The sequence below is a fragment of the Saccopteryx bilineata genome, chromosome 2, assembly GCF_036850765.1.
Source record: "Saccopteryx bilineata isolate mSacBil1 chromosome 2, mSacBil1_pri_phased_curated, whole genome shotgun sequence".
NCBI lineage: Eukaryota > Metazoa > Chordata > Mammalia > Chiroptera > Emballonuridae > Saccopteryx > Saccopteryx bilineata.
Genome location: NC_089491.1, coordinates 374,669,017 through 374,790,912, shown reverse-complemented (window position 1 = coordinate 374,790,912; position 121,896 = coordinate 374,669,017). Strand labels below are relative to the sequence as shown.

The 121,896-nt window shown below is 51.0% G+C and overlaps 5 protein-coding genes and 1 non-coding gene across 18 annotated transcripts; 3 read left to right on the top strand and 3 right to left on the bottom strand.

Annotated features, from left to right (window-relative positions):
• The first annotated feature begins 766 nt into the window (after positions 1 to 766).
• Positions 767 to 4,760, top strand: CSF3 (colony stimulating factor 3). The gene is made up of 6 exons (XM_066254580.1): positions 767 to 773; positions 3,073 to 3,189; positions 3,318 to 3,457; positions 3,843 to 3,944; positions 4,077 to 4,223; positions 4,596 to 4,760. Exons 1-6 carry the CDS (start codon positions 767 to 769, stop codon positions 4,758 to 4,760), a joined length of 678 nt encoding a protein of 225 aa, XP_066110677.1.
• Positions 4,761 to 7,032: 2,272 nt separating this feature from the next.
• MED24 (mediator complex subunit 24) lies at positions 7,033 to 49,517 on the bottom strand. Of its 12 annotated transcripts, none has more exons than XM_066263703.1 (29): positions 49,334 to 49,517; positions 45,786 to 45,944; positions 40,648 to 40,980; positions 39,980 to 40,168; positions 39,809 to 39,891; positions 24,893 to 24,931; positions 24,503 to 24,576; positions 23,928 to 24,160; positions 23,727 to 23,783; positions 20,431 to 20,542; positions 20,159 to 20,309; positions 19,770 to 19,883; positions 19,191 to 19,238; positions 18,712 to 18,794; positions 18,335 to 18,421; positions 17,763 to 17,874; positions 17,124 to 17,266; positions 16,441 to 16,478; positions 15,888 to 15,970; positions 15,342 to 15,520; positions 15,128 to 15,227; positions 14,644 to 14,819; positions 10,893 to 11,157; positions 10,307 to 10,488; positions 10,038 to 10,128; positions 9,631 to 9,730; positions 8,220 to 8,300; positions 7,763 to 7,911; positions 7,033 to 7,575 (listed from the first exon to the last, which is right to left on the bottom strand). In XM_066263703.1, exons 4-29 carry the CDS (start codon positions 40,107 to 40,109, stop codon positions 7,459 to 7,461), a joined length of 3,027 nt encoding a protein of 1,008 aa, XP_066119800.1. In that variant the 5' UTR covers positions 40,110 to 40,168; positions 40,648 to 40,980; positions 45,786 to 45,944; positions 49,334 to 49,517; the 3' UTR covers positions 7,033 to 7,458. The 12 variants fall into 12 exon arrangements, with proteins under 12 accessions (XP_066119800.1, XP_066119803.1, XP_066119802.1 ...); XM_066263706.1 differs by having other exon boundaries at positions 39,980 to 40,146; XM_066263705.1 differs by having other exon boundaries at positions 45,866 to 45,944.
• Positions 16,103 to 16,203, bottom strand: LOC136327620 (small nucleolar RNA SNORD124). Its single transcript, XR_010729802.1, has one exon. It is a non-coding gene; the product is annotated as a small nucleolar RNA SNORD124 (small nucleolar RNA).
• THRA (thyroid hormone receptor alpha) lies at positions 48,964 to 70,172 on the top strand. Its single transcript, XM_066263717.1, has 9 exons — positions 48,964 to 49,151; positions 59,924 to 60,259; positions 62,684 to 62,751; positions 63,337 to 63,437; positions 65,303 to 65,450; positions 66,052 to 66,257; positions 67,232 to 67,378; positions 67,970 to 68,228; positions 69,192 to 70,172. Exons 2-9 carry the CDS (start codon positions 60,207 to 60,209, stop codon positions 69,440 to 69,442), a joined length of 1,233 nt encoding a protein of 410 aa, XP_066119814.1. The 5' UTR covers positions 48,964 to 49,151; positions 59,924 to 60,206; the 3' UTR covers positions 69,443 to 70,172.
• Positions 70,173 to 72,147: 1,975 nt separating this feature from the next.
• NR1D1 (nuclear receptor subfamily 1 group D member 1) lies at positions 72,148 to 80,532 on the bottom strand. The gene is made up of 8 exons (XM_066263716.1): positions 79,873 to 80,532; positions 76,850 to 77,182; positions 76,483 to 76,571; positions 76,235 to 76,379; positions 75,223 to 75,866; positions 74,747 to 74,932; positions 74,024 to 74,234; positions 72,148 to 73,301 (listed from the first exon to the last, which is right to left on the bottom strand). The coding sequence occupies exons 1-8, from the start codon at positions 79,901 to 79,903 to the stop codon at positions 73,102 to 73,104; spliced, it is 1,839 nt and encodes a 612-aa protein (XP_066119813.1). The 5' UTR covers positions 79,904 to 80,532; the 3' UTR covers positions 72,148 to 73,101.
• A 25,262-nt stretch (positions 80,533 to 105,794) lies between these two features.
• Positions 105,795 to 118,339, top strand: MSL1 (MSL complex subunit 1). 2 transcript variants are annotated; one of them, XM_066263700.1, is made up of 9 exons: positions 105,795 to 107,207; positions 109,749 to 109,972; positions 110,974 to 111,356; positions 113,261 to 113,308; positions 113,766 to 113,830; positions 115,239 to 115,306; positions 116,092 to 116,216; positions 116,385 to 116,457; positions 117,233 to 118,339. In XM_066263700.1, the coding sequence occupies exons 1-9, from the start codon at positions 106,440 to 106,442 to the stop codon at positions 117,321 to 117,323; spliced, it is 1,845 nt and encodes a 614-aa protein (XP_066119797.1). In that variant the 5' UTR covers positions 105,795 to 106,439; the 3' UTR covers positions 117,324 to 118,339. The 2 variants fall into 2 exon arrangements, with proteins under 2 accessions (XP_066119797.1, XP_066119799.1); XM_066263702.1 differs by lacking the exon at positions 113,261 to 113,308.
• The last annotated feature ends 3,557 nt before the right edge of the window (positions 118,340 to 121,896 follow it).

Below are 121,896 nucleotides of genomic sequence, written 5' to 3'. Positions count from 1 at the left end.
TCTTTTCCTCTGGTAAACTTTCTTAAAGGGCCAGAGAGCAGAATTTTTAAGTTTGTGAGCCATATGGTCTGTCACAATTACTCATTTCCGCCCTTCTTGAAAGTGGCTATAAACAATATGTAAACTAATTATTTAGGAACACTGGGGTTCGAATTTCACGTGCTTTAACACATTGTGAAATAGTCTGGTGATTTTTCCCCAACCATTTAAAAATGGAAAGCCCATTCTTAACTCAGGATGTACATGTCTTGGTACAGCGGCTGAGCCTGCAACAAATGAGTTACTCCAGAGCCTGTAAAAAGATGCTCCAAGCCCAGTGCCAGAGGAAAAGAGGAAGTGAAAGGCAAAGTTGCTGATCAGTTCTGGACATTGAGAAATACCTGGGAGAGCCTCTGGGAAGCTGGCAGGATGAATAACGAGGGGTCTCTGGAGCCAGACCCTTTGCTAGAAGATCATTTTGGTCCAGCCCAGCCTGCGTGCGTCATGGCCAGTAACACGCTCTTGCTATCTCTCTCCTCTCTGCCTGGTCTTTATTCTCCCCAGTTTGGGCTGAAGTCTGGATTGAGTCATTATTCAAGAAGTACAGCTATCTGAACAGGAAGATAATGTAATAAATAGGAGCCTCAGGGGCCTGGGAAGCAAGTCCTGCCCGGCTCAGCCTGCAATCTTGGGCAAGGGCTTTCACTCCTCTGACGCCATCCCTTGTCTGGAACGAGAATAATCACACTCTACCGCTTGGCTGATAGGATGAAATGACAAAAGCGTAATGGCAGGTGCCTGACATGTAATTGCCAGCTAACATTCAGATTTTCTCCCTATGGGATGGATGCCAGAACCCCTCCCAGAATGGCTGGTGGTTTTCTCTAAAAGCAACAGCCCTCTCTATCCTCCAACACCTCAGACATTAGCAAGCCCTTCCTTCTGTTCAGCTGAAAACGGGCTGGCTGTGGCCTCCGCTCGCCGTCCCCCTTCTAACCCTTGAAACCATACAACAATCCCCTCCTTCTCTTCCCTAGAAAAAACATCCTATTTTCTTCAAATCATAATCTTGAGTCTTTTTACCATTCTGGCCACCCTTGTCAGAATTCACACGTTTTTTTGCCCTGGCCAGTAGCTAAGTTGCTTAGAGCGTTGACCTGACATCCCAAGGTTGCGGGTTTGATCCCTGGTCAGGGCACACACAAGAATCAACTAAAGAATGCGTGAATAAGTGGAGCAACAAGTCAGTGTTTCTCTCTTTCTCCCTCCCTCTCATTCTCTCTCTCCGCCTTCCTTTTTCTCTTATAATAATAATAACACATTTTTTAATTAAAATAAAATTCTCATATTTTTCTGAACCAAACATCTGACACACGTGGACTGTAGGAGAAGATAAGAGTCTGGGTCTAGAGCTGCCTGGTCACGAGTGAGGAAGGCCAAACATTGGTTCAGAGATTTGATGGTTATGAATTTAAGACTGGCACAGGGCAGATCTGGGTTCTGCTACTTGGCAAGTTACTTAAGCTCTCTTAAGGTGAGATTTGTCTTCTGTAAAAGGGAAAATGGTCTAGTCTCGTCCTTATAAGCTTATTGAAAGGAATGTATTTGATAACACATAGAGAGTGCTCTGCTTACCCAGCACAACTTCTAAGGCAGGCTGAGTTCTTTGGAGATTTTAGGGGCCATGTTTGTGAGTGTGAAACTCCTGCCCTCCACAGTTGTTAAACCAGCCCTCTACTCTAGGGAGGTGGTCCAGAGCTGAGTTCAATCACTACATGGTGGAGTGGCAAAATGCCTACCTGAAAGTCGGGTTGGTGGGGGCGCAATGCCTCCTCCCAAACAGCACCAAGGACTGGAGAGGCAGGATGTGAACCTATCCCCCCCCCCCCCCCCCGTGAAGACCCTGCCAGCTGTGACCACCAGGGGGCACTCCTTCCCCAGAGATGGCTTCGCCCAAAGACATGCACCTACTTCTCAGCAGATGATGTCTCTGTGCCTTGGCCCATTTTAGAATAAATTGGGACAAAAAATGATAACCTTGGGTGTGGTTGGTCAGACTGCCCTGGACAGGCCCCGTGGCCTGTGGAAAGCTTTCTGGCCCGAGGCAGAGGTCTGGGCTGTAACCCTGATTCTGCTACTTATGACCGTGGACAAGGCGCTTCCCTCTCTGGGCTGTTTCGCAGGCTTGGAACAGACTCCAGAGCAACCCCCCCCCCAGCCCCCCAGACCCAACATTGCATGGTTCCAGGATTCACAGCCAGGGCACTTTCTTCTTTCTCACCCCCAGCCCTTCTTCACCTCCGGGCAGCACACACTCTGGCTGGGAGTGAACTTGGCCTGGGAAGACACAAGTTCGAGACCCTCAACTCCAAAGCCCTGGGATGGTGTTCGTTCGGGGAAGGGGGGTGCGGGAGAAGGAAGGGCAAGGTCAGGTGAACCAAGAGCCTCCGAAGGTCTTGCTTCATTCGGGACAGACATCCGGTTTCCTCTGGTTTTTGCCAGGATTCCAGGGGCTTAAAAGAATGAGTCACGGGGGGGATTGGGGAGTTCCCAGCTAACCAGTTCAGAACAGGAGCCTGGGATGACAGCCGTCCAAGTATGGGGTGGGGACAGGAGGTAATGCCCTGAGGTCCCTATCAGAGGCTTCTGGCCCCTCAGGAGAGGACTCGGGAAGACAGCCTCCTGCGAGTCTGGGGGTAGAAAAGGGGGCACCTAGCTTCCCAGGATTTGGGACAGGGACTAGCCCCAGGGGAAGTGGCGAGGGCTGCTGCCAGGGGAGAGAGGGCGGGGCTGCCCAGAGGCCTGCCTCTCCGATCAGTCTGACCTGACTCCAGCCTCCAAGGCATTTATCAGTGGCTCAGCCTTTGTTCAGAGGTTCTGTTCAAACACCCTAGGGCAATTCAGGCCAGGGTGGGGCTGAGGGGAGGAAGAGAGTTTGAGGGGGTCACTACGTCAGTGATTCCATAATTTCACAAAACTTTCGCAAACAGCTTTTTGTCTCAACCCCCTGCATTGTCCTGGACAAAAAATTTGCATAAATCCTGGGAAGTTATTACTAAGCCTTAGTCTCAGCACCAGGTAATTTCCTCCCAGGCCTCCATGGGCTTAAGTATAAAGGCCCTCCAGAGCTGGCCCCTGACATAGACCCGAGCCTGCAGACCCACCCGGACTCTGCTGAGCCTGCTGCCCAGATCCCCATGAAGCTGATGGGTGAGTGTCCCAGGACCCAGGAGCTGCCTGCCTGGGGCATGGGAGGGAGGCTGGAGTGATCCAGGGTCCCAGAAAGAGACCCAGGTGGGAGCGGAGAGCATGTCTCCTGAGTCCCCATCTGCTCCCAGCCCTACAGCTGCTACTCTGGCAAAGTGCACTTTGGACAGTGCAAGGCACCGCCAGCAACCTCCCCCAGAGCTTCCTCCCCAAGTCCTTCGAGCAAGTGAGGAAGATCCAGGCTGATGTCACCGTCATGCAGGAGATGCTGGTGAGTGTGAGAAGCTGGCAGAAAGACAAGGAGAGCTCACAGATGTTGCCGGATGAATGAGGAAAGAGGACCCAGACGGGAGAGCTGAGGGCGGCGAAGGGAAGTGTCGGGGAGACATCGGGAAGGGGCGTGGGAGAGGAGAGGCATGAGCAAATGGAAGAAAGAAGGTTGGAAGAGAAGCCCTGGAAGGCTGGGAAGAAACGGGGGGAAGAGAACCTCTTGGGGACGGTACCCAGGGAGGGGCTGGCCGGGACAGAAGTGGGGCAAGGGGAATAGGGCTGAAGACCCTGGCCAGACAGGGAGGGAGGGGAAGACCTCAGAGACATGGGAAGGAACAGCCTGGCTCTACCGAGTCCCCTGCATTCAGCATCCTTCCTGTCCACAGTGTGCCACCCACAAGCTGTGCCACCCCGAGGAGCTGCTGCTGCTCAGCCATTCTCTGGGCATCCCCCGGGCTCCCCTGACCACTTGCTCCAGCTGGGTGAGTGTCTGGAGGGGAGGAGGCGGTGAGGGGGAGGGAAGGGGGAGGGAAGGGGGAGCTGGAAGGCCTCCGACCGAGCTGGGGCCCCGAGGGGAGTGCCACGGCAGCAGCCCCTAACTCTCACTCCATCTGCCCCAGACGGACTGCCTGAGGAAACTCCACAGTGGCCTCTTCCTCTACCAGGGCCTCCTGCAGGCCCTGGCGGGAATCTCCCCCCAGCTAGCCCCCACCTTGGAAATGCTGAAGCTGGACATCACTGATTTTGCCACCAACATCTGGCAGCAGGTGAGCCTAGATTGGGAGCAGCAAGTGTTAGGGGCCTAGACCAGGCTGGTCCCTAACGGTCATGCTGGAAGCCTGGGGTTCCCAGATGTTCTTTCGGGGTTGGTGGTAGCATTCTGGGAGATGGGGGGTTGTATGTAGGGAGCTACCACCCCATCCCAGGACTCCCCTGCTGCTGGCCCTACCACACACCCCTTGGTTGAGGGCAGGAGCCTGGTCACTGGACCTCAAAAGGAAACGGACTGGGTTCAGGTCTTGGCTGGGCCCTCAAGCATGTGATTGTTCACAGCCCGTCAGCCTTTTGCATTTCCTCATCTGTGATAACCACGCCCACTCAGCAAGGCCTGGTTGCTGATCTTGCCTTTTCCTCCACAGATGGAAGTCCTGGGGATGGCCCCTGCTGTGCAGGCCACCCACAGCCCCCTGCCAACCTTCACCTCGGCCTTCCAGCGCCGGGCGGGAGGTGTCCTGGTGGCCTCCAACCTGAAGAGCTTCCTGGAGCAAGCACACCGTGCCCTGCGCTTCCTCTCCAACCTCTGAGCAAAGCCCTCCCCTTCCAGTGTATTTATCTTTATTTAATATTTATGTTTATTTAAACCTAGTATTTAAAGATAGGGAAACGTAGGAGGGAGCCCCAGACTCCTGGGCCCTTCCCTCCACCTCCAGGCTTTCGTCTCCTGTCTGTAGCAGAGAGAAAAGCTCCTGTCTTCCTGTCCCCTGGACTGGGAGGTAGATAGGTAAATACCAAGTATTAATTCCTGTGACGGTGAACCCCCGACCCCAAGGGTACCCAGCTTGGGGCCCTTGGAAGCATCAGGAAATCTCCCACGTGGGAGACAAGACAGCCCTGTTTAATATTTAAACAGCAGTGTTCCCCAGCTGGGTCCTTATAACCCTCCCTCGCTCTGGCCTGGCTTGGCTTGTGAATGAATGCCAGGTTGGCCAAGCTCTACTTCCCCTCACATCCCTTCCCCCTAGACCCGAAGCCCAGCAGAGGCAGCCAGAGCTGGGACGCTTGACCCTGTGGTCCTACAAATATGTTGGGAAATCTAATTTTCCTTTATAAAATTCTTTGAGCCTTTTTTGACACCCACGGGTGTCTCATTTTCCTGTATGCCCTATGGGAACACCCATCACCAGCTCTTGATATCTTCCCCTCCCCCGCCCCACCAGGGGCCGTATCCTGACTCCTTGTAGGGCTGGGCAGGTGGCCTGGTCTTTGCCACTGGATGGGGAGTGGGGAAAGACGAGAACTATGTGACGGGGGTGTAAGAGGGACCCCAAGGGCTCAGTCTCTGCCCCCACTCTCTCACTGTAGCCAAACTCCACGTTAATAAAATGTTTGTCTCTAGTAAATGTCCTGCCTCCTTCTTGAGTCCAGCTGGCGCCTGGCCAGGGCTGGAAGGGCAGGGCGGAGGGGGGAGGACAGGGTGCAGGGAGGAAGGGGCAGCCTTCTGGCTCATCCACATTCTTTCCTTTAGCACGGACTTACCTTGCACCCACTTGGTGCGGGCACGGCTAAGTGCTAGGGCCAGCCCGCATGGAGCCCCGGCCTCGTCGGGAACACGGGCAGGTGGGAGACCGGTAGCAGGACAGGACCGAGTGTGGCACTGGGGGTGAACCCTAACAGTCCACGTGCATTTCATACTTGCACAGGGCTGGTCCGTTTACCATCTTCCATGAACTTGCATTTTAGAGGAATGGGAAGGGAGAGAGGGAGGCATGGAGGGAGGGAGGGAGGCAGACAAAGAGAGAGAAACATCGATTTGTTGTTCCACTTACTCATGCATTCATTGGTTGATTCCTGTATGTGCCCTGACTGGGCATCAAACCCGCAACTTCGGCGCATTGGGATGACGTGCTAATCCGCACTCACAAGTGCCCACAAAGATAGAATTAAGAAGTGCCTTGTACAGATCAGGAAGCTGAGTCAAGGTGACAACTTGAGACGAAACTCAAATTCTGGGCTCTGCCCAATCTGGTGGGGAACAGTCCCACGCTGGCCAGCCGGCCTCCTGCTTCTCAGTGCCTGGGCTGAAAGGCTGAGCTCACAGCTAGGAGAGCGTGAGATGTGGAGGCGGAGGGGCTGCCGTACTCCCAGGCTTGAGGCTCACCTCTCCGTGCCCTCAGCTCAAGGTGCCCGTGGGGTTCCCAGATGCCCCCACCAGACCTGGGGACGTCCAGATGGCCAACCAGTCCCCAGTGCCCCCTCTCAAGGCTCCCCTACCCTCATCGCCAGTCAGTTCCCTTCTGGGCGGAGCTCCTTGGAAAGCAGGGTCTGGCTGGGCCAGGCTGGACATCCCCCGTGGGGCTCAGGCCCCCCCCTCCAGGCAGCCCTGAAGAAATCGGGCCCAGAGATGTGTGGAGCAGGCGAGGCAGGGTTAACCAGAGCTCGTGCCCCCAAGGCCTCCCCCTCAGTGCTCTTCTGGGGGACAGATCAAAGTCCGGGCTAGTCAGACTCGGGTGGGGAGGGGCTGGCCTGGGAAGCATCGGAACAGGACATTCTACCCCAATGTCAGTGGGGCCTTCAACCAAAACCTCACCCTTTTTAGACTAAGTGTGACTTTTGGAGGTGGGTGTAGGCAGCAGGCCAGTGTTGACTCATCACCCCCCAACATGGGTCTGGGGAAGGGACGAAAGCTGCTCCCGTGGGCTGCCTGGACCGCACTGAGCAGACAAGCACAGGCCCCGAGGCCAGCCCTCTGCACACCTCCCTCCCGAGTCCCGGAGGACGCTCTCCTGGGCCACGCAGGCGGGATTCCAGGGAAAAGACGCTGTCCCTGCTCCAGCACACAGGCACTCAGCACTCACAAAGGGGTCCACAGGATCTTTATTTACAAGTGAGCTGAGGCGAACTTCCCTCAGGCAGTATCAAAAAGATTTTAAATATACATATACGTACATATACATACCCTGCACCTATAAAGTTTCTCCGAGGTAAATCTACTCTGGGAAGAAGGGAGCATGGGGGAGGTTGGTGGCGGGGGGACAGCCCCGAGCTCAGGAACCAGGCTGCTCACACGCTTCGGGAACCGGCAGCAGGAGGAAGACATGATGAAGAGACAGGGAGACGTCTCCACGGTCAGAAGTCAGGGACAGCAGAAAGACCGGAAACTACCATAGGGCTCTTACACCATATGGATATGAGCAATGATGTCTCATCTTTCCTCACTGTTTCCTTCTGAGGCGCCTGGGGCTGGGACCCTCCCAGCAGAGCATCTGTGGCCGCTCTACCTGCTCAGAGGGCAGCAATGGCTTTGGCAGCCACCTGACGGCCCAGGGGCAGGCTGAGGTCCGTGATGGCCAGAACCACTTTGGGGCTGGACATGGCTGACACCTTCACCAGTTCCGACACCTGCCAGAGACAGAGTGCCAGCTGCTCACTGGGGCCACCTGGTGGTGGGTACAATGTCTCAGGAGGAAGGAGGCCCCATCCCTACCCTGAGGGAGCTCATACTGAACCCCAAGCTCTGCTAAGACTTGCTGACCCCGTCTGACCCAGAAGGTGGGGCCAGCCCCGGCCCCGGACCAGAAGTACTCACGGTGGTGAAGGGCATGAACTGCAGGATGCTGCCGCGGCTGCCCTGCTCCAGGCAGTCCACACACTCCTCCATGAACCACTGCACAAACTGCGTGTGGGGGCCGGCAGTCCGCGACCCCAGGATGGAGGAGATGAGCAGGAACAGGTTGGCTGTGCAGGCCGGGGGCAGAGAATGCCGTGAGAACGCTCTGGGAAGAGCTTAGACGCGGGAGAAGGTGGGACTGGCAAGGGAGAGCAATGCTAAGACCGTCCCCCAAAATGGGATGCCAAAAAGAGAAGATGTAACAGGAAAATGGGGGACGAGTCGGAAGAGGCACTCAAGGGGAGCCCAGAGACCTGGCAAGCGGGGAGATGGAGGACAGGTGGGGACATGCGGCAGGGGGTGGGAGGCACCAGGAGTCCCCTTTCAGCTGACGAGGCCTGAACCCCGTTCCAGGAGCGGGAGTGGGAGGGCTCACCCAGGACGCGGTTCAGCGGGTCCCTCATGTTAACTGTGTGGAGCTGGGAGGCTGACAAGGAGCTGCTCATGGACCGGTCGGCTGTGGGGCCAAGCGGAGGGAGCACTAAGGGGAAAGGCCTGCTGTGCTCAAACCTTTCCCAGGGAAGCCCTCACCCACCAGGCACAAGGGCCCACCCAGGGAAGGTCCTTGGATCCCGAGTCACAGAGGGGCCCCGAATACAGAGATCCCCGTCAGGAGATGAGACAGAAGAACTAACATTGGTAAGCATCACTGTGCGGCCCCTTTATTCCTCCCGTCTCCACTTTACAGACAAGAAACCATGACTCAGTTGTGCTAAATAACTAACCGAGGGTCACAGGGTTTGTAGGTAGCAGAATGAGCATCTATCCTCTGCTCAAGAGCAGAACTGGGCCCAGGCTGGTTGGCTCAGTGGTAGAGCATCGGCCTGGCGTGCAGGAGTCCCGAGTTCGATTCCCGGCCAAGGCACACAGGAGAAGCGCCCATCTACTTCTCCACCCCTCCCCCTCTCCTTCCTCTCTGTCTCTCTCTTCCCCTCCCGCGGCTGAGGCTCCATTGGAGCAAAGGTGGCCCGGGCACTGGGGATGGCTCTATGGCCTCTGCCTCAGGCGCTAGAATGGCTCTGGTTGCAACAGAGCAACGCCCCAGATGGGCAGAGCATCGCCCCCTGGTGGGCATGCTGGGTGGATCCCGGTTGGGCGCATGTGGGAGTCTGTCTGACTGCCTCCCCGTTTCCAACTTCAGAAAAAAAGAAAAAAGAAAAAAAAAAGAACTAAAAAAAAAAAAAGAGCAGAACTGGTTCACTAGTTCCTAAAAGGCCTCATAGAAACTTCCAGGCTTGGGAGAGAAATCTCTAACAGGAAAACGTAAATGCCCCAGAAGGAGCCCTCAGCAGGGAGAGGTAATGCATCTCGGGAAGTCAAGACCAGTGGGCAGTTCTCTTCAAGCAGGAAGAGTGGGCAACAGCCCCAATGCCAGCCCAGGCCGCTCCAGGCCTTGACCCCGCCTATTTCAGGGGAAGGAAAGTCAGAGCTGGTGACTAAAGGGCACAGACTGTGCCCAAGGCAGTGAACCCCCTGGGGTGGCTTGTCATTCCCTCTACATCTGGTAAGTAAGGGGTGGGGAAGCGGCAACAGTGTGCCCCAGGACTGGATCCCAGCAGACAGATTTCACCCCCCAGGGACAGACCCACAGCAACCTTCGGTCCCTCTGGGGGTGAGAAACAGAGCAGCAGCCCACAGGGGACAAGAGGGGGCAAACTCCCGCCACACGCTCTTTGACCAACCAGCAAGGTGCCTGCAGCTGGGACCAGTGCAGAACAGTTTCGGCAAGAGCGAGGCCCCAGGAAGGACGCAGCCTGCCCGGCACCCCGTCCCGTCCGCGTACTCACTGGGACTGGAAAGGATGTTGGCGTCTTCCTCGTTGGAGCTCAGCAGGCGCATCAGCTTTGACGGCTGCATGTCGTCCAAGGGGAAGAGGCTGATATAATCCTGGAGGCGGGGAAACCCACTATGATGAGGTAAGAGGGCTGGAGCTCAGGTCAGAGGGGGGAAGAGCCATGGCCCCACAGACCTTGGTCAGCATCTCTGAAGGGGCCGCCTTCCCTCTCCTCACAGCCTCAAACCATCCTAGTGAGACCCGCTCACAGTCACCTCTGCAGTCATGTAGCCACCAGGCTCCCAGGGGGCAGGGGCCCTGCCTGGCTGCCTCTGCCCGGGAGGGCGCCTCTTCCCAGAAAAGGCTCAGGGAATGTCTGCTGGACACACACGGGAACAAGGGAACGGAGGGGTCCCCTACCTCGATGTCTTCACGGTGTCTCTTCTTTTGGCGGGAAGAAGCTTGTCCCTTGTGGGAGGAATAGGAACTCAGGGCACACCAGACGGCCAGCCTGGCAAAGGGTTCCAGGAAAAGAAGCAAAATCAGAGGGACCGCACAGGGGGGTTCTGCACCCACGGTGAGCAGCCCCGTCTGCTGGGGCCTCCCCACAGCCCAGCTCCCTGGGCGACCCCAGGTGAGGGTGCCTGGCGCGGGGCTGTGGGGACTTGAGGCTCTTCAGAGACTCCTACTTGGCGAGAGCAGTGCCAGGGGGGTCCATGAGGCTGTGCCACTTGGCGGAGTCGGTGAGCAGGCCGGGCAGGATGTGGCCCAGCAGGACCAGTGTCACCTGCTGCATGTCCAGACAGAAGATGGAGTACAGCAGCTCCACCGCCCGCAGCGTGTGCTCCTTCCGCGTCTCCTTTAACAGCTCCTGTGGGCAGGGGCGGTGGTCAGGAGCCCAGCGCCCGACGGCGGGCTCCGACATCCCTGCCACCCCAGGCCGGCTCCGGGAGGGCGGGTGGGCCGCACGCAGGCAGGGAGCCCAGCTGCTGCTCCATGCCTCCCTCTGCCTCAGAGCCGCCAGCTACCTGAGGAGGAGGCTCCCCTCGGAGTCCAGGAGCTCTCGAGGTGAGGACCAGCCTCCAACCCAAGGGATCTTCTCGCAGCATTTAAGAGGCCTCTTAACAGGCCCGCTGACCAGGCTGGATGTCGGGAAGTCAGAGGGGACCACATGTGGACCTGTCGGCTATTTTCTCAGGTGTGTCCCACAGCTGAGGACACCTGCTCCCCCAGCTGGCCCACGTGTGCAGCCCACAACCACCCCACCCTAAGTACCTTAATCAGGTTGTTGCAGAACCAGTAGATGCCTCCCATGTGCAGCAGGGTGTCAAAGATGTGGATGGAGCGACTGTCCACCCATCCCTTCTCCAGCACCTTGGCGAATATGTCTGTCAGCACCTCCTTGATGGGCCGCTTAGGGGGCAGCAGGTTCCAGTAGGGCATCGTGTCCATGCCCGTGGACGGGAACTTGATCTGCGTGGCCGTCTGCTGCAGCACGTCAGCACACATGTGCTCCAGAATGGAGCTCATGATCACCACCCTGGGGGAGGGGAGAGAGCCTGAGGCCCCGGCAACACCAGGTTCAAGGGCTGGATGAGGAGGCGAGGGAACACCCAGGCCAGACTTTTCCCAGGACTTGGGTTACGGAAATATTCTTGGGGGATTAACCCTCTTCTATGTGAAGGGAGGAGACAAGAGGAAGTTGCAAACTCCTAGCAGACCTGACCCTACCAGTCCGGCTCCTGGCAGGTCTCTCACCTACTGGGCACAAAGCCTCCGAGGGGGTGCTCTCCTTCCCCAGGTTATCTAGCAATATAATCACATTTCCTCTCTCCAACTCCCTCCACCCCCCAGGCCTGGCCATGCCAATCCTCTGGCATAAATAAGAACAACCACTTCCCTCTGGGCCGAGTGCTCGAGGGGGGTCCCCGCCCAGCCTTGGCTTTCTACCAATGTAAACTGTTACTTCCAGGACAGGGGCCCAAGGGCTGCCTCACAGGACTCTTCCCGACCCTTGGAAGCTGGGCAAATAGAAGAGTACATCCAGGAATTTTCTCAGGAAGAGTCTTCCACTGAATGCAGACCAGATCCGAGGGCTAGCTGTCCCTGCAATGCTGGGCGGCTCTGGGACAGTCGCTATGACTTCCAGAGCCAATTTTTCGACCTGCACGATGGAGCCACAGATTTCCCACTGTTCCTCACTCAGACAGGAGTCAGGGTGTTTGGAACGGATTACGGGACCAAATACTCCATTAGTTGCGGGGAGAGGATGAGGAAGGAAGAAAGAAAAGAGATTTCACAGATCCTCTCTAACCTCACTGCAGCTCAATCTTCCACGTCTCCCTTATAGGGCAATCTGAAGGCTACCCTGTGAGTGACCACTCTTATCGACTGGTTCATGCCCTGTTCATAGCAGCACTATTCACAACAGCCAAGAGGTAGAAGACACACAAGTGTCCATTAACTGATAAATGGATATGTAAAATATGGTATATCTGTACAACGGAATATTACTCAGCCTTAAAAAGGAAAGAAGTTCTCACATGTTCTATGATGTAGATGAACCATGGGGGATATTATGCTAAGTGAAATTTGCCAGTCACAAAAAAGGCAAATACTGTATGATTCCACTTACATGGGGTATCTAAAGTAGTCCCACTCACAGGGACGGAAAGGAGAATGGTGGTTACGAGAAGCTGAGGGGAGGCGGGACGGGTGAGTTGTTGCTTATGGAGCAGAGTTCAGATTTGCAAGACAAAAAACTGGACATCTGTATCATAACAATGTGGATATACGTTAATACTGCTGAACTGTACATTTAAAAGTGGTTAGCCCTGGTCGGTGGCCTCAGTGGTACAGCGTCGGCCCAGCATGTGGATGTTCTGGGTTCGATTCCTGGTCAGGGCACACAGGAGAAGCACCCATCTGCTTCTCCACACCCTGCAATACTCTCTGTCTCTGTCTCTCTTCCCCTCCTGCAGCCATGGCTTGACTGGAGCTAGTTGGCTCCGGGCACTGAGGATGGATTCATGGCCTCAGCCTCAGGTGCTAAAGATGATCTCAGCTGCTGAGCAGCTGAACAACAGAACATCACCCCCTAGTGGGCTTGCTGGGTAGATCCCAGTCAAGCAACTCATTGGATTCTGTCTCTGTCTCCCCTTCTCTCACTGAATAAGAAATAAACAAATAAAAATGGTTAGGATGGCCCTGGCAGGTTGGCTCTGGAGTATAGGATTGGCCTGGTGTGTGGATGTCCCAGATTCAATTCCAAGTCAGAGCACGTGGAAGAAACTACCATCTACAACCATCTACTTCTCCATCCCACCCTTTACCCATTCATTCTAATTCTCTCTCTCTCTCTCTCTCTCTCTCTCTCCCTCCCTCCCTCCCTCCCTCCTGTGGTCATGGCTCAACTGGGTCAAGCGCATCAACCCCAGGTGCTGAGGATGGCTCTGTGGAGCCTCTGCCTCAGGCACTAAAATGGCTCAGTTGTGAGTGGCCCTGGATGGGCAGAGCATCAGCCTCAGACGGGGTTGTCAGGTGGATCCCAGTCAGGGCACATGCAGGAGTCTGTCTCTCTATCTACCCTCCTCTCACTTAAAACAAAGAAAAATAAGGTTGAGATGGTAGATTTTATGTTATATATTTTTTACCACAATTAAAAAAAAAGTGTATCCAAAGGGTGAATAAACCAATAATACAGAACTCGACATCACTGAAGTCACCCCCAAAGCTCATGAAAAGGCAGAAAAATGTCACAAAAGATAGCCAGTTGCGCCTGACCAGGCGGTGGCCCAGTGAATAGAGCGTCAGACTGGGATGCGGAGGACCCAGGTTCGAGACCCCAAGGTCGCCAGCTTGAGCACAGGCTCATCTGGTTTGAGCAAGGCTCACCAGCTTGGACCCAAGGTCTCTGGCTTGAGCAAGGGGTTACTCGGTCTGCTGTAGCCCCACAGTCAAGGCACAAATGAGAAAGCAATCAATGAACAACTAAGGAACCACAATGAAGAATTGACGCTTCTCATCTCTCTTCCTTCCTGTCTGTCTGTCCCTATCTGTCCCTCTCTCTGACTCTCTCTGTCACACACACACACAAAAAAGCCAGTTGGGAGATAAGGAGAGTGGAAAGGCCCAAGGCCTATAAAATCTACAGATGGGCCCACAGTTTCTAGACCGTGACACAGCTAAGAGAATCACTTTGTTCTTCTGACTAGTTCTCTAAAACTTGATCTCTTTTTTTTTTAACAGAGACAGAGAGAGAGTCAAAGAGAGGGATAGACAGGGACAGACAGGAACGGAGAGAGATGAGAAGCATCAATCATCAGTTTTTCACTGTGACAACTCAGTTGTTCATTGATTGCTTTCTCTTATGTGCCTTGACTGTGGGGCTACAGCAGACCGAGTGACCCCTTGCCTGAGCCAGTGACCTTGGGTCCAAGCTGGTTAGCTTTGCTCAAACCAGATGAGCCCGTGCTCAAGCTGGTGACCTCGGGGTCTCGAACCTGGGTCCTCGGCATCCCAGTCCGACACTCCATCCACTGCGCCACCGCCTGGTCAGGCGAACTTGACCTCTTTGAGGGCAGGAATTATAGCTGCTTGAGGGTCTGCATTTCTGGTATACAGCAGGTGTCAGATAAGATACACAGACACACGGCAAAAAGTTGCCTTGCCCAGTCAGTGCATGAATCCATGAATACGAATATGGGTAAGTGAGGGGGTGGGGGGGTTGAGGGGGTGAGGGGGTGGGGGGGTGAGAGAGTGAGGGGGTGAGGGGGTGGGTGAGAGAGTGAGGGGTGAGTGATGGGGTGAGGGGGTGGGTGAGAGAGTGAGGGGGTGGGTGAGAGAGTGAGGGGGTGAGTGATGGGGTGAGCGAAGGAGTGAGGGAGTGAGGGGGTGGATGATGGGGTGAGGGAGCAGCAGGAAGGGAAGGGAAGGGAAGGGGAGGGAAGAGGGGGTACTGGCTTCCAGAGGGGCCGACCTCTCAAAGCAGACCTGCAGAGGTCCAGCAGGGAGGGCGGTTACTGACCTCTCGTTGTAGAACTGCAGGGTGTTCTCACTATACAGGGGCCCAGCGAGCTGGCGGATCATCTGCAGCGACTTCTCACGCTCGTCCAGCCCCAGCATTCGCACGTGGGCCACCAGCCAAGCCACAGCACACACGGCCAGGCTGCATACCTTCCCCTTGATGTTATCTGTGATTTTCTGAGAGAGGGGAAGGGCGACTGGGGCCATGGTCCCGTCCCTGGCCAGCACTCCCCGGCCTCTGCAGGCAGCGAAGGGCCGCAGGTGGAGCCCGGGCCACATTCTATACCTCTTTTCACCACAAGTTTGATTTCCCCAAAGTTACCTGGGGTGGAGGGAGTGGCTAAGACTATGATTACAAGGAAGAGCAACACCCAAACACAAGCTCCTGGATTAAGGGTGTTCTTGTTCTTAAGAAATATAACCATCTAGCAAAGGCTGGCCCTGTGTCCCTGGGAAGAGAGAAGGCTACCAGAAGGTGGGACTACCTGGATGGACTCGAAGGCCAGTACCCCATTCTCCCAGGCATTGAGGATTTCCAAGATGGCAGCTGAAATGCTGAGACAGGCTTCATGCCAATTCATCTGCCTGTGAAGGGGTGAGGTGGGAGAGAAATCACTGCAGGGGAACAGGGTGGGCTGAAGGAGAGGGACGTGGCACTGCCCCCACCGCCACCCCTGGCAGGGCGCCCCGGCCACTGACACCAGCTTCATCTCTGAGGAGTTGTTGAGCAGGGCCACTAGGGACTCCACTTTGGTGGAGTCGGGCCTGAAGCAGGGGTGGTCAGGGTTCAGGATTTTGCCCTCCTCGGGCATGCAGGTCTGTATCCAGGTTTCAAAGAAGGGTATCTCTGCTCCTGTGCTCGGCTCAGACAGAATCACCTGGGAAAGGAAGGGGAGTCACCAGCCCAGTGGCCAGGGCACAGTGTCCTGCATCTCAGTTTCCTGCCCCCCATTCTCCCTTCCCAGCCTGAAGAATTGGGGACAAAACTGGCTAAAGGAGAAAGATAAGGGCTACGCTGCCACCTAGTGGTCTGTGTGAATATGGCACTGAAGGACTGGGATGTGACCAGGAGAGTATCTATTAACTTCTCAGGCTTCTCGGGCTTCTCGGGCTGGGTGCCTGATTTCTGCAGCCAGAACTAACGGGGGTTAGGGGGTAACTTGGGGGGAGAGATATTGGTTGTCTCCTTTCCTTTTGTCCCACCCACTTAGTGCCCCTAATCCTGCCTGCTCTCCTGTCACTCACCTCCGAGCCATAGGTCTGGGCCACGTGGCACAGCATGAGGAAGGAGATGTCAAAGAGCAGGGCGCGAACCGAGGCGGATTTAGCTGTGAGGGATGAGAAGGCTGACCCGAGCCTAGGGCAGGGGCCCGAAGCCTTCGTCTGGGTCAGGGGGGTCATCAGGACTCACAGAAAGGTCAGGGACCAAGGGTCTCCAAAGCTCGGTCAGGGGGGTCATCAGGACTCACAGGAAGGTCAGGGACCAAGGGTCTCCAAAGCTCAGAAGCTCAGAATCCTTTTCTTGAGTCTCAACTGGAGCATCATCCCTTCCTTGGAATCAGACTCCTGATCCCCTCCTCCCCCCAATACCCAACCAAACCCTAACGGGGAGGGAGACACAGAGGGGGGTTGGGTGGGGAAGAATCCTTTCCCAGCAGCACCCTCTCTCAAGTCTCCCCGAAGGCCTCATCACCCATCACTCAGGGGGGGGAGCAGCCTCCCAGGATGTGAAACACCACCCTCTCCCCTGCGAGCTCCCCTCCACACCCGCCTCTCAGTGCCGACCAGGCCGACTTACTGCTTTCTTCACTGCCGTGTGTCGTGAACTCATTCAAACTGCGGAGGGAATGGAGACAGGCTGCATCAACCGGGGCAAGCAGAGCAACAGCTGGGGCTGGGGGACTATCCTCATGCAGAGGGGGTCACCAGAGCCCGACTTACAGGTTAAACTTAAAATGAGCACCTTTGCTACAGAGAGAAAAATAACTTTATTTTCTTTTCTCTTTTTTTTTTTTTTTTTGGAATAACAAAAAGGCTTTATTCAGTACAGAGCGCGCATCCCGCCCGGCAAGGTTCCCTGGCCCCAAGGTAAGATGGAGGCCATGGAAGTTGCCGTAACTTTATTTTCAAAATATTTCCAAGGCCTAGAAAATGGCTTGCTGAATAGAACAATGTTCTATATATCATATTCCTTAACAACAACAAAAATGTCAAAAGAATTTGCGCCCGATTGATGACTGGGCTCACACGGAATCCCTCCACACCAACTGTTCAATGCCTTGTCACCTCCTCAAACTGCCCTGCTTCTTCCTCAAGTGGAGGAAAATGAGGCTCCGTGTCCAAACAGATGGCCCTTCCCCCAGGGCCCCCTCTGCCTCTGCCTGAACATCCCTGGGGAGACCCAGACCCCAGGACCTCATCCGTTACCTCCTCCTTCAAACATGCCTCCCCAGCCTTGGGCAGGAGCTCTGCCTTCCTTACTTGATGAATTTCCGGGCAAAGGACTTAAGCTTCCCGGTGGCGGCGGCTGCAGCCAGCAACAAGTCCAGACTCTTCCCAGACAGCATGTGGCCCAGGACCCCCAGCAGCCCCTCTGGGGACTTGGAGTGGTCTGCATCCATCGTCTGGGGACACGACAGGAAATCAAGTCCTGAAGAACACTGAAGACCCCCCCGGATACAGCCTAGCCAGTCTCTCTCTCTCTCTCTCTCTCTCTCTCATTGTCCATTAAATGGTAGGTACTTCATCACCGGCAACTTAATCTATGTCTTTCTGACTCCAATCTGGAAAAGTTTCTAAAATCTTATCCTTGCTCTCCGATCCATCCTCCCCGACTAAACGGGGACAATGGTCGTGGGGCTGGGGCAGGCAAAGCCGCCACTGTGAGACTCTCCATTGTTTCCGCACCAGACGAGCCAAGCGAAGCGCCTGCCACAGGGCCTGGCTTACAAGCGACGCTCAATGTTAGTTTTCCGTGGCGGCTTTCCTGCCATCCCCCTTCCTCTACGTCCAAAGCAACCGTACAGAAGCCGGAAGAGAGAGAGGTCGATAGCCTCTATTTATCTGAAAGTAGACAGAAAACTGGAAAGAGGGAAGGTGGCAAGGGAAGGCTGCACTCACTTTGAGGATGTTGGTGACAGTAGGCTCCGCTCGGAGGATCAGCCCGGGATTGGGCTGGATGTTGGCATTTTCTCCTGATTTCTGCTGGGGTGCATGCTCCCGGTCTGCTGCGCTGTGGCCATAACCAGTTGGCCAGGAGAAGAGGAACAGAAATGAATTCCCTACACGCTCCCCAGTCTGGCCCCAGAAGCAGAGGCTCAGAGAAGGTGGAAAGCACTTGAGAACCTTTGGTGGCTGGTGACATTTATGAAAGCGTATCCAGTATTGCAGTAGCTTCAATTTGTCATTGGTCATTACATTTATTTTGGAAGTTCATTTGAGACTGGAGGAAGGTTTAGGGTTTTGACTTGGATCACGAAGGAGGCTGATAGTCAAAGCATACACCTAAAAGGGCAAAACCCTAGTGTGCAGAAACCCATGTCTCTCGTTCCTGATACACATAGGCCTGGTCCCGATCACCCACACCCCAAACTCTAGACAGGAGGCACTCTAGACAGACCCACCAGCCCAGTCTGGACACAAGAGAGGAAGGGCAAAGGGTCCCTGCGGCGCCCAAGGGAGCTCTCACTTACCGCTTGGCCATAAGGTTGTTCACACTGCCTTCAGCCAGAAGCCCTTGCTTCCTACATTCTTGAAGTAGGAAGTCTGTAAAGTCACAGCTGTGAGAGAAAAGGACGATGAGGGGACTGGGCACAGTGCAGGGATGCCGGAGGGGCAGAAGCAATGGGTCCCAGCCCGGTGACCCTCCTGCAGGCTGCAGGATGTCTGCAGTGCTGGAGGGAAGGTAGAAGGTAGAGGGGCTGGGCGCTTGGCAGCCCTGGGGCTGTTGTCTCCTGCTCCTGCCAAGGGCAGCGGACAATGAGACAGTCCTTTGAGGCTTATCTGGCACAGAGAGGCAGTGGAAGAGCCCGAGACACCTTCCAGCCGAGTGACACAGGGCAGTTCGTACTTGCAGCGCTGGTCAGCCTTGTCCAGCAGGGGTGTGAGCTTCAGGAGGAACTCAAAAGCACAATTGACATCCTCGGTAAAGTCCTACAAAGAGCCAGAAGTTGCCGTCTGGCTTCCAGGTCTTCCTCCCCACCCACAGCCTATGCTGCAGGCTCACAAGGACACCGCTGGATACAAGAGCCTACAAGTTGGCAGTGCCCACCCACTGGCTTCCAGTGACTAGACGGGAGAAGTATGGGCGTCACCCCACAGGGCCACCCCCAGCCCTGGCCATCTCAGGCAGCCTGGCTGCCTCCTGTCTGGGGACTGGGTGCAGGTGTGTGGTCACACAGGTGCTCAGGTGCATACACTCTTCCCTTCCCCCAGACATAAGGACCCACTACTCCAGTTAAGTGACCCTTCCCTTGCCCTTGCTGCTCCAGGGCGGAAACAGGGGTCCACCTGCTCCCATGCCCCCTCCATCTCACTTCTTCTACTCACCTTGTCCCCGTGAGAGTACTTCTTCAACTTCACCAGAACCTGTGGGATCTAGAGGATGAGGCAGGGAGAAAACAGGAAGCGCGAGTTCTTCTCTTCCACCCGGGGCTACAGGCAACCCCTGGGCCCCTGCTCTGGGCAGAGACAAGACCACTCCTGCCTGAGAGCGAAAGCATTCTTGGAGCCCCGCCAGAGAGCTGACAGGTACCCAAGTGCCTGGTGCCCTCAGCCCACAGAACAAAGGACCCCTTGCTTCTGTCGGCTCAACAGGAAATGCCATAAACAACAGGGAAACCCCCGCTTCAAGGGCCAGGCCCACTTCCCTGGGTCCTGTAACTGGCCCGCACCAGTCTGGGTAAGGACTGAGCTAAACAGCACCTGTGTGCTAAGCAGAGGCCTGCCAAGTAGGCTAAATTTGGCCCTGGGACTTTTAGAGAAATAATCGATGGGAACTTGTGCTGGGGGACCGGACAGGCTGGGCGTGACGCCAGCAGGGAGAAACAAGTGCAAAAATCCAGTGTCGCTGCTTTTCCCGAGAACCACTCCCAGAATGGCTCTCCTGCCGCTCCGGGGCCCAGGTACCTTGAGGAAGGTGAAAGCTGTCCACTTGAGCTCCTCTGTGCCCTCAGGAGACTCGATGAGTCCCACAAGGCAAGCTTTCCAGATCTCCAGGACGAAGAGCGGGGTGGGGATATGCTGCAGGGAGACCCAAGGGCGAGGCATGAGGGGGACCCCACTCCCCCTGCACCTTCTGTAGGCCCCGGAGTCAGGCTGGGTCAGAGACTGCAAAACCCAGGAACGTGAGAGCAAGGGCCGTCAGGTGAGATGGCAGGACCGGGCGGGGCTGGGATCCACTTTCCACCACGAACAGGGGAGAAACCCTATTTCTCCCAGAAGGACCAGAGGAACCTCCATCCTGCCCCCCCAAGCCCAGCCAGCTTGGGGAAAGAGAGGCAGCTCTGGCCCCCCACCTGCATGCGTTTCACCATCATCAGCTGCTCCACGAGGGGCTGTGTCTCGCCGGTCAGGTTCATGGTGCCCTCCAGCAGGACCAGTGCGTGGACCGTGGGGAAGCCAGTTTTGTTCAGCTGCTCGGAGTGCACAGACAGCATTGTGGGGATGCTGAGAGGACAGACGCACAGGATGGCGTCTGGTGAGCTGGGAAGAGCTGCAGAGCCACTGAGAGCAGAAGGGCCCGGGCCACCCACCTGGCCCTTCACCAGTCACCCTAGGAGCTGGGTACCTCCTAATGAGCGTGCCACACTGCTCAGCCTGGCTCCGGAGCTGGGGGCTGCTGAGACTGGCCAGGATGTCCCCAAGCTTCACGAGAGAATGCTCGATGGCTGTCCAGGAGGCTGGCGGGAAAAGGAGATGCAGACACGCTGGGAAACAGAGGAGAGGGAGGGACTGGCCTCACTCGACTTCGGCACCCCCTGGGCCCACAGAACCACGCAAGGGGGCTTCCCCTGGGGATGACATGGAGGCTGGGGGCTTGGGGGCAGCATGCGCTGTTTCTAGGAGGGTGCATACCAACAGTGAAGCCCCTGGAAACTAGTCCCAGAGGCCTGACTGCTAGGGGCGGTGTGCAGCTGACGTCAGAGACTACGTATGTCCTAGGAGAGGCAGTGTCAGAGGGGCCAGGGCGGGGGGAGTGTCCAGTGGCTGGAACACGGAGGTGGCCACAAATCGCTCTGGGAGTGTGCCGGCCTTGCCTGTGGCTGACACTCTCCAACCCAGTCACTCTGGACTCCTACACAGCCTGCCGGGCTCTGCCACTCCGTCTGGGCCTCTGCTCTAGCTGTCCTCCCTTCTGAAATGCCCCTCCGGGCTCTGCCACTCGGTCTGGGCCTCTGCTCTAGCTGTCCTCCCTTCTGAAATGTCCCTCTGGGCTCTGCCACTCCGTCTGGGCCTCTGCTCTAGCTGTCCTCCCTTCTGAAATGCCCCTCCGGGCTCTGCCACTCCGTCTGGGCCTCTGCTCTAGCTGTCCTCCCCTCTGAAACGCCCCTCCGGGCTCTGCCACTCCGTCTGGGCCTCTGCTCTAGCTGTCCTCCCTTCTGAAACGCCCCTCCGGGCTCTGCCACTCGGTCTGGGCCTCTGCTCTAGCTGTCCTCCCTTCTGAAACGCCCCTCCGGGCTCTGCCACTCCGTCCGGGCCTCTGCTCTAGCTGTCCTCCCTTCTGAAATGCCCCTCCGGGCTCTGCCACTCCGTCCGGGCCTCTGCTCTAGCTGTCCTCCCTTCTGAAACGCCCCTCCGGGCTCTGCCACTCCGTCTGGGCCTCTGCTCTAGCTGTCCTCCCCTCTGAAACGCCCCTCCGGGCTCTGCCACTCCGTCTGGGCCTCTGCTCTAGCTGTCCTCCCTTCTGAAATGTCCCTCCGGGCTCTGCCACTCCGTCTGGGCCTCTGCTCTAGCTGTCCTCCCTTCTGAAATGCCCCTCCGGGCTCTGCCACTCCGTCTGGGCCTCTGCTCTAGCTGTCCTCCCTTCTGAAACGCCCCTCCGGGCTCTGCCACTCCGTCTGGGCCTCTGCTCTAGCTGTCCTCCCTTCTGAAACGCCCCTCCGGGCTCTGCCACTCCGTCTGGGCCTCTGCTCTAGCTGTCTTCCCCTCTGAAACGCCCCTCCCGGCTCTGCCACTCCGTCTGGGCCTCTGCTCTAGCTGTCCTCCCCTCTGAAACGTCCCTCCGGGCTCTGCCACTCCGTCTGGGCCTCTGCTCTAGCTGTCCTCCCTTCTGAAACGTCCCTCCGGGCTCTGCCACTCCGTCTGGGCCTCTGCTCTAGCTGTCCTCCCCTCTGAAACGCCCCTCCGGGCTCTGCCACTCCGTCTGGGCCTCTGCTCTAGCTGTCCTCCCTTCTGAAATGCCCCTCCGGGCTCTGCCACTCCGTCTGGGCCTCTGCTCTAGCTGTCCTCCCTTCTGAAATGTCCCTCCGGGCTCTGCCACTCCGTCTGGGCCTCTGCTCTAGCTGTCCTCCCCTCTGAAACGTCCCTCCAGGCTCTGCCACTCCGTCTGGGCCTCTGCTCTAGCTGTCCTCCCTTCTAAAACGTCCCTCCGGGCTCTGCCACTCCGTCTGGGCCTCTGCTCTAGCTGTCCTCCCCTCTGAAACGCCCCTCCGGACTCTGCCACTCCGTCTGGGCCTCTGCTCTAGCTGTCCTCCCCTCTGAAACGCCCCTCCGGGCTCTGCCACTCCGTCTGGGCCTCTGCTCTAGCTGTCCTCCCTTCTGAAATGTCCCTCCGGGCTCTGCCACTCCATCTGGGCCTCTGCTCTAGCTGTCCTCCCTTCTGAAATGTCCCTCCGGGCTCTGCCACTCCGTCTGGGCCTCTGCTCTAGCTGTCCTCCCTTCTGAAATGTCCCTCCGGGCTCTGCCACTCCGTCTGGGCCTCTGCTCTAGCTGTCCTCCCTTCTGAAATGCCCCTCCGGGCTCTGCCACTCCGTCTGGGCCTCTGCTCTAGCTGTCTTCCCTTCTGAAATGCCCCTCTGGGCTCTGCCACTCCGTCTGGGCCTCTGCTCTAGCTGTCCTCCCTTCTGAAATGCCCCTCCGGGCTCTGCCACTCCGTCTGGGCCTCTGCTCTAGCTGTCCTCCCTTCTGAAATGCCCCTCCTGCTCATTCACCTCGCCAACTCTCAGTAGCCTTCACGCCTCTGTTCAAGCCCAGCTACTTTGACAACTTACCCAACAGTCCAACCCACTGATCTCTCATCCTAAATGTCTAAACTCATGGTCTATACTGCATGATTTAGCCCTTATTATAAGTCACTTTTCCTAGTTACAATTCCAGAGGGTCAAATGATGAATATGGCACCAACTAGCCCATTAACCTTCATGTAGCATAGGGGAAAAAACACAAAAACAAAAAGATAAGACCTGAGATCCATTAAAATTAACTTAAATATTCATTCATTTTCAGCCAATAAACACTTGTCAAGTGCTCAAGATAGGTAAGAAACTGCCAACGCAGCCCATTTTTACATGGTGGCCAGCTTTCTGTACTTGTACTTTTCACAGTCAATAAAACATATTTTGAGAAGAAATATACTAATCCTGTAAGAAGTTCTTCAACCAGGTCTTGAAGACCCGGAGATAACCCACTCTAGCATTCTCATTATTGGAGAACAAGAGATCCTTAGGTGGTCTCAAGCCACGGCAAGACTGTGGCCTTTGAGCCCCATGTCCAGATATCAGAATCTCCCCTCCCACTAGGTGATCTGTCTGATCTCAGGCTCCAGAGGATTCCAGTATTTAACAAGAGCCTTGTGGCACAGTAGTCCTGACAGCAGACAGGTCTAAAGGTGTTTTAGCCAACGCTCAGACACAAGAGCCACTGTTTTGCAGGTGATCAGTAACATGGAGACAAACTCAGGGACAGATCATGTGCTTGCCTTGTCCTCAAGTTTTTTCCACGTATATTACACACTAGTCTTGCTCCCCGCTAGTGTGTATACTGGTTGAGGGCAGGGACCCTGCCACATGCTCCTTCAGTAGCCCCCCACCCCCCACCCCCAGCACCTGGCACAGTGCTGGGCATACAATAATGCTCAGTAAATACCTGTTGGTTGATTGGCTCGGGTGCCACCCTGCCCAAGTCCCTGGGATGTATGCAATGCTTATGGGGAGAAAAAAAAGGAAGTGGGATGATTTCAGATCCTCCTGGAAAGAAGTGGGATGCCATCCTGCCTCTCCCCTCTCAATTAAAGAACCAGATATGGGAGCAGTGGCAGGTGGGGCTCAGGGGAACGAGGGGACATACAGGCCTCCTCTAGTTTGGCGATGTGGAGCAGGGCCCGGTTCTTGGTGCTGCTGAGGGTCTTCTCCAGGCGCTGCAGGCACATGGCAAGCAGCTTCTCCCCAGCAGCGGGCGTGCCAGCCTCCAAGCCCTCCTGGAGCCGCTCTGCAGAAGCTGTGGTGCAGCGCAGCAGCCAGTGGAGGGCGCTGAGAAGGGCCCGGCACAGCCCAATGCACTCCTCCGCTTTGCCATGACAGCTACGGGAAAGGATGCAAAGTCTGGCTCTGCTCCAAAGGCTGAAATCTGACCCACACCAACGCTCCCCAGGGTGTCTGGCACTCCCCTACCCGGGAAGAGAGCTGGGAATCTAGCAAAGTCCTGGGGAAGACAGCCCTGCACAAGATTTCAAATGAGCTACTCCAAATCAGAAGAGGCATTTTTGTCCTAAGGAATGAGTAGAACAGGATGGAGATGGGTGTTGGTGAGCGGGAGGGGGGAGCGTGGGAAGCCACAGAGGCAGGCTCGGTCTATATACTGGGAGCTTCTCCTTTACACTAAGCTAACGTTGCAGGTTGTAAGCCCCTCACTCCAGCCATTACCTCAGTCGGTCACAAAACATGTCCATGATATCTAGCAAAGCCTGGACACACAGGTCCCGGGAAAAGTCATCAAACTGTAAAAAAAACAGTGGTGATGCTACAGTTAAGCCCCGGTCTCACACATGCAGCAGATGGGAGACTGAGTCCTGCTCACCTTTCCTCCCACCTCAGGTTGCAGACTGGGCAGCCTTTCAACACTGGAAACGCCAGCCCCTGCTTCCCAGAACGCCCCCCCTCCCAGTGGAAGGCAGCAATGCCAGCCAGAGGCATCGCCTGTCCAGCCTCCGTGGTCACATGAGCAGGGCAGTCAGGAAGGTGGGGCCCGCGCTGTCTCTACCATATCTCTGTCCCCCTGTCCCCCAGCCAGCCTGTTAGTGGCTATGGTCATACCTTACTGATAGCTGTGAGGACAGAGGAGTAGGACACCATCTGGAGGGAAAGAAGAAAGATAAAGTTCAGACAACTAGTGTCCCACAGGCGAGAGCAACAAACGCTGACACGTGAAGTTGCTGACCTCAACCCCTGCACAAGCCATCCTCAACCCATTAAAAGAGAGGCAGTATAGACATTGTCCCCGTTCCTCCTTCTATCAGACTCATCACAAAGGACATCAGAAGCATAAACTCGCTTAGATGACTTGGGGGTATTAAAGGTGCCATGTGTCATTGTCCACTATATACGAGGGCTGACTAACTACCAGTGGGCAGAAGAATGAACAGAGCTAGGTTACGGTATGTTCCTTTACTCCTACAACTTCTATCACAGCGATTTCATTTGGACAAGAACTGCAGACAAGTAGACATTTTTTTTTTTTTTTGCAGTGACTAAGTAGTAACCGCACCTTGCGATAGGTAGAGAATTTAGTTATGGCCACGCTTCCTCATTTCTCTAGGCATTATTCTCCAGGACTCTTCCAGACATGTTCTCCGATCGACTCCAACCTCTCCCCAAAGCCGAACTCCTTCCTTTGTGCTCTGAGTAACCCCCTTGTGCCCACCACTGCACCGCTGGTGTCTGCTGCCCCCATCAAACGAGGAGCTCCTTGAGGACAAGGATACCTTTATTCAGTGACCCATGATCTTGCTGATAATGTTTGTAGAATGAATAAGTAAGGACACGCCCTTAGATCAGCATTTCCCAAAGTAGTTTTTTTGTTGTTGTTGTTGTTTTGGGGTTTTTTTTGTATTTTTCTGAAGCTGGAAACAGGGAGAGACAGTCAGACAGATTCCTGCATGCGCCCGACCGGGATCCACCCAGCACGCCCACCAGGGGCGATGCTCTGCCCACCAGGGGGCGATGCTCTGCCCCTCCAAGGCGTCGCTCTGCCGCAACCAGAGCCACTCTAGCGCCTGGGGCAGAGGCCAAGGAGCCATCCCCAGTGCCCAGGCCATCTTTGCTCCAATGGAGCCTTGGCTGCGGGAGGGGAAGAGAGAGACAGAGAGGAAGGGGGGGGGGTGGAGAAGCAAATAGGCGCTTCTCCTATGTGCCCTGGCCAGGAATCGAACCTGGGTCCCCCGCACGCCAGGCTGACGCTCTACCGCTGAGCCAACCGGCCAGGGCCCCAAAGTAGTTTTTAAAGCTGCACTGTCCCAAAAGGGATGCCACCAGCCACACATGGCTTTTTCAAGTTAAACAAAATTTAAAACTCAGTTCCGTGGTCATATTAGCCAAATTTCAAGTGCTCAATGGCCTATGTGGCTAAAGGCTACTGTATTAGACAGCATAGACACAGAACATTTTCTTTCTTTTTTTTTAAATGATTTCTTTTTTTTTTTTTTTATTCATTTTAGAGAGAAGAGAGACAGAGAAGGAGAGTGACAGAGAGAAGGTGGGGAGGAGCTGGAAGCATCAACTCCCATATGTGCCTTGACCAGGCAAGCCCAGGGTTTCGAACCAGCGACCTCAGCATTTCCAGGTCGACGCTTTATCCACTGCGCCACCACAGGTCAGGCCAGAACATTTTCTCATTGCAGAAAGTTCTCCTGGATGATGTTGTTCCAAAGGTTCCTAAAGATGTTAAGATATTTTACAAACACACACACACACACAGCTTCTGTGTAATATGAATTTGAAAAGCCCTAGATTGAACATATATAAAGAGCTTTATTTAGCTTGACCAGGCGGTGGTGCAGTGGATAGAGCATCGGACTGGGATGCAGAGGACCCAGGTTCGAGACCCCGAGGTCGCCAGCTTGAGTGCGGGCTCATCTGGTTTGAGCAAAGCTCACCAGCTTGGACCCAAGGTCGCTGGCTTGAGCAAGGGGTCACTCGGTCTGCTGAAGGCCCACGGTCAAGGCACATATGAGAAAGCAATTAATGAACAACTAAGGTGTCGCAACGAAAAACTGATGATTGATGCTTCTCATCTCTCTCCATTCCTGTCTGTCTGTCCCTGTCTATCCCTCCCTCTGTCTTTCTGTCTCTGTAAAAAAAAAAAAAAAAGTAAAGAGCCTTATTTAAAGGAAGGGTTCTTTCAGTAAAGAGCTTTCTTTACTGGAGGACTTCTCTGAACCACAATACACTGGTACAACCACAATACACTTGTATAAAATGAGAATCTCTCAGATCACTGGACAGGAAGTAAGCATACTTTTCAAATTCATTTGACCAAGGAATCTCATTTAACTAGTATTTCCAAAACACATTTATTTTATTTTATTTTTATTTTCTTTATTCATTTTTAGAGAGGAGAGAGAGAGAGAGACAGAAAGGGAGAGAGAGGAGAGAGAGAAGGGGGAAGAGCTGGAAGCATCAACTCCCATATGTGCCTTGACCAGGCAAGCCCAGAGTTTCGAACCGGCGACCTCAGCATTTCCAGGTCAACGCTTTATCCACTGCGCCACCACAGGTCAGGCCCAAAACACATTTTGAGACATTCCACCTGAAGAGTGATCTTCCTGAACACAAAAATTGTGATAAATTTTTAGCTGTTTCTCTAGAACCAAGGCTGGGGTCTAGCAGATGGTATATCTGCCGTAAGCTTTGATTGCTTTGGATTCTAGTAACTAATATTCTGACCAAAAAAAAATTCAAATTTCTCAAAACAAATTTCTATTAGTAAACCCTATTTATCACCATAAGACATGAGATACAGTTTAAAAGAAATAATATGCCCTAAATGAAATCAAACCTTACAGAAAGTCTTTTAAATTGTCATATTTTTACAAGTAATAATTATAGCATACTGATAAAATATGAGTAATACTATCGAAATGAGTCACAAGCACATACTCAAAAATCTGTGGCAAAATACACCAAATAAAGAAAAAAAGAACAGAGTACAATGACTGAAACTGTCAAGATAATTAATTATTTGCCTTGTGGGCTGTTGCCACTAGAAAAATAGAAATCGCCAAAGATTTAAGAAGAAGGCTGTCAGCCTTGATGACCTTAGTATGGTCAATCTCACGTTTGGCAATGCCTTCTGTGTCTAATTTCTCCATCATGTGAACAGACTGCTCTCTGTTCAGACATCTTTAACTAATATTCTTGGATAAACAGGTGCAAAACACACAGAAGACTTAAATACACAATTAGTGTTTAGTGCCACTCTCAGCAGGACACACTGTGAAGCCAACGCTGGTGTCTGACAGTGATCAGAAAGTTGGGAGCCTGCCTGGGCAGGATGACCACAACGTTCCAGGCGAGTGTTTGTTTATTTATAACTGATGTCCCCATAGCAAGCGCTTGGCCGAGGACTGAGCCTTGTCGGATACCAACCTGAAGGGGGAGCTGGATGTTCCTGCGAGAAACTGACCAGAAGAGGAACCCCCAATTCTGCCTGTGCTGAGGGATGTCATTAGTTATAATAAGTTTACATGGTTCCCAAAATCAGAACTCTGTTCAATAAATTTTTGCTAACAGTATCAATAAGGCGCTTCTACTCTTGAGACCTAAAAATACTTTCCACATGGTGAACTGTTTTTCACAGCAGGATTTAACCTATTCCAGTCCTAATATATCTATCAACACAGGAGCTCTACACGACAAACACGGGCCCGAGGCTGGAGACCGCCCGTGCGGCCCACCGCACACCTGGCCAGCCCAGACTGACCCCGAGCTGCTCTCCACCAGCTCTGCTCCTCCTATTCAACACCCCACTGTGCCGAAGTGGCTTCTCCATGCCCAGCACTGGACCGAGAGCCTCTTGACTGAAGGAAAACAACACTAATTTTGCACAGCACTTTGTAAGCCATCCAGGCCTTTCATGTCTAATTATTTCTCTCCCACTGTTACTTCAGCCTCTTTCTCCCTCTCACTTTTCTTTCTTGTTTATTTATTTATTTTTATTTATAGAAATGTAGGGAGAGGGAGAAAGAGAGACAGGGAAATCAAGCTGTTCCTCTATGTGCCCTGACTGGGAATCGAACCAGCAACCTCTGTGCTTCGGGATGATGCTCAGCTCTCCGGGCTATCCGGCCAGGGCTTAATGTTTTATTCATTAATTGATTTTAGGAGAGACAGAGAGAGGAAAGGAGAGAGGAGTGGGAGAGGAATCATTTGTTGTTCTACCCAATCATGCATTCACTGGTTGCTTCCCATATGTGCCCTGACCAGGGATTGAACCCATAACCTTGTCATTTCAAGACAACGATGCTCTAACCGACTGAGCTAATTGGCCAGGGCCTCCCTCTTGCTTTTCCCATCAGTGTTTATAAATCTCCAGTTCTATTTTTAAATGAACTTCCCACAGACTCCACATTTCCAATTAACCATCACCCTCTCTCCTGTTCTTCATAAGCATAAGAGTTCTCTACACTCATTGTGTCTACCTTCCCACCTCCTGTTGGCAATTCAACCCATTCCAATCACTTCTGTCCTTCCCACTGCATGAATCTTCTCATTAAGCTCATCAGCAAACTCTTGTTAAACCCCACAAACAGTTCTCAGTTCTGATCTCACTGACCTCCTGGCAGCATCTAACACCAGGAAACACCTCATTCTTCAGTCCTCTCCTTTCTTCCAGGGCTTTTCTGATACCACCTTCTCTTGCTTTTCTTTTTTTCTTTTTTCTTTTTTTATTTTTCTGAAGTGAGAAGTGGGGGGCAGCTGTCAGACAGACTCCCGCATGTGCCCGACTGGGATCCACCCAGCATGCCCACCAGGGGGCGATGCTCTGCCCATTTGGGGCATTGCTCTGATGCAACTGGAGCCATTCTAGCCCCTGAGGCGGAGACCATGGAGCCATCCTCAGCACCCGAGCCAACTTTGCTCCCATGGAGTCTTGGATGCGGGAGGGGAGAGAGATAGAAAGAAGAGGGGGAAGGGTGGAGAAGCAGATGGGTGCTTCTCCTGTGTGCCCTGGCCAGGAATCAAACCCAGGATTTCCACACGCCTGGCCAACACTCTACTGCTGAGCCAACCAGCCAGGACCTCTTGCTTTTCTTTGCTTTTCTCCTTGCTGACCCTTCTTTTCAGACTCCTATAAGGAATTCTTTTACTGTGTGTGTTTCTTAAATGTGATTGGTTCCTCAGGAATTTGGCTTGGCTCACTCTTTTCCTTGCTCACTCTCCACACTCTCTAGAGTCCAATGGTTGGCAAACTCATTAGTCAACAGAGCCAAATATCAACAGTACAATGACTGAAATTTCTTTTGAGAGCCAAATTTTTTAAACTTAAATTATATAGGTAGGTACATTCCTTATCAAGGTAGTGCCCGCACGTGGTATTTTGTGGAAGAGCCACACTCAAGGGGCCAAAGAGCCGCATGTGGCTCACAAGCCACAGTTTGCCAACCAGGGCTCTAGGCAATCTCACCCGTGCCCATAGTTTCAATTACCATCTGCAGATGGAAAGTTCTAAATCAACAGCTCACGTCTAGGCCTCTCCTTCTGAGTTCCAGACATGCATACTGAACTGCCCACTATCTTCTCTTTGACAGCCCACAAAGGGACGTTAAATATAACAAGTCCCAAATCAAATACGCCATCTTCACCCCTCATCTTCATCCCAACCCTAACAAAAGTCTTCCTCTACTTCCACTGTCTTCTTTACAATCGCATCATTCATCCATTCCTCCAAACCCGACACCTAGACACTAGCTTGGATTTCTTCCTCACCCTCCTGCCTCTCATCCGATTAATCACCAAATCCTCTCATTGCCACTTCCTAAACTGTTCATGAATTCATCTTTTTCCTCTGTGGTCACTTACCAAGTCCACGTCGGTATCATCTCTTACCTGAATCATTGCAATAGCCTACACCAGGGGTTGGAAAACTATGGCTTGTAAGCCAAATCTTTTCTTATATCACCTTTTCTTATAAATAAAGTTTTATGAGAACACAGGCATGTCCTCTTATTTTCATATTATCTATATCTGCTTCCAGGCTATAATGACAGAATAATAGTGGTGATAGAGACAACATGGTCTGCAAAACAGACAGTATTTACTATTTGGTCCTTCACAGAAAAACTATGCCAGGATAAATGGTCTCCTCGCCTTCTGTCTTACCCCCTCCAACTTATTCTTCAAACAACAGCTAGAGTGTTTTTTTGAAAGTTAACCCACAAAGTCAAGGAAATCCCAATCAAAATATAATAGGATTCTTTTTTTTTTTTTTTTCATTTTTCCGAAGCTGGAAACTGGGAGGCAGTCAGACAGACTCCCGCATGCACCCGACCGGGATCCACCCAGCACGCCCACCAGGGGCGACGCTCTGCCCATCTGGGGCGTCACTGTCGCACCCAGAGCCATTCTAGCGCCTGAGGCAGAGGCCACAGAGCCATCCCCAGTGCCCGGGCCATCTTTGCTCCAATGGAGCCTCGGCTGCGGAAAGGAAAGAGAGAGACAGAGAGGAAGGAGAGGGGGAGGGGTGGAGAAGCAGATGGGCGCCTCTCCTGTGTGCCCTGGCTGGGAATCGAACCCGGGACTCCTGCACGCCAGGCCGACGCTCTACCGCTGAGCCAACCGGCCAGGGCAGGATTTTCTTTTTTTTCCACAGAGACAGAGAGTGAGTCAGAAAGAGGGATAGATACGGACAGACAGGAACGGAGAGAGATGAGAAGCATCAATCATCAGTTTTTTCGTTGTGACACCTTAGTTACTGAGTAACCCCTTGCTCGAGCCAGCAACCTTGGGTCCAAGCTGGTGAGCTTTGCTCAAACCAGATGAGCCCACGCTCAAGCTGGTGACCTTGGGGTCTTGAACCTGGGTCCTCCGCATCCCAGTCCAATGCTCTATCCACTGCGCCACTGCCTGGTCAGGCTATAATAGGATTTTTAAAGGAACTTAATACCATAAATTTAGAGGTTGATTCTCAAATCAGTTTGAAAATGAACATGTCTGAAAACAGTCAAGATACTGTGAAAGTCTTAGCTAGGTTGCTCAGTGATAAAGTATCATCCCGGTACACCGAGGTCATAGGTTTGATCCCTGATCAGGACACGTACAAGACTCAATCAATGGGTGTACAGCTAAATGGAACAACTAAATGGAACAATAAATTGATGCTTCTTTCTCTCTATCAATGTAAAACATTTTTAAAAAGAAAAGAAAGCTACAGGAAGACTTGCATAGCCAGATATCAAATTAAAACAGTAAAGTACTGGTATAAGAAAAGACAAAAATATCAATGAAATATACTAGAATGGCCCTGGCCAGTTGGCTCAGCGGTAGAGCGTCGGCCTGGCGTGCGGGGGACCCGGGTTCGATTCCTGGCCAGGGCACATAGGAGAAGCGCCCATTTGCTTCTCCACCCCCACCCCCTCCTTCCTTTCTGTCTCTCTCTTCCCCTCCCTCAGCCAAGGCTCCATTGGAGCAAAGATGGCCCGGGCGCTGGGGATGGCTCCTTGGCCTCTGCCCCAGGCGCTAGAGTGGCTCTGGTCGCGCAGAGCGATGCCCAGGAGGGGCAGAGCATCGCCCCCTGGTGGGCAGAGCATCGCCCCTGGTGGGCGTGCCGGGTGGATCCTGGTCGGGCGCATGCAAGAGTCTGTCTGACTGTCTCTCCCCGTTTCCAGCTTCAGAAAAAGAAAAAAATATATATATATATACTAGAATGTCCAGAAATGGAGTCTTGTCCATTTTCTTGTCTATAAGAGAATTTAGGCTATGACAAAGAATGGCCTATTCAATAAAGGCAATTGAGCCAACTGTGCATCTGTTTGGAAAAACAAATAAATTTGGATCTCTTCTTCACACTACAATAAATTCCAATTGTATTAGGCAAAATAAATATATAAAATAAAAGTAAAGTGTTGGCAGAAATTAGGCAGCCTATATCCTGATTTTTGCAGCAGGCAACCACTTATGCAAGACAAAACCCACATACGAAAAAAATAGTTAAATCCAGCAACAAAAACATTAAAAACTTCTGCATGCCAAGAAAATAAAAAAATCACAAAGTTAAAAAAAGTGATAGAAAATTTAAAATACATATAATAGATAAGAACTTCAAGACAGATTATATTAAAAGACACTTAAAATCAGTAAGAATTTGCCTGGCCTGTTTGGCAGAGTGGATAGAGCGTTGACCTGGAATACTGAGGTCGCTGGTTGGTAACCCAGGGCTTGCCCAGTCAAGGCAATTACAAGCAACCAATGAACAGCTAAAGTGAAGCAAATACTCCTTGTTCCCTGCCCTGCCTCTCTCTGTAAAATCAGTAAAAATTTTTAAAAAATCACCTGACAAGGCAATGGTGCAGTGGAAAGAGTATCGACCTAGGACCCTGAGGACCCAGGTTCAAAACCCCAAGGTTACCGGCTTGAGCACAGGGCTCATCTGGCTTGAGCGCGGGCTCACAACCTTGAATGTGGGATCATAGACATAACTCTATGGTTACTGGCTTGAGCCCAAAGGTTGTCGGCCTGAAGCTAAGGTCACTGGCTTGAGCCCAAGGTCACTGGCTTAAACCCAAGGTCACTGGCTGCAACAAGGGGTCACTGGCTCAACTGGAGCACCCCTGGTCAAGGCACATATAAAGAAAAGCAATCAATGAACAATTAAGGTGCCACAACTATGAGTTGATGCTTCTCATCTCTCTCCTTTCCTGTCTATCTGCCCCTGTCTGTCCCTCCCTCTCCCTCTCTTAAAAAAATAAATAATCGCCTGACCTGTGGTGGCACTGTGCATAAAGCATAGACCTGGAACACTAAGGTTGCTGGTTTGACACCCTGGCTTTGCCCAGTAAAGACACGTACAGGAAGCAACTATTCTGCTCACAAAAATGAGAAGATACTTTATCACTTCATATTCATTTTGTTTTGTTTTTGTTTTTTATTTTTTATTCATTTTAGAAAGAAGAGAGAGAGAGAGAGAAGGCGGGAGGAGCAGGAATCATCAACTCCCATATGTGCCTTGACCAGGCAAGCCCAGGGTTTCGAACTGGCGACCTCAGCATTTCCAGGTCGACACTTTATCCACTGCGCCACCACAGGTCAGGCCTTCATATTCATTTTGAAATATCCCCTAAATTTTGTGAGCAGTATGCTCATGTTGATGCTTCCTGCTTCTCCCTGTTCTCTCTTGCTCTCCTCTCTGTAAAAAATCAATAAATAAAATCTAACAAAAAAAAAGACTACACATTAAAAATAAAAATCAGTAAGAATTCTTGGAATGATGAAAATGTTCCAAACTGATTGTGATGATGGTAGAACAACTCTAAAAATTCTAAAAACCAGCCTGACCTGTGGTGGCGCAGTGGATAAAAGTGTCGACCTGGAACAATGAGGTCGCCAGTTTAAAACCCTGGGCTTGCCTGGTCAAGGCACATATGGGAGTTGATGCTTCCTGCTTCTCCCCCTTCTCTCTCTCTCTAAAAATGAATAAATAAAATCTAAAAACAACTAAAAATAAGAAAAAAAAAGGGGGCCCTGGACCCAAACCTAAATATTCTAAAAACTAGTGAGTTATATATCTTAAATGGGTAAACTGCATATAGTATTTGACATATATCAATAAAGCTGTTACAAAAAGAAAGAAAGTCAAACTAGAGAAATGGTACACATAAGTAATTCATAGCAGATACACACATAAGAATATGCTTAACATCACAATCATGGAAATAATGTAATATGATGTTATTTTCTGCTTCTCTGGGAAAAAAAAACCTGTAAGTTTCTATTCTGCACTGGCGAAGATGCATGGAAATGTTGTCAAAACACTATGGAGGGGAGTGTAAACTGAGAAAATCTTTTTTGTAGGACAATATTCAGGATCGACTATAATTTAATATGTGGGTAATCTTCAAGCCAGTAATTCCATTTCTAGGCATGTATCTTAGGGAAATATCCCAGGTATGTAGAGAATTTAAGTATAACGATGTTCAACATTTATCATAATAAAAAATGTGAGCCTGACCTGTGGTGGCACAGTGGCTAAAGCATCAACCTAGAACGCTGAGGTCACCGGTTTAAACGCTGGGCTTGCCCAGTCAAGGCACATATGAGAAATAGCTACCATGAGCTGATGCTTCCCACTCCCCCACCCCGATTTTGCTCTCTCTCTTCTCTCTCTAAAATCAATAAATAAAATATTTTTTAAAAGTTAAAATAGCCTGACCAGGTGGTGGCGCAGTGGATAGAGCGTCGGACTGGGATGCGGAAGGACCCAGGTTCGAGACCCCGAGGTCGCCAGCTTGAGCGCGGGCTCATTTGGCTTGAGCAAAGAGCTCACCAGCTTAGACCCAAGGTGGCTGGCTCCAGCAGGGGGTTACTTGGTCTGCTGAAGGCCCGCGGTCAAGGCACATGTGAGAAAGCAATCAATGAACAACTAAGAAGTTGCAACGCACAACGAGAAACTGATGATTGATGCTTCTCATCTCTCTCCGTTCCTGTCTGTCTGTCCCTGTCTATCTCTGCCTCTGTAAAAAAAATAAAAATAAAAAGTTAAAATAAAAAACAGTAAAAAATATGAAAAGCAACCATATGTGGTAGTATAGTGGATTAAGTGTTGACCTGGAACACTGAGGTCTCTGGTTCGAAATCCTGGCTTGCCCAGTCAAGGCACATATGGGAGCTGACGCTTCCTGTTCCCCCCCTCCCCTCCCCCCTGCCCCTGCCTCTCTAAAATGAATAAATAAAAATTTAAAAATAAAACACTATGCAGCAGTTAAAAAGAGAAGGTAGATGAATATGTGCTAACATGGAAAGAGGAAACAGGAAGTACAAGAACTACGTGCCAACTGAGAACTACGACTCAGCAATTTAAAAGAAGAATGAACTACCGCCTGACCAATGATGGTGTAGTGGACAGAGTGTCGACCCAGAATGCTGAGGTCACCAGTTTGAAACTCTGAGGTCACCAGCTTGAGTGCTGGCTTGAGCTCAGGATCATCGACACAATCCCAAAGGTTGCCAATGCCAGCTTGAGCCCAAAGGTCGCTGGCTTGAACAAGGGGTCGCTGGCTTGGCTTGAGCCCAAAGTCTGATCCCCACTCAAGGCATGTACAAGAAAAAATCAATGCACAACTGCAGTGAAGCAACTATGAGTTGATGCTTCTCTCTCTCTCCCTTCCTGTCTCTTTCTCCCTCTCTCAAAGAAGAATGAACTACTGACATACACAACTTAGTAAAAACACTTATATTAAATAAAAGAAAGTGCCCAGAATATACAATATCTGACTCCATTTTTATAAAATCAAAAACTAAGCAATATTAACCTATAATGACAGAAAACATTTAGTGGTTATAGGAGGACAGACTAGAAAGGAGCCCAAGGGAACTTCATGGGAGAATGGAAATGTCACTTTGGATAGTAGTGACATGAGTATATATAAACGCTAAAACTCCCTAAAATAATCTTAAGATCTGTGCATTTTTATTGCATGTTAAATATACAAACACACAAAGTTTTAAAAAATATTTCTAAGATGTTATCTGCTTTTTTCACTCTCATTCTCGCACAACTGTACAATGGAATGTCCCAGAGATTCCATGACAGTTGATATAATTAAATGTGTCAACAATTGGAATAGCTGTATAACTCAGCAATGAATATTTTAATCTTTTTTTATTTATTTTAATTTTTTATTTATTCATTTTAGAGAGGAGAGGGAGAGACAGAAAGAGAAGAGAGACAGAGAGAGAGAAGGGGGGGAGGAGCTGGAAGCATCAACTCCCATATGTGCCTTGACCAGGCAAGCCCAGGGTTTCGAACCGGCGACCTCAGCATTTCCAGGTCGACACTTTATCCACTGCACCACCACAGGTCAGGCTTTAAAGAGAGCTTCCTAAATTTTTTATTTTTTTTTAATTTATTCATTTTAGAGAGAGAGGGGTGAGGAATATTTTCCAAATGATCAATTCAGGATATTATAAGGTCAGGCATGGTTAAAAGATGTATTTAGGCCCTGGCTGGTTGGCTCAGTGGTAGAGCGTCGGCCTGGCGTGCAGAAGTCCCGGGTTCGATTCCTGGCCAGGCCACACAGGAGAAGCACCCATTTGCTTCTCCACCCCTCCCCCTCTCCTTCCTCTCTGTCTCTCTCTCTTCCCCTCCCGCAGACAAGGCTCCATTGGAGCAAAGATGGCCCGGGTGCTGGGGATGGCTCCTTGGCCTCTGCCCCAGGCGCTCGAGTGGCTCTGGTCGCAACAGAGTGACGCCCTGGAGGGGCAGAGCGTCGCCCCTTGGTGGGCGTGCTGGGTGGATCCTGGTCGGGCGCATGCGGGAGTCTGTCTGACTGTCTTTCCCTGTTTCCAGCTTCAGAAAAAGAAAAAAAAAAAAAGATGTATTTAAAGTGCGAGAGACCAATGGTAATAGGATAAAAAATCCAGTGATGTGGTTTCACATCACCTATTAAATTACACTATTAAATTCTAGTGTAATATCAAAGAAAATATCCACATTTATTTGAAAAGCTTATTAAAATACTTTCCTTTTCAAACTATATATCTGATGTGTGTGGCCAGATTTTCTTCATATATCTCAACCAAAACAGCCCATTTCAACAACTGAATGGAGAAGCAGATTTGGAATATAGCTGTCTTCTATTAAGCCAGACATTAAAGAAATTTTCACCCTGGCTGGGTGACTCAGTAGATAGAACGTCGTCCCTGGCAAACCAAGGTCATAGGTTCGATCCCTGGTCAGGGCACATAAAGGAGGCAACCAATGAGTGCACAACTAAATGAAAAACTAAGTAGAATAGCAAGTTGATGCTTCTTTCTCTCTCTCTCTCTGCTTTCCCCCCCCCGAAATCAATGGAAAAATTTTTTTTAAATTATAAGAATGTAAAACAATGCCACTCTCCTCACTAATATTTTATTTTTGAAAAATATGGTTATTTTTCATTAAACTGTTATGTATATTAACATGTAATAGGCTTATATTTTTTGTTAATTTTAAACACACAAATATTTTTTAATTTGTTTTAGTATTCTAAAATGGTAAATATGAATAGATATATATAAACAAAAGCTCTTTGAGAGTCTCAATAATTTTTATTTCTATTTTTTTTATTGATGGATTTTTTTGGAGACAGGGTAGAGAGAGAAAGAGAATGAGAAAGAGGGGGGAGAAGCAGGAAGCATCTACTCGTAGTAATTGCTTCCTATATGTGCCTTGACCAGGCAAGTCCAGGGTTTAGAACCGGCAACCTCAGCATTCCAGGTCGGTGCTTGATCCACTGCACCACCACAGGTCAGGCCTGGTAGTCTCAATAATTTTAAGAGTATAAAAGGTCCTGCCTGACGAGGGGTGGCACAGTGGATAGAACGTCATCCTGGGATGCTGAGGACCCAGGTTCAAAACCCTGAGGCCACTGGTTTGAGCATGGGCTCATCAGCTTGAGCGTGGGGTCACTGGCTTGAAGCCCAAGGTCACTGGCTAGAGTCCAAGGTTGTTGGCTTGAGCCTCCCTGGATCAAGGCATGTATGAGAAGCAATCAATGGCCCTGACCTGTGATAGTACAGTAGGTAAAGCGTCAACCTAGAATGCTGAGGTCGGTACGAAACCCTGGGCTTGCCTGGTCAAGGCACATATGGGAATTGATGCTCCCCCCTTCTCTCTCTCCTCGTTCTCTAAAAATTAATAAATAAAATCTAAAGAAAGTAAGAGAGAAGCCTGACCTGTGGTGGCGCAGTGGATAAAGCGTCGACCTGGAAATGCTGAGGTCGCCGGTTCGAAACCCTGGGCTTGCCTGGTCAAGGCACATATGGGAGTTGATGCTTCCAGCTCCTCCCCCCCTTCTCTCTCTCTGTCTCTCCTCTCTCTCTCTGTCTCTCTCTCCCTCTCCTCTCTAAAAAAAAAATAAAAATAAAAAAAAATAAAATAAAAAATAAAAAAAATAATAAAAATAAAAAAATAAAAAAATAAAAAAAAAGAAAGTAAGAGAGAAGCAATCAATGGACAACTAAAGTGACACAACTGTGAGTTGACGCTTCTCGTCTCTCTCCCTTCCTCTCTCTCACTAAAAAAAATAAAAATAATAAAAATATATCAAAGGTCCTTAGATGAAAGTTGCTGCTATAGCCATACCAAATTTGCAGCTTCTAAACAACATCATGCCTGACCTGTGGTGGCACAGTGGATAAAGCGTCGACCTGGAAATGCTGAGGTTGTCGGTTCGAAACCCTGGGCTTGCCTGGTCAAGGCACATATGGAGTTGATGCTTCCTGCTCATCCCCCCTTCTCTCTCTGTCTCTCTCTCTCTCTCTCTTCTAAAATTAATAAATAAAATAAAAACAAAACAAAAAAAATAAAATAAACATCATGTGATTTTTGCCTCCTGCCTTTGCATATGCTTTTATGTCTGCTTTGTACATTCTCATCAATCTCCCTGGCTAAATCCTACTATACATTCATGTCTTAGTTTAATGTTTACTTTATTGACTTTAGAGAGAGGAAGAGAGAGCGAGAGAGATAGGAACATCAATCTGTTCTTGTATGTGCCCTGATCCGGGATCAAACCAGCAATCTCTGTGTTTCAGGACAATGCTCCAACCAACCGAGCTATCCAGCCACAGCTCATGTCTTAGTTTAAATATCACATCTCCCCTGATTGCTCAGGATGGATTAGGTATCCCTCCCATGTACTGCTATAGTATTCTGTTCTAGCTGATCCTGTGACTGACTACTCATTTAATCTGTATTACTCGCTAAATTCTTTGGGTACTGGGATCAGATCTTGTTCACAGCCATATCGCCAGAGCCTACAGCACTGTCTGATACATACAAGCATTTGTGAACATTTATTGTAGAATAAGTTAATGGCATAGTCATTACAACCAACAAAAAATTCAAGAGAAAACTGAGAGTCAGAGAAATGATGTGTTCAAACAAGTTCACCTAGACAGTATGAGCTAACAACTGTACATACTCCAAATCTCTTTACCTTCAAACCCTCCTTCTCTGGAATAGGTGGGGCAGTTTACCTGGGAACTAATGGCATACTTCAGGTAGGACAGAATGAGAGGATTGGGGGAAGGTCCAATCATGGCCTGCTCCAGTAGTGCTTCTGCAAGGGGAATAACAAAGCAAGACTGTGTGGTTACGACTTTTCTGGGTTTAGCCCTCCCATCCTTCCTTCCTACTTCACTTAAGACCTGCTAGGTTGAGAATGTCCCAGGTGGCTCCTTTGGGAAAGAATTTCTTCATGTTGATTGCCCACTGGTAGTCACTCCATCGCTCCTTCCAGGCTTGCAAAATGGCTTGCTTCAGGTTCACCACCTTCATGATTTCACTCTGAGAAAGCGGGGCCGGTGGCGGTCAGCTGTAAGGTGGGAGAAATCTAGCTAGAAAAGAGCAGAAGAAATTCTGATAAAAGGAACATGGGAGGATAGAGTTCATGGAATGGAGAAGCTACAGGAAGATTTAAGGGAGTCAAAAAAACTGAAAAGGAAAAAGGGGGAAGAGAGGGTGGTAAAGATTCTGTCAAGTTCTTCCTTCCTGAACCATCCCTTTCTTAAACTGGAGAACTAAAGAAGAGGGTGTCGAGGGGCTTTAGAGTTAAGAGGACAGCAAAGGGTTAAGCCAGTTCTGGTTGCCTAATTACTCCCTTAACTCTGGCTCCGCCCCTCAAACACTACCATCTCAAATCTAGATCCCCCTCCATTTCCTCCACCTTCCCCAACCCTAAAACTATAATTCTTTATTTCTTTCATTCACCACCTCCCCAAATTAAGCGTACCGGACAGTCTAGTGCTAGAGCCTAGGTGTCGCCATTTTGGCACTTATCAAAGAACTAATTTTCTATTGGCTGGGAGTAACATACATGAACCAATAGGAATGCAGCAAGAGACAAGGTCACGCCACGATATCTTCTGGGAATTGTAGTTTCCCGTACTGAGCTAGCGAAGATAAGTAGTCAGCCCTCGTTGCTTCTCTCCTTTAGGGAAGGACTTTTAGGAGCTGAGGTATCACGGAGACTCAGGGGAGAGAGGGCGGAGAGCTTTCGAAGGGCCGCTAGCAATCAGGTGTCGCCCAATGACGTCACTCTCAATCCGTCATTTAAATTCTATTCGGACACTCCTTCATTACCCGCTAGTTAGTAGGCACACAGCAAGAGAGTGGTGTTTGTTTAGCAATACGTTTTTCCTTTCTTGGCCTTAAAAAAAAAAAAAAGCATTATTTCCTAAACCTTTGGGTCTACCAGAGTTCTCATTTCCACACCTGTGTTCCAGAGGTGACAGTGAGGCTTTGTTACACACATATCACCACTTTACACCCAAATCTGGCAGTCCTCCCAGAATCTCCTGGCCTTGCAGACTGCTTGAATACGAGGAGAAAGAAGTAGGAGGAAAATAACGAGGAAACTGAGGTTAAGGTTATCAAAAATAAGGAAAGTCTGAGAAACTGTCATAACCAAGAGGGCCTTAGGAGACATGATGACTAAATGTCAGTATCCTGGATGTGATCGTGGAACAGGAAAGCACATTAGCCTAACAGGTGGTGGTACAGTGGATATAGCCTTCGCCTGGGACACTGAGGACCCAGGTTCAAAACCCTGAGGTCGCTGACTTGAACGCGGGTTCATTCAGCTTGAGTGCGGGGTCACAGCGTTGAGCATGAGATCATCAACATGATTCCATGGTCACTGGCTTGAGCCCAAATATCTCTGGCTTGAAGCCTAAAGTGGCTGGCTTGAAGCCCAAGGTTGCTGGCATGAGCAAGAGGTCACTGGCTCAACTGGAGCTCCCAATCAAGGCACATATAATAAACAAGCAATGAACAACTTTTTTGTGCCACAACTACAAGTTGATGCTTCTCATCTCTCTCCCTTCCTGTCTGTCTGTCTTGCTCTCTTTCTTTTGTGTGCTCACAAGGGCTAAAAAAAAGAAAAAGAAAAAGCACATTAGAAGCAAACCAAGAAATCTGAATAAGGCATGGTCACTGACAAATAATAACGTATCAGTATTAGTTTAATTATAACAATTGTAATTATAAAAAATGTATCATACTAATGTAACATGTTAATAAAAGGGAAAATTGGGAGGTACATGGGGCACCTCTACTATCTTTAAATATTTTCCTGAATATCTAAAACCATTCTTTAAAAAAATCTTTATTAAAAACAATGTGATGGCCTGGCCTATGGTGGTGCAGTGGAGTAAGCGGCGACCTGGAACGCTGGGGTCGCTGGTGCAAAACCCTGGGCTTGCCTGGTCAAGGCACATATGGGGGTTGATGCTTCCTGCTCCTCACCTCTTTCTCTCTTTCTCTTCTCTAAAATGAATAAATAAAATCTTAAAAACAAAAACAATGTGATGTCTTGCTTATCCTGTGGAACCATATTATAGATAATTATGTGCATGGCTTCAGGCATTGGCCATTCTTCTCCTTCAGTGAAAAGCCCAAAAGCAAATGCTACCCACATATGGCTCCAATCATGTTTGAGTCTCCCTATACACAGCCCTCATTTTTGCCCTATCCTGTGGACAAGTTGTACCTAACATTTACAACCAGGGAAGAGAATAAATATGGGGACCCCAGCCAGTGTCCCACCACTCCTATTTTCAGCTCCTCATCCCATACCCTAAGGAGCTTGATTTTCTAGTCCATGAGTCCAAGTTCCCTCCATATTCTCCAACAACCACTCTTTGACCAACCTTTCAGTGGCAAAAATCAGTCCTCAGAGAAACAAATCTGGGAGAGCAGCCCACTCAGGCTCTGGAAGCAAACTTGTGGCCCTTAGGACAAGAAATAACAGGATCCTGGGTATCTGGAGCATAGTTTAAACAGGGAGACAAGGACTCCTGTTCTGAAGAGGAGAGTGCAGCTGGAGGAGGGCCAGATCACATCTCTTTAAAGTCATTACTGCTTATGGCCTTTCCCTCCCAATACACCCACCCACACCCCCTCCATTCTGCTCCCTTTTGTGCCTGCCCAAGTGATATCATTGGAGAACAGTGTTTAAACAAAACAGCTGCCAAAGAGGTGTAGCCAAAGCTTCCAAAGCAGGAAGGAGGGAGAACCCAGACTCTTCACACTTAACCTCCAGACTCCCCCCCCAGACACACACACACACACACACACACACACACACACGATGGCCACAAAGCCTGTTTCTCTGCAGTCCTTCACATCCCTGGCCTCCCTTCCTCTCCCAGGCCCCTTACTCTACCTCTGCCTGCTCCCCTCCTCTCATTCCTTTCCTGTCACCAAAGGCCCCCCACCTTGAGCCATCCCTGGCTCCTGCAGGTCTTTCCCCATCCCTCCTAGTCCGACTGCCCCTCTAGGAGAGATGCTGTCAACTTTGTGACTGCCCCTGAGTTATTGGATGTTGGGTCCAGTCTGCATGGAAGCAGGGAATATTTGAGCCCTGAGGATAGTAATATTCTAAGCTCAAACTATTTCCCTCTGGCAGGAAGCCTGGCCAATCTGGGGGTGGGTGGGGGGTTCTCCTTCCCACATCATTTGCTCACAGGAGCAAAGTGGCTTTTGTAGTCAGGCCATCTGCCTTCCCTGTCCCCCCACCTCTCACCAGCAGCTCTTTCTCTAGGCTTGGCAGGGTTTCCCCAAGGACTGGACTGCTAAGCGAGCATAAAGACTGCTTTAGTTCCGGGCAAGCGCTATCTTCATTCTCCATTTTGTCCTGACTCCTAGTCTGTAAATATCAGAGGTAGCTTTCTCATATATCACCTCTTCTCTTCACACCACAGTAGCATCCTAGGACCCACAAGCTCTCCGGCTTCCCACCACAAGGATGGGACTCCATGATAATCCTCCAACCTGTGAGAGAAGAGATGCTGACATCCCCTTTGGGTGTGCAAGAAAACCTCCCCTCACACAGCCCCTCTCGAAAAACCCTTCTAACTCCACTTTCTTTTGCTGTTTCTTCTTCGCCAGCACTGATAGAGGCTGAGCCCTAAGCCCCAAACTCTTCACCATGTTGGCTAGTCAGGCTGGGAAAGGAGTCTGGCTGGAGAGAAGAGGGGCAGGTGAAAGCCAGGCAGGCAGAGTGACATGGCAACACTGGAGTAGTGGCAGAACAGGGGCTTGGGGTAGGATAAGAGGCTGTGACAAATAGGGTTATGGGTAACCGAGGGGAGAGGGACATTCCTTACCTAGGCCAGAGAGAAATATAAGGGGCAAGAGTCTAGACCTAGAAACACTGAAATACTTGGTAAGTATTATAAAGCACAGAAGTAAACTGAGTCATTCCCCTCCTCTAATGGAATATTTCCTTTTGGAAGCTTGCCTGGGTCCCCCCACTATGGGGAGTTAATTGGCAGCAGGTGAGTGGGGAAAGAGTCATTCCCACACACCCATATGCAGCTGGCTCCAAACCAGTTCTCTGTCCCCTCCAGTCCCCACATCAAAATCGCTGCTTTCTATCTACTGGAAAAGGGGAAGATAGGGGAGAAACCTACATGGTAGGCCCACCTCAGGCCAGCTCCCGGAATGCCCCCAGTTCTCTGTCTCCATCTTCCCATTAACCTCACAAGACGTCCAGAAAGAGACCAACCAGAACAGGAAAAAGCAGAATTTGAACCATCTTCCAAGTAGTTTCGTCTCTCACACCCTGAAGAAGGCCTTCCCTCTCCATACTCCCGGTGCAGAGGAGAGAGGTGTTATGACCCTGAGACCGGGACAGTGGCCAGAAACGGAGGCCAGCCTGCCATTCCTTTGCACTTCCCCTTCATTGAGGTCCTAAGAGCCATTCTCTACTCCTGGCCTCTACACCAGCCTTCAACTGAAGGGGGAGGGCTGCCATAGGGTAAGACCCAAACTCTATGGTAAAGGAGACTGCCCCCTATTCCTCCTCTTCTCTCTCTTCCTGGCAAAGACAGGATGAGGGGCTTCTAGCCTGGGAGGGAAAACTGAAGCCAGAAACTTTAGGGGATCCAATATCTGTACATATTAAATGCTCAAAAAAAGTGTAAAATGAATAAAAAGAAGAGAAACCCCAAAAGACAACCCAGAGAAAGTGTAAGCTTCTTTTTTTACTTCTTGCCTCGACTATCAAAAGCAACGCTCAGCCTGGCCTGAATCCCTTTCCCGGCTCCCTTGTTTGTGACCCATACCCGAGGTGCATTAAGAGCCCATTTTACTTCTAGCAGGGCAATTGTTTGTTAGTTTCTACCCGGGGTGATTGGCAGGGAGCATTAAGAGCCCATTTTACTTCTAGCAGGGCAATTGTTTGTTAGTTTCTACCCGGGGTGATTGGCAGGGAGCATTAAGAGCCCATTTTACTTCTAGCAGGGCAATTGTTTGTTAGTTTCTACCCAGGGTGATTGGTAGGGAGCATTAAGTGCCCATTTTACTTCTAGCAGGGCAATTGTTTGTTAGTTTCTACCCGGGGTGATTGGTAGGGAGCATTAAGTGCCCATTTTACTTTAGCAGGGCAATTGTTTGTTAGTTTCCCAGTCTCTCATCTCTGCTGCTCGATCTCCAACTCCCATCAACTGTTTCCTCTTTCTTTCCTCTATTTCCACCATCTTTTCTTTTTCTTTTTTTAAAGATTTTATTTATTCATTTTAGAGAGGGAAGAGAAAGAGAGAGAGAGAGAGAGAGAAGCAGGGAGTGGGGCAGGAAGCATCAACTCCCATATGTGCCTTGACCAGGCAAGCCCAAGGTCTTTTTTTTTGCATTTTTCTGAAGCTGGAAACAGGGAGAGACAGTCAGACTCCCGCATGCGCCCGACCGGGATCCACCCGGCCCGCCCACCAGGGGCATGCTCTGCCCACCAGGGGGCGATGCTCTGCCCATCCTGGGCGTCGCCATGTTGCGACCAGAGCCACTCTAGCGCCTGAGGCAGAGGCCACAGAGCCATCCCCAGCGCCCAGGCCATCTTTGCTCCAATGGAGCCTTGGCTGCGGGAGGGGAAGAGAGAGACAGAGAGGAAGGCGCGGCGGAGGGGTGGAGAAGTAAATGGGCGCTTCTCCTGTGTGCCCTGGCGGTGAATCGAACCCGGGTCGTCCGCACGCTAGGCCGACGCTCTACCGCTGAGCCAACCGGCCAGGGCAAGCCCAAGGTCTTGAACTGGCAACCTCAGTGTTCCAGGTCGATGCTTTATCCACTGCGTCACCACAGGCCAGGCTCCACCATCTTTTCTTGATTGAGAGATCACTGAGGGGAAAGAAACACCTGGGTTTTAGGCTCTTTTAGCTGGTGGTGTTTGCAGAACTCCTCAAAAGTGGGTCTGTGTCTGCAGAGTCAAGCATTCTCTGCTGAACACCTCAGCACTTGTTGCCATCACCTAGAGTCCAAGAGGTCAAGACAAGGTGGGGAAGGGGCACTGCTAAGTCTCAGGCCACAGAGCTGTCCCAGGGCAGGCTGGTAGAGAGGCTATCCCCTCTTTCCCCAGATAGCCTGGGGCTTCTGAGCAGGTGTAGGGTCTTGGCTTCAAGGCTTTGAGGGGAAAGCTCTTCAGAAAGATAGCTGAATCCTTAGTTTCTATGGGTGGGGCCCTCAAGAAATCTTGGGGAGCTTCCTAGCAACAGTCTGGGAGGGAGGGAAGAAAGAAGGAAAAGAGGGAGGGGCCTGGGCATAGCTGCTGCCAGAGGAGCCCAGAGAACAGGCTGTTCCTGCTGCCTCCATGGCAACCAAAATCGAAGAGGGAGGGGGCTGTCAGGCATATCCTCTAGGAGGCTCTCTATCCTTCATCACTTGTGCCCCACCCTCCAGCTCTCCCCCTAAGCTCAGTCCTGAAGCAGAGGTGGGGGATGGGAAGAGAGGGCCGGGTAGGGGTTTCGTGGCAAGGAGAGTACTGGAGCTGGGGATAAAATGACTCTGAGAAGAGCTAGAAGCTTCAAGAATTGGGGATAGACAAAGTGAGTGGGGTGGAAAGGACAATGACACAACACAGGGGCTGGGGCCATAAGCCCGGACCTGGGCTGAATCCTGGCATCTGGCAAGATGCCTGCTTTGAAGGCAGTGTGTCCTTCACTTTGCCCTTGCCCAGGTCTCTTAGCAGCCCATATTGAGAGCCAACGGAAGGGAGAGAAGTAAGGAGAAGACAGGGATGATGAACTCTTGTCTTTGAGTTCAAGGTGCCCCACTCTGCCCCTGAGGGGGAGAAAAGGTGATTCGGGAGGCAGTTCATTTTCTATGCCTCTGGGTCTAGGATTTCAAACAAGTCTCCCTTGCCCAATATCTTTAACGACTTTTGTCATAGAGAGATGTGGCAGAGAAGCCAGAATAAAAGGGAGACCAAACCACAGCACTTCCATCTTCCCCCTATTGATTCTGCCACCCTTCCCTAATCCAGATGCTTGCGAGACCTCCCATTGCCTTCTGGTTCTGCCTAATTGATGCAGAGTATAAATGTAGCTCACCTCATAAATGTATCTCATCCTTTGGGATTCTCTCCCAACTCCTTGGGCAGCCCAATCCCAAGAGACTATTTCCACACAACGGAGAGCATGCACTCTGAACACTGCACACCGCAGTCTTGCTCCTAAGGGTTTCAGCCAAACCTCATCATCGAAGAGGTGGCATCAACATCAGACCTACAGCACTTCACACTGCACACTGCCTGCCTGCACAGTGCAGCCTTCTGCCCCACACTGCAGCTGTTGCACGTCCCCTGCGAGCCCAGGCCCCACAGGTTCCCTTACTGCATGCTGACTCTGCACACTGCAGCCTCGGTTCCCCACTGCAGCTGCCGCTACCACGCAGTGCAGGGTCCCCTCGCCCTCTGCATATCCCTCATCACCACCTCTTCACTCTGCAGCCCCTGCGTCTCAGCCCAGCTGCCCTTCTCATCTCCATGATTCCAGGGGGACCCAAGAGAAGTACCCTTGGCTCCCCCGTGCGTTGCAAACCCCAACGTAAGAGAAGTGGCTGCACCAGAGCTGAGAACACAGGTGGCTGGGACGAAGATGAGCCAGGCAGCCCTACTCGGGTAGGCTGTTGGTCAGAAGTCCACATTTAACAAGTGATTTTTTTTTCTGGTGCAAATTGGGTGATTAGTACAACAGCTCGCCTTCTCACACACACACACACACACACACACACACACCCCTCCAAGAACCGACGTGGAGACTGTGCCCCACCCTGAAAGCCGTGGGAAGGCTGTGGTCCCTGCTGGTAAAACTGGGCTAATGACAGCAGGGGAACCGGCGGGGCCAGGGGGGGTGCTGGGTAATTAGAGCTCTGCCTGGTGCTGGGAGATCCTGAGATGAAAGGGGCTCTGGCGTCACCGGGTTGGTTTTATGTCCATGAACGCAGGTGTATGTGTGCGTGTTCATGGGTGGCGGGGCTAGATGGTGGACACCTCTCCCCTGTGGGGAAGGGGGTCCATTTTTATGCAGTCTGCTTTAGGTTGGCCCTGGTACCATTTGGGTTTTGCTGGGAGCTAACACCAGAGGAAAATGCCACCTCTGTGAAGCTGCAAGTTGAGAGGGTAGGGCAAGTCTTGCCCTCTCTACAGCTCAGAAAGGGACCAGATTGTTGGGGACATGGCTAGTGATCGTGAATAAAAAGCCCATATTGGAGGAGGGCAACATTCCAAAGGGGAGGCAGTGGGTCTTAGGAATTAGAAGGGAAGGGAGGTAGTGGCGAATATACCTCCAAAAGAATTAAAAACAGAAGATAGTTGAAGTTAGTAGGACCACAGGGGTCACCTGCCCAATCCTCGCATTTTAAAGTTGAGGAAGCTCTGTCCCCGAGAGCGGGGATGATTTTCTCAAGGTCACACAGTGAGTTACCGGCAGAGAAGGACCCGAACTCAGAAACAAACTAAATCTCCAAGGGTTTGGTATTTAACCTTTCTCCCTACTTATAGGGTGCAGGCGGCTCGTCCATACACCCTTCTCCATCCCCACGATGCAAATCCTAAAACCTCCCGTTCTTCCAGCAAGCAAAGACTATTTTTAAAATGACATCTTTTTGAAAATATGTCACCAAGTACCACTCCTGCTGGAGATGCCTAGAGTGGGGAGGGCGAGTCCGAGAGGGACGGGGGCGGGGGCGGCCGAGGGGCGTCCGGGTGGCTGGCTGGCCAGAGTCCCGGGGCGCGGCGGGGAGCGGGGGGCGCGGGCCGGCAGCGACGAAGCGGCCTGCAGGGAGCAGCCGCGAGCCGACCGGGCGCGCCGAGCGAGAGCCCCAGCCGGAGCGGGGCGGGGAAGGGAGGAGCCAAGAGCGGCCACCGCCTCTGCCGGAGGAGCCGCGGGGCCGCCACACTCGCCCCCCGCCCCCCCGCGCTCACTCGCACTCACACCCGGGCGCAGGAGGCGGGCGGCCCGGGCCCCACCGGCCCCCCATGGACGCCCCCCGCACGGGGCGCTGAGACCCCGCGTCGCTGCCCAGCCCGGTTCAGTGCGCCACGCCGAGGTAAGGGGGAGGGAGCGAGGGGGCATTAATATGCAAATACCTCACGATTGATTATGCAAAGCCGCGGGGCTCTAGGGCCAGCTCCCCGGCGGGCTGGGGGCGCCCAGGGGGTACCCGTCACCAGCCTTGGCGTGCCCCGACGCCCGGGTGACCCTGTCACAACCCGGGAGCTTGCAACTTACGCCCTTGGGAAGGGGAGGTGTTGCTAGAAGGTCGGTGGGCCCCCGGGTTTGCCAGCGGAGATGGCGTCCAGGCCTCCCCCTCGAGGGCCCGCCTGGCCTCTGTCCGGCCAGTCTGCTGCGCATTCCCGGGCCCGGCCCCGCTGCCCGCCGCCCGAGCGCCCCCGCCCGCCGCGCCGCGGTTTGTTTACGGTGAGTCGGAGGCCTGCCCCCCCAGCCCCCACCCCTAGCCTCCGAGGCCGAGGCCGAGGTCGAGTGGCCTTTGCAAAGCTGCCTGCAGCTGCGGAGGGCAGTCTGAGTGGGGTGTGGGGTGGGCTTGCACGGGCCCCGGGAGAGGGAAGTCCCCCCCCCCAACTTCACCCGCCTCCCCAATAGAGCATGGCTCTCTGGTTGCAACACTCCTAATTGCAAAAAAACCCAACACACACACACACAAAAAAAACGCGCTGGGGTAGGGGAGTGTATTTGAGGGTCCCTAGATGATTTAGAGAGTTGCAAGCCAGGGTGGTTGCGGAAGGGAGGGAGAAATTGACCTGTGTTGTGCGTGACCCCCCCTTACCCTCCCTCCCCTTGCAGCGTCTTCTCTGGTGCCCCTTCTCTGCCTAGGACCCTCCCATGTCTGGTGTGAAAGAAAGGCCTGGGGCCAGGGGCGGGGGTGGGGGGGACGACAGGGACAATGGAGAGAGCCACGGTTTCCAGGGTGGAGGTCCCAGAAGGAAAGCCAGTAGCATGGGAACCCACCCCCCAGTGGTGGCTGTGGCCCCGGGAGGGGGAAGGAATGAACGGGGCTGTTGTCCAAGATGAGGGGGGAAGCAAATGTGACATGCAGACACCGAGATATGCTCACATAGAGAGCCACATGCACACCCGGGGACACCCAGGCAGACTCAAGGACAGGAGTTGCTGGACACACCCACATGGGGACAAGGGAAGAGGCAGGCTGCTGCTGCACCGGGGAGCTCAGAGGGGTGGGACACACCCTCGGGAGACCGACCTATGCACATACCCACGCAGAGGGTCACACAGAGATGCTGTCACACACAGGGGCAAGGAGGAGTCTCATCACCCACACAGAAAAAGTCACTCTCACACGCATGCATGAACACAGGGCAATTGCACACAGCCACACATTACAAAAGACCCTGTCACTCACAGGCACACACGTGCTCGCATGAGCCCAGTCACACAGGCATCATCGCTGGCCGTGACAGTCCCTGTCACTCAGTCAAACAATGTAGTTACACATCAACACACATATATACAACTTAGCAACAAGTATTTTCTGGGACTCCTACTGTGGATCTCTGTGGTTCTGTAAACAACAAAACCTCTGCTCTCAAGAATATTAAATTTGTGTGAAAAGATTTTCCTGCATAATGGTGCAAGGCATGCATTTGTGATGACGTTCTAGGTCTCTGTCACTTGTCATCTCACCCTACTAAATGGTGAGTTTGAGACCTGGCAGAATCATTCCAAGAGCTCTGGATCCCACCCAGAACCTAGCACAGGAAGTGCTCTGCAAATACTTGTTAATTGATTGACTGTGGGAACTCCAGACACAGGTGCACTCATTTGCACACAGTCCCAGACACTCAGATGCAAAAGGCATTCACACCAACAGTTGTGTCTAGACGACCCCAGATGTACACATACACCGTAGCTGTGCTGTCAGGCACACCCCTGGATGCACACAGAGTCATGGACTTTTCCCCTTAAGCTTCCTTCTGTCTTCTTCCTCAAGGCTCAGCTTTTTTTTTTCTTTTTTTTTTTTTCTTTTTTTTTTTTCTTTGAGGGACCAAGAAACTAGAGCAAAGTGATTAGGGGCAGGGGGGTTCCAGAAGGCCGAGCCATGGGCCTGAAGCAGTGTCCAGCGACTCCCAGAAGCTGGGATTATCCTGACTGCTGCGAGAAGAGGGTGCTTAGGTCTCTATCCCCACCCTAAAAGCAAATGGGGGCAGAATCTAGATGCCTCTGCTGGGATCCTTTGAGCCTCTCCTGGGGCAGTTCACTCACCCCGGCTGAGTTCCTGCCTCTCACCCAGAGTCTGGCCCCCTTTTCCACCTCTGCCCTCCTGTCTAAACTTGGAAGCCTTCCTTGGGGGGGGGGCTGTATGCTGGTGAGTGTCTGAGTTAATGATGTGTATTTTTGACTTGGAATTTCTCTCTAACACTGTCTCTCTGTTGCTCTGTCTTGCTGTGTCTGATTCCCTCTCCTTGTTTCTCTGCCAGACTGTAACTCTCACCCTGTCACTACCCCCGTCTACCCCTGTTCTTGTCTGTTTCTGCCACAACCTCCTTTCTCAGAGCTGGGAACTGGCAAGTGATGTTCTTCATAGTTTTCCGGTTGTTAATACTCAAACCCCGCCCCTCAGTCCCTGCCTGCCCTGCCTCTGGGGTCATGGAAAGGTTGGGGTGGGGGGCGGGGGGCTCAGCTGGCTGCTCAGGACATCCTGCACTTCCTTAATGCTGCAGCTCCAGGCCAGCAAGTTTTGGGGGCTGGGAATGGGGGGTAAGGAAGGGGGTCATCTACTGCCCGTGCTGACCTCTCAGGCTGGCGGGCTCAGCCAGGAGACACCAGATCAGTGGAAGCCCTGGGTGTGCACGCCTTAACAAGCCGGTTCCAACCAAGCCGGTGAGGAGTTCCCCACCATACTCACCCACTGGAAGACTCCCCACCATGGGCAATGGCAGGAGTTGGCAGGACCTGCAATAGCCTTTCTCCACACCCCTGGCAGCTGACACCCACCTCAGAGATGCCCAACAGCTTTGTCCTCTTTGCCCAGCCTCAGAGCCTATTTCTGAGGGTACAGCTGCCCAGACATGTGCAAGACTGAGTGAGGCCCTCTCCCATGAGTGTAGTAGGCTCCAGCCCAGGGCAGCAGAATGGGCAACTCTTCCAGAGAGTGAATCTGAACAGGGGACACTGAGCATTTCTGCCTTGCTCCTCTCTGGCTGTGGCCTGTTTGGGTGAGGAGGCGCTGGTAGTGATCCTACCACAGAGAATCCATGGGCTGCTGCAGAAGGGAAGACTGAGGCTAAGTCACAGGGAGCATATAGCTGACTGAAGGACCAAAGTATTATTCCTCTAGCAGGTAATATCCTATAATGGTTGAGAGCATGGACCTTTTTGGAGCTGGATTGCCTAGGTTTGAATCCCAGCTAGGCCGCTTGCTGGTTGTATAACCTTGGGCAAGCAATTTAACCTCTCCCTTGCATCTGTAAATCAGGGATGGTAATACCCACTTCATTCAGCTTTTTGAGGATCAGAGGATTTAGCCTGGTACATAATAAGCACTGTATGTGTTAGCTGTTACAGTGAGGAAACCTGTGGGTCTGGGGTCCCCTGGATTTCCTGGAGAAGCTTGCTGGAGAACTGGGTTTCCTAGACATAACAGGAACAGGAATGAGATAGGGTTGGGGAGGGTGGGCACAGTGGGTTCCTAATCTCTAGACTCCTCAGCCTTTATGTCACCATTTTCTCCTCAAGTTTTTGCAACCTGGAGCTCCTCTAAACCTCATCTTTTAGCTGCTTTTTGAAAGGAGCCCTTGCCTGACCTGTGTTGGTGCAGTGAATAAAGCATTGACCTGCAATGCTGAGGTCACCGGTTCGAATCCCCGGGCTTGCCCAGTCAAGGCACATACAAGAAGCAATTACTACGAGTTGATGCTTCCTGCTTCTTCCTCCCTTTCTCTCTATCCTCTCTCTCTTAATAATAATAATAATAATAGTAATAATAATAAAGGAACCGTTGACATCTCAGCCTGGGACATACTTCCCCAGTAGGGGCACATACGTGAATATTTGGGCATCATAGCATCTCTGTTGGGACAAGTCTGAGAACTGTGTGTTGTGGGAGGAGAAGAATAGGAAAGCCAGCTCCCCCCTAACCATTCTTACTTGTAGTGTACAGCACCCCTCCTCTCTCCTGGGAACCCAGCAACCCAGCTACCTACCATCAGCCAATCAACCAGGACCCAACCCTGGCCAACAGACACCAGGTTCCCTACCCCTGCACCGAGGGGCCACAAGTGTGAAAGATGGGGGCACTGAGTAAGGATCAGTATGGTAGGCATGGCAGCTTGAGATCCGGGGTCTGTCCTGGGTTATCTGCTCCCTCTGTGAATCTGCGATAAGACTCCTTTCTCCTCCAAATCCCTTTCATTCAGCCCCTCCCCTTCACGATGCAGCAAGGGCAATGGGGGGACGCCTGTGGTGGGTCACTGGGGAGGCAGTCTCAACTGTAGTTCTCATGGCTGCAGAGGTGCTTGGGGAATTTTTGTAGATCTTGGGGGTGGGGGGGGGAGAGGCAAGCATGACCACAATAAAAAGAGAACTGGCTGGGGGTTGGCAGCTGGGGATTTGCCATCCACCGGTTGCTGACTTTGGACCTGGATTTTCATCATTTGGAGACAGGGATGCCTACCTCACTCAGAGTGAGGGTAAATAATATACGATGGGATGATACTGTGTTCAATCTGGGTTGCATCCTGGCTTGGTAAGCAACGCCTGTGAATTCTCCTGTTCTCCCGGGCCTGGCATGCTGCAGGGTGGGGATACACATGCCCCTGGAACCAGAGACAGTTCTCTGTCTCAGGAGGCATCTGGGCTGTTTGAGGTGGAGGGCCTGCAGGCATCCCCAAACTATGGGCCCGCGGGCCACATGCAGCCGCCTGAGGCCATTTATCCAGCCCCCTGCCACACTTCTGGAAGGGGCACCTCTTTCATTGGTGGTCAGTGAGAGAAGCACTGTATGTGGCAGCCTTCTAATGGTCTGAGGGACAGTAAACTGGCCCCCTGTGTAAAAAGTTTGGGGACCTTCAGGCATGTCGTGCTGCCCTCCCCTCCTCCCTGGCAGGCCACAGCAGGGCTGTCAGAAGGAGCCTCACTTTTGTATACCTTTGTGTGAGATGGTCCAGAGGGAGGGATTAGACGTTCCCTGGGTAGACGAAGGGAGAAAGATGGAATTTACTGGTGCCTAGAAAATGCTACCATTGCTCCCAGGCCTTGGGGGTGAGCATTCAGTCTGGTTGACCAGGAACTGGAGTTAGAGATTAGACCCAAAGGCACAGCCACACCCTCCAGAAGTAGCAAAGTGCAGCACAGACCGGACCAAGCCCCCAGCCCACCTCTTTTCCTCCTCCCATTTTCCTCTTGCAAGGAAGAGATGAGCTTGGCTCAGGAGCCTTAGCTGCCTGTTTCATTTTCTCTTTTACCCAGGCGCGTGGGCGGGGAAAGGGGATCGGTAGGAGGCTTTGGTGGCTATTGACGTTTTTTGTACACATCAGTGAGTGGGTGTGTTGTGTGCGCACCCATGTGTGCGTGTTTTGTGCATGTGTGGGCCGGGAAGGACTCTGAATATCTGTGGAATGGTACCCAGACCCCGTCGCTCTGCGCATGCGGGTGTGTGTGTGTGTGTGTGTGTGTGTGTAACTGCACGTGTCCGTGTGTGTGCCGGAGACTCCACTGCAAGGCGCGCGTGCGCGCGCGGGGACACACACACACACACACACACACACACACTATTTAATCTCGCTCTCCCCATTCCTTCCCTCTCTTTCCTCCTCCCTCTATTCCCTTCTCTTTCCTGTCTCTCCCTTCTTTCTCTCCCTGCAAGCGAGTGTGAGCGCCGCAGCGCTCTCTCTGTCTCTCTCTCTTCCCCTCTCTTTCTCTCTCTCCCACCCTCCCTCCTTCCCTCCCTCGGTGGGGCCTAGCTTCCACCTCCCCGGAGTGCCTGGGAGAACATCCCTGCCTTTCCCTTCCACCATTTCCTTCCCTCCTGGGCGTTGCTCCCAGGGCTTGAGGACAATTCCTCTCTATGGCCTCTTCCTCTCTCCTTGGAAGACAGGAATGGGAAAGGGAGGACCCCAAGCCCTGTGCCCATGATACCATCTGCAGTGAGAGCCTTGGCCCCGTGACATTCATGCCTCCAGCCTTCAGCTGCCCCAGCGCCCAGCTCCAATTACCCCTGGCTGCGGGGGGCGGGGAGGGGGGAGAATGTGCCATGCCCAGCTGGGGGTGCTCCTAGCTCGGCTCTTTTGGCTACTTGGATTTCCCACCTCTATTCCTGAGGGGAATTAGGTCAGGGGGCACAACGTTCTGTGGGCTGGCCGGGAAGGAGCTGGGCATGGGGGGATGGGGATGACCTCTAGACCTGGGCAGCACCCTGATGCCTGGCTGGAGCCGGCCTGGGGTCGGAGGAGGAAGAGGAGAGCAGCAGGTGGGTGAGGTTACGGTGGGGGAAGCACAGTCTTTGATGTTGAATACTGGGCATCTGGCCCGAGTCAAGGCTGCTGTTTATGTCCTTCTGTCTCTGACCTACAGGGGGGAGTTTCCTGTTCTATTCTTTTGGGGGAGAGGATCCTTTGTTGATCCAGTCTCCCCCTTATGTCATATCCCCTACCCCCAACTCCCATTCTCTAGCCTCCAGGGTCCCACAGTGGCTAAGAGATCAGACTTAAGGGTCGCTGTGCTTAAGCTCCAGAATCTCATCTCATGGACGCCCGCCCAGAGAGAGCCCACCAAGGAGCGCTGCCTCCTTGGCCTGCCTCCGCCTTCCCTTCCTCCCTCTCTCCCTCCCTCCCTCCCACTTGCCAAGCTGGTGCCTGTGTCTGTGTACTCCTCTGCCATCTCACACCTGCCAAATAGTACCTTCCTTCCCGCCTTCACTCCTCTCTTTCCTGGCACTAGGATAATAGTGCGTTGGGTGGGGCAGGCCTGCTCAGTCTGTACCTGAGAATAGAACAGGGGGGATCTGGGAAAGGACCAAAAGGTCCCAGCTCTGAGAGGCATGCACCCCTCACCGAGGGGGTGTGTGTTGCTGCTGCAGCCTCCACCTTCGCCAGACTCCCGGGGGCTGTTGCTGCTTGTGGCTGCCCGTGGGAGCCCACGCTGGCACAGGCGGCAATGTCTGCATACAGATGCCGGTGTCTGCCTGTGCATGCCTGTGTGTATGCTCGGGCTACAGTAGCCACCTGGGCCCCTTAGCATCACCCTTCTTGGCTCCCATGGTGTGGGGTCAGGGCATCATCAATGCCAGTTCATTGGGAATTGGGGGGGGGTAGTATCTCCCCCCACCCTAGCAGCAGGCAAAAGGGAAGGGGAGAGGGAGGTGTGAACCTACCCACAGCACTATTAATAGCCCACATGCTAGGCCACCAAGAACCAGCTGTCACCGTGGAAACCATTTCTATTCCCCCTCCCCCACCCTCCATGGGGTGGGACTTAGGCAAGGCATGAAGCAACCCCCCCACCCATCTTTCTTTGTTACCTTTCTTCCTTTGTCTCCCCCTCCATTTGTCTCTCCTCCCCTTATCTGCCCTCCTCTCTGTCCCCCTTCTCCCTCCCCTCTCCCCGTTCCCCACCGTCTCATCGCTGCCTTTCTCCCTTCCCCTGTCCTTCATGAGCATCTTCTGCTCTGCCCCATCCTTGCCCAGCTCTTTGTTCCGACCCCTGCTCATCTTTCTTCCCCTCTTCCCCCATCATCTCTTTTACCTCTGTCCTCCTCCTCTTTGTCTCCTTTCTGGACCCCCTCTCTATGAGCACGTCTTTCCCTCTGTGCTTGGCAAGGAGGAGGGCTGGGCTTCCTTTAGAACATGAAGGACAAAGTTTAGGGGGCCCAGACAGGTGGGGCCAAAGCCAAGGGCAGACACCCAGAGAGCAGTGTGTGTAGAATTGGGGGCTAGATTCTGGGGGCAGAGAGCCCTCTCTGGCAGCCCCAGGAGTCCTCTGTGAAAGTCCCTCGGGTCCGCAGGACTGCAGGGTGGAACAGTCTGGCAGTGGGAACCTGGCGCGGTGCCTGCGGATGCCGCATTGGGCGCTTGTCTCTGTCCCCCCATTGCAGAAGCACTTAAGCTTAATGAAATGCTTCCCCCTCCACGGGCACTTTGCCCACACTGCCACCCAGCAGCTCTTATCTGACAGAGGGAGTGGGCGGCCAGGCCACCCGACAGGTGGGTCTTGCTGTCCTACTACTGTCCAGCCTAGTCTCAGAATCCGACAGCTCTGCCCCCTCCAGCTCCTGGGGGCTGAGCCCTGCGTCTCTGTAGGGGACATGCAAGGAAGAAGCCCGGGTGATTAAGTAGGACTCCAGGAGGAGGGCAGAGAGGCTGCCCCTCAGGGTGGTTCTTTATCCCCACCCCATCCCCCTTCCCTGCTGACCCTCCTCTGCCCACAGCTAACGCAGGCCCACGTGGTATGTGGCCCCCTGAATCCTGGGCCCTCTGCTTGCTCCGTGTCACCTCAGAGACTCAGGTGTGACCCTAGAGAGATAGCAAGGAATCCCCAGGGGTTCCAGCTTCTTGCTAGGTGCCTGGCAAAGGCGCCTTCAGCAGTGAGAGCGGTGCCTTTCTCCTCGACCCACTGCCAGGGGCTTAGTGTAGCCTGGGTTGCACCGACAGGCACCAGGACATCATTCAGCTCAGCAGGGAGATGGAGCAGAGAGAGAGCCCTTCCCTCCCACAGCGGGCACGTGCAAGCCCTTGGCAGTGCCCAGACACATTTGGAGTTAAGGCTGGGCTGGGAAGGAGGAAGGGAAAATAAACATGGTGGCTTAGGTTGGCACTGCCCCAGGTGTGCCCTGTAGCAACTGGCAGTGGCAGGGGTGAGGAAGGAGGGGGTCCTCCAGAGCTATGGCCTGGGGCAGGAATTGCCCGTGGCATGTGGCTGCTGCTGGTGTTCCCTGCCCGGCCTGGCCCGGCCCACAGCTGCGAACACCCATTCTCACACACCCTCTTCATCTGCCCCAGGGCCCGCTCCCCAGGGCTGCCCCTCTCTCAGCATGCCCACTCCTGTGCCTGCCTCCTCCCCTCCCCAGGGGCACTTGGGCCTCCTGCTGGCGAGTGGATTTTTCCAGCCTCTGTAAACAAGTGGTGGCAGCATGCCAGGTGGGCAGGAGACAGGCGGGGGCAGCACCACAGCCAGGGTGTGCCAAGCACTGAGGCACAGCCTGGGGGGAGATGGGGAGACACCCAGAGAGAGAGAGAGAGAGGGGGACATTCAGATGCAGACAGACAGACCCAAGGAAGCCTTGTTGGGCACAGATAGAAGTGGAAATCGGTGACAGAAAAGAGCTCTCTATTGTCTAGCCCAACCCCACAACTGCCCTGGCCCCTACCCCTCACTGCTCTGGCTCAGAGCAGCAAGCCCCAGTGCCCAGCCCCTGGGCATCCCCACCCGCTCCTGCTTCTCCCCCCACCTCCACCCCTTAGGGCTGGCTACGCCATTATAAATTTATAACAGGAATTTCTCCACAAGCCAAGAAAAACTTGACCTACTTTCTTGACGGCTCTCTGGGCTAAGGCTCCCTGCTCACACACCCCCAGTCTCCTCTCCAGCCCCCAGTGCCCAGTCCTATTCTGTGAGGGTATCAGAAGCAGAATGGGCCACTCTTCTGTCCTTCTGCCACACTCCCTACACTGGGGGCTCACCTGAGTGTGGAGGCCCTGTCCCACTGCCCTGCCCTGTGCAATGGCCTGACTTATCTCACAGTTCCCCTCCTACCCCACCTCCTTATCAGTTCCTGGGGGTGGGGCGGAGGGCCCAGGGGCGATGTCTCTGGTGCCACAGCCACCTGATGAAGGTTGTGTGTTGGGAGCTGCACCCTTAGTCCCCCTTGAGCATGCCCACACCTGCCTGTGTGTGCAGACAGTAAGCCTCAGGTCTGGAGCCTGTGGTCAGAGATGCAGTGTGCAGGGAATGGTGGGCCCGGGTGGGCACTGCCCTGGACCCTAAGTAGTGGAACAAGGCTAGCATTCAAGCCAGGCTGCAAGGTTTTAATCCCTGAGCCACCTGCTCACTGGCTCTGTGAACTTGAGTGAATGACCAAGCTTTCTGACACTCAGTTTCCTCACCAGGGAAGTTCTGCTGCCCACTTCAGACAGCACATGTTATCTGTTTAGTTAGTACGTGTCAGTTTCTTTCCCATGCCCCTTGCCATCCTGGTGGGTGGCAGCTCAGCTAGAGCAACTGGGATGTCTGGTCCTCAGACTGGGAAGTGTGATTTGGGACCTTGTGTGGACAGCGCTGGCAGCCTTGGGAGCCGGGGTGGGAGAGTCAGAACTCGGCAGCAGCAGGGGAGGCCGGCTCCCCATGGCTTTCAGTAGCTCTCTCCATTAAAGTACTCAAGTGGGCCTCATGGCCCCTGCCTCCATGCCCACACCCCAGCCTTCCTTCACAAGTACCCCCCATGCCTGGGCTGAAAGCTGCTCATCTCTGGTCCCCTCTTTCCCTATAAATGGCGAGTTTTATGAAAACGTGGCTAGATGGATGGTAACAATAGCTAGTGTTTAACAGACACTTGTTAAAGGGCTTGGGCACTTGATTGAATGTGAGGATTGAGACATGGCACATGGATGATCTCATTCTTTCACTCCATCCCTTTCTGTGTCTGAGGCTTAGGACGTGCAGCTCCAGTTTTGCCTGCTAAAACCTGTAGATCTCAGGGGTTATTCCTGGTTCTCTCCCTGTGCCTGCCGGACATGCCCACCACCATCTTATCACCAGCCCCAAGAGCCCAAAATGTTGACATCAAAGGACTCCTACTCAGTCACCCCACCATAGTGCCACCTTATCCCTGCCTCTCCCCTCTCTCTGCAGGGACATCTGGACAGGACAAGACTCTGAAGCTACTCCCCCAGCCCAGGACTCCCCCCACGGACCCAACCCTACCACCTGCCACTTCCTGGCCCATCTCACCGCCCACCCCCATTGGGGCACAGGGCATGGTGTGAAAGGCCAAGTGCTGAGGCGGGCACCATGGGTGCTGTGCCCTAGGCCTGGGTGGCGGGGGGTGGGTGGCCTGTGGGCGTGTCGGGGGGGCCGGTGTGCCCACCCCAGTCTCTTGGCGTGCTGGAGGGCATCGTGGATGGAATTGAAGTGAATGGAACAGAAGCCAAGCAAGGTGGAGTGTGGGTCAGACCCAGAGGAGAACAGGTAATGGGCCCGGCAGCTAGGTTGTGCCAACTCCTAGGCAGCAGACACGGTCACCTGGCTGGGCAAAAGAGAGCTGAGCTTCAGCCTTCGGGGGAATGGGCACAAGGCCAGCAAGCCTGCGGCCTACCTTTGCCCAGGAGATGAGGTCATGTTCGCATGTGACAGGGAATTAGGCACCTGGATGGACAGATGCCCGTGTCAGAGTGAGGAAGTGATACAGAGCTGAGAAGTTACATGACGCAGGCACGTGGCCCCTCCCTTGACAGTACTCGGCAGTCTCAGATGCCCCCAGTGTGCCCTCCGCCGCCCTCAGCAGAGCATGTGGAATCCAAACAGCCTTGCCATTTGCCTCCTCTCCCTGCCAGCCTGCTCACATCTGACCTCGAGTGTGTAATCCACAAGCCATGGTGCAAGTGACGTGACAGTTCAGGGCACATGCACCAGTAACTGTTGGTCACAGCCCACACTTATATTTGGAACCTTTCGGGAGCCCCACAAGCTCTTCCTTGTTCATGGGTAAGGGCGGGCATTGCCATGGGGCTCCTCCCAGGAAGTGCAAGTGAATGCCAACTATGAAGGTTTTGCTCACACGTGGAGGAGGCATCAGCCCTACACACACCGCTAGGAATGGGCTGCCTGTGATCTGTATTACCCTTGAGGAGCCCAGAGGGTCTCTACCTCTCCCATTAACTCCAAGTGGCACAGGACTTTGTGCCAGTTGGCGTGGTGCCCCTGGAGCTGGGTACAGCCTGTGCCTATGGCCAGGGAGAGGGTGGGGGATGGGGTGCTCTGAGGAGCAGAGTGGCCGTTGCCTAGGAGACCAGATCCTGAGCCAGGAGGCCGGAGGCCTGGCCAGGCAAAGCCCTGGGGCCCAAGACTGGGTCTCTGGAGGGGTGGAAGAAGTGGATGGGGCTGGCAGTTGAGTAGGGCACCTGGAGTTTCCCCTCCCCAAAGCCTTACTCCAGGGGGGGCTCTGAAAAAGAAGATCTGGCCGTGACACTGCGTAACTTTCACTGGCAACCTCTGTAGCTCCTTGCCCAGACGTCTGTGAATCTGGAAGAGTCTGTTCCTAACCGGAGAAAGGCTGGAATCCCGGTTCCTGGTCCCCCAGAGCTGCAGCTCCTCCCCAACATCCTCCCCTCCCCCAAGTCCCTGCGCCACCTTGTGGCTGTACCTGGAACTACACCCAGAGGCTGTAAATCTAATAATTGCTGAAGATCGGCAGCTCTACTGGGGCTTAGGTGGCTCAGAGTTTCCCCACACCCTCCCCTCCTGGAAGCGGGAGGGAGATCTGACCTTGCAAACGTGGTAGAAATCAGACAGGGGTAGTCCCCAGGGAGCGTGGAACACAGAGCTGTCTTTGACTGTGACCCTGGCCAAGGTCACTATGTCAGTATGTTGGGAGCTGCATCCAGGGAGGGGCCCTGCAACATGCCACACGCAGGGTGGGTGAGGGAGGTTATACAATCTGTGCATATGTGTGGAGGGCTTATGTAACCTGTGTATGCTGGGGTTATGTAACATGTATGTGGAGAGGCTGGCGACATGTATGTGCCGTGGCTGTGGGTTGCTAATACCTTGCATGGAGGGGCCCAGGATCCTTGTCCTGCTCTGATTTCAGTGTGCAGTGTCATCAGGCACAAGTGGGGCCTCTGCTTGCTGCTCTGTTAAATGGATACTGAGGGCAGGGTGACTCGGAAAGTCCCTTCCTATTCTCATATTCTTGGTTCTGGGTTCTAGTTGCTAGGCACTATATGTTTTCAGTCACTGTGATTATTTAGAATGTGTGTATGACCTGGAAATCAAGTACCATGTTTACTGGGGGGAGGGGGTAGTATTATTAGGTGTCTTTCCAGAGGATTGTGTAACACATGGGCATATCCTAGAGGTCATATAACACATTTGAGAGAGCCCTGAAAGTTGCATAAATATATCAATCCTGGTGCTTTTTTCTTTTTTTTTACTATGCTTGGGTTTATACTGAAGGCTGCATGGGTATTCACATGCAGTGGTCTTGTGTTGCATATTTCATATGTATGTGTGTGTGTGCTAAAGGTTATATAGCTTTAAGCGTGTCCTGAAGATTATTTCTGCATGTGTCCTGTACTAAAGGGTTAAATATCTTGTATATCTCTTGTAGATTATGGGTATTTAAGGTTCTGTAATGCGTGTGTGTGCACGCACACATGCGTGTGTGTTGGAGCCATAGAACATGCTTGTGCCACGGCCAAGCCCCTTATCTCTCTCCCTGAAGCTTCTAGATAGCTGGACCCTTCTCAGTTTTGTCAGCTGACCTGGGGGTGGGAGGTAGAATGAGGACATGCGAGCAGGGAGTTGAGCCTGGGGGCTTGTATACGCCTATTGGATGAGAAGGGGGCTGCCCAAAGACTGTTCTGTGATTTTGCCCACTTTGCCCTCATCCAGTGCCAGGTCACCAGATGGAAAGCGAAAAAGAAAGAACGGCCAATGTTCCCTGAAAACCAGCATGTCAGGTGAGCCTGGCTGCATGGGCCCTTCCTCCCTACCCTGAGCCCCACCGAGTCAGACCACGGCTCTTCTGGAGCCAGGGCATGTACCAGCAGCTCCTGTGTCCCTTGGGGAGAGCCCCCTAGAGGGCTTGGGATGGACTTGTCTGGAGGTGAGATGGGTGATGTGGGCGTGCCCCAGCCTTGAAGATGGGTTAGGTCAGAAAGCGCCTCTTCCCTTCTCCCAGAACCCCCTTGCCTGAGACCCCCACCCCCACCCCAGCATCAGGGCCTGGACTAAAGTGCCGAGGGGCTGCACTCCCCTGAAATGAGCTGCTGACATTTGCTTCTCCTCCTGCATCCCCTGCCCCTTGTGTGCAGCAAGAGAAAAGCCCTCCGTGGGCAGGCAGAAGAATTCTGGGATTCTCCATCTTCTTAGGGAAGGGGATGGACGAGATAACCTCTGAATTGTCTCTAGGATTGTATCCTTCAGAGAGGTTGGGCTAGGGGATGGGCCAGGAAGGAAAAGCTGGGGGCTGCAGACAGTGTAGGAGCCTCTCTGCTGTGGGCCCAAGCCATGCCTGCCTGCCTGCCTCCCTTCCTCCCTCCCAGGGTATATCCCTAGTTACCTGGACAAAGACGAGCAGTGTGTCGTGTGTGGGGACAAGGCAACCGGTTATCACTACCGCTGCATCACTTGTGAGGGCTGCAAGGTATGGACCAGCCAGCTCCTGCCCCTCCCCCACTGCCTGAGTCCCCATCTCACTCCTTTTAAGGCCCTCAGCACCCAGCCTAACGGATGGCTCTATAAATATGTAACCTAGAGCCCACCTGTTACATCATCATTTCTCTTCTCTTATTCATTCGTTCATTCATTTGTTCATTCATAATCCCTGCTCTGCCCCTCATAGGTAAGATGCCTAATCTCTCTGAGCCTTGGTTTCTTCATCTATAAAATGGGGATAATCATGCTACCTACCTCATAGAGCTGTTGGGAGAATTAAATGAGATCATTCACATAGAGTATTTAAAACAGTGACAAACACAAAAGAAGCACTCGATAAATGTCCAACCATCATTTCACCCATTCAGCATATTAGTTGTGAGCGGTACAGTATATGCCCTGTCCTCAAGCTGCTCACAAGCTACCAGAGAGAGACAGACGTCAGTTAAAACCAACATCAGTGTTCTTCAAAATGTGGTTCGTGGCCCACCTGCAGTGCTAGTTAAATGCAGATCTCCAAGCCTCATCCCAAGCCTACCCAAGCAGAACCGTTTGTGGTGGAGCCCAGGAACCTGCCTTAGAATAAATTTCCCCGTTGCTTCCACTGCTCCTGAAAGGGCGAGAACCAGTGCTGGGGGCAGGGCTTGGTGGGGCCCAGAGGGAACGAGGATGGCAGTGTCTCCCTGGGCAGAGGGGACCAGGTCACACACTTGGGGAAGCTTAATTAGATTTCACATCGGATAGTTCATCCTGCATGGTTATTCTGGGATCATTACCTCCTGAAAAGGTAAAACCTTACAAGAAACAGAAATACTTAAAAATGTGCTAAGGGTTCAAGTTCCTTTCTTTCTTGGTGTCAACCAAACCAAGACCACCAGGGACTCAGGGTCCCACAGCAGTGTCCCTGGAAGCAATATAAGCAGTGGGGCACAGACCCAAGGACATCTGAGTTTCTGAGGAGCATCTCCAAAGGACAGAAATGCCTGACCCCACCCTAGAGAGTCCAGTGTGGTCTAGAGTGGGGCCCAGGAACCTGTGTTTTTGGTAAGCACCCTAGGTGATTTTAATGCACCCCAGAATCTGAGAGTTCCGACCTTGGTGCCCTGTACCTCAGGACCAGTTCTGGGTCTGATGCCCATTTAGCCATTTGGGCCGTTTGAGCAAATTAAGCTACATTAGACAGATTGCTTAATCTCCCCAAGGTTCAGTCTTCTAGTCGGCAGAAGAGAGATAGGGACAGTTCCTACCCCAGGAACCAGGGGGTTGACATGAGTGTCATATGTGATGAGGCATCAAAGAAAATGCTTGTAAGTGTCTGGCATGTAGTGAGCATTCAACGTGGTAGATAGAACTGGACATTTGGTTTTAAAGCCACTAGAATTCATACAATGCCTTACTTTGACTCTTTGGCACCCGCACCCCGCCACACCCACTTCATGAACTGCACCTGCAGGGGCAGCAGCAGCATGTATGAGAATGGTTTTGGGGTCAGTGCTGTTTCAGAATCCTTTAGCAAGATGGAAGCCAGGTATTAACCGGACTGCCAATGCCGCTATTCCTCAGGCTTCGCAGGAGCTCACACCATCCCAGGCTCAGATCTCCATACTTCAGTCATCATCCCCACCTCCGCCACCACCCATGCCCATGTCGCTCCACCCCTTAGCAGCTGGGGAAGCCTAGGACGTGTGTTCCTAAGGTCCTTCTAAGTCCTGACAGAGCCCAGTGATCCTGGGCCTGCTGTGTCAGGAGTATGCCAGGTTCCCTCACTAATCCCCCATCACCCGGGGAACTGCATGGTCAGTTCAGGAAGGGGAGGTCGTAATCACAGCATGCTCCATCTTCCCCCCACCCCAGGGCTTCTTTCGCCGCACAATCCAGAAGAACCTCCATCCCACCTACTCCTGCAAATATGACAGCTGCTGCGTCATCGATAAGATCACCCGCAACCAGTGCCAGCTGTGCCGCTTTAAGAAGTGCATCGCTGTGGGCATGGCCATGGACTGTAAGGGGATGAGTGGGGGCGGCAGGCCAGGTGGCTGGGGCGGGGGAGTTCAGGGTACCCTCAGGGCCCACAGGGCAGAGCTGCAGTGCAGGTCAGGCTGATGGCGGAATGAATGTTCAGAATCTTGGTCCCTGCTGTCCTTGTCCCTGGGGAAAAGGACACAGCATTCCTCTCTAGGCCTTGTACTGTTAGCCCCAGTGCTTACCTGCCTTTCACCAATTCAGGCCTTAGAGGGAGTTCCTGGGTAGAGAGAAGTCCTGAACACCCCACCCTAGCACAGTATTCCTGACTACCAGAGAAGAAACCCCACTTCTGGGTGGGAGGCGACAGCTTTCATTCCCTAGGAACTGGGTGGCAGGAGCCTCTGGTAACTTCTCACCATGACCCTCTTGACCAGAACCTGCTTTGCCCCTGGATCAGCCCAAAGCAGAGTTGATGTCACAGTGATTATCACGATCCAGGTTGTGCTACCCAACTGCTAGGTTGTTTGAAAGTCGCTCAACTTCTCTGGCCCTCAGTTTCTCTAACCTGAGAAGAGTAGCTTCTGAGAGGGTAGGGGAGAGTGCCATGCTAAGGGCCTGTGTCTTCTTGCTGCTGACAGTGGTTCTAGACGACTCAAAGCGGGTGGCCAAGCGCAAGCTGATTGAGCAGAACCGGGAGCGGCGGCGGAAGGAGGAGATGATCCGATCCCTGCAGCAGCGACCAGAGCCCACTCCCGAAGAGTGGGATCTGATCCATGTTGCCACGGAGGCCCATCGCAGCACAAATGCCCAGGGCAGCCACTGGAAGCAGAGGCGGAAATTCCTGGTAAGGCGACAGGGGGGTGGGGGTGAGCAGCAGCAAGGTGCCAGGGAGAGGAGAGTGAGCGCAGAGTCTTGCCTCCTCCAGGAAGCCCTCTTAGTTTAAAAGCTGATACTCCCCACGCCTTGGTGGTTTTGATTTGTACACCTGTATATGTGTCACTGCTGTCTGGGTCCTGCCTGTTTCATCCGATTAGGAGCTACGTGAGGACAAGGCCTTGCCTTCCTCATCAAATTTTCACCAGAGGTGACCTTTCCTCTTTTCCCTGCCCACAGTGACTGGGAGGAGAGGGTGGGGACACAGTCATGTAACAGTATTTTGGGGCACCTGCTGGATGCCAAGTATTGTGTTCAGCCCTGGCAAAACTGAGTGCCAAGTGAATGGTCAGCTTGAAAGGAGATGGACAGTTGGTTTTATATGGTGGAGAGGCAGGAAACTGGCGCCTGGTTCCTGTGGAGTATGCCAGTGGGTGGAGTAGTGTGCTGTTAACACATGGATTCCGATACCAAGTAGTTGTGTTTGCAATGATCAAGAATTAGACCGCCTGGTACGACTTACTAGTCACGTGACCTGGGACTTATTAGTTAACTCCTTATGCCTCAGTTTCCTCATCTGTGAAATGGAGATAATTATAATACCTTCCTATAAGGTTGTGGTGAGATTTAAGTGAGATAATATATGTAAAACACGTAGCCAGATGCCTGGCCACATTATTACATACTCAATAAATATAACTTCTATTATTATGACATTACTTCTACTACTGTTATGATCATTGTTATTATTAGCAGACTTGGACCTCTGGCTCTGGTCTATTCTCTGCCCCAAGGTGAGGGAGGAGCCTAGGCCTGGGACAGAACAGTCCCAGGTACTGGTGGCCCCTCTCCCCGGAGCTGCCCTGGAGCTCCCCCTGGTGGGCAGGGAGCCTCAGAGGTTGAAAGGGGTCTGTCACCCTGGCTGACCCCCATCTCTTCCTCTAGCCGGATGACATTGGCCAGTCACCCATTGTCTCCATGCCGGACGGGGACAAGGTGGACCTAGAGGCCTTCAGCGAGTTTACCAAGATCATCACCCCGGCCATCACCCGTGTGGTGGACTTTGCCAAAAAACTGCCCATGTTCTCCGAGGTGAGTGGCAGACGGGACGGGCGACATGGTGACACACTGGAAGGAAACCTGTGGCTGCTCCCCAGGCCACTCAGTCCCAGCATGTGCTCATGTGAGTTTCTCTGGGCTGGGAGCAATTCCTTTAGGTCAACACACACACACCCAGTGCGTGCACACACCCTCACACACACTCACACGCTTGTCCTGGGCTACCTGATCCGTAAGGAACCGGCAGACTCTCCACAGCGCCTCCCAGACGCTCCCAACCCCTCTCCTCCACAAGTCTACACGGCCGTCCCACCTCTGGGCAGCCTGGAAGTTCTCATCTTGAATTAGAGCACTAACTGGGGACAGGCTGCCAGACCAGTGGTGAGACCTTGGCCGGGTTACCTAACTCCCTTGTATCTCCGTGTTCTCATCTGCAGTGGGGATGAAGGTAATAGTAGGATAATTGTGAGGTTTAATGAAATAGGGCATGTCTGTGGCCCAACACAAGGTTAGTTGTTCAGAGTACTGTTACTGACCGAGGCCCGTGTTGGCCTTGCAGTTCCCGGGGGGCACCCACAGGGGGTAGGGCATGCTGAGTGTTTCTGTGGCCCTGCTGTTTCACAGCTGCCTTGCGAAGACCAGATCATCCTCCTGAAGGGGTGCTGCATGGAAATCATGTCTCTGCGGGCTGCTGTCCGCTATGACCCCGAGAGCGACACCCTGACGCTGAGCGGGGAGATGGCCGTCAAGCGGGAGCAGCTCAAGAATGGTGGCCTGGGAGTAGTCTCCGACGCCATCTTTGAATTGGGCAAGTCGCTCTCTGCCTTTAATCTGGATGACACGGAAGTGGCTCTACTGCAGGCTGTGCTGCTAATGTCAACAGGTACCTGCTGGTTGGCTGGGAGGGTTATTCTTCTCCTTACTTAACCCTAGTTTCTCTCTGCTCTCCAGCTTCTCTGCCCCCCCCCCCCCAAACCCACTCTGTGTCCCACAGGCTTACCTCTGTCACCCAGGCCATGTCTATCTCCTGGGCCCAGCCTCCGTCCCCTGTCCCCTGCTCTGTTACCCATCCCCCTCTGTTGGGTTCTCCAGGCCCGTCTCTTGCCTCTGGATCTCTTTTTTGTTCCTTTCCCATCTTTGCCCCAACCCTTCCCTTTGTCCCTTCAGCCCCCCACTACTCTTATTTCTACCCCACCCCTCTGACCACCAGCCCTTCTCTGCCCTAGTCCTAGCCTACCTCCAAGATTCCTTTTTTGGCCCTGGCTGGTTGGCTCAGCGGTAGAGCGTCGGCCTGGTGTGTGGGGGACCCGGGTTCGATTTCCGGTCAAGGCACATAGGAGAAGCGCCCATTTGCTTCTCCACACACCCCCCTCCTTCCTCTCTGTCTCTCTCTTCCCCTCCTGCAGCCAAGGCTCCATTGGAGCAAAGATGGCCCGGGCGCTGGGGATGGCTCCTTGGCCTCTGCCCCAGGCGCTAGAGTGGCTCTGGTTGCGGCAGAGTGATGCCCCTTCGCCCCCTGGTGGGCAGAGCATCGCCCCCTGGTGGGCGTGCCGGGTGGATCCTGGTCGGGCGCATGCGGGAGTCTGTCTGACTGTCTCTCCCCGTTTCCAGCTTCAGAAAAATACAAAAAAAAAAAAAAAAAAAGATTCCTTTTTTCCCACCTCTCTGTTCCTCTGTTCTCTGCTTATTCCTCCGCGGCCCATCTCTTCGCTCCCTGCCTGTCGTCCCTCTGCCTTGGAGTTGTTCCTCCAACACATGCCCCCCCCAGGGTGTGTTTTTCTCCCCTCTCCCCTCTCCCCTCCGCCTCCCTTCACCCGCTCACCTGCATGCCTCTCCTCTTCTGCAGACCGCTCGGGCCTGCTGTGTGTGGACAAGATCGAGAAGAGTCAGGAGGCGTACCTGCTGGCGTTCGAGCACTACGTCAACCACCGCAAACACAACATTCCGCACTTCTGGCCCAAGCTGCTGATGAAGGTGACTGACCTCCGCATGATCGGGGCCTGCCACGCCAGCCGCTTCCTCCACATGAAAGTCGAGTGCCCCACCGAACTTTTCCCCCCACTCTTCCTCGAGGTCTTTGAGGATCAGGAAGTCTAAAAGCCTCAGGCGGCCAGAGGGTGTGCGGAGCTGGTGGGGAGGAGCCTGGAGAGAAGGGGCAGAGCTGGGGGCTGAGGGAGACCCCCACACCTCTTCTCTCCTTCCTCTCAGTCTTGGATAGATGCAGCTCCCACACACACCCGCACTACCCCGTCCCTCCTCAGAACCTCCAGCCCTGGGACAGGGCAAACAGATGAACTTGCTATGAAAAGGACAGTGTGGGAGGCTGGGAGGGACCCCCGTCCTCTAAGAAGGTAGGGGAAGGAAGGAAGAACTAAGAGGGGATAAGCCATCTTGACTGTAGGGGACAGGAACATGGAGTGGGGGTAGATGCCCCCCACTCACCCCCTACACACACACACACACACACACACACACACACACACACACATGAGAGAGAGTCCCGGTCCAGCTCCTTGGCCTAGATTCCCCCTCCAGGCTGAGGGCCTCTCTACTTTCCCAGATGCCTGGGTGCAAAGAAGGGCTTGGCTTAGCTCCTCCCCGGAGGTTAAAAATTATAGTCATTCTAACTGCACTTTGGAAACCAGGCAAAGGGAGAAGAAGATAAATGAAGAAAAACTAGACAGAGAGAGAAAAAAAAGAGAGCAACCGATTGAGAGAGAGAGAGAGAGAGAGATAATATTAAGTTATTAACTGAGGCTGGCCAGAGGGGAGGACCCCCCTACAACCCCCATGCACTTTGAGAGCTGTCCCACCTCCCCCCAAATCAGAGAGAACTGCCCCCCCACAAGGTCCCTAAGGGTAGGGCTGCCGATCAGAGCTGTGAGTTAACACAACAGGGTCCTGGCCACCCCTCCCTTGCCTTGCCCCTCCCTCTGTGCCCCTCTGGCACCCCCACCCAGTATCCCCTCTGCTCTCTGCCACTCGTGCCCGCTGAGTTCCATCTACCTCTCACGCTGGATGCCAGCTGGCCCCTCACCAGCCTGCCCTGCTGCCCGCACAGCTCCCCCTTCAAGTGCCCAGCCCCAGGGGCCTCTCCCTGTCCACCCCCCCCCCACTCCTTCCGCACCTTGGCACCCACACAGGAAAAACTGTGGCTCAGGCTCCCGCCCTCCTCACATCCTGCAGTATTAGCTACAATCCAGATGCTGCGCACTAGGGGCGAGGAGGGGGTGTGCCAAGCTTCTCCCAGAGCCTCCGCCCCTTAGGACTCTGTTTCCCATATGTCTTCTGGGTTCTCTCTAGTCTCTGTCCTCCTTCCCTACTCCCACTTCAACACACTAACCCAGATTCTGGGCGGGCAGGCATCAAGAAATGGGGTGCTTAGATTAATAGCACTTAGTTGGGGCCTCGGGGAAAGGGGTGGTTGGTGCTCCTCCTTTTCTCTTTGAAGCTCTTTAGGCCAGCCGTCCCTCTGCCCCTGGGACCCTTTCCCCTCCTCTTTTCTCAAATTCAGGGACTTTGGCTTGAGCCACCTCCCACCTTCCTGGTGAGGAGTGCTCTGTTGGTCTGCATTTGGGTGAGCTGCCTTCCGTCTGTCCTCCTCCTCCCTTTGGGATCGCCCACTGTGCAGGGGAGAGGGACAGAGGAGATAGCTCTCCCGTGGGTAGGGCAAGGGGAGGGTGGGGAGGGACAGAGCAGACCAGAGGGCCCTGGGCTCAGGGCTGCATGTCGGCAGGGATGGATGGGTGGACATAGATGCCCCCGGAAGCCATGGGGAATGGGGCAGGGAGGGAGGGGTGCCAGGGCTTCCTGCGCTTTGCACTATTCGGGCAAAAATGTCTTAAGCAGTGGGGAACCTGCCACCCCACCCTGACCCTCAGCCTGCCACAGCCCCCTCCACACACGCACGCGCGCGCGCGCACACACACACACACACACACATACACACATACACAAGCAATGCTATGCTGCCCATCAGGGCATATCCTTCCCTAGCTGTCCAGGTGTTCAGACAGAGGGGAGGGCCAGGAAGAGCATCCACTGTCACCTGTGCGTGTGCCTGCCCTGCCACCTTGGGCATGTGGGCAGCACATGCTGTCTTTCTCTCTCCCTCTTTCTCTCCTGGGGATCTGATTCCTGTATTCCTCCTGTCCTATGGGCAAGCCCTCTTATACCCTCTTCCTACCCCCTGGGGGCCCAGTGGAATTCCTGACCTGTCTGCTGTCTCCCCATCCCTCCAGCCCCACCTCGACTCTTCCATCCCCCATTCTCAGCCATGGACATGGTGGAGAAAAGGCCTGAAGAGGCTTGGCCTCTTACAGGCACTTGGGAATCCCCATACCCCTACCCAATCATATGAGCTGTGATCCCCCAACCCTCCCCCAGCCCCTCCTCCCTCACGCTCAGTGATGTGGAGTGTGTGTGTGCATTTCTCTGCGTGAATGTGTGAGTGAGTACACATGGTGGGGGCGGAGCTGGGGGGACTCAGGAGTGCCATCCATGATCCTGCTCTAGAGAGGCAGCTGTCCCAGTCCCTGCTTTGGAAGTAGGGGACAGGGCCCTCTCCTGGGGGCCATTGGTGCTAATAAGGGGGATGGCCTTGATGTGAGTGCTCAGCATGCCTCCCCCAGTATTGGCCCGGGGCACTAGGGCAGGCAGGGTGGGGCAGCAGGTGCAGTATTGGTGGGAGGAGGGGCTGCTGAGAATAGGATGAGGGGTCCAGGCCAGGACAAGGGGGTGCCAGAGCCATGACCACTACCCCACCCCCACCACCCGCCTCTCCATCTCAGTATTCCCCATCCCATCACTCATAACACACATACCTCATCCAGCCTCCTCCCTGCTCAGACTTGGGGAGGGTGGGGGCGGAGGAGCCCCTACTCCTTCTCCTAGTGGCGGGTCTGCAGGGCTGGGAGAGGGCAGGGCGTGTGACATAGACACCGTCCATAAGGGGGACAGTAATTCCTGCCCTGGGAACTCCTGGGTGGGGGGAGGGGGACACTTCCCTAGAGGCGCTACTGAATGTATGAGAAGCTGGTGCTGGGGTGGGGGGAGGGGGGTTGTGGCCAGAAACTGGGAAGGAGATAGGTCCCTTCCCCAGGGGTGGGGCCAGTAGGAGTGACTTGGGGGGCTCCTACTCCTGCCCCACGTTGACAATCAGTATGTCTGTTATGTGCGATTTTTCACCCCGTTGTGTTTTGGGTCAGGATTTTAAAGAAAGATATTTTTATGGTAATTGTTGCTCGTCTATTTTACTATATATTTATGTAATAAATATATGATGAAAATAACCCCCTTGGGCGCCCCACCCCCTTAGACTTGCGTGCTGTTTCCCTGTATCCTCTCCCATCTGCTGGCAGAGTACCCACCCCACAAACTGACCAGATGGAGAGGTGTACCCCCAGCCTTGGCAATATTTCCACCCCAGCCCAGCCCCAACGAGCACACACCACAGAAGCCAGCTCAGCTGTGAACTATTGGATTTGAGACAGGAATAGAACAAATTGGGGCGGGGGGGGGGTAGAGAATTAGAGGGGATAGAGTGGTTTAAATATGGGAGGGCGGGAGGTTCAGTGATAGGGGAGGGAGGCAAGTATTTACAAGAAGGCTCGGGGGGCCAGAGGCTCATCTTGGAATATTTTATAACAATATAAATAAGATTCTGGTTTGCTTTTCCTTTTCGTCTCGTAAAGGAGAGAGAAGTGCAGAGTTCGATTCTGTACAAGGGGGCAGCGGCAGAAGGCCGGCCGGGCGGGTCACTGGGCGTCCACCCGGAAGGACAGCAGCTTCTCGGAATGCATGTTGTTCAGGGTCCGCAGGTCCGGCAGCTTGAGCAGCAGCTTGGTGAAGCGGGAAGTCTCCAAGGGCCGGTTCTTCAGCACCAGAGCCCGAAGAGCCCGCAGCAGCGTCTCCTGGAGCTGCTCCACCGAAGCGGAATTCTCCATGCCCGAGCGGTCTGTGGGGAAGACGGGGAAGACGGCAGCAGTGAGGCAGGCTCAAGCTCCCTGAGCTCCCTGAGCTCCTCTGACGAGGAACCGGAGGTCTGCCAGGAAGACCAGGCGGCCAGCAGTGCAGCCCCTCCCTGAAGCCCCTCAGAGGGCCCAGGGGAAGGAGGAGGAGGGCAGACAACTCCTCCTCCCAGGCCTCTGCCCCCCCTGGGAGCAGGAGGTGCCTGAGAGCTGGGAGCATGGGCTCAGCAGGGCTGGGCACCTCCCATCCCGCAAGGCCACTCTACTTCCCTAAAGAGGCCAAACATATCCAGGCTCCCTTGCTTCCTTGCTTTTTGCTCTGTAGTTCCCTCTGCCTGGTTGCACGCCCCGCCACTCCCCCCCCCCGCCCCACCCCCATTCCCGCCTGGCAATATCTTACTTGTCCTTTGAGGCCCCACTCAAGTGTCACCTCCTTCCCCAGCTCCCCAGGCAGAAATAGTTGTCTGTGCTTCCAAAGCCCTTGGTTCATGCTTCTACTGTGACACTTATTTCACTGTTTTATAATTAGTCGGGCATGAGTCTGTCTCCCCAGCTAGACTGTGTATGAATCATGTCTGTATACCCAGTGCCCAGTGAAGGGCCTGGCATAGAGTAGGTACTCCATAAAAGGTGTGTTCAATTGAACTGCGTCTGCCTCCTCCCCCCCCCCCCTCCCCCGGGGTCAGACTCAGGCGAAAGCTTGACCTACCTGCAGAGACGAGCACCACCGCGGTGAAGAGGCCCAGCTCTTCCTCGGTAAGCGCCAGGGCGTTGAGTTTCTCGCTGAAGTCGAACATGGCATTGAGCAGGTCTCCCATGCCCATGGCACCAAGCTCCTGCAGGCTGTAGGTGGTGCGGCTCAGGAACATCACTGTCTGGTCCTTCACGTTGAACAGCGATGCAAAGCGCACCATCAGCACCTACAGAGGGCACAGTTATCCTGGGTGAGATGGCAGGAGCACTTGCCAAATCACCCCGGAAGCTTTCTGAAGGGCTTACTAGATTTCTCACTAGTGTAGGGATCATTTCTGAATGGGTAATAGGAGGTGGGGGACCCGGTGGAAGGATGGGAAACATTCCACTGGTTTTAGAATCCAACAAGCTTGAATCTGAGTCGCAACTTAGTCGCTAGCTGTGACCTTGGGCAAGTCACTTCACCAAAATTAATTTGCTCAGGCCTAGAATTGGGGGTAGCAATGTTGTTTTAAGGTAATAAGATGTGATTAGACCCCAGCTGAGGAGATGAACTCCCAGCCATCCTTAGGCAGGAGTGGGAGGCATTCTGCCCCCTCCTGAGCAGTCAGAGTCTGTAAGGACAAAGATACCGGGGTTCCAAAACCTTCCAGAGCCACTGCCCACCCTGGACACCCAGCCTTCCTGCTGGATGCTTCCCAGGATCCATAGTAGAAAGAGAGCAAAAAGGGTCCCTCACCTCAAAGGTGCCAGCCTTAAGCAGAGTGACCTGGTCATGCTGAGAAAGATCGCGGAAGCCGGGGATGTGCTTGGCAAACTCGACCACCTCCCGCACAGCAGGTGTGAAACTCATGGAGAAATCCTCCCAGATCTCTTGCACGGTTCGCCCACTGCATCCGTGCGGGTACATGTTCATTGGGCATGCCTGGAGAAGGAAGGGATTTGGGGAGGGGAGTATCAGTCAGGCTAACTCAGATGAGCACCATCTGCCGGTCTGGGCCCTGGGTGAGAGGCTGTGGCCCTGAAGGATGGGTCTTTCAGGTAAAGTAGCAATCAGGTGCCAGGTGGAGATGAGGGATTCCCAGGCAGCGCCTTTGCTGCAGGGCTGAGCATCCTCCCTGGGGAAGAGGCTATCCTTGCATTAGCCTCCACCCAGTTGCCCTATGCTAAATTGTCTTCCAGGCCCCCTGCCCACCTCACCCCCGGTGCCCTCACCAGCAGAACGTTCTTGGAGTTGCCCTGCCATGGACTGTTGGCAGGTGCTTCGCCTTCTGAGGCTGGGTACACATGGGTGGGGCATAGACGGTGCCCATTGCTGTTGGGCTGATGGCAGCTGTGGTGGGCAGGGCCAGGGGTCCAGGTGGGAGGGTAGGAGGAGGGAGCTTGGCGTAAACCATTCAGGGCCTCGTTATGACGCTGAGCAGCCATGATATTGTTGTCATTGGGAACAGGCGGGCAACCTTGACTTTCCCAGCGATGTGGGGCGGTGGCCGGGGGATGGCCCGATGCATGGTTGGCATTGAAGTTGCCAGGTGAGGTGCCCAGCTTGTCATGGGCATAGGTAAAGATCTCCCGGTGGGCGCGGGCCACCTGGGATATCACATCTTCTACTGTGGGCTCAGGACTTGGAGATCGGGGAGGCGTCAGCTGTTGTGGGAACTGGGAGAAGCCCACCAAGGGTGAGGGGGCTGGAGCTGGGGATGGTGAGGGGCCCATGGGGCCTGGGGTTGGGTGCTGGGCGGGTGAGGTCTCCAGTGGGCACTGGCTGCTCAACTGGTTGTTGGCCAGGTTCATGGCACTCTGCATCTCAGCGAGCATCCGCTGCTTCTCTCGTTTGGGGATGCGCCCAAAACGCACAGCTGTGACAGGATGAGAGCAGGGTCAGGAAGTTCTCATACACACTCACATGCTTCTCTTCCTTCCTTCCTTCCTCCTGAAAGGGCAAGCCCTGAAGGCTTGGGGTTCCACATCAAAACTAAAACCAGCAAGGCCACACCCACGGAGGGGGGTTTTCCAAGTAGAGACTGTGTTAGGAGGTGATCAGAGGGACTAATGGGAAAGAAATCTGTTTACCCAAGAGGATGAACTATGGGCATTCCCTATGCAAATGAGACTCACAGTATAATGTGTCTCAGTTTCGGACTTTTTAACGGAGGAATTAAGTCAGAACTTTGGGTGGAAGGAAGGGGGAGGGCGTGGGGATGCTCGCGGAACAGCGCCGCCTCACCATCTCGGGACATGCCCACGGAGAGACACTTCTTGAAGCGACACTGCTGGCAGCGGTTGCGATTGATGCGGACAATGGAGCAGTTCTCATTTTTCAGACACCGTTTGTACTGGATGTTCTGCTGGATGCTCCTACGGAAAAAGCCCTGGAGGGCAGAGGCGGCTAGTGAGCATCTCAGTCTAGGACAGACCTGTGTGCCCTGGGGGAGGGAGTTACCTGCCCCCGCCCTAACCTCCTACCAGCCTCACCTTACAGCCCTCACAGGCATGCACGCCATAGTGGAAGCCCGAGGCAACGTCCCCACACACTTTACACAGCAGCACCATGCCATTGAGCTCTGCGGGAAGAGGGGGGAGTGGGTGAACAGGAGGGATGTCTGAACGGCCGGAGATGAAGGATTTCTGAGCTGGAAATTCTGGGGAAAAAACTGAGGAGGAACCCCCGTATCTAGGGGGCACTTAAATGACCAAACGGGTTGGATAGCAGCTAGTGCAACTCTAGGAGAAATCTCCAAGACCAGGGTAGGCCCTGGGAATAACTTGCACATGGAAACCAACTCCCAACCTAGGCCTGGCCACCTTCCTTTCCGCCCAGACCAACTGGAAATATACTCACTGGTGATGCTGCTGGTACTCTTGCTGGGGGACACTCGGCTGCTGTCTTCCAGTGACACTTGCAGACCCCTTGGGGGGCTCCCATTATAGAAGGAGGAGGAAGACGATGATGAGGAAGATGAAGGTGAGCCATCCTCGCTCAAGTTGGATGGAATGCTCCCAAAGGAGCGAGTTGGGTCCTGGGTGAGGGAGCCAGTGGGTGACGGAGGGAAGTAGGTGGGGCAGCCTTGGGTTAGGGACTGGAAGCTGCCATTCGAGCTGTCACTGTAGAGGGACTCCGGGCTGGTGCGGCTTGGGGAAGAGCCACTGGAGCCAATGTAGGTGATGACACCACCTGGCAGGAGAATACAGGGAAGGGATGTCAGCTGCCATATATCTATGGTCTTAGGGCACCACCCTGTTCTGCCCCCACCTCCCTCCCCCAAACACTACTGAACACTCAGAAGGTAACCATGTGAAACCCCAGAAGAGCTACAATAAGCAACTCCCCAACACATACTATATACAGCATAGCCATCCAACAACCATGACCCTTTGTAGGGTATATTCAGCTTCTGCCTTGGGTGTGAGGTACCTCCCTAGAAGCACAACCCCTGTGGCCATCTCACATATGTGTTCCCCCTGCCCCGAATGCCTTCCTTGGGAAGACTGGCTGCAGCTAATGACTTAGTTGTGACAGACCTAAGGATGGGATGAGCAGCTGAGACCCATTCATAAGGCCCAGCCCTCCAAAATAAACAGCTGCCGATTTTAACACCAAGATCATTCCAGGGATGAGGCCATGGAGAGGCAGCCAGCCAATAGTGAGAAGAGTGGGAGAATGCGAAGAGTAAAACAGTCACATTCCTCCAAAACTGGAAGATGTATTCTCTGAAGGTATTGAAGGTACCAAACCTGCCCGGTCTGGTTCTCCGGGCCTCCAATAGCGAAAGTCTGAGTGGACTTTCTCTCCGAGTCTAGGCAAGACTTAGCAGTGCAAATTGCAGGAGGTGGATGTGAAGGACAAAATGCCCAGCCTGTGGCTTTGGAATTCCCCCTTCCAGATCTCTCAGCCTGGTGACAATGACCTTGGCTCCCTGGCCACTCCGGGACTTTGGCCCTCTGATTACATTGCCAACCAGGTGGCCATGTTCCCATGGTATCAGCCGAAGAAAAAGGTGACCTGACTGACACACCTTTGCCAAGCACCTAGTTTGGCCTGCCATGGGTGGGGCGAGAGAAGGGAGGATCCCAAAACACGTGTGAGCCAACACAGGCCATGCTACTGTGTCTCCAAAGGCACATGTCTTGCTCACCCACTGACACACACTAAGCTGGGCAGGGCAACCCTAAAATAGCTCAAGGTTGGTCAGGGTGAACCTAGCTCCCTGTAAAATAGTTGCACAACAGATCAGCTCCTACAATTTCAAGACTGACGTGGGGGGATGGGATATTTACTTGGTGGTAAATGAACCTGACCTAGTTTATCCACCCCCAAAAGGGGAGTAAGACTCATCAAAGAGACTTCTAACCTGAAAGTGAGGGGGCACACTCTAAGAGTCTAGTTCTAGATAGAGATCTATCACCACCAACTTGATTTGTGACCTAGAGAAAAATCAAGTCCATTCTCTGGGTCTCAGTTTTCCTTTCCATAAAACAAACAAAAAGATGAGAGAGAATATCCTTTTAGTTATGATTTTGGAATGTAGTTGTTTTGGGGAAGTCCTTAAAGAAGCAAACTGCTGCTTGTTTGGTGGCATGATGAATAAGATAATGTTTGTAGAACTAAGGAAAGAGATACTTGGGGAACAGAAAAGATTTGAAATGTGGGGAAGCTAAATCTAAAGGCGGTGAAGTGACAAGGTGCAAACAGAATAAAGAGAAAGAACTGAGGAGAAGGGTGGCTAACTGTGAGGTTCCTTTGAGAAGTGTAAACATGAGGCCAAGCGAGGTCAGAGACGGCTCCCTTTTACCCTGCTTCGGTGATGAGGAGGTGGGGGGACTCGGGCAGGCGGACAGGAAAAGGAGGGAGGCGGGGGCGGTGAGTCAGCCCTGCTTCACCCAGATCTCAGAGAGGCGGGGCGGGAGCCGAGCCCTCAGCCGGCCTCACGTCCCCGCTCCACGTGTGCCTCCTGCACGTGGCTCCCCAACGAGGAACCCCGGAACTTGAGGGCCCGCCCTCTCCGCTTCCTGTCAATCGGCAGCAGCAGTCCGCCCCCATCGCGCCCCTCCCGGGGTCCCGCTCCTGGGCTGGGCAGCGAACGCGAGATGGGCGGGGACTACTGAGGGGAGGAGAAAAGGGAACACGCGTTGCCGGGGCGACCTGGGGGGCGGAGCTCATTATGTAACAGGACCGAGAGGCAACAACCAATGAGGCGGTGGCCACGGCTTCTGCTGAATGAAAACAAACGCAGCACGTGGGCCCGGCTCCGCAGCCATGTGAGCCCTCCGGGCCACCCCGGCACTGTGGGTGTCCTCCCTGGGGCCCAGTGCCACTCTCCAAGCTCCCCACGTACCGCTCCCTATTGTCACCGAGGATTCCCCAGTGAGATCTGACCCATTCCCTCAGCCCCTCCCGCCTTGGAGTCCCGATCACCCACTGCTTCTCAGGTTCCTTTCAGCCTGCGGAAACTAGGAGAAGAGGAAGAAAGGAAGGAGGGGGCCTTCTTTCCGAGAAGGCCAGGCATACCACAGCGGCAGGGGGCGGACAGATAGAGACGTTTAGGGGCAATGTTCCAAAGCTCCCAGTCCCTAAACTGTTTATCACCACACGCACCCGCTCCCCATTTTCTCCAGCTCTGGATCCCAGTCCTTCAGAGTAAAGTGAACTTTAGGACTCTTAGAGAGGTGGTGGTAGAGCGCCCCCGGGCGCATTCCCAGGCCAAAAAACCCCCTCTTGACACCCTAGCCTATAGTCCCCATTAGGTTAGCAAATTCCGGGACAGAGGGAGTCCCCAGTCCCTCACAGAGTTCCTCTTGTTCTAAGACATAGGTGGAAATAAAGAGACAGTGACAGAGAAAAGATGATGTCAGTAATCTCAGTACCTGTATTGTTGTTGGAGTCCAGGGTCGTCATGTCTTCACCGGCTGACAGCGGTCATTCAAACTGGACCTTGACACAAACTGAAGGTTGCAATTGCTGCTGTCTCCCCCTGGGTACTGCCTGAGGGCGGGGAGTGGAGGCACCCTGCAGCAAGGTCTTAGAGTGGCCGGACTGCAGCCCTGCAGAAGGGTAGGACGCTGAGGCAACGGAGGTCTGCTTTGCATGGGAAGAGGAGAGTGAGTGTGGGGGAGTAGGGTCGGAGGGAATTAGCTTGCAGTAGTTCTGGCTAGAAGGTAGCAAGGAGGGTTGGGTCTCCGCAGTGCACCGGGTGCCACTGCCTGACGGCTCCGCAGCACTGCAGGGTAGCGAATCTGGAACTCCCGGTGCAAAAGTCCCAGAGGAAGAGAGGTTGCAGTCAGGAAGTAAGTAGGTGATGGGGAGAAACGGGGCACCCAGACGCAAAGAAGCGAGACGTGTGCCCTCCTACGTTCCCTCGGCAGCAATATTTCACTCTGCCAATCTCAGCCGCCTTTTGCCCCAGCCTTTTTCCCTGGGACAGAGGGCTCTGCGCAAGCGCCAGCAACCCAGGGTTCCCGGGCCGCACGCGGCACTGGAGCAGGTACCATGTGATCCCAGGGAGCGCCTCGTGCCCCAGTGACACACTTTTCCAGCAGCAGGCACGTTGAGCTCTGTGCGCCTGCGGAACGCCAAAGATGCTGGGATTTGTAGTCCACTGATAAAGTGGGCGGGCTGCGTGTATTTTCCCCTTTCTGCCTTGCAAAAGCTATTGCTAGGACAGGGGAGGAGCTGAGAGCGGGGTGGGTGGAGTGCGCTGAAGAGTTAGGGTGGCGTGTTTGGAAAGCCTGTATGGCAGAGGCATGTGAATTCCTGGGGAGGGACTGGCAAGCTTCTCTGCTCCCTGGGAGATCAAAGCTAACAGGTCTTTTCTGCAAACCTTGCAAACGTGAGGGCTTCACGTGATTGCAGAACTGACCTCACCTTGAGATTACTAGTGACACGAGGAGAGAAGACAAGTAAGGGAGGGAGATATCCCTGGAGTCAGTAGTTTAATCTGAACTTCTGCTGCGGGGCCAAGTCCTAAAACCAAAAGGAAATGTGACCCCTTTCCCTTTCTACTCCCCTTAGGGAGAACATCCCTAGGGAAAGGAGTTGCTATGGGGATAAGGATGCCCCTAGGGACTCCCTGTTTGTTTGTTAGACACCATCCCACCCATTGGAGGTGACTTTGGGATGAGTCATTTCCCTTTGTTTGGGATATAAAAAGGACAAGGGAAGGGAACTTTATGGTGAAAGTGCTTTGAGGTCCTAAAGTAATGGGGCCAGAGGTGAGGCGAGGACTTGGGAGCATAATGACACCCCCACTCCCAAGACCCCCAGTGCTTTGGAGTAGTTTATAGATTCCACAGAAGATAAGGCAGAAGGTAACACCCAGAATTAAGAACATTTTACCCTCCCTCCTCTACTGATGAGGAGAGTGAACCTTAGAAGTGACTGGCCCAAGTTTAGGCATCAATTGCTAGTTGTTGTTGTTGTTGTTTTAACATGAAAATTAATTTTATGTTCTTTAACTTTTTTTTATTATTATTTTAGTTAGAGAGGGGGAGAGAGAGACAGGAACATTGATCTGTTCCTGTATGTGCTCTGACTGGGGCTCACACCGCTTTGGGACAATTCTCTAACCAACTGAGCTATCCAGCCAGGGTCAATTGCTAGTTTCACCTACCCATCCTAAACATCCTCAGATCTGCAGATGTGCAAGTGAAACACTGAGTAGAGGTTAGGAACAGCCAGCATTCCTCTTCAAAGCAGAAATTGCCCCACTGGGAAAAACATCTCAAGCAGAGTTCTATCCTATTTGAGGACTTGGGTTGTGGAAAGCGATAAGAGCCTCTTCAAGCCTGACCAGGCGGTGGTGCAGTGGATAGAGTGTCAGACTGGGATGCAGAGGACCCAGGTTCGAGACCCCAAGGTCGCCAGCTTGAGCGTAGGCTCATCTGGTTTGAGCAAAAGCTCACCAGCTTGGACCCAAGGTCGTTGGCTTGAGCAAGGGGTTACTCCATCTGCTGAAGGCCCGTGGTCAAGGCACATAGAGAAAGCAATCAATGAACAACTAAGGTCTCACAACGAAAAACTGATGATTGATGCTTCTCATCTCTCTCCGTTCCTGTCTGTCTGTCCCTGTCTATCCTTTTCTCTGACTCTCTCTTTGTCCCTGTAAAAAAATAAAATAAAAGAGCCTCTTTAAGAAGCCAAGTGAACCTGGGCCACCTGCTTCTTCCTATGAATTATTCCTCAGATGCAGTGATTCTGGGGAGGCTTTTCTCCCCTCCTCCATTTGTTCACAGGCAGCTCCTGGGGCAGCTCTGATGGATGCCTGGAAACATGACAACTGCCAAAGAGGTAGAGAAAAGGAGGCACCAAGGAAGAAACTAGCTGGGTAGTAAGGAAGTGAGTAAGCTGAGAGGACTGTGAGATTAACGGAAGGGGTGGCGGCTGAGCAGCAGGCCCGACCACTGATCCCAGTAGACTGACTCCCAGGAGAGGACAGGCTCCCTGAATGGCTGGCGCTTATGTTCTCTCCCCAGCCCCCAAGAAAAGTGGGAGAGAGAAGGCAGTGGGCTTTTCCTTGCCTTGCCCTGGCCCTTTGGCCCAGAGCTGGGAAGCTGCAGCAGAGCGTGGGAGAGGCTGGGAGGGGCTAGGACAAACAAGGAAAGAAGCTTTTCAGGAAAACTTGGTTCAGAACTGGGCTTCCACCTCCTCTCCCTCCTCCCCCTGGGCTCTGGGAAAGCTGGGAGGTGAGCTGCCATGTCTGGCTCTGCCTGCTCTCTGTGACCTTTCTGACTCTCTCCACCAACTCCAGGGCCAGAGCCCAGGGATCTATCTGCCAGGGCTGGATTCAGCAGGGCCCTTGGTATGACCTCCAGCTCCCCACCGTCCTCACTAGCACCACTGGCACACTCCCTTTAGTTGCCCTGAATCCTGCTCCCCAAGGCCCACAGCTCTTTTTGCTGCTCTGGTGATCCCACCCACCCTCTGTTCTACTTGCTGGTGTTTATCCCTGTAAGGGGAGGTTCAGGGGTCAAAGCTCCCTCCCTGAGTTTGCAACAAATGAGAGAAAGGAGGAAGCAGAGGCAGCTAAAGCTGAAATTCAGTCAGCCTAACACTTGGCAAGCTGAATTGTTTTGCAGTCAGTCCGTGTGAGGTATGAAGGTGGAGGCTGGAGGGAGGAGACAAAGATGAGAGATCACCTCTGCTCCCTCCTTCCTCTGCACTTCTTAAAGGGCCCTCTTTTTCTCCCTGACAAAGAAGTAACTTTGGGGGTCTAGTCTCCCTTCTACAACTAGCGAGAAGAATACAGAATAATGAGAGGCAGGACTTGCCTCTGGCTCCAAAAGCTTTTAGTCTCTCTACCTTGTTCCTCTCTTTGCCAACAGCTGCTGGGAGGACAGCGTCTATGGGACCTAGAGCCACCAAAGGGAGGGAGAAAAGGCTGGGTTTTCTGGTCTTTGGGGACCGGGGTAGAATCTAGCTTTGGCCTCTCTTTGACCTCAACCTTGACCTTCAGACAACAGGTGCATCTCAACACAACCTCCCATCCCTCCTGCCAGCTGAACATTCCAGTTCATTTCTACACACACACACACACACACACACACACACACACAAAACCCCATTTCTCCAAGAAGGAGCTGAATTCTTAATAAATAGTACTCAGACTGAGACTGTGTGAAATAGATACATGTCCAAGACCTGGCACAACAAGGCACAAACATGGCTCCGTGTTGCACACACTTTTACTCAGATTCCTCAGTCTGGGATTCTAGGGACTAACCTCATTATTTGGGGGCAGGGTTGGATCCTGTGCCTGTGTGTGTGTTTGCAAATATGTCTTTAATTCTTCTGTATTTCTTTAGACTGGGAAGGACAGCAGAGATAGAGAAAAGAAAGGCAAGAGTTTGAGAGCTCTTAAGCTCTGGCCAGAGAGTGTGTATGTGTGATCCTATAATTGTAAGTGAGAGACTGTATGTGTTGGTGTGTAAGTGTGCATGGTGTACGTGCATGTGGATGTGTGTGTTTGATCCAAGATCTGTTCTCCTTGTCAGTATGTTGTTCTAGGTAACAGGACAACGCCCTGTGCAAATCCTGGGTGGCCTAAATCTTGGGTCAACATTGACTGACAGACTGACTGACTGAGGGTGGGTCCTTGCTGGAAACCAGGTCAAGCTTCAGTAGGTGCCTTCCTTTCCCCCTCCTTTCTCACCAAGCAACCCATTGCCCAGGGGAAAAACCTGCCTGCCCAGGTGATGCAAACCTTGGACAACCTGGGACAGAAACCCTGGGGCTGCCCCAGAAACGGGGAACCAGCCCTGTGCCTCGGAGAGACTCGTCCTCTGTCTTCTTAGATCCTGCTCCTGTTCTCTAAAAGGCCAGCTAGCTTTCCCTAACCCTCCCAGAGCCTTGAAATCTTGGGAAGGGTCAAAGTCTGAGGTAGACTGTCATTTAGGGGAATTGGAGACAGAAAGGATGAGGCATAATTCGTGGATGGGTTCCATGGATGTGTTTTGCCTCTGATTCTAGCGCTACCTCATTACTCCTTTTTCCAAGGAAAGGAAATAATATGTATTAAGTACCAACGGTATGTCAGGCACTGTGTTAAATGCATTACACACATTACCTCAGTTAATATCCACAACCCTACGCTATAGGTCTCATGCTTATTTTAGAAATGGGGAATCCGAGACTTAGAGATATTGATTAACTTGCCCAGGATGCTCCTGAGACTAGGCAATTTGTCTGGAAGTGTATTTGCGCAGCACTTCACTTAAGATTATAAAGATGTGCCCTGGCCAGTTAGCTCAGTCAGTTACAGCATTGTCCCAGGACACGAAGGTTGCAGGTTTGATCCCCAGTCAGGGAACATATGGCAGGTGGCCAATGGATGCACAACTAAATGAAATAGCAAACGAATGCTTCTCTCTCTCTCCCTCTTTCTGTCTCTCTAAAATCAATCAATAAAACTTAAAAATGAAATGTTTATTTAAAAAATAAAAAGATCGGCCCTGGCCGGTTGGCTCGGCGGTAGAGCGTCGGCCTGGCGTGCGGGGAACCCGGGTTCGATTCCCGGCCAGGGCACACAGGAGAAGCGCCCATTTGCTTCTCCACCCCCCCCCCCTCCTTCCTCTCTGTCTCTCTCTTCCCCTCCCGCAGCCAAGGCTCCATTGGAGCAAAGATGGCCCGGGCGCTGGGGATGGCTCCTTGGCCTCTGCCCCAGGCGCTAGAGTGGCTCTGGTCGCGGCAGAGCGACCCCCTGGAGGAGCAGAGCATCGCCCCCTGGTGGGCAGAGCTTCGCCCTTGGTGGGCGTGCCGGGTGGATCCCGGTCGGGCGCATGCGGGAGTCTGTCTGACTGTCTCTCCCCATTTCCAGCTTCAGAAAAATACAAAATAATAATAATAATAAATTAAAAAATAAAAATAAAAAGATTAAGAAAATGTCACACCAAGAAAAACCAGCCTGAGGTGGTGCAGTGGATAAGAGTGCCAACATGGAACGCTGAGGTCGCTGGTTCAAAACTCTGGGTTGCCTGGTCACGGCAATTATGACAAGCAACCAATGAACAGCTAGAGTGAAGCAACGACTTCTCATCTGCCCACCCACCCTCTGTAAAATCAATAAGTAATAGCTTCAGAAAGAAAAAGAAATAACAGCCCTGGCTGGATTGCTCGGTTGGATAGAGCATCATCTTGATATGCAGAGGTTGCCAGTTCGATTTCTGGTCAGGGGACAGACAGGAACAGATCAATGTCTCTCTGTCTCCCACTTTCTCAAATAAATAAATAACTTTTTTTAAAAATAAAGAAAAACAAAATAAATGAAAAAAGATGTCACATTTAAAGGATGGTAGGGTTGATGGAGATTTTTGGAGGCGCTAATGCTTTCCTAGTTGTCTCTCAGAACTACGACTATCGATGGCACAAAGAAAGTGGCAAGCCCGGCCTGACCCATGGTGGCGCAGTGGGTGGGGTGTTGGCCTGGAGTGCTGAGGTCGCCAGCTCAAGACTGGGCTTGCCTGGTCAAGGCACATACGGGAAACAACTACTATGAGTTGATGCTTTCTGCTTCTTCCCTCTCTTTCTCTTTCTGAACTCTATCTAAAAATCAATAAATAAAAAATAAAAAAGAAACAGCCATAATTAATTAACTTTAATTAATTACAGACCAATAAATGTGTACAGTGAATAAAAATTATTAAAAAGAAAAGCAAATGGCAAGCCTGGCCTGTGACGACACAGTGACACAGTGCATACAGCGTCGACCTGGAGTGTTGAGGTTGCTGCTTCAACCTGGATTTGCCCAGTCAAATACTATACTATAGGCAATCAAGACACATACTATAGGCAATCAATGAATAACTAAAGTGAAGTAACTATGAGTTGATACTTCTTGTTCCCCCTTTCTCTCTTTGTAAAATCAATAAGTAAAAACCGTTAAAAAAAAAAAAAAAAGAAGAGAGAGAAAGGGAGGAAGGGAGGAAGGGAGGGAGGAAAGATGGAAGGAAGGGAGGGAGGGAGGGAGAGAGGGAAGGCCTGACCTGTGGTGGCACAATGGATGAAGTATTGACCTGGAATGCTGAGATCGTGGGTTCAAAACCCCGGGCTTGCCTGGTCAAGGAACATACGAGAAGCAACTATTACCTTCCTGCTCCTTGTCTCCTTTTCTCTCTCTAAAACCAATCAATTAAAAATAACAGAACGAAAGAGAGGGAGGGAGGGGAAGAGAGAGAGAGAGAGAGAAAGAAAGAGAGAAAGAGAGAGAAAGAAAGAGGAAGAGAGAGAGAGAGAGAGAGAGAAAAGAAAGAAAATGGAAAATGTTGGGAATCAACCTCAGGCCTGAGGATAAACTCTTTCCACCAGTGAGACTGCTCTTCCTGAAAAGAGTGATTACTTCTGATGGAATGTCTGAGTGGCAGGTTCATCCTGGAGTTTCCTAAGCAATGATTGTGATTGGAAGTGAGGTGTGTCCCCAGGAAGAGAAGCCTGAAGCACTCCTTGCTTCTGCCCCCACTGTACCTCAGCTTCCCAGAATCGCTCTTTTAATTCCAAGCACATTTCTTCTTCCCTAACACTCCTCCTTCTCTTCCTCCTACTTTTCTCTCATCTGGTTGTGAAGGCAGAAGGGGATCAGCATAGGAGACATCCAAACTCTCTCCTCTCCCAGACTTTGGGATCTGCAGCCGGTGATAAAGGGAGAGGGGCAGGTAGGTTCATGCCCTTGAAAGAGCCACAGTGCCTCCTTTCAGGAGGTGTATTAAGAATGGAGTAGCCTGACCGGGTGGTGGCGCAGTGGATAGACTGTTGACCTGAGACACTGAAAACCCAGGTTCTAACCCATGAGGTCGCTGGCTTGAGCACAGGCTCATCCAGCTTGAGCACAGGCTGGAAGTCGCTGGCTTGAGCGTGGGATCATAGACATGACCCCATGGTCGCTGGCTTGGAGCCCAAGGTTACTGGCTTGAGTGAGGGGTCACTGACTCAGCTGGTGCCTCCCGGTCAAGGTACATATGAGAAAGCAAATCAATAAAAAACTAAGGTGGTGCAACTATGAGTTGATGTTTCTCATTCATCTCTCGCCCTTCCTTTGTCTCTCAAAAAAAGAAAAAAAGAATGTATTGGGGCTCTGGCTGGGTAGCTCATTGTCCCAATACACCAAGGTTGCGGGTTAGATCTTGGGTCAGGGCATGTACAAGAATTAACCAATGAATGTATAAATAAGTGGAACAACAAACCAATGTTTCTCTCTCTCTCAAAATTAAATAAAAACTAAAAAGATTATAGAAATTTTCCTTTAAAAATGACAAAATTGGATCAGTGACAGTGTGGAAAGCCACCAAGGACAGACAGAAATGTGTAAAAAGTCTTAAGGAAACAATATCCTACTTCCCCATTTACCTGCCTGAGAGACATGTACCTCTAAAAACAGCCCTTCAAAAGCCACCTACAATCCTGGGACAATGCTTCTTCAGCCAATCCTCTGACGAACCTGCAAGAAGGTCCCCCTCTTAGAGCCCAGTGTCCCACCCACATCACAGGACCCAGGGGGGTGGCATGGACTGTCCTTGGCAGTGGAAAACGAAGCCCCAGAGCCTGACCAGGCAGTGGTGCAGTGGATACAGCGTCACACTGGGATGTGGAGGACCCAGGTTCGAGACCCCGAGGTTACCAGCCTGGGCGCAGGCTCATCTGGTTTGAGCAAAAGCTCACCAGCTTGGACCCAAGGTCACTGGCTCGAGCAAGGGGTTACTCAGTCTGCTGTAGCCCCACGGTCAATCAATGGACAACTAAGGTGTCGCAACGAAAAACTAATGATTGATGCTTCTCATCTCTCTTTGTTCTTGTCTGTCTGTCCCTATCTATCCCTCTCTCTGACTCACTCTCTGTATAAAAAAAAAAAAAAAGAAAAGAAAGAAAACGAAGCCCCGGATTGTCCTTTCTGGCATGAGGTTCCTCTTCCTGGGTTGGGGGGCAGTGACATACAGCACCTACTATGCCAAAGCTCTCCTGTCCAACCTTTGCTATGCTGCTGCTGCTGGAGCCTACTGGTACTGCCATCTTCCAGGTCCCTGCACCTGCCCACTGAGCCTCTGTAGGACTGAGATGCAGGAGAGTGTGTGTGGGGAGTGTATATGGGCGAGAGGGGGTGCCTGTGTGCCAGCCACCTCTTCCATTTCTTATCCCAAGTTTTGTCGCAAGCCCTCTCCTTATCCAGCATCTCTTGCCAGTCCCTGGGCTTCTGCAGATCTCCATGCAGCTGCCTGGGGAGGCCAGAGGCTCATGACAGTCCTCGTGAGCAGGATGGACCTCGGAGGAGCCATGGCCCCGGCGGGCGGGCGTAAGGGGCCGTGTGTAGCTTCTGGGAGGCTTACATAAACACTGGCTGGGATGGGGAGGGGAGGGGATGGCAATGGGCTGCCCAGGAATAAAAAAAAAGCAACCCCAGCGCCGCCAGCTCAGCCTGCGTGGAAAGAAGGAACAAGGCTCATTTCCCCTCCTCTCATCCCTCTCCCCTGGTCTGCAGCTGTTACTTGGGCTGGAAAGACTGCAGTATCTTGGGGGAGGGAGGCAGGGGAAGGAGAGAGACAAATTTGGGATCCCTCCCTTTCTTCTAAATTAGGGGGAGGGGAGAAGCAATTTGCCAAAGACATTTTCAATGCCACAGGAAGGAGCTTTGGCTCATTAGAATGCGCTTTTGCACCCTGAAAAAAAAAACCAAAAAAAAAACTTGTGCTGGTTGCAAAAATGCAGACGTGTGTAGGGGCCTAGCGGAGATTAAAAAAAAAAAAAAAAAAAAAAAGCGCTAGCTCTGCAATGCAGGACCTGAGAAGTTTCGGTGCCATGAGGAAATGTGGGTCGTGCTCATTTCATTTGCTTGTTCCTGCTAACCTACTGTCCGCCTGACTCCATCCAGCACAGCCTCACCGCTCATTTAGAGGCAGGCCGTTCAGAAACAGGGTCATGGGCAGGGGGCGGGAGCAGAGGGCTGGAAGTGGGGGTCTGGAGTTAGAGCGCTGAGAGAAACATTCCGTGGGGCTGGGGGGGGGGGGGCAGGCAGGTGGGAGGGGACACTTCTATGAGGGATGGAGACTGAACTTGTCTTTTGCTCCCCTGTTTGTTCTCCAGCTGGACTGGGGTTCGTGTGACTTTCTTGCAGATCTCCTTCCCCTCCCCTCACGCTCCCCTCAGCTCCTCCCTATCCCCAGTTGGCAGAAGGACTTTCTCCTTTCTATCCACTAACTCCACAGGCCACTGCTACGGAAAGAACCCCTGCCTCATGTCCCTGCAACACAAATCCCTGAACTCTCCTTGTCCTAATCCTCAGATGGGCACTTGCAGTTTCTCTGTGTGGTGCCCTCCTTCCTATATAGAGGGGACCAGGCTGCAGGGAAACCAAGCCTTGGCTGGGCGCTGACCTTAGCACATCGGCTCCAGGACTGGCGTGGCCCATTCTACGCTCTTGGCTTGGGGAGGCCCTTTTGTTCATTCGGGACCTAGGGCTCTGGGTTGTATAACCGCTAAGGGGCTGCTTGGGAGGAGACTATGCCTGGGGAAACCATGTTTCTTCCTTTCCTGGGTGTTTGCTCCCCGGATGGCTCAGGAGAGACAAAAGGAGACAGCAGGATAAAGAGCCAGGAAGAGAAGGAGAAGGGCACCCAATGCCCTTCACTCCTTCCTTGTCTTTCCTCCTGTTTCCCCGGCCAGCAGAGGACAGGGCCGAGTGTGTTTGTGCCGGCTGGAGGCTCACGCGGGCTGCCGGGGTCACATGGGCTGGGCATGTGCAGCCTGCTCCATTTCTACCACAACAACTCGCTCATAAACAGCCGGGCTGCTGCTGGCGGTGGCGGCGGAGACATGTGCAAGCGAGGGGGTGGGGCACGTGGCCCAGCCCGAGCCAAGGGAAGGCGCTCGCTCAGCACAGCACTGCCTCACCCCTCCCCACGCTGGCGCTGCCTCGCCACAGGAAATTCCTAGTGCTCCCTTGCTGCTGCAAAACATGTTTTTGGGAAGTGACTTTCAATAAGATGGAGTCAATGGACTATTTAAAAAGCAATAGAGGGGGTAATTAGTCCGAGACCGACTTCTGCGGGCCCTTGCCCTGTCTTTCTCAGTACTCCTTAGGGTGGAGGGCTGCGCAGGAGTCACCTGTTTCCAAGTCTCACCTGTTTCTTCTGCCTAAACTAGATCAAATTGGAACCAGCCAGGCCTCCCTGAGCGTTGGCATGAGGGGCTAGGGTTCCCTGAGATGTTCGTCCCAGGATTAGTAGCAGGGTCAGCATCACCTGAAAACCTATTAGAAATGTAAATTCTCAAGCCCCGTTGACTCAGAAACGCAGAAGTTTTAACCCAGCAATCTAAGTTTGAAGGAGACCTCCAGGTGATTCGTCGCCCACTGAAGTCTGAGAACCATTTGTTCCCTAGCAATCAGTCCCTAGCCCAGGATCTGGAGAATCGACCTTCCCATTTTGTGCTGCTTCTTCTCCAAGTTTGGCCAGAGAGGGCAACCAGATAGAGTAGGCTCAGTGCAAAAAGCATTTATTGACTGTAAGGATTCTGGAAATGAGGGTGAATGAGTAATGGGAAGATGAATAGCTGAGATCTGAAAGGGGGAAGGGAAGGTACTAGGGGAAGAATAAGGGAAGATAACACTAGGATTGTAATTGTTTATACTTTTTCCATCTTACCTTCTTTTCTTCCTGCCCTGAGGCTCCTATTAGAACAACTGATGGAGGTTTTAATGGTTGTGAGCCTGGAGATAGGAACTGGTCTCTTATCTATTTTTGCTGGCCATGGGGTCCCCTAGCTAGTTGTAGCCATAGGTCCTGACTCCACATGCACAATTAAAATATGAGCAACACACAGGTGCACGCACACACTCATGCACATGTGTGTACATTCTCTGGGATCTCAGAGGCAGGGGTAAGGAGAGCTAAGAATAGGAATGAGGTCCCAGAGGTTTGGAAGTACCCCACAAAATGAGTTTAACAGATAATAAGCAGGAAAAGTCTTTCAATGGGGGAGGGTGGGAACAATCTTAGCCTATTCCAGCTTCCTGAGACCCAGACATTGTGACCAGAAGAAGCAGAGGGTCTCTAAGGCGACTCACAAAGGCTCCCTAGAATGAAACCTGAGCCTGGAGAGCTAGTCACTGCAGAATGAGGATTGGGGATCAGAAGGATTCCCTGACACTAGCAAACAGAGCAAGGATGGGCATGTTGAGGGGGTGTTGGTGGGATTGGGGGTATGTGGAGGAAGCCAGGAATGGGAGCCTTGTTCAGCCTCTCTTCTCTGGCCTCCCCTCCCCCCTCCCATGGAGCCTCTCAGGAGCACAGCCCCCCTTACTGTCTCAAGTGTGACCAGTTGACTCCTGGCCTTGTCCTGCTTCATTTTTTGAGGACTACGCTTTCCTGTGATTCTCATAATGCCCATTCTTGTGCTTCTCTGCAAGGTTTCCTCTCTGTCTTCTTAAGACCCAAGCCTCTGGACTCAAGGAGCAGACATCCCTGCAGACTCAGCTGCAGTGACCTACATCAGCTCTCCTGAGGCCCTGGGTGTGGGGGCTGAGGTTTCAAGATAGGAACTTGGGAATCTGGCACAGGTCTACAGACAATGACGTCAGGAAGACAGGCTGCAAAAGAGTTAAAGACCAGAAGTTCGTCCACCCAGTGCCAGCAGAGCCAGACACTAAACATTGAGAATTGCAGTGGAGAAATACTGGCTATTTTATTTTATTTATTTATTTATTTATTTTCATTTTTCTGAAGCTGGAAACAGGGAGAGACAGTCAGACAGACTCCCGCATGTGCCTGACTGGGATCCACCCGGCACGCCCACCAGGGACGACGCTCTGCCCACCAGGGGGCGATGCTCTGCCCATCCTGGGCGCCACCATGCTGCGACCAGAGCCACTCCAGCGCCCGAGGCAGAGGCCACAGAGCCATCCCCAGCGCCCGGGCCATCCCTGCTCCAATGGAGCCTTGGCTGCGGGAGGGGAAGAGAGAGACAGAGAGGAAAGCGCAGCGGAGGGGTGGAGAAGCAAATGGGCGCCTCCCCTGTGTGCCCTGGCCGGGAATCGAACCCAGGTCCTCCGCATGCCAGGCCGACGCTCCACCGCTGAGCCAACCGGCCAGGCCCTATTTTATTGATGAGTAGCACCACACAGGAGAATGGAGAGCTAATGCTCAAAAACTGACATTTAGCCTGACCAGGCAGTGGCGCAGTGGATAGAGCATTGATCTGGGATGCAGAAGACCCAGGTTCGAGACCCCGAGGTCGCCAGCTTGTGCACGAGCTCATCTGGCTTGAGCAAAAAGAGCTCACCAGCTTGGACCCAAGGTCGGTGGCTCGAGCAAGGGGTCACTCGGTCTGCTGAAGGCCCGCGGTCAAGGCACATATGAGAAAGCAATCAATGAACAACTAAGGTGTCGCAATGAGAAACTGATGATTGATGCTTCTCATCTCTCTCCGTTCCTGTCTGTCTGTCCCTATCTACCCCTCTCTCTGACTCTCTCTCTATCCCTGTTAAAAAAAATTGACATTGGCCTGACCTGTGGTGGCGCAGTGGATAAAGCGTCGACTTGGAAATGCTGAGGTTGCCGGTTCGAAACCCTGGGCTTGCCTGGTCAAGGCACATATGGGAGTTGATGCTTCCTGCTCCTTCTCTCTCCTCTCTATCCCTCTCTGTCTCTCTCTCTCCTCTCTAAAAATGAATAAATAAAAAAATAATTTAAAAAAATTGACATTTAAGTTACAGATAATATAAGGCAAAATCACAAGATACCATGGGTTAGGTGGTGGTGCTGGAGATGAGGTAAAGGTAATAAATTATCTCTTCAGGTCTTAAGGACAGTTTCTGGCATCCCTCTGTCCAGTCTCATGAAAAAGTAGCCAGGGGGTAGTTCCACGTTATGGCTCAGGAACTGAAACATAACTTAGGTCAAGATGTTATCTTTAGCTTGCCAGAGGTCCAGACTGTGTGATGATTGGTCAGGTCTGGGCTTCTGCTGCCCAGGGACTGCTGATTATTCAGGGAAAAGGCTAAGTCTGAGCAGGGCGAAAGGTGGCAAGGTGGCACGGGGCAGAGGATTTCTAGGATTTTTTTTTTTTTTGTGACAGACACAGAGAGAGGGACAGACGGACAGACAGGAAGGGAGAGAGATGAGAAGCATCAATCATTAGTTTTTCATTGCGACACCTTAGTTGTTCATTGATTGCTTTCTCATATATACCTTGACTAGGGGCCTACAGCAGACCGAGTGACCCCTTGCTCAAGCCAGCAACCTTGGGCTCAAGTGAGCCTTGCTCAAACCAGATGAACCCACATTCAAGTTGGCGACCTCAGGGCCTCAAACATGGGTCCTCTGCGTCCCAATTCGAAGCTCTATCCATTGCACCACCACCTGGTCAGGTGGATTTCTAGGATTTAAAACTAATTTAGACTGATCTGTGGTGGCACGTGGATAAAGCGTCAATCTGGAATACCGAGGTCACAGGTTCTAAACCCTGGGCTTGCCTGGCCAAGGCATATTCAAGAAGCAACTACCATGAGTTGATGCTTCTCACTTCTCCCTCACCCCCCCCTTCTCTCTAAAATCAGTAAATAAAAAATTAAAAGTAACAAAACTAATTTAATGAGTCATAAGGACCCTCAGTTTCGAAACTGGCAGGAAGGGATGGTGAGGCAGGGGCGCCACAGGACTGAGTTATCAGTTGGTCTTTTGTAGATATCAGAAGACTCTCTAACTTCCAAATGCAAAAGCATTTCTGAGCACTAACCCTTGGATAGGTGCCAGAGGTCTGTGAGAGGCCTGGTCTCTATTCACTCGATTTGGGAGTGGTTTCTGCTGCTCCCCATTCTTGCCCAGTCTGCTGCAGCTGACTGGAAAGTTTTCCTTGACCTTGCTATGGACCATTGAGTTCAGATTTCAGTTGATTTCAGGGACATGAAGGCTAAGTAGAGGTGGTCAGATCTGCAGGAATCCACTCCCAGGCTTTACTATGTAGAGATGCATGTACTTCCCTAGACCCAAGCGTTCTAAGAAGGATCCACAAGAAACCCAGAGCCAAATTACCATTTATAAACCCCTTACCTCTGGACCCTGGCCTCTGAACTTCTCCTTCTAGCTACAGGCCTTCTGGAACAAGGCAGGTTCTGAAATAGGTGGCTTTTTCTCTCTCTCACTAGGAACCACAGTGTTTAGGATGCCCATTGCCTCCAGATTGTGGATATTTTGCCCTGACAAGGAAATCCTATTGTGGGGGTAGGAAATTAGGTGGTGGTGACAGAGAATGATATATGAGCCGTGTGTGTGTGTGTGTGTGTGTGTGTGTGTGTGAGAGAGAGAGAGAGAGAGAGAGAGAGCGCGAGCAAGCGAGCGAGCATGAGCATGTGAGCTGGAGCTGGTGAGCAAGCTGTGTGGAGGGTGGCTCTCCTGTCCAAAGGGCTTTCCCTTGGCCAAGCCCCACCCCAAAGCCCAGGAAGTCCACAGCTTGGCACCTAGCCAGGGTGACAACATTCCTCAGGGTTCTTACAGACTGGGGGGATGGTGCTGATGTTCCCACCGCGAGGATGGGGGAGGGGAAGGAAACGCGCAGGAGAGGAAATGACCAGAGATGAGGGTGAGGGTAAGGGGTGGGGAGCTGGTTCTCAGTGCCACGAGTCCGTTTCACAGAGAAAGTGGAGGCTGGATGCTTCCCAACGGCCACAAAAGGGTCTGCAGTTTCAAAGCAGATGACCCTTAGGTCACCTCTCTGCTCAGGGTCATTACTGACGTCCCACACTGTCCTAGAGATTCTCTTGCTCTCTTCCTCTCTTCCTCTGGGGCTGTGGTTGAGCTCGGGAGCTCCCAAGTGGTGAATATCTGGAACTGCAGCTCAGCTGAGGGAGGAGCTCCTCGGGTCTCCCTGTCTCTCCACTAGGGCCCCTCCCTTTTCTCCCCTAAGCCCAGGACTCTGGAAATAGCACTTGATAAATGGGAGCGCTGACAGATGCTGAGTTATAGGAAACCAACCGTCTTCCCTAGTCCTTATCGTTCTAGCTTGATCACTTTTGGGCTATTTCCCTGCAAAATAGAACACTATTTCCCTATTTACCCTAGAACTCATCTCATTCCCTTCCACAAATGTGGAACATGCCTAGAGATAGTGTGGTCCTTGGCTACAATAAGGTAGGACTCCTTAGACCTCAAGATTTGTAGCTGTTGGGCTAACTACTACTTTTAACTTATGTGACTTTAGAGGGACAAATGGCCCAGGGATCATTCTAATTTTATTGATTAATTAGCTTCAGTCACTGCAATATTTTTATTTTTAAAAATATTTATTTATTTATTTCAGAGACAGCGCGAGAATCAGAGAGAGGAATAGATAGGGACAGAGAGACAGGAACGGAGAGAGATGAGAAGCATCAATCATCAGTTTTTCGTTGTGACACCTTAGCTGTTCATTGATTGCTTTCTCATATGTGCCTTGACCGTGGGCCTTCAGCAGACTGAGTAACCCCTTGCTGGAGTCAGCGACCTTGGATCCAAGCTGGTGAGCTTTTTGCTCACACCAGATGAGCCTGCGCTCAAGCTGGCGACCTCGGGGTCTCGAACCTGGGTCCTTCCGCATCCCAGTCTGACGCTCTATCCACTGCACCACCGCCTGGTCAGGCTTTATTTTTAAATTTATTTTTATTAAATTTATTGGAGTGATATTTTAATTCTGATTTTTTTTTTTTTGTATTTTTCTGAAGCTGGAAATGGGGAGAGACAGACAGACTCCCGCATGTCATGCACCCGACCGGGATCCACCCGGCACGCCCACCAGGGGGCGATGCTCTGCCCCTCTGGGGCATCCCTCTCTTGCGACCAGAGCCACTCTAATGCCTGGGGCAGAGGCCAAGGAGCTATCCCCAGCGCCCGGGCCATCTTTGCTCCAATGGAGCCTTGCTGCGGAGGGGAAGAGAGAGACAGAGAGGAAGGAGAGGGGGAGAGGTGGAGAAGCAGATGGGTGCTTCTCCTGTGTGCCCTGGCCGGGAATCGAACCCAGGACTTCCGCATGCCAGGCCGATGCTCTACCACTGAGCCAACCGGCCAGGGCCAATTCTGATTTTTAAAAATATTTTATCTATTCATTTTAGAGAGAAGAGATAGAGAGTGAGAGAGAGAGAAAAGGGGTGGGGGGAGCAGGAGGCATCAACTCCTGTATGTGCCTTGACCAGGCAAGCCCAGGTTTTTGAACCAGCAACCTCAGCATTCCAGGTCAATGCTTTAACCACTGCACCACCACAGGTCAGGCAATTCTGACTTATTATTATTACTGATTTTAGAGAGACAGAGTAAGGGAGACAGAGAAGCATTCATTTTGTTGTACCATTTAGTTGTACATTCATTAGGCGCTTCCCTATGTGCCCTGATGGGGATCGAACCCTCAGTCTTGGTATAGGCTCTAACTGACTGAGCTAACTGGTCATGGCCTTCATTCTGATTTTAAATCCCTTCATTTTCCGAGCACATTGCCTGTTGAACAACTCTTTCAACCAGCAGCTTGCAACCATGTATCTTCCATCACCCTAATTCCCTACCCAGTCTCTCAACTCCACATCTCATGTGGGGAAAAGGATTGGAAAGGAAAATGGACAAAGCCTAGGTCAGATTTTTTTTTTTTCCAAGGAAATTGTTTGGCTTCCCTTGCCCTATTTTCTAGCTTTCCCTGGTTAGTCCCCTTGTTCTGTGCATCAAGTCTCACTGGACTAATTTTTGCTGTCCTGCCCACTCCCTCTTCCTCCAACATGATCCCCTGGGGTTCTTCCCATCGGGGCAAATGTTCTCAATGCTGAGGGAGGAGGAGACTCTGTTTTTGAAATAATTTACATCAGCTTCAGGAGTATGAGCCCAGAGAGAGCACTACTTCATGTTGGGGAAAGGGAAGGTAGTGGAGGTAAAAAGCAGAACGCTCACCCTAGGAGAGAGGCTGTGTTCCTGCCATCCACCCCCTAATTAAAGAACTCTTGGTTCTTATCAGGTATCTGAGGATCTCAGAGAGCTGTGCCAACATCATGAACTCTAAGGGAAGTGGAGTGGAAGTAACCAACTTTGCAACTAGGGATTAACGCTTTATCCAACTACCCCCAAAGAAGGTTTCTTTGATATTCCTTCTCTTGAATTTGCCTAATCTTTTGTGTGATCCTTACTGTTACTAACTAGGGAGCTCTGTGAATATGAAATCATTTTAAGCAGAAGCAGCGAGGTCCTCAATTTTCCTCTCCTTCTCAGGCTGCTGCCCCACATTCACCCTGAAGGGGGCACTTTCGTTCAGTGGTTAGCTGGTGCCAGCGAAAAGGGAGCTCCAGGAAGGAAACATTAACAATTGGTCACGTGTTGGGGGGTGGGGTTCTCGCAGGGGTTGCTGGGACAGGGAAGGGAGGTCCACGTGGAGTGGGTGGAGCTCACTGAAAGTTTTGGCGGGGCTGATAGGGGAAGAAAAATATCCGAATTTGAGTTGTGATTAAAAAAAAAAAGCAGCAGGGAGGGTGTATCTTGTCCTCGGAGAGGCCTAATAGAAGGGAGAAGCGGAACGGCACATGAGTATGTTGCTTTTGGATGCGTGGACGCATGGCAAAGTGTCTGCGAGAAAGATTTCTGGGGCAGGGGCCGTGCTTCAGAGTCGGAAACCTCTGTGGCTCCGCGCTGGTTCCCATCCCCCTCCTCCGGAAGAAGGAAAAGTGGCCTCTCCATCCACGGTCTCATTTCCGAGCCATGTGGGGCTGGGCTAATGCCAGCCACGCAACCCCAGTCTTTATTTACCTTTCCAAGAGCCTCAGGAAGCCGCCCAGGTGAATCTTCTCTCCCTGAGAAAAAGCTAAAACAAGCCTCCTCTTTACTACCTAGTTCTGCCACACTGTTAGTAGGAAAACACGACTTCACACAGTCTTTGAGCCAGAAGGAGCCTTAAAGATGATCTATTTCAATTTTCTTTTTGGACTGGGGAAACCGAGACCCAAACAGGCAAAAGGGCTTGCTACATGCTTTTTTACACTATAGGCATTCTCTTCAAAGACTGTAGGTCAGAGAAAGAGAACTCCATCATTACAAAAGCCCTAGAGCAGGGGTCGGGAACCTATGGCTCGAGAACCAGATCTGGCTCTTTTGATGGCTGCATCTGGCTCGCAGACAAATCTTTAATAATAATAAAAAAAAAAAAACGTTAAAAATGTAAAACATTCTCATATGTTACAATCCATTTCCTACCGCTCATGTTCATGGTTGCGGGTGGCTGGAGCCAATTACAGCTGTCCTCCAGGACTGGTTGGTTGTATGGCTCTCACGGAATTACATTCTAAAATATGTGGTGTTCATGGCTCTCTCAGCCAAAAAGGTTCCCGACCCCTGGTCTAGAGGAATGGTGAAAATGTTGGTTTTAACTCCATCTGCACCCTTAGCCAGAGGGCAAAAGGGAATGATCACTATCCCATTAGAGAAAAATAGGCAGAGAATTGTTTAGGGACTTGATTTATAGGTCCTACCAGTTTTGTAGGCTCTCTCACAGCTAGCATTTCCACTTCCTCCCTCTGGGTCTTTCCTCTCCGGTATCTAGTGTTCTTATATGTTTCAGTTCAAGGATTACCACAGCTCCAAATGTAATGGTTTGGAAGCAAGAATTCTCTTCCCTTCCTAGGAGAGCTTCTCTTCCCAGGTTTCCGTTTTCTGGTGGATTATCCACTTTAACTTGTAAATTGAGATGAAAGTCAGATTTACAATCCCAAAATTCTAGCCTTTTAGCTTTGGGGGAGAAAAATGTGTTTACTTTATCTGGAGCAGGGAAATCCTAGATATTGGATTTCAGAGCTGTCGTTTTAAGGAAAAAAAAAAAGCGGGGGGACTGATGTAAGATTACCAGCTTTTCATTTTGCCAAGTAAGGACATTAAAAAACTACCACTACTAGTTGCTATTTACTATCACCATCATTTCACAAAAGAAAGTATATTTTAGCCTGACCTATGGTGGTGCAGTGGATAAAGCGTCGACCTGGAACACTGAGGTCGCAGGTTTAAAACCCTGGGCTTGCCTGGTCAAGGCACATATGGGAGTTAATGCTTCCTGCTCCTCCCCCCCTTCTCTTTCTCTCTTCTCTAAAAATAAATACAATCTAAAAAAAAAAGATCTATGAGTAAACATCTGAGCATGATTTTAAAAAAAAAGAAAGTATATTTTACTGCACACAAAATAGGGAGCACGTAACTTTAGAAAAAAAAACAACAGTTCTAGGCCACCCTGCATTGACTTACATCGGTACTATATAGAGCCATTCACACTGCCACCCCATTTTGAAGACGGGCTTCAGTTTGGTCATTTGGTCTCTAGATCACTGGTAGGCAAGCTACAGCCTGAGTGGCAGATCCAGCCCAATGCCTGTTCTTGTATGTGCCAGAATTTTAGATAGTTGAAAAATCTAGACTATTTCATGACACATGAAAATTGTGAAGTGCAAATTTGTGTTCCTAAATATAATTTTATAAAATGGTGGAACTGTGAATGCTGCTTGATCTTGCACCAGAACCTTTGCTCTTAACCACTGAGTCTCCCACGTCATTCCCTCTATATTGCCATACACTGGTACCTTAGATTAACCAATCATCAGCAGCCACACTCATTCATTCATTCACTTATTTCTCTTTCTTTTTTTTTTTTTCTTTTCCCTTGTTTCTTTTGTTACAACTTAAATTGTACAAGAGACATCAGGGCTGTCAAAGCTTAAAATATTTACTGCCTGGCTTTTTAAGAATAGGTTGGCCAACCCCTGGTATAGAGTCCAAAGCAGTGGTTTTCAAACTTGAGGTGCATCAGAATCACCTAGAGCAGCGGTTCTCAACCTGTGGGTCGCGACCCCGGCAGGGGTCGAACGACCAAAACACAGGGGCCGCCTAAAGCTTTAAAAAACACAAATCTCAACATTCCACTTTACTGGAAATCCTTTGATGGTTCATCTTGGCTCATAAATTATCCATTCCTTAACTGGGTATTCAGACCTTCATAATCTGGTCTCAACCCACTTTACCTGCTTTACCCTCTATACTCCCCACTCTCCAAGCTAAATGCCAGCCAACTTCTCCCATTTACTCCAATGCATTCTATTAACCCATGCTTTTGCAATGTTCTCATCTGTCCGAAATGTCCTCCTACTGTTCCAACGTTTAAGACCCACCTCAGTTTCATTTCCTTAATTCCTTCTAGATAGTATGTTTTCTTCTGTGCTCCTAGACTTTATTCTTCCCTAGGTTTCACTACTTTTTTACAATATTGTTATATGATAGTCACTTTCAACCAAGGTAAAGGTCAAATGCTTTCTCTTTGATATAACTACATAGCTCATTTACTCATTCACTGAATATTTATTATTATTATTAATTTTTTTATAGGGACAGAGAGTCAGAGAGAGGGATAGAGAGGGACAGACAGGGACGGAGAGAGATGAGAAGCATCAATCATCAGTTTTTCGTTGCAACACCTTAGTTGTTCATTGATTGCTTTCTCATATGTGCCTTGACCATGGGCCTTCAGCAGACCGAGTAACCCCTTGCTTGAGCCAGTGATCTTGGGCTCAAGCTGGCGAGCTTTTTTGCTCAAGCCAGAAGAGTCTGCGCTCAAGCTGGCAACCTCGGGGTCTTGACCCTGGATCTTCTGCATCCCAGTCCAATGCTCTAACCACTGTGCTACTGCCTGGTCAGGCTGAATATTTATTATGTGCCTACTTTGTGCCAGGTATGGCTGTAAGTGCTGAGGATACATAAGTGACCAAAATATGAAGCTTACATTCTAGTAGGACAGGACAATAAACAAGGTAAGTTACATGTTAGATGGTAGTATTATGAATTAAAGCAGAAAATGGGAGAGGGAGAGAACATTTGAGATTTTAAAAAAATCTATTGTTCATAGCATTGAAGCTGTGCTCAGAAGAGCAACTGCATGTTTCTTGTTTCTTTTTTTTTTTTTTTGAGAAGAGGGGAGATAGTGAGCATGCACCCCAGCCCAGACCCCCCTAGCAACCCTGTCTAGGGTCAATGCTCGAGTACCAAGCTACTTTTTTTTTTTTCTGAAGCTGGAAACGGGGAGAGACAGTCAGACAGACTCCCGCATGCGCCCGACCGGGATCCACCCGGCACGTCCACCAGGGGCAACGCTCTGCCCACCAGGGGGCGATGCTCTGCCCCTCTGGGGCGTCGCTCTGCCATGACCAGAGCCACTCTAGCGCCTGGGGCAGAGGCCAAGGAGCCATCCCCAGCGCCCAGGCCATCTTTGCTCCAATGGAGCCTTGGCTGCGGGAGGGGAGGAGAGAGACAGAGAGGAAGGAGGGGAGGGTGGAGAAGCAAATGGGCGCTTCTCCTATGTGCCCTGGCCGGGAATCGAACCTGGGCCCCCCGCATGCCAGGCCGACGCTCTACTGCTGAGCCAACCGGCCAGGGCCACCAAGCTACTTTTAGCACCTAAGGCTGATGTACTCAGACCAACCAAGCTATCTTCAGTGCAGCATGTGGGGTTGATGCTCAAACCAATTGAGCCACTGGCTGCAAGAGGGGAAGAGGGAGAGAAGGGAAAGAGGTGGGCAGATGCAGATGGTTGCTCCTCCTGGGTACCCTGCCCAGGAATTGAACCTGGGATGTCCATATGCTGAGCCAATGCTCTATCCACTGAGAAACCGGCCAGGGCCACAACTGCATATTTTTGATTGATATTTTTTTAAATTGATGTTAGAGAGAGAAAGGGAGAGACAGAAACATCAATCTGTTCCTGTATGCACCCTGACAGGGGATCGAACCGACAACCTCTGCACGTCAGGCTGATGCTCCAATGAACTGAGCTATCCAGCCAGGGTACATTTGAGATTTTGCTTCCCAGCAATTGTCATCAGTTTTGGCTCAAATAAACTCATCAAAATTAAGAAAGAAAAAAAAGAAAGAAAAGGGGAGAGGGATTTTGAGTTTACATAGATAGGGTGTCCAGAGAAAATCTGATGAAAAGATAGAAGAAGGCACCTGGATAACTGAGGGAGAATTGATCCAGGTAGAAGGCAGAGCATATAGAAGGACCTAAGCAGGTGTATGTCAGCTGTATTTGAAAAACAGCTAAGAGGTCAGTGTGGCAGAGGGGTGTGAAGAAGGGGAGAGTGGAAGTCAGAGAGCAGTACCGGGGTCAGATCCTATGTAAATCATAATAATGATAATTTTATTTTTACTCCAAGTAAGTTGGGAAGCCATGAGTTTTGAACAGAGAAAAAACATGATCTCACTCAGGATCTCCATGGGTGCTGTATTGAGAACAGTTTATGCAAGGGAAGGGAAAGGTTTTAACTAATTACAAGGTTACTGCAATAATAAAGTGAGATACAGTTAGGGCTTAGACCAAGATTGTGGAGGTGTTGTGAAGGCATATGATTCTGGATATAGTATATATTTTGAAGACCAGTGGGATTGAAGACCTATTAGATATAAGGTGAGAAAGAAAGAAAAGGAAAGGAAAGGAGAAATGAAAAAAGAAAGAGGAACGCTGAAGAAAGAGCAAGATTTGGGTGGGGGAAATTCAGGAGTATGATTTTAGTTATCAGTTTGAAATGCCTATTAGATATCCCAGTGATTATGTCTCCTAGGTAATTGGAAAAATGATTTTAGAGTTAGGGGATGAGTCTAGGACCGTGATGGTGAACCTATCACACGTGTGTCAGCACTGACATGCGGCCGCATACCAGAGAAGTATGGGGCCGCATGCCGAGAAGGACGTTTCATCCTCGGCTCCTGCATGGCAGGTGCAGTAGCTGAGGATAAAACATTTGCTGTAGAGTTGACACTCTGTGCCTGAGGTCTGTAGGCCAAAACAACAGAACTTCAGCATAGAGCGTATAGTTCTGGGACTTCCAGTTAGGCTGTTAGGGGATCTTTGACCTCATTTCCAGCTGGCGCAGCAGAGAGCAGCGCAATGCCATGGGGGACACATCTCTGGGGGCCCTGTGATCGCCATTACCAGCATCCACATAACTACAGCAACCATCATCCAATTTACTGTTCTGGGGTGTCGTGGATTTCTAGTTGACCATCATTACTGAGATAAGTGAGGGGGAGGCTGGGAGAGGCGAGGGCCTGTGCTATGGGTGCCGTTTCCCACCATTAGAAATAGCGGCAGCCATCTTAATTTACATACGATGCAACTTGCAGAATTTCAAGACAGCATCTGGGTTCAGGTGTTTGTCAACTTGAGGTCAAACCTTGAGAATCTGGAAAGGTGCCGCTTGGAGAATCAAGAGGAGTGCCACTACAAACAGGAAATTTGGAGTGCCTGGAACCAATTACCAGACACTTTTAGCACCCTGAAAAATATAGCAATGGCTTTACTCACAATTTTTCCCTCTACTACTTTTGTGAGACCTTATTCTCAGTGTTAGGTAATATCAAAACCAAAACCAACAAAAGAAACATTGACAGATGAAGTTAGTAGCGCTTGCTTGGGCTAGAAGTGTACAAAATACCAACCTTCAATTGAAGATTTAGCCAATGAAATTCAGCAATAAAAAAGTCACTAATAGCCTGACCTGTGGTGGCGCAGTGGATTAAAGGGCGACCTGGAACGCTGAGATTGCCGGTTTGAAACCCCAGGCTTGCCTGGTCAAAGGCGCATAAGGGAGTTGATGCTTCCTGCTCCTCCCCAGCTACCCCCACCCCCATCCCGTCTCTGTCTCTCCTCTCTGAAATGAAAAATTAAAACTTAAAAAAAATAAATAAATAAAATAAGTCACTAATAGGCAGGTTAGTTAAAAAACTCCCCCTCCCCCTCACTTATCTTAGTTCCCGGCACCCCACACAAGTTAAATAATATCAAAACCAACAAAAGACACCGACTGACAGGTGAACAAACAAGTCACTAAGCAGGTAAGTTAAATAATTAGTTTTTGGTTTATTAAATAGTTATATATTACAATTATACATTTTTGTTATTTAAATTATAAGTATTGCTAAATTATGGTTTTTCTCTCGAAATGACACACCACCCGAGTCATGCTCGGTTTTTTGGCAAATTTTGACATACCAAGCTCAAAAGATTGCCCATCACTGGTCTAGGAAGAAGATATAAATTTGGGAGTGGTCAGTGTAGAGATAGTACTGAAAAGTCTTGATACTGGAAGAGATCACTATACGTGATCACCTCCTGTCATATCCCCCTTCATGGGATCCCTAACCCCAATACTTCCCTCGCAGATCTGAGGCCACAAAAGAGTCTGGTGAAGAGGGCTGGGGCTCTCTTGGCTTAACACATTCACACTCATTTATTTAAATTTCCAGAGCTTCATGCTTTGGGCCTACAAGGCAGAGACATAGTTTTAGAGATTTTCACAGTAGGCCAAGAATGTTAGTCATCTTCATCTCCATGTGGATTTAAAAATATGTATGTATCTCAACCGAAAAGGAAAACAATTAAAAGTATTTAAAAGTTTTTCCATGAGGAATTGAGGACTTACTGGCTAAAGCTGCCTGTAAATTGACACACACACAAAATGAACATAGAGAGGAAGCATAGCAGAATAATACTCGAAGTGTTCCTATTCCCAGTAAAGGTAAAGATCCCTTCTGAGATTTTCTTAGCTTCCACCCACCCTTCATGAACCTCCAGAAGATGCTAGAAGTGACAAGAAGGCTGGGGAGATGGCCGTTGAGAATGAACTGTTGGTAGTTGGCAATTCTCATTCCAGGGAGGTGGTGGCAAACTCCCTGGGAAGCAGACATCATGGATTTCCCCCACTCTGGGAACCAGAGGTTCGTCCGTTTCTGGTCTTGGATCCCTTAGAGACAAAGGACTTCATTCTCTCCCATACCAGTGTGGGGCTGCTGGGGAGTGGAGGGGGTGGCGGGGTCAGAATTCTACCCCAGGAAACACCCACAGGCTCCAAGAGGAGACTGAGTCCTGACTCGGGTCCAGGAGGCTTACGGGGCTGCGGGGGCCGCTAGCTCGGGAAAGGGGCCACCCAGCGCAGGCCCGGTACGCGGGGCGATGGGTACACGTCCCTGAAGGGCACCTCTGCCTCCCGCAGCCGCCTTCCTTCTTCTCAACTCCATTCTCTCGGGCTCCTTTTTCCCTGGGAGGCTCCGCATTCCCTATCCATCGTCGCCGCCCTCTCCCTTTCTTCCCTCCCCCGGCAGCCCACCTTCACCCCGCTCCTCCGCGGGCTCCTCGGTCCTCGCCCCTGATCCCCGGCCTCCCCTGGCCGGCCCCCCGCGCCCCCTCTCCGCCCCCCTCGCGGCGGCCGCGGCCCCTTTCACAATAGCGCGGCCCGCCTCCCTCCTCTCTGCTCCCGGTTCGCTCCCGCCCGCTGCCCTCCCGGCGCATGCGCCCTCCGGTCGGCGGCGGCTGCGGCGGTGGCGGCTCCGAGCGGCTCCGTTTTTTTTAAAGGGAAACGCTGAGGCGCCGGGGGTGACTGTGGGGGAGGGGAGCCCCGAGCCGCGGAGACCCCTGAGGGAGGCGACAGATCCCCCTCCCGGAGGAGGAGGGTTTTGGGCGGACCCATCCCTCCCACCCCCTCCTGAGTGGAGCGGTGGGGGGAAATGGAGGCTCGGGGCGGCTGAGGCGAGCTCCGGGGCGGGGGGCCGGGGCGGGGAAGGGGGGGTGTGGGGTGGGGAGACGAGGCGGGCCCGGCCGGGCCAGGGGGGGCCGAAGCGAGCTCCGGGGATGAGCTCGGGGGCGGCTGGGTGCGAGCTCCTGCCTCTGAGGCGAAGGCGGCGGCGGCGGCAGCAGCAGAGGCGGCGGCGAGGCCCCCATGGGCCGGCGGCGGGCCTCAGCCGCGGCCTCCACTTCTCCGCACGCCGGCGGGATGGCGCCCGGGCCCCGGAGGAGCCGCGCTAGCGGAGGCCCGCTGCCGCGCTGCTGAGGCGAGCCCGCCAAACTCCCCTCCCCCGCCTCCGTCCTCGACCCCCCGCACCTCGCCCCTTCCCCACCCCCTCCTCAGTCTCGGTCCCCGGCGCCGCTCCGGACCACTATGACCATGAGATCCGCAGTGTTCAAGGCGGCCGCGGCCCCTGCCGGCGGCAACCCTGAGCAGCGACTGGACTACGAGCGGGCTGCGGCGCTGGGCGGGCCGGAGGACGAGCCCGGGGCGGCCGAAGCCCACTTCCTCCCCCGGCACCGTAAGCTCAAGGAGCCGGGGCCCCCGCTGGCCTCCTCCCAGGGCGGGAGCCCCGCGTCCTCCCCGGCCGGCTGCGGCGGCAAGGGCCGGGGCTTGTTGCTCCCGGCCGGCGCGGCCCCCGGGCAGCAGGAAGAGAGCTGGGGCGGCTCGGTGCCCTTGCCCTGCCCGCCCCCGGCCACCAAACAAGCCGGCATTGGGGGGGAGCCGGCGGCAGCGGGAGCCGGCTGCAGTCCCCGACCCAAGTATCAGGCGGTGCTGCCCATTCAGACGGGCTCTCTCGTGGCGGCGGCCAAAGAGCCTACGCCCTGGGCTGGGGACAAGGGTGGGGCGGCTCCCCCAGCTGCCACCGCCTCGGACCCGGCGGGACCCCCACCGCTACCTCTGCCCGGGTCGCCACCCCTCGCGCCCACCGCCACCGCCGGGACCCTGGCGGCCAGCGAGGGCAGATGGAAGAGTATGAGGAAGAGCCCTCTCGGGGGTGGCGGCGGCTCGGGAGCCTCCAGTCAGGCCGCCTGCCTCAAACAGATACTTCTGCTGCAATTGGACCTCATCGAGCAGCAGCAGCAGCAGCTGCAGGCCAAGGAAAAGGAGATCGAGGAGCTGAAGTCGGAGAGAGACACGGTACGGTAGGGGTTAATCTGCGTGCGGGCCGAGGAGCGCCGTGTGCGCATGCTCAGGGGAAGGGGGTACTGTAAGAGGTTAAGGTATCCCTGGGTTAGGGGTAAGGAGGTTGGCCACCAGCAAAGGCATAGTTTAGGATCCTTGGGAGCCCGGCTCACAGACTGGCTTCCCTTGGGTTGGAGGGAAGGGTTAAAGGGCACGCTCTCAGGGGGAGGGGGAGAGGGAAGGTTGCAGGTACCAAAGGGTTAATTTAAAATGACAGCCCCAGACTTGTGGGAAAGACGTTTTGAGTGGGAAAAGACCTGATCCGTGAGGGATTGAAAATGAAATGCGGGAGGCATATGTGGTGGCTTTATGGAAGGGGTTAAGTGAAAGAGCTTTTGCGTTAGAAGTGCATTCTGGAGGAGAGGACATAGCAGCTGTTGCTCTGGCCACTGCTGTAGCATCTTTGGATAGGCGAGTGGTAGGCTTTTTAATTGGCAAGGGGTAGAGGTGATTCAGGTGGAATCCCATTTTAGCTTTCTTAAATGATATTGAGAGAATTCCTGCTTTTGATTTCAGACAATTTCTAATGGGAATCTGTTCTAAAACCTGATCCACTGACCAGCTCCCTTTTATGAGAATGATGTTTAGAGTCTGGAAGATTTTAACGTATCAGGGGAAAGTAACCTTATTAAATGTATTTTGTAGACCCCCCTCCCCATTTCTATATTTTAGAATCTTAAGGTAGTAGGGAAGTCACTTATTATTTCTTTGTACTTGTGAGCAGCATAACTATATGGGCTTGTTTTTACTGCAGCAGTAGTAAAGGGCACCTCATGTATTGAAATATATTCCTTTAGATACCAGGAAAGCTGTATTACTGTGCTAGCATACCTTACAGCTGCCTAAAAATAAACATGGATTCTACAATTGTGTTAAGGTTTCAGCACCTTCTATCTCCTCTCTCTCTTCCTCCCTCCCTCTCTCTCTCCCTCCCCCCCTCTCCCTTCCACCCCTTCTCCCCTCTCCTCCCTCTTCCACTTCTCCCCCCTGCTCCCTCTTCTTTCTCCTCTCACTCTCTCTCTTCCTCTGTTTGTGCCAAGGGCTGAGCAAGGGAGCAGAGGGCTATTCATTTTGTTTGCTTTCCAAATGAATCGCATCAGGCAGAGGCTGTATTATTGGAGAATGCATTCTGCAAGGTGGAATAGGAGCTGGGGCAGATCTCATTAAAATATCTCATGGTGTTGATTTGTGGAAGTTACTCAACATGGAGGTGGCACTGCTCAGCTACTGTACTGCAGTCTAGGGTGTGATAGCACTGTAGTTACAACACAACATATCCTTACATTGGAGGGGGGAGCGGGAGAAATCAAGGAAATGTCATCCACAAACCATGGTTAAGTAATGTTAAGGCAGTGAATCAAAACAGAAGGAGATGAAATGAGAATATGGTGACAAGGGGGCTTTCTGCTGATTGTGGAGGTTTTTGCTCAGTTCCTGAGGTAGTGGCCTCTTTGCAGATTTTCCTAAGCAAGGAAAAGTGGGGTGAATTAAGGATAGAGTGTCAGTCAGAACTTGGCATTCACTGCTTTTGTTGTGTATTGCAGTCTTAGTGTTGCTTAAGCTTGTTTCTCTTATTCCAGTTGTTTGGCCTCTGGTGAAATCTATGCAGCTAAGTAGATATAACAGAGGCAACGTTAATATCACTGTCTAATCCGAATAAAATTCTTATTGTAGGGTATAATTAGTACAGTTGGCACTTTTTCTCAGAACATTTTAATGTGAAGTTTTCAATGATAATAGACTTCCATTTCTGTTTGATTATGTAGTTTTCCCTTTAGTTAGAGTTAAAAGGTTTTGTTTTTAGTCAATATTTAGATAAATAGGTATAATTTTCTTCTGTTATCTCAAGTGCAAGGCAGCAAAGCAATATGCATATTTCATCATTGATGGGATTTATAGGTAATTGTTTCTATTATAATTCTTCCAAAATGAGTGTTCATTGTTTAGGTGACCCCCTTCCCCATCCCAGGCCCCTTTCAAATAACCCTGCAATCCTTATTGGCGCTGTGACTATGTGAGCTTTTAATTCCTTCTCAATGTACTCTTTGGACTTTGCCCTTGTGTATTGGGTTTTGGAGTAGAAGTAGAGAGGATAGGATTTGGAGAACCTTAGGGCCTCCTGAAAGAACCTAAAGTTAATTCTGGAAACTACCAAGCTGACTTGGAGCCACATGGTTAGCTGTAGTTAGCTGTAGCAAAGACCATGCCATTTAAAAGGCATGTTATGGCCCCTCCCAATGAAGAGGATCTTCTTTCAGAAGAATGAACTACAAATTCCCCCACGTCCCTCTAGGTTAGCCCCTAAAATTAAGCAGTGTACTTCATCTTTATTGTGTCTAAGGAAGACTATTTTGATTAATGTCTGCCTATTAAAAATAAATTGAATTGTTGTGGTCCATGGAAAGAGGTAGAAGACCATATGGATTCCTAAATGGGGCTAATCACCTGAATTTATTTTTTTGTGTTTTAAGTCCGCATTTTGCCACTTTCTTTTAGCTCCTTGCTCGGATTGAACGTATGGAAAGGCGGATGCAGCTGGTAAAGAAGGATAACGAGAAAGAAAGGCATAAGCTGTTTCAGGGCTATGAAACTGAAGAGAGAGAGGAAACCGAGCTATCTGAAAAAATTAAGCTGGAGTGCCAGCCAGAGCTTTCTGAGACATCCCAGACTCTGCCTCCCAAGACTTTCTCATGTGGGCGGAGTGGAAAGGGACACAAAAGGTGTGCTGATAACTTCGTTACACTGTCTGGACATTATGAGGTCACTTGTTTTCAGTGACTGACAGTAGGGGATTGGGTCTTATGAATTAGTATTAATACAACCATATTTTTGAATTATGAGATCTGTGCTGAGAGAGTATCTTGAAACATTCTTGTGTAGCCTATAAAAGTCTATTATGAACATTTTGGTCACAGTAGTAATTGCAGAATGTAGAGTAGTACATCATAAAGAGAATGGACAACAAATGTGACAGCTGAGTTTCTTAAAGAAAACTATAGCAGTTCACTTCAAGTTAGGAAGTGTTAAATTCTTTCATTGTGTTAGGCATTGGTGGATATAAAAAAGTAAGATCTAACTGTCCAAGAATTCAACTGTAGTAAAATACGTAGATAGACAACAGTGGGACAAACGATAAGTTTTGTAAGATTTAGGAATATTAAAGATTATTTTGAGTTAAACTAGTGAAACTTTAAGGAGGAGATGGATTGTGAAAAAAAAAGTATAGGTTGGAAAAAGAATTTAGGTTGGTAAAAAGAAAAGGAAATGGCATTCTAGGAATGTGGGGTGATGGGAGAAAGACAGCCAGCAGATAGCAAGAAAAAAAAATAGAGATTGTAACTAACATAGTATGGAATTGGGAGGGGGGGGGGATAAAGAAGAGACTGGTTTCTGGTTGACAGGAATGAATTAAGTCACAGGGTAGTGTCACCTAATATTAGCTAAAGGATCTTGAGTAAAATAGGGACCTTTTTAGATTTAGTAAGCAATAGGCTCTATAGGGGTTTTTAAACTTGGAAACTTGTTCAACTAACATTTACTAAGAGCCTATCATATATATATGTACTGTTAAGCATGAAGGTGTTTTTGCTCATGATTGCCAAGTGAATGCAGATATTTAGATACATGAATACAAGCTAGTTCTCTTACCCCAAAATGAAATCAAGTCAGATTTTACCCAAGAATCAATGAATTGTATTATGTTTTCTCCCCTATCTAATAGGAAATCCCCATTTGGAAGTACAGAAAGAAAGATTCCTGTTAAAAAGCTGGCTCCTGAATTTTCAAAAGTCAAAACAAAAACTCCTAAGCACTCTCCTATTAAAGAGGAACCCTGTGGTTCCTTATCAGAAACTGTTTGTAAACGTGAATTGAGGAGCCAAGAAACTCCAGAAAAGACCCGGTCTTCAGTGGACACCCCGCCAAGACTCTCCACTCCCCAGAAGGGACCCAGCACCCATCCCAAGGAGAAAGCCTTCTCAAGTGAGATAGAAGATTTGCCGTACCTTTCCACCACAGAAATGTATTTGTGTCGTTGGCACCAGCCTCCCCCGTCACCGTTACCATTACGGGAATCCTCTCCAAAGAAGGAGGAGACTGTAGCAAGTAAGGCATAGAGAACACTTGCTCTTATACCCTAGTGGTGGCGGTCAAGCTAACAAGTGTGAAAATGCCTTTGGCATTTTTAAAAAAGTGCAATCAATAAAGCAGAGTTCTGTCAAGAATGAGTAAGTTAACAGCCAGAGACAGACACTGTGCAGGCATTGCAAATAGATGGAATTACAGCAAAATGTGCTCAATGTATTTGCCTGCTTACAACACTGGGAGATGTGTTTGCCAGTAAGTTGCTCATCACAAGAGCACCAGACTTGGGGGTGTAATCTCCGGCAACTTGCATGCCCTCTGAAAGAAGGGTTTTCTGTGCTGTGAAGTGCATAGAACTTATACTTTGCCATGCACGACTGTTCCTGCAATTGATATTGTGTGAAACCTGGGAGGGTGGTCTTTGGGTGTTCTCAGGGGCCAATGGTCATTTTTGGGTTGGGGAGCCAGCTTGGGGTGGGGAATTTCACCTGGGCCTCCGCTCTTTAACTATATAAACATTTATCTGTATCTCTATGTCCCGGTCTGGGGGGCAGGAGGAATCTGCCAAAGACCAACAATCTTACTTTATCTTACTATACTTCACAAAGGTTCTAAATGTGAAGAGTTTACTTGGATTGCAGTAGCCCATTGGTTGTTCATATATTTAAATAAAATGGTCTACAAACTATTTTTCAACAATAAGGACTATCTTGGGATATCTGAGCTGCTTGGGAAGGGTGTGGGGTGTGGGACCTTGGTCTTCATTCCCTTTTTTTCTTTATGGTTTCCACACAGAGATGCTTCCCTATCTCCTACATCAATCAGTAACTACAATGTGCCTTCAGTTGTGTAATGTTAGTCTGTGACAGTCACTATGGGTGCTCCAGGGTAATGGTGGGGGAAATCTTCTTGCATAGAGCTACAACCCCGAATTTCTACCACTATGTCTTGCCCCAGCAGGGATGGGGATGGGAATCCATTCCAATAAGATAAGAGCATTCTCCAGGCTTTGTCAGGCAGTTCTGGTGACAAAATTAAGTGGGGAAGATAGATAAAGTTCTTAATTATCTAAAATTCATTAGACCTCGCATTTGAGTACATGAAATAGACCAGGATCCTGATCTAGGTTCAGGTTTTTTGTTGGTTTAGTCAGTTGAACAGGTTCATCCTTAAGTTAACTTTCTTGCTGCCATGGCAATGCTGTGTAACGATAAACTGAAGCAACTTCCCATCCGGGATTGGGAAATGGCTTGGTCCAGAGCTGTTCTGTGTAATTGGCTGTTTTTGAAAACCCTGTCCTAGTACAGAAAACTCAAAACACCTCTGAGATTGTGGGCATAGCAGTACAGAGGCGTCTGATTGGGTGTGGGGGGGAGTCCCAGCTCTTTGAGGAGCCTGAGTTGTGAATAACATGTGAATCCTTATTCTTGATGCCCTATCTCAAGAGGAAGTCTCGATAGTTTGTTCTAAGGGAGCCAAAGTCTTTGTGCATGTTGTTCAGGCTGGACCAGCAAGGTAGTTTGTTTGGAGGGAGGAGGGAACTGTTTAAGAAGACTACATACACATGTAAGTTCTGAGAACACTGATCTTTTATTTGAAAAATAGGGTCAACTTTTTACTCACCTGCCATGTTCTGAGTTTAAGGTTTGATATCCTTGGCCATCAACTGTTGCAGGGAAACCACCCTAAATAATGAAGAAAAGAAGTCGTCTCAGTGTAAAAAAAAAAGTGGTGGGCTTATTTTCTTTTCTTTTGTCTGTTGTTCCCTCTTCCCCTCCCCCAGAGAGAAATTCTCAAAAGAACAACTCAAAAAAAACCAAAATGGCTTCCTAGTGAGAACTTCAGTGATGATCCTTTCCTCCATTTTGGGTATGGGCTTTTTTTCTTTTTACACTGAGATGATTCTTCTTTCCTGCATTATTTAGGGTGTCTGATGCCATCAAGTGTTGCAGGAGAAACTTCAGTCTTGGCTGGTGAGTAGAATAGGAATTGTGCTGGCCGGGCCTGGGGTGGGGGTTGGTGGGATGGTGGATGGTTGGGAGCTGCGTTCCCCATCAGTTGGATGTGGGAGAGTGAGACTCCTTGGTGTTTGATTACACTATAGACATCAAAATGACTACAAATTTCAGTTGTTTTTCAGGAACTGCAATAGCATCCATTATATGACTTGTCAGGTATTGGTTTAGGGTCTTATTGTCATCCTGTGTTTGGCAGATTGCAGTGGCATTTTAGGTTCTTTTATACCATAGCGAGGACACTGAATATGGCTTCAGGTGAGGCCATAGTATGGATTTCTATCACTTTGGTAACTTTGTCTTACTGGGGAGAGACCTCTTATCCTAGTGAATAGTAGGAGGGTTGTATGACCTTGGATTTAAGAGTGGTTCCACCCCTCCTCCCTTTCTTTTTCTCTTTCTTTTTCTTTTCTAGTTCCTTCTTGGAGGGACCACTCAGTAGAGCCTCTAAGGGACCCAAATCCTTCAGACCTTTTGGAGGTAGGTACCCGAGACCTGTCAGTGGAAGGGTGTGGGAGACAGTAGAAATGGGGGTGTAACTTGAATATGTCATAATAACTGTGTAGATAGGCTAAATAAAACGTTAAAGCCAGAAGGTAATTTGAAAGACTGTCCATTCCAACTTCTTTGTTGTATAGATGAGAAAACTGAGATCCAGAGTGTTTAAGTGATTTATTAAAAAGTAAGTAACTAGGGAGTATTCAAAGCTAGATTATTTTTTCTAAGATTTTATTTATTGATTTTACAGAGAGAGGAGGTCATGGGAAACAAGAAGTATCGACCCATAGTTGCTTCACTTTAGTTGTTCATTGCTTGCTTCTCATATGTGCCTTGAACGGGCAAACCCAGGGCTTTGAACCAGTGACCTCAGCATTCCAGGTTGATGCTTTACCCACTGTGCCACCACAGGCCAAGCTAGATTTTATGTTAGTAGAGAAGTAGCATGTACCACCACTCAGCAACAAAATGATATATTCCAAACTCATTTGACTATTAAAAGTTTTTTTTATTTTTACATTGATTTGAGAGAGAGGAAGGGGGGGAGAGAAACATAACACATTGTTTCACCTAGTTCTTCCATTTAGTTGTGTACTCATTGATTACTTTTCTACGTGCCTTGACCAAGGGTTGAACCTGTGACCTCTAGGTCAACACTTTATCCACTGAGCTACCCAGCCAGAGCTAAAATGTTTGATATTTATTTATTTATTTATTTATTTATTTCTGAAACCGGAAACGGGGAGAGATAGTCAGACAGACTCCCGCATGCGCCCGACCGGGATCCACCCGGCACGCCCACCAGGGGCCACACTCTGCCCACCAGGGGGCGATGCTCTGCCCCTCCGGGGGGTCGCTCTGCCTGGGGCAGAGGCCAAGGAGCCATCCCCAGCGCCCGGGCCATCTTTGCTCCAATGGAGCCTTGGCTGCGGGAGGGGAAGAGAGAGACAGAGAGGAAGGAGGGGGAGAGGTGGAGAAGCAAATGGGCGCTTCTCCTATGTGCCCTGGCCGGGAATCGAACCCGGCTCCCCCCACACACCAGGCCGACGCTCTACCGCTGAGCCAACCGGCCAGGGCCGATATTTATTTTAAACTCAGATTCTTACAACGTATGGAGGTAGGGAGGGTTTTTGACAGTCTCACAGATTAAGTTTTGGAAAGTTATGAATATGATTTTGAAATTTGGAGATTCTACAAGGGAAGGGTGTAGGGAAAGGAGTATGTGTTTTGTTGATTCTTTTACCAGGAAGCTCCTATAATATCCATAGAACTCACAGACTTGGGTGGGATCTAAAGGTGAAAGATTTTACCTTCCTGGAAACTGGAAGTGAGTTAGTATATGTATGTCACATGGTAATAAATAGGTTATTATATGTTATTCTTTACACAGAACCTAGATGACAGTGTATTTTCGAAGAGGCATGCAAAACTGGAGCTGGATGAGAAGAGAAGGAAAAGGTGAGGTTAGAGATATTCATCTTGGGAACAGCTGAACCCTAGGACCTGACACCTCTTTCATCCCTACTTGTGGAGAGTCCTAGAGCTCGTGTGTGTGTGTGTGTGACAGACAGACAGACAGACAGACAGGAAAGGAGAGAGAGATGAGAAGCATCAATTCTTTGTTGTGGCACCTTAGTTTTTCATTGATTGCTTTCTCATATGTGCCTTGACCAGGTGGCTCCAGCCAAGCTAGTGACCCCTTGCTTAAGCCAGCGACCTTGGGCTTAAGCTGGCGAATATGGGGTCATATCTATGATCCCACACCCAAGCTGGTGAGCCTGTGCTCAAGCTGAATGAGTCCGTGCTCAAGCCAGCAACCTTGGGGTTTTGAACGTGTGTCCTCTGTGTCCCAGGCTGATGTTCTATCCATTGTGCCACCACCTGGTCAGGCTCTAGAGCTCTTAACATTCTTAAAATTATTGGCTTCCCAGTTGGTTGAGTATCTTTGAAGTAGTAATTGTTGTAGGTAGAGACTCTTTTTCTTTGGGTGTGCCCTTCCTCAGTTCCACTCTCTGTGGAAACACCAACAGATGATTTGGACTGCTAGACCTTAAACAGTCTTCCCTAAATAGTCAGGCAGTTTTTTTTAACAGCCCCTGGGCTTACCCCCACATTTGTACCCCCAATATAAAAGAGTCAGCAAAGATCTCCCTAGCATCTGGATTATGTGAGTTGCTTTTATAAAGCGGGTTTTCAGTAATGTTGGGTTTGTTTGTTTTGTTTGTCTGGTTTGTTTTTCCCAGATGGGATATTCAGAGGATCAGGGAACAAAGAATTTTACAGCGACTGCAGCTCAGAATGTATAAAAAGAAAGGAATTCAGGAATCTGAGCCTGAGGTTACCTCATTTTTCCCTGAGCCAGATGATGGTAAGTTTTTGTCTATCTAAAAGAGTAGATTTTTTTTTAAAGAAGAAAAAGTGTGCAAGGCTCCAGGTTACAACTTGCTTTGAATAAACAATATGTTGAAGCAGGTATAGTTGCTAGACATTTCTCATCTATGGCACTAACAAGGTTGCATTTGGTTTTCTTCCATAGTTGAAAGTTTGATGATTACTCCCTTCTTGCCTGTTGTAGCATTTGGACGACCATTACCAAAATTAACTCCACAGTAAGTATAAAGGATTCTTTTTCCCCTCCTCTTTCAGGTAGCTGGCATGTCACCTCCCTTTCAGACTGCATGAAAGCCTAGATATAAGTAGAACATGGGGCTTAGGGATAGCATGGTCCTTTGACAGAAATGAGACTACCTGGCTACTAGCTTTGGCAGTGATAAGATTCTCATACCCGAATTAGGAGGATTGATTTTAAGTTAGAAATAGCTTATTGAATCACTTTATTTTTTTTTAAGATTTTATTTATTGATTTCACAGAGAGAGGAGGGGAGTGGGAATGAGAAGTATCAACTCATCGTTGCTTCATTTTAGTTGTTCTTTAGTTGCTTGTGGTAATTGCCTTGACCGGGTAAACCCAAGATTTCAAACTGGTGACCTCAGCATTCCAGGTTGATGCTCTATCCACTGTACTACCACAGGTCAGGCTAAATTATTCAATCACTTTTAATAGCATACTATTGCTCTAGCTTTGAGGCAGGAAAGACATTCCAAACTTGGGACCTGACAGTCAGGGCTAGGAGTGCGAAGGAGCATTGTTTATTTTTTAGGATTATTTTCATGTCTACACTGAATCTTTTAATTTTTTTTTTTTTTTGTTTGTTTTTTTTTAAGATTTTATTTATTCAATTTTCGGAAAGGAGAGAGAGAGAGAGAGAGAAAGGGGAGGAGCAGGAAGCATCAACTCCCATATGTGCCTTGACCAGGCAAGCCCAGGGTATCGAATGAATCCTTTAAGTTTTGAAAGTTGATTTTCTTACCCTTTTTTGCCAGGAATTTTGAGCTGCCCTGGTTGGATGAGCGTAGTCGATGCAGGTTGGAGATCCAAAAGAAGCAAACACCTCACCGGACGTGTAGGAAGTAACTGTGCTGGCAAGAACCTTCTGTCTTCAGATAGTTGTAGCATGCCATTCCCAGAGAGTGGCAGAGACCTGTATATGTGACCTGTGTCCTCATGTATGTTACCATTTGCTGATAATGCCCTTTCATACTTCCTTGAACTTGGTTTTGTTTTCATCACTGATTTCACAAAAACTTTCATTGGGCTGATTGTGAATTATAGAGGATGATTGGGATATCTTTTCCTCTTTTGGGGAAATGAGCTCTCAAGCTAAATCTCTAGGTTGGCAGATTTGGAAGCTTCTGTTCTGCTTCTATATATTTCCCTATGTTAAAGGGGTAAAAGGGCTCTTTCATTAGACTTGTGGAAGATAAAAGCATCCCCTCCCTTTAGATCTGTGCTGCATGGCACTCTTCCCGCCCTGGTATAATACCCTTTCATATAGTTTGACTATTGTGGTTTTTACCCTAAAACAAAAAGAAAACCTCACCCTGAGCTTAAGGACCAGATGAGGAATAACAAGTGAAGTGATGAAGCAAGTCATCTTCACAGGGTAGACAAGATCGGAGAGTTGGTAATGTCTGAAGACAGTTCTTCTCTTAAAACTACTCTGTGATATAGCCATGTGGGAAGGGATGTTTGGCTGTGATTATTTTTTTAGTTAAGGGGTAACTGAATTTCTTCCCCCACCCCTCAAAAATGAAAATCTTTGGAAAAGAGAATGGGGATGGTTACTTTTTGATGATATGGCTCTAAACAAAAGAGTTGGCATTTGGGGATGGCTTGCCAGAACCTGTATAGATGTCTTTGTGTCACTTCACTTCTCAAGTAGTCCTTTGTTGGGCTTTATCCTTTTAGCTGAGCTCTTGGTGATGGGATAGAGATTTAGGGAGGGTGGGGGGTATATGTGGAAATCTGTGCTTCCTTTGGCTGGCAAATGTCTACATCTTGAAACATGTACCTAATGAGCTTCTCCATCCACTTTGTAAAAACAGTTTGTATATGTACCATCTTGGTCCCTCCCCCCACACCACACACACCCCTTTTGTTAAAAAATGTCAGGACAGCACTTCAGGCCACTGTGGTCTCAGTATGAGATCCCTGTAACTATCTGGAAGGAAAATAGAGCCAAGACCTCTGGTCTTAAATATATAGGAATTGCCTTTCTTTAGTCTTCAAGACTATCGTGTGAAAACAAGTAGGGGCCTAATCTCCTAGAAGATAGGGGCTTTTATCCTTGAAGAGAATATGTCCCCAGATTATTAGCACTTTTAGAGGAGAAGCCAAGGTATGTAGGGTGTGTGGCCAGCCCATCAGTGAGCATGAGAGAATGGGATACCATTGTGGGAAAGAAAAGAAAAGTTCCTCAGGGGCCTCCCACTGCTAAAGCTTTTTGTGAGATGTTGATCTGTGCTCCCTGGGTTTGACTTTTAAAGGAATTATACCGGCAGCACATATATTCTTGGATGATCTTGCTGCTCTTATTTCTCCTTTTGTGTGTGTGTGTGGCCTTGGGTTTTCATTTGTAACTCCATCTGCTTAGGAGAGTGGGCTCTCCACAGAGGGAACCTGCTGTGAACTTCATTGCAGCAAGAATGTAGAGAGAAATAGGACTTACTCCACTAGGGGCTCTAACCTCACACCTTAAGGAGACGAAGGAGATTTCTAGAAAAACTGGGCCAGATTTTCTTTGTTTGCTGTCATTTTAACACAGCAAGCTGTTTAGCTTTCCTACTCTGATCTATGTTATGTTTCTTTATAATGTGTCCAAGAAGAAAAAAGACCAGTGTTTCTTTACCTTGTTCCTGAATTCCTGTAAGTTTCTTCTTGATTTTCAGCATTTGTTGGATTCCTAATTTGGATATGGGTTAGCAAATTAACCTTTTGTTTGTACCCCACCCAGGGGACTCCCCAGATTCTGAACTTGAGCTAGAGTTAAGAGGAATAGATAAGAGGTGCTATCTGGCCAGACTTAACTGGATTCTATTTCCTTGGTTCTCCCTCTTCCTAGAACCTCTTATTTTATTGTCCCCTCTTCTAGGTCAATTCTCCTTTGATTTGGATGTGTTGAGGTTTATTGAACAGGAGGTTGGAGAGTAGATAGCAAAATTCCAAGAGAAAAATTACAGTGTGTTAGAGTGTGGGGGGAAAATTAGTCTTATTTTTTTCCCTACATGGGGTACAACACTGTGAAATTCAATCTTCAACTGAAGGCCCTGCAGTTCTCCTAAAACATAGTTCTTTGTTTCTTTCTTTAACAAAGTTTAAGCTAGTGTTAATAAATTAAAAAAGAAATTGCTTGTCTGTCCACTTCAGCTTTGTTTTAAGCCCATTTCATATTGTTGTCTGTGTTGTAATTCATACTTTTGATACCATTTCTGATGTGTAAAATTGGTTGTCTTGTAAATATCTTATAAAGAGTTCAATTGTAAATAAACTATTGTGGCTGTTAATTTTTGAACTTCTGCTTCAATTTATTTTATTGGGAAGCATTAAACAATTCTGTTTATAGATTTTAAAGGAAAATCTATTTCACAAAATAGAAAAACTCACCATTTTCCCTTTTATTAAAGGTATTCACTTCTATTTGTGTATGAGCACAATGTATGTTTCATCCTTCCTTTTTCTGTATTCTTCCTTAAACATAATTGGCAACTTTAAAAACAAGAAATTTTAGGATAGAATACTTGGTGCACGGTGTCTAAATTAATAACTTCAAAGTTGAAAAGACCTTGGAGGTCATCTAGTCTGGCCTCTAATACATGATTTCCCCTTGACAACATTTCAGACAAATGAATTCCAGATTCTGCTCCAATACTTCATTATTATTTTATACATTTTTAAAAAATGTTACAAAATTCTTCCTTGTTGACAAAAATCTAACTTCTTATAACAAACTGATGGGTTCTTGCTTTGCTTTCTAGGGTGATAAAAGTCAGTTCCTTTTCATCATAGACAAGGGATTAAAGATTCCTGTGGCTATCCCAACTCTTCTCTTCATGGTAAATCTTCAGAGATTACACTTGTTCCTCAAAATAAAGGATTTTGAATTTTTCAGTTTCTTCTGGATGAGTATACAATATGCTCATGTCTGTTTAGAAATTGAACCCAGACCAAACAACTGAAAGACAAAGTGGTGGACTATCATTTTTCTTATTTAGACACTAAACTTGGCAGCCTTATTTGCATCAAGTTACTTCATGATTAGTAAGACCCTCCAGGTCTTTTTTTTTTTTTTTTTAACATTAAATCATACATCCTCCATTTTGAACTAGGGCAGTTGGTTTTTGGAGTTGGACTTACTTGTTATCACATTTGGTCACTTGTTTAACCAGGTACCGTATTTTTTTGGATACTGATTCTATCTCAAGACATTCAGTATATTTTCTAGTTTCATATTGCCTATAAATTTGTAAGCATCAGGATCCTCGGCCATATGTAATTTGTAAAGCTATTACACATGACAGAATCTTGTGTGGTGCTACAGTGACCTTTGTTTGATATATGTATATTATTAATGTGTACTCTTGTAGGTAGGTACACTAATAACTTAGAACACATTTTTTTTGACAGAGACCGAGGGACAGACAGGAAGGAAGAGAGATGAGAAGCATCAATTCTTCGTTGTGGCTTGAACAAGGGGTCACTTGGTCTGCTGTAGCCCCCGGGTCAAGGCACATATGAGAAAGCAATCAATGAACAACTAAGGAGACTAAGGAGCTGCAATGAAGAATTGATGCTTCTCATCTTCCTTCCTGTCCCTCTCTCTGTCTCTGTCAAAAAAAAAAAGTGAGGGGGAAAGTAGTTTTATAGTTGTGAGTATACAAAAGTTCATTCTTGTATTATTATTTTTAGCGAAAGAGACAGAAAGGGACAGATAGGAATAGACAAGCAGGAAGGGAGAGAGATGAGAAGCATCTCTTTGCAGCTCCTTAGTTGTTCATTGATTGCATTTTCATATGTGCCTCCATCAGGGGGGCTACAGCAGAGCAAGTGACCCCTTGCTCAAGCCAGCAACCTTGTGCTCAAGCCAGTGACCTTTGGGCTCAAGCCAGCAACCATGGGGTCATGTCTATGATCCCATCCCCATCTGATGCTCTATCCACTGTGTCACTGCCTGGTCAGGCTTTATTATTATTTATTATTTTAGTATATTCCACATGAACAACTGTAAACCTACTTTTGCCCCACCTTGTATTTTCTTTGGATTATATAAAGGACACAGAAGTTGGACTGGGACGCAGAGGACCCAGGTTCGAAACCCTGAGGTCGCCAGCTTGAGCGCAGGCTCATCGGCTTGAGCATAGGCTCACTGGTTTGAGCCCAAAGGTTGCTGGTTGCTGGCTTGAGCAAAGGATCACTCGGTCTGCTGAAGGCCCCCTCCAAGGCACATATGAGAAAACAATTAATGAACAACTAAGGAGCTGCAAAGAAGAGATGCTTCTCATCTCCCTTCCTGCTTGTCTATTCCTATCTGTCCCTTTCTGTCTCTGTCTCTTCTGCTAAAAATAAGAATAATACAAGAATGAACTTTTGCATACTCACAACTGTAAAACTACTTCCCCCACTTTTTTTTCCTTTTTTGACAGACAGAGAG

Excerpts from the sequence above, each read along its gene's own strand:
- CSF3 (XM_066254580.1), top strand. Across the intron at positions 3,190-3,317 it reads GATCCCCATGAAGCTGATGG|CCCTACAGCTGCTACTCTGG; the intron begins GTGAGTGTCCCA and ends ATCTGCTCCCAG. Across the intron at positions 3,945-4,076 it reads CTTGCTCCAGCTGGGTGAGT|ACGGACTGCCTGAGGAAACT; the intron begins GTCTGGAGGGGA and ends CATCTGCCCCAG.
- MED24 (XM_066263703.1), bottom strand. The coding sequence starts at position 40,109 with ATGAAGGTGGTGAACCTGAAGCAAGCCATTTTGCAAGCCTGGAAGGAG. Across the intron at positions 20,543-23,726 it reads CCGAGCCAATCAACCAACAG|CCTCCTGGACAGCCATCGAG; the intron begins GTATTTACTGAG and ends TTTTCCCGCCAG. Across the intron at positions 11,158-14,643 it reads CTGCAGTTCTACAACGAGAG|GGTGGTGATCATGAGCTCCA; the intron begins GTCAGTAACCGC and ends CCCCTCCCCCAG.
- THRA (XM_066263717.1), top strand. The coding sequence starts at position 60,207 with ATGGAACAGAAGCCAAGCAAGGTGGAGTGTGGGTCAGACCCAGAGGAG. Across the intron at positions 60,260-62,683 it reads TCAGACCCAGAGGAGAACAG|TGCCAGGTCACCAGATGGAA; the intron begins GTAATGGGCCCG and ends GCCCTCATCCAG. Across the intron at positions 63,438-65,302 it reads TCACTTGTGAGGGCTGCAAG|GGCTTCTTTCGCCGCACAAT; the intron begins GTATGGACCAGC and ends CCCCCACCCCAG.
- NR1D1 (XM_066263716.1), bottom strand. The coding sequence starts at position 79,903 with ATGACGACCCTGGACTCCAACAACAATACAG. Across the intron at positions 76,380-76,482 it reads ATGCCTGTGAGGGCTGTAAG|GGCTTTTTCCGTAGGAGCAT; the intron begins GTGAGGCTGGTA and ends TCTGCCCTCCAG. Across the intron at positions 73,302-74,023 it reads GGTGGTGCTCGTCTCTGCAG|ACCGCTCGGGCATGGAGAAT; the intron begins GTAGGTCAAGCT and ends TCTTCCCCACAG.
- MSL1 (XM_066263700.1), top strand. The coding sequence starts at position 106,440 with ATGACCATGAGATCCGCAGTGTTCAAGGCGGCCGCGGCCCCTGCCGGC. Across the intron at positions 107,208-109,748 it reads TGAAGTCGGAGAGAGACACG|CTCCTTGCTCGGATTGAACG; the intron begins GTACGGTAGGGG and ends ACTTTCTTTTAG. Across the intron at positions 116,217-116,384 it reads TTTCCCTGAGCCAGATGATG|TTGAAAGTTTGATGATTACT; the intron begins GTAAGTTTTTGT and ends TTTCTTCCATAG.